Source organism: Lygodium microphyllum, chromosome 19 (assembly GCF_053477565.2).
Source record: "Lygodium microphyllum isolate KBCC chromosome 19, Lygodium_microphyllum_v1.1.10, whole genome shotgun sequence".
In the NCBI taxonomy this organism is placed as follows: domain Eukaryota; kingdom Viridiplantae; phylum Streptophyta; class Polypodiopsida; order Schizaeales; family Lygodiaceae; genus Lygodium; species Lygodium microphyllum.
This window is the reverse complement of record NC_141153.1, coordinates 100,769,497-100,913,675: the sequence shown is the minus strand read 5'-3', so window position 1 is coordinate 100,913,675 and position 144,179 is coordinate 100,769,497. Positions and strand designations below refer to the sequence as shown.

At 40.5% G+C, this 144,179-nt stretch overlaps 1 protein-coding gene and 1 long non-coding RNA gene across 6 annotated transcripts; both read left to right on the top strand.

The window, feature by feature from the left end:
* The first annotated feature begins 54,790 nt into the window (after positions 1–54,790).
* LOC148020207 (uncharacterized) lies at positions 54,791–133,922 on the top strand. 5 transcript variants are annotated; one of them, XM_087700515.1, is made up of 16 exons: positions 54,791–55,416; positions 93,861–93,950; positions 95,286–95,347; positions 96,318–96,371; positions 97,033–97,139; positions 97,218–97,307; positions 104,739–104,861; positions 105,010–105,087; positions 105,207–105,292; positions 105,380–105,428; positions 108,507–108,563; positions 108,672–108,802; positions 108,925–109,008; positions 109,861–109,930; positions 132,733–133,188; positions 133,268–133,922. In XM_087700515.1, exons 1-16 carry the CDS (start codon positions 55,169–55,171, stop codon positions 133,679–133,681), a joined length of 2,199 nt encoding a protein of 732 aa, XP_087556641.1. In that variant the 5' UTR covers positions 54,791–55,168; the 3' UTR covers positions 133,682–133,922. The 5 variants fall into 5 exon arrangements, with proteins under 5 accessions (XP_087556641.1, XP_087556642.1, XP_087556645.1 ...); XM_087700516.1 differs by lacking the exon at positions 96,318–96,371 and having other exon boundaries at positions 54,792–55,416; XM_087700519.1 differs by lacking the exons at positions 54,791–55,416; positions 93,861–93,950; positions 96,318–96,371 and adding an exon at positions 96,572–96,647 and having other exon boundaries at positions 95,330–95,347.
* A 4,304-nt stretch (positions 133,923–138,226) lies between these two features.
* Positions 138,227–140,165, top strand: LOC148020206 (uncharacterized). Its single transcript, XR_015694995.1, has 3 exons — positions 138,227–138,309; positions 139,594–139,656; positions 139,807–140,165. It is a non-coding gene; the product is annotated as an uncharacterized LOC148020206 (long non-coding RNA).
* The last annotated feature ends 4,014 nt before the right edge of the window (positions 140,166–144,179 follow it).

Here is a 144,179-nt window from a genome sequence, read left to right as displayed (position 1 = left end):
TTTGTGACTGTTGGAGTTCCCATTTGGTCTCTCTCTCTTTCTTGCTCTTGCTCTCCCGCCATAGCTCTTCCAAGTAAGCTTCGATCCTTCTCACCTTTCAAATGGTATCAGAGCATGGTTGCTCAAGCATTCCGACTTGGTTCATGACTCTTTCAGCTTCCTATCAATTACCTACACTCATTGGGTCTCCTTCTCGATAGCCATAGCATCCGACTCTCCCAAGCTTCTGTCACTCCCCGACTTCCCGAGCACCTACCCAGCCCATTTGGGCACCCCCAAGGCATTCCTTCAGAGGTATTGGACCTCTCTTTTGTTATTTTACTTTAGTCCACAACTTTTGTGAAGCAGGGTAGCCATGTCCTCTTACTTCTTGTGATGCCTACTCTCTACCGGTGACTTTGCCCTTCAAGAGGGAGCTCCTAGGGGTCCTTGACTACTCCCCCAACCTTGCCTTGACCTTGCCCAGCCCTTCCATAGGTCCCAAATCAGTTTGGGCCAGCTTGAAGACTTGCACAAAATTCTTTTTTTACTTCAGCCCTTCCTTGGCACTCATTGGCAGCTTGAAAACACTTCATTTGGCACTTGGGAACACCCCCCTGATGCTCGACATTAGTGGCTATCATTGGCATTGATTTGTGGACTGATTTACCTCAATCCAAGATTGTTTTCCATAGTCCACATGCAACCATAAATAGTGTAACATCAGCACTTTATGTTTATGATTGGTTGGCATTGACATCGGTTGCTCGGTTGGTCTCGAATGCTCCCCGAATGCCAGGGGAATGTCTGCCTATGATATGAGATGCTTTTGGGGCTAAATTTGCTCAGTCATTGACTATTTTACATAGTCCACAGGCAGCCCAAATTAGGGCATCCCTCTGTCATTACACTTTATGCTTATGCTACATGGTCATTTGATGCCCAATTATGCCCGGCTATACATATGGGAAAGTATGCCTATGGTTTGTCTATGGTTTTGAGCTTGGATTGAGCCACTATTTGCTCACTTTTGGACATTTATTTGCTACTAGAATATTCAGGCCTAAAGCTCTTTTGCTTATGTTTGGATATGCCTATTGCATTTGGGCTCTATCTTGGATGTATACATTGATGTAGTGACTCTCAGGGATCAACATAGAGCTTGAATTTGCTCTCGAATCATTAGTTGAGCTTGAGCTTACTTCACATAGCATTTGAATCTTCATCTCTGCTTACTTATGGCATGTACTTTGCTTATGTCTGACCGGTCTTGACATGCTTGGCCTATGCCACTACTATGGGCACATTACATTGTTTGGAGTTGGATGCTATTGAGCCTTTCTTTAGCTTGACATTTGATTGCCCAGAGATTACTTTGGCTATTTCTCGGCTTGCCATAGTTACAGTTTGGATGTACTTGATGTCTATGGATGCTATGTATGGATGCTACACGGCCTATATGCTCATGAGATCTTATCAATGCTTGATCTTGGATCTTCTGGCACGGGTGCTATCATATGCCCTTGTTGAGCTTCTTTGCTTGATATTTACGGCTTTTGTGACAGTGGGAGCATCTTGATACGCTTGATAGACATTGAGCAGGCAGTTTATGCTACTTGAGCATTCAGATACTTGAGACTAGGATCTTCACTTAGATGTTGCATGGTTGATATGTGGTGGTCCTCATAGATGTAGTTGGCTTGATTTGGACTTTGCACTCCCTGAGCATACACCTCTTTGTGTCAGGTTGTTAACCTCAAATCGGAATGGCAGAAAAATAAAGGAAAAAGTGCAAAAAGAGCAGAAAGAGAGCAAAGGCGTAGAGGCGGCCTCGAAAACTAAACTAAGGCAAAAAGAGCAATTTTTAAAGGAAAGGCACCTCAAAAACTCTAAAAACTCTTGTAAAAGAGTGCCAAGCTCCCTCTTGTGCCACTTGTAAAGGAATAGACGGGTATAGGCTTAGGGCATGAAGCAAGAAGAGGGAATTAGGAAAAGGGACCTTGCCACAATGGCCGGTCATGTAACAAGGGATGGGCGCCCATGGGGGTTTTAGGGTTTGTATATATAAAGTTCAAAAAGTGAATGAAAGCTCATTCTCTGGTGTGTGGCTAACAAGAGTCCTCTCTTCTTCTCTTATTCTCTTATTCTTGCTAGTGTGTGCTCTTGAGGGAGGGAGTGTGAGTGTGAGAGGGAGTGAGTGAGTGTGTGGAAGTGAGGGATCAAGAGGGTGAAGCTCTTCACCATATCCTCTTCTCTTTTCCTCTCTCTTCTCTTCCCTTCTCTTACCTTGCACATGGCTATGGAGAATGGAGCTTGGAGATGGAGGAGGCTTGAGGATGCTTGAGCTAGCATCTAGGATCATAGAGCTACCGACTTGTGTGAGGGAGGAGGCAACTCGTTTCGGCATCAAGGTAAGCTCACTACACCCCGAGAGGATCGACGACGCATCGGCTAGGTGAGAGATAGCCATGAGAGCTCACTTGGAATGCTTGAAGCAATAAGCGGTCCATGGGTCTTGGCGGTTGAGCGAAAGCTCTCACATTTTGGTTCCATTGCCGGGACCAACGGATTCAAGCTTGAGCTCTCGCGCGCTGCATATTGAGCATCAAAGTAAGGGATTCATCCCCGAACCAGAGCTTGAGGTAGGTAGGAAGTTAGGTTTTTTATCTTCGAAACAAGTAAGTATTTCGAGTTATTTTTTTGGTTTGATGATTGGAAAAGATGAAGAAATCATTTCAATTTTTTGCCTTTGACTGTTGTTGCATTTAGAGTAGGATAGGATTAGGAAAGCGAATAGGAAAAACATAGGCTTTGTTGTTGTAAAATAGGGTAAAGCATGGCACAAGTCATGCAAAAATGGGAAAACAAGAGAACTTGGGATGTTAATGTCGGCAAGTGAGTGATTAAGGACACATAAACCTTACCCGGCAAAGGGATTTAAGAGCCAAGGGGACTGGGAAGAGCTCATTTCATGCCTTGACATTGAGAGAGAGTGAGAGAGAGCGAGACTGTGTTTCCAGCATTGATTCGATCCAATCTTGCCATTGAGGAGGTCTCCGCGCGATTCAAGCACATCGGGACCTCTCTGCTATGTATTTATTGTGATTTGGAAGGCGTCGTGCTCGGTGGTTGTGCGGATCCTTAGATTCAATGAAATCATTCCCGACACAGCCGTCGTCACGTATGGCTCGGCCCAATCGGCCCTTGGCCAACTATACTCAAATGCCTTTCACTCAACCCGTCCGATTGAAGCATTTGGACTAGCCTTAAAATTCGGCCCTCGCCCCTGCAGACTCAGCCCAACACCACTCGAACAAGTCGACACTCGGCCCGGTCAAATTCACCATTCAGCCCTCGGCCCATTAGCCTCGGCCCATTAGCCTCGGCCCAATAACCTCAGACCCTCTTGACTCAGACCTTGGCCCTCAGCCCTCGGCCCATTCGAACTAGTTACCATTCGGCCCTCAGCCCGAGCCTCAACCCGGCCCTCAGCCTAGCGGCCCTCAACCCGTCCGAGTGAATTCACTTGGCCTACAACCCCATTCAGCCCTTGGCCCGTCCGAGTGAATTCACTTGGCCTACGACCCCATTCGGCCCTCGGCCGAAGGCCCTCGGCCCGTCCAAGTGACACACTTGGCCCCTGCAACTTGGACAAATAACCCAAAGACGGACAAGATGGCTAGACACGGGTCAACAAGCCTACTAGGCCTAAAATGAAGCGAGAGGGTGTGTAAGCCATTTAGACACTTGTTTTCCGCACTCACCCTGAATTTCCACACCTGAAGTACACTTAAGGATAGCGGAAAGCTTGATTAAGCACAAGTGCATGGAAAACAACACACACATTGAGGAGAGGTAAATTGAGGATTGGATGTAATAAGTCAAGGAACTCACTCAAATAAACACCTCAAGGAACCCACTAGTAGGAGAAGATCTAAAGACATAGATGGACAACCAAGGTACATAGTAGGACCAAGCAAGCAGCACTAGAGAAGTGGATCTCACTAGCTTGTGCAACCTGATCGACAGCTTGGTGGAGCACGAGAATGCGATCATGTCAGAGGAAAGCTCAGACCGCAGGCCAAACAAGGAACTCAACTTAGGAGTTTTTCCAGAGGCAATTCAGCAGCTAGTAAGCAGCTACAATGTGCACGCTCGGTATGAGTATCGTAGTAGAACAACAGAAGCCATCATAACAGACTTAGAGGAGGAACAGAAGCTAGTCCACCAGGCAGTGCAAGGCATAGTGAAATACAACCAAGACCAGCGTGCTAGGAGCTTAAGGCAAAACGCAGAATTGTGTGAGGTACAGCAGGTGCTAAACCTGGCAAGTGGGAATCGGACCGATCACGAGAGAGCCCTAGAAAGAGACTTGACATTGAGTGAGCTTCTCATGAAGCGATTGCTCAATAACACCGTAGCAGAGCAGAGTGCTGCAGCACTAGCGACATCATTACTAGTAGGATTAGGAACAAACCAAGGCTCTAAGGGCCAATCTAGAACCCCAATTGTTGCAAAGCAACTCGACAAGTACTGACGCCACGATGACCATACAGCTTTGTAGAGCAATTCGAGCAAGTCTTTGAGGCCAACGACCTCACTGACTTGACTCAATGCTCTCAAGCATTCGGGCTTTGCTTAGGCAACAAGGGTAGAGCTTGGTACACGAGTCTAGATGCCGGAGAACGAGCGGATTTTAACGGCCTCAAAAACCTCTTCATCAAGAGGTTCTCCGAGCCCAGATACTCTGACAATCTTCTAGTGAGACTAATGAATGTCAAGCAGAAAGAGAAAGAGGACATTCGCGACTATGTCACCCACATAAGGAGCCTCTTCAAGAGAATCCCCGTGGGCAAATGACCTACCGAGAGAGCAGTGTTCATCGTATTTATCAATGGAATACGGAGTGAGGAGCTATATAAGGCCTTGGTAGGTAATTCGAGCTTACAGGAAGACTCGATAGCTAGGGTGTTTGAAGAGGCCATTTGAGTGGATGACCAGCTAAAAGAGCGGAGCTCCAGGAGCTCAAATTCAGAAGAAACCAACTTGCAAAGTTTGAAGAGAGCATCAGCCTCTAGTGAACAATTAGGTCCAACAGCCCAGGACAAGGGGAAGGCCTCTGAGACAAACCAAGACTTGACAGAGGTGAAAATGGAGATAGCCAAACTGTAAGATATATTGAGATGACCAACGCGCCCGCACGTACAATGCGTGTATTGTGGCAGAAACCACTTATTGGCCGGGTGTCAAGACCCTAGGTCACGACCTTGCACTAATTGCAATAGATTTGGTCACGACGTTGCGCATTGCAGATTACCAAGAAGACTCACTTACTCACAACCCTATGGCTAGCCATATCTAGCGAGCAAACCCCAACAATTCTTCGGAAGGGCGGCCCCATTGGCCCTTCCTGTGCCTAACGACGTTAAACTGGTTGTTCCTAGAATGAACATAAATCCTACACGTATACCAAGACCGCCTGGTCCCTACTATGTGGAGGAGCCAAAAAAGGAAGAGACTTACGTATACCCATAAGTCTCACGTGACAATGAGAGCAATGCAATCCTTATGAACTATCGGCCAGTGCCAGTGATGGTGTTAGAAAGAGGCCGAGGTAGAGGCCTAGGAGGGCAAACACAGGATCCAATCATATGTTGTGCCCAGAGTGCGGAATCACTCACCTCTTCATTGACTGTCCCAAGCAAAAACCATCCTCAAGTTCAGCTAATGTGCTGTCTGTCCCATTGGGGCTGTTCGGCATCAAGAATATCGATGGGGAGGCCACACCTATCCCATTACGTGTCATGACCCGAGCACAAACAAAGCAGGCCAGCATATCGTTACCAGGTCCAAGCAACCTCGATGTAGCCTCGATCGGGAAGAAGAGCTATAGATGGAGAAAGAAGACACCCAAAGCTAAGATCACACTGAAAACTGAGGCTGCCACCACTCTACCTGCTAGAAAGAAGGTCACTGATGCGGAGGAAGAAACTTTAGCCCCTAAGACAGCCGAAAAGGGAAGTGCTAGGGTAGGGGAGTACCCGAATCCTAAGCGCCAACTAGAGGCTATCAAGAAAGTGAAGGAATGGGAAAGAGAGTCCCAAGAGTACCGAAAAGTTGCGGAGCCCATCCTAGAGGACGAGATCGAAGATCTCTCCAGCATAAGCACGCCAGTCTCACCCCCTCGACCGAAACCAAGAGATGCAACTGCGGTGCAAGTAGTACCACTTAGGTTTTCGAATGGACTGAAGCATGTCAACGAGCATACGAGAAATTGAAAAAGGCTTTGACTACTATACCAATCTTACGAGCCCCAGATTGGACCATTACCTTCCACATACATATTGATGCTTCAAAATTGGTCGTGGGGGCAATATTGTGCCAACCTAGCGAACACAACCTCGACTATCCAGTGAGCTTTGCTAGCAGACAACTCACTGAAACCAAAATGAACTACTCAACAACTGAGATAGAAGGCTTAGCCATGGTATTTGCTATAAAGAAGTTTCGGCATTATCTTTTGACTATGCCTTTTACTTTCTTCATGGACCATCAAGCCTTGCTATATCTAGTGAACAAACCCTGTGCTATAGGACGCATAGCTTGATGGCTCCTTCTGCTTTTAGAATTCGACTTCTCCATGGTGGTACGGAAGGGAAAGCAGCACTATATGGCTAAACACATGTCACACATTCCCACAGGAGAGGCCGCTAGATAAGGCATTGCCGATGAATTGCCAGATGCCCATCTGTTCAACCTTTCCAGCGAAAGAGATTTATTCAGGCTGATCTAACACCATACTGGGCAGATGACATCATCCACGTACTGAAGCATGGACTGCCAAAGTGGCTAATAGAAAAGGCCCGACTTAGGCGGCTTATCCTCAAAATCCAACCCTATCAGTTGATAGCATGCCAACTATATAGGTTAGGGCAAGACGAGTGACTGCGTAGATGCATATGCGAGTATGAGATGCACGATGTGCTCACAGAGGCACATAGCAGAATTGCTAGAGGACACTTTAGCAGAGAGACGACAGCCCATAAGGTGCTGCAGTCTCAAGTGTGGTCACCCACGCATTTTCGCGACGCAGCGCGATTCGTTAAGCATTGTGATGAGTGTCAACAGACAAAGGTACCAATTCACAAGGATCAAATGGAGTTAACCCCAATCATTGTATGACAACCCTTCAAAAAGTAGGGAATCGACTTCGTAGGACCCATTAGTCCTACGGCACAGTATTCGCAGGCCAAATATATCATTATGGCCACGGACTACCTAACGAAATGGGCGGAAGCGAGAATGACACGAAAAAATGACGCTAGAATGACTGCCAAGTTCTTATGGGAATAGGTGATCTCACGGTTCGGGCTGCCCCATCGAACTAGTCAGTGACCAGGGCACGTACTTCATCACTGAAGTGATAACGCATCTTCTATCCACCTTTCTGATCGTCCATCAAAAATCCTCTCCATGCTACCCTCAGGCAAACAGACAGGCAGAAACCACAAATAAGATCCTTGTAAATGTCCTAACCATAGTAGTCTCTGCTTCACGCAATGACTAAAATAACAAGCTGATGGCAGCCTTGTGGGCTTACCGTACAGCTTATAAAATGGCTATCAGCTAGAGTCCCTTTAGGTTAACCTATGGTACTGAGGCAATTCTATTAGTGGAGTTCTTCATCCCTAGTCTAAGAATAGCACTTCAAGAACGGTGGGAAGGGAAGGAGGCATGCGCAACGCCTGGTTGAGCTTGAACGCCTCTCGAAAACATGCCTTCTGGCCACTCATGCGCTCATATGTGAGAAGGCACGACGCAAGAGCTGGCTCGACAAGCATGTCAAGCAGTGCAACTTTGAATAGGGCGACTTAGTGCTCCTATACTCAGTTAAAGGACACAAATAAAAAATGAAGTTTAGAGGTCTTGGGCCTTTCAAGGTTCATGCAATCAGTTGAATCGACAACGTTGGGCTCGAGACTCTAGACGGCGAAGCCATCGGCTTCTTTAATGGCAGTCACATTAAGAAGTACTACTCTCCCACGCATCCGCTACATGAGCCACCAATGTTGGAACCCCCTACCATGGTATGAGTCACCAAAATTACGAAAATTGGTGATGAGGACGAGGAAGCCATAGAACCCGCATACCTCCACATCACGATCAGTCCCAAGTAAACATGCACTTTCAATGCCTTGATCGACGAGGGAGCAGACTTCAATGTCTTAACTCACGATCATTGGACCCAACTTGGTAAACCACCAGTACACTCCACTAATGCCCAAGTAAACCCATATGGGGGCCACTCATATGCACTCCTCGTGCCGAACCGTTGTTACTATTGAGTCTAAGACTGTACCAATGATCTTTTACGTGTTGCCAAACATTAAAAATACGGACACAGAGTTGCTGCTAGGGCGTATAGCTTGTTTGGCATTGTCGTTTGATGCCCGGGTCCCGTTTGATGCCCGGATGTTAGGGGAATGTATGCCTATTGTTTGGCAACCATTTGGAGCTGATTTTGGTGCTGAAATTCTCAATTTTTAATAGCAAATCACTACTGTACATAGTTGAGCTGAAGTCAATTTACTCATATATACTTATGCCTATGCTTTTCGGGCTATGTTTCGGGCATATATAGTGATGTATTGACACTTGGGGCTCGACATAGAGCTTGCTTTTGATTCGGGATCGTTGGTTGAGCTTGAGCTCACTTTGTAAAGCATTTGGATGCTCCGTCTTGGATGTACTTATGGCATGTATGTTGCTTATGTCTGACCGGTCTTGACATGCTTAGCCTATGCCATTACTACATGCTAGTTACATTGTTTGGAGCCTATTGCTACTGGAGCTCGAACTTGGCTTGACCTTAGATTCCCGGAGCTTACTTGAGCTATTTATTGGCTTGCCAGAGTTGTATCTTGGGATGTACTTGATGTCTTACATGCTTATGGATGCTACATACGGAGGCTCTACCGTCTACATGTCCAAGATGTACCATTGATGCTTGATCTTGGACACTTGTCACTGGTGCTTGTACATGCTTTGTTCGAGCTTTGTTGCTTGATATTTACGGCTTTTGTACCAATGGGAGTGTCTTTGGATGCTTGACAGCCATTGAGCAAGCGGTCTATGCTCTTTGAGCTTTTGAGACTATTTGGGATCTTTTACCCTTCAAGATGATGCATGGTTCATATGTCTTGGTTCCTCTGATGCTTATGAGCTAACTCTTTGCTTGGGAGCGTCTCTTTGTGAGCTGACACCTACTTGTGTCAAGTCTTGGTAGTGGCAGGAACACTTTGCCCCGTTGACTAGGGGGTGTGCCTACTCACTAGTAGCAGATGTTTGTATGACATGTTTGGGTGTTGGATTCATGCTTATCGACTGTCATATGCCTATGTTATGCCCGCATGATGTCGGCTTTGGTCTTGGTAGTATCTGATTGACCTGGGATCCAATTTTGGCACTGTTAGCTCTCATTTACTGAAATCTGTAATTTGGGCTTATTCCATTAAGCTGAAATCCGATTTGTTGGCTGTGTTTCAGAGATGGCTTGCATTGGTTGAGAACCAGTTTGGGTATAGGATAAAATGCCTAAGGATAGATAATGGGGGTGAGTATGTCTCACGTGCTTTTGAGCAGTTATGTGATGAGAGGTGTATTAAGCGCCAATTGACCGCCCCCTACACCCCCCCAGAATGGTTTGGCTAAGCGAATGAATAGAACCATCCAGAAGCGTGTACGTGGTATACTTAGCCACGTAGGCCTACCACAGAGCTTTTGGGCTGAGACAATTAGTATAGCTGTGCATATCATAAACAGATCACCTTCTAGTGGTTTGGATTTCCAGGTTGCCGAGGAGGTATGGACTGGAAAACCTCCCTCTTATGCGCATCTCCCTGTCTTTGGATGTGAGGCATTTTGCCATGTGCCCAGGGACAAGAGAAGTAAGCTGGATCCTAAAAGTGTCAAATGCATTTTCCTTGGTTATGGGGATGCATGCAAGATGGGTTACCGTCTCTGGGATCCATAGGCACGGAAGTTATCCGTAATGATGTAGTCTTCCATGAAGACAAGATGCATCGGCATCCTGAGAGAGTTGTTGAGATCCGCAGGGTCATATTTCAGGAGGAGCCAAGAGCTCCCACACAGCCAGTTGGACAGCCTACAACTGCAGCAGATGCTCATGGTCAGGGTGTTGGACAGGCAGCTAGGCAGGCAGCAAAGCCTGCCGTGAGATAGTCTACTAGAGGCAAACATCCACCTGATAGATTTCAGCCCTCGATGCATTATGTCTTGGTTACAGATGCAGGAGAGCCTTTCACTTATAATGAGGCTATGCACAGGGGTGACAGTCACTCCTGGGAGAGGACTATGTAGTCTGAGATAGACTCCTTGCATAACAATGACACTTGGGATTTGGTTTCCTTGCCTATGGGCAAGAAGGCTTTGCCATTCAAGTAGGTGTACAAGCTGAAAAGTACCCCTGGGACACCCCAAGCCGGCATACAAGGATAGATTGGTATCAAAGGATTTTAAGCAGAAGCATGGTGTGGACTTTGATGAGGTCTTTTCTCCTGTGGTTAAGATGACCACCCTGCGCTTAGTCTTGGCTTTGGTTGCTCAGCTTGACTTGGATTTATACCAGATGGATGTCAAGGCAGCTTTCTTACATGGGGACTTGCATGATGAGATTTATATGGAGTAGCCTAAGGGCTTTGCAGAACCTAGCAAGGAGCACCTAGTGTGTAAATTGAAGAAAAGTCTTTATGGATTGAAACAGGCACCTAGGGAGTGGTATCATAAGTTTGATGCCTTTATGCAGTCACAGGGCTACAGCAGGAGTGCTATGGATCCGTGTCTTTACACAAAGAAAGCCCGTGATGTTTCTTTATTGATTTTGGTCCTCTATGTGGATGATATGCTGATAGTAGGGAAAGTTCATGATGAGCTAGATGCTCTTAAGGCTCATCTCAAGAAGAGCTTTGAGATGAAAGATCTGTGACAAGCCGCTCACATACTTGGTATGCGCATTAGACGCGACAAGCATCAAGGACTCCTCTACTTGTCACAGAGAGAGTACATTCATAAAGTCCTTAAGCGCTTCCGCATGTAGGACGTAAAGCCTATTGGCTATCCATTGCCTTCTTATGTGAAGGTATCACAAGCTGATTGTCTGCAGAGACAGATGAGCAGAGAGCTGAGATGGCCAAGCTTCCCTATGCATCCGTAGTGGGCAGTCTTATGTATGCCATGATAGCCACTCGTCCAGATATTGCCTTTGCAGTTGGTGTTGTGGCACGCTATATGACTACACCTGGCAAGATGCATTGGGATACCATAAAGAGTATCACGAGGTACCTGAAGGGCACTGCAGATATGTGCATATGCTATGGCAGCCAGGATACAGGAGTCGTGGGGTACACTGACTCTGATTATGCAGGACATGCAGATAGTAGGAAGTCCACTTCCGGCTATGTATTCACATATGCTGGAGGTGTTGTTTCTTGGATGTCCAAGGTGCAAAAATGCACGGCCCTTTCTACTATAGAGGCCGAGTATGTTGCAACCACTGAGGCTTGCAAGAAGGCCATTTGGTTGGGTCGTTTGGTGTTGCTGACCTTGGTATTGATACTATCCCTACACTGCATTCGGATTCTATGAGTGCTATTCAGTTAGCCAAGAATCCGGTCCATGCGAAGACGAAACACATTGAGGTGAGGTATCATTTCATACATGGGGCTATTGAGGACAAGTCTGTTGATCTTGTCAAGATCTCAACTGATCAAAATCCTGTAGATCTACTTACGAAAAGCTTCTCTACAGAGCGCTTTGCCTTCCTCAGGAGGTTGATGGGCGTGGGATGAGATGATGTCTTTCTTCATCCTGTTGTACATATGTCCATGTTGTACTGTCTTTTTCTTTTTCTTTTCACTCCTCACTAGGGCAAATTCGCCTTTAAGTGGGAGGTTGTTGGGGGTAAAGGCACCTCTGCCTAGCCGCCCGTGTATTACTACACTGACAGTCACCGTCACTGCACACTGCAGGTGGCGTGCGCCCGTCATCGTCACTTTATTCTTTATTCTTTTAGTGACAGTTTGAATAAAGGAAGGCCCGGTCACACATTGTGACTGTTGGAGTTCCCATTTCTTGTCTCTCTCTTTCTTACTCTTGCTCTCCCGCCATAGCTCTCGAGTGCAAGCTTCGATCCTTCTCACCTTTCACAGAGATCAAAGCATGATCAACCCAAGATGGGTTCCTAAATTCCTCTTGCACGCGCAAGGATACTATGAGGGAAATGCCTGGATATGGATCCCTAAGGCCAGAGCGGCCCACGACATCACTAAAATGCCACCCTCTTGTTTAATCACCCCAATCCTTGAGGAACCTTAGAACCAGAAGCCACAGCATTTCTCAAGCCCGCCTCCTACCAGCTCACCCACGCATGAGCTCTGAAGTGTTGAGTAAGACTCTCGGCCCAAACCCCAAACAATGTTACCCCTTTCAACCCCTACTAATGACGATAAGACTTGCCAAACCCAATTTGAGTGTAGCAGCCCATCCATAGTAGCCACTACTCCAACGCTTATCCACGGGACTCAACCACCGCTTCATGGGCGATCAGACACCTGCAGGCCTTAAACCATTTTACTAGCAGAAATCATTTTTAACTCTAGCTGCAGGCCTAGCCGAAGACACAGGGGATGATGTTATTGCTTGTCTTAGACACTTGGATGCCACGTTCATGTCACTGGCTCTAAGTTATGACCGCTTGGGCGTAGGCGTACTGAAGATCCCTTAGCGAGGAAGTTTGCATGATGCCTTGTTCCTGGGAAACATTCAAATTCGCCTTTGTCAAAACACCCCACTCAGCTATACCGAGTTGCTACGCACTGAGATATCAAGAGACCAAGCCATCAATCAACGCCTCATTACATATTATGATAAGCGTGTGACTTCCTCCATCACTGACAAAGAAGTCGAGGAGTGGAAAGTGCTAGCTGATACCAACTCCCCATTTTTACGAAACTGGTACACTCTGCAATTGCAGTGGGAACTCGAAGGATGCCAAATCATGACCAACGTTGAGCATGGGAACTCAAAGGATGCCAAATCATGACCAACACTGAGCAGTGCCACGCAATCAAGACATCGGAGTACGACCCAACCTATGTCGCACCCACCTCATATAGAGTGTTAACCACTCTTTGTGGCCGACCCATGGAAGAGCACGTCAAGGGACACCCATATCTTGATCGCCTCTTGACCAAGGAAGAGCTCCACATCGCTAGCTGCGTCGATTCCGGCGTTTCCTAACCGATGTCCTCACTTACATCACACACATAAGTACCCGACCCTTCGCTCTGGACCCCAAGGCTCAGTTGGAATACAACCCAGAATTCTATACTTGGCTTATGCGCAAGTAAACCTTATGCTCGAACGTTGAATGCCTTGGATCTCCTAACCTTCGATCCTAGAAAGGATTCTTCTCAATCTGGAAGGGGAGAGGGTACGAGGGTAGCTTGAAGGTGAATAGGGTGAAGGTGAATCAAATTAAAACCAATCAAGATCAAGTAAATGCAATAAACACCTAAGAAACGGGTGATGTAGGAGGGATGTCACAAACCAAGTCTGAAGAAGAGAATTTGTATTGGATTTTAATGTTGTCATTCAACAAACATAAAATCTTTCTTTTCAGAAAATTCTTGTATGTATAACAATTCTAGCACTAATGGGAAGTATGGTTCATGACAGGAACAAGAGATGTGGCAAAAAGACCGAGCCCATCGACTCCCCTTCATGAAGAAGAGAAAGCACAGTACGACATCAGCTTGGAAAATCGAGCTTACAGTCAGCTAAAATTCTGCAGCATTCACAATCTCGAGAAGATGGTGGCCAAGGAGCAGGCCACAAGGAGGATAGTTGAACAGTGCCACCTCCACAAGTACCTAAAGAAGTTTGCACGGAACCTGACCACACGAAGTGTGTGGAGTTCTTGAGAACGTACAACCCCGACTGAGAGTGCGGAATGGTGATGGTGGGAAAGGGGGACAATGCCCAATAAGTGCAGGTGCCGCTAACTCAGGCCTTGGTGGAGAAAGCACTGGGACTGGAACCTAGGGTGGAGAAAAAAATGTAAAAGGGATGTGTATGCCCTACTAAAGATGAATAGGGAAGAAGTCTTGACAAACGGCGGCACCAGCTTACAAGACATCCCCGATGCTGAGATTCGCCTACAGGCAAAGTTGGTGCATGCCCTTTTCTCCAGCCAACGCTACAATTCCCTTATGTACCGGATCAATGTACCTCTACTGGAGAATGTGGCAGCCCGCACCCTAGACAAGGTGGATTGGAATGGCTATGTGCGCAAAACAATAAACCAAGCGGCCAAAGCACTAGCCTTGGGCAACAAAAAGGCAGGTGGAGAATCCCCCTCATCTAAGAATACGGAGAGGAAGAAACCCTCCTCGAAAGCCTCCTTCATCGAGTATGGAAGCATACTAATGGCCATCATCCAGGAGGCTGTGAAAGAGGCCCAACAGGGAAGCAAAGGAGCATATGAGACCCCAGACAGGTCACTGACCCATCAAAAAAAGGAGCAATCAAGCGACCGGATAGAAACCGAGATAGAGAAGGAGGAGCGGGAGGCTCAATCCGAATGAAGAAAAACAAAGGAGTTCACTGGGAAGGCAACTCGGAAGAAGAAACAGAAGGCGGGCAGGAAAAATGAAGAAGAAGCTCTAGAAAGAGCAAAAAAGGAATCCCTGAGAGAGGCGACGGAGTGGAAAAAGAAGGAGAAGGAAGAAGCTGAAAGGTTGGCTAAGGAGGCAAGGAAAATAGAAGAGAGAGAAAGAAGAGCTAGGGAAGAGGACCAGAGTGAGAAGGCAGAGTTGAGAAGACAAGAGGAAGAAGACATGGCTGAAGCAATTCACCAGTCGATAGAACAACAAAGATGACTCAATGGCCTAGGGACCTTAAGTCCGCCTAGGGAAGATAGACCCGGCTCAAGCACACAAGTACCTAAAGCCATGCCATCCACGGTCATCGAAGGCAAGGGTAAGGCCCCCCTCCATCCCATCCTGACTCCCTTGGTACCCGACAACGAAGCCACCACTACCATCCCCAACATCCTGGCCAGCACAGACATGGAAAGCTTTGTGGCGTGGATGCAATACTTTATCAATAAGGAACTAGCACAAGGAAGGAGCAGGGAAGCCACAGCCACCGAGCACAAAAGGCCAACTACGGATGCCGAATCTAGGCAAGAGCCAAAATGCCAAAAAATGAAAGCCTTGACCACCCCAATCCCCACCACCATGACATCGCACGCAAATTATGACGAATACGTCGATGAACTACTCTCGTAGTTAGAAAGGGCAAGGCAGGAAAGGAGGATCGCGGTGGCCAAGCTGGAGGTAGAAAGGGAAGCGGTAGCGGCCTTCCAGCTCGAAAAAACAAAGCAAATGGCTAGGCAACAAAAGGAAATTCTCGACCTGAAGAGGGAACTGAAGACCAAAGAAGAACAGGAGCAAAGCTGGCGGCGACAGCTCATAGATGAAAATCAAGAGCTCGAGAAGATGCTAAAATAATATGACCTACTGATCATGCAATACAAGGATCTAGCAGCGAAGATAGGGCGGATCGAGCAGGGCATGAAGGAGTTTACAGTAGGGGAGCAAGGGAGGAAACAAGAAGAGGGCCACCACCACCGAGAAATGTAAACAATGACTGAAAGGCTGAGCCTCAAAAGAGAAGAACAGGAGCGAATGGGTAGAGAGTTGGAAGATCAGCAGCAACGGAGGCTCACAGCCTTGATGCAAAGATAGGAAGAAGGCATGGAAGAGATGAAGAAAAGGCTGACGTGTGGGCAGGCCAAAATGATCAAAGAGTGAAGACCTCAGCGCATCGCCTAGCTCTGGTGGGGAAACAGCAAATCCTAGCAGAAGGTAGAGCAAAGGCAGCCCAAGTGGCCTTCCACACTTAGCAACAAATCTTCCTGAACACCTTGATGGATGCCACACATGAGGAAGAAGGGGAATCCATGGAGGTAGTGAAAAAGAAACTAAGCATAGTGTGCAGAGCCCTACGAGCAGGGCTACACATGCCCTCCCAACCCATTGCAGTGGGGCTAAGCCCAGGGGAACACCATAGCTATCTGCTATTGGCCGGCCTAAGCCCCCAGAAAATTGATGCCTTAGTTCGTAGAAGGGATGCAACAGTAAGAGCTCCCAGGGAGTGAGATAGAACTGCACGTTGACCTAGGCGGATTCGAAGAAGAAGTGGTTCCACAACCCCCTTCACCTCATCCTGAAGGGCAAGGGCAGCCAACAGATGCATGTGCGGATAGGAAAACCACCCTAAGGGAAAAGAGGAGGAAATTGGTGAAAGAAGCCTGACAAAGATTAAGAGCTAACCCTATGGCCCAACCCCTCTATACCACTCCCGCCATGCCCAAATGACATGCCCCCCAATTTTCATGCGGAGCTTATACTTTGGGAGAGACAAGAACAGGCAAAGCAACCCTTCACCTTCAGCTTCCTCACCCCCAATGCCCTACATAGAGTTCTTCCCACCAAAATAGTGGACGAGGTGATCAACGTCAGAAGCTGCCTAAGCCAACAGTGGCTGTAGAAAAGAGAGAAGAATCCCACCCTCTGGGACACCGAGGATGCAGAATACTGGTAGAATAAAGTTTTTGAAGTGCCTCGGTCCATGCCCAGATACGAGGACCAACCACTGTGGCGAAGGCGCATCTGTGACGATAGCGTCTTCACATGGATGGCCTTCTATAACACTCTCCCTTCAGAGAGGAACGACCCTGCCTACATGGCATACCCTCAACGAATAGGAGTAGACTTCGATACAAATGCCCACGGCCGTTATGACTTTCCTGTAATATATAACCCATGCACCACCACTTTAGCCTAGGCCCTCACCTTCACCTCCGATACCTTAGATGCTGCCATGACATGCTTTATCCCCGATTTCTCCTCCTGCCCGGATCCCACCTTCATCACCACTTAAAACTATCTTAGGCTCCTAAAAATCCTACTTAGGCAAGTCCCCACCCTGGCCGAATGCAGCCTTCCCCCGCTTTTTTTTTATCCTAACGCAATCGATAACTGCGCGATGACCCACCTCATGATGCGGGCCAGCCTCTTCCCTCCTTTTTGCATCGCTGTTCTTGAAGACATGAGCGACAGCCGGTTCACTCGATGCAGCCATCGTTTCCTCTCCACCACTTTCCTCCAGGTTCGTTTGAACCTTAAGAATTTCCCGCAGAGTTTGAGATTTTTGAGCCACTCCATTAAATCTCCTTCACCCCCCCCCCCCCCCCCCCCCCGAGGACGAGGACTAACAAGTCCCTACTACTAAACCCAATCCAAAAAAAAAAACTCATATGCACGCCGATCCCGGCACATTGCTCACAATCCCTCCACCTAGGGGTCCTTAAGTTGGACGTGTCCAGTGATTGCGATCAACCGGCCCCGCTCCTAACCCCCTAGCCCTTTTTTGCCCCCACTTCATGCCTAGGGCACACCAAGGGAAGGACACCCCTAGGGAGGTAACACTCGCCTATGGTTAGACCTGTCAATCTATGCTACACTCACCGCACCTCCCTACCACATGAACGAGGTCCTCAAGTGTGGGACATCACCTAGGTCTACTGTGGTTAGACCCAGTTCCCCATTCCACCAGCACACTCACAGGGCACCCCACAATAAAGAAGACACTCCCCTTAGGTAAGAGCACCGCACTTTCTCCTTGTTGTAGACATTGCAAGATGTGCCAAACCATCAACTTCGAAGGCCCCATCACCCACTTGACAGTATTGCCCACACTCCCATGGCAGCCTAACCCACCTATGTCCCTACCATCGCCTAACCAACAACTTGCCAACTGCCTGCCCTTCCCCAACATACAGCTCAACGTGCCATGGGACTGGCACCCATCTCGAAGGGGGGTAATGTTAACCTCAAATTGGAATGGCAGAAAAATAAAGGAAAATGCACAAAAAGAACAGAAAGAGAGCAAAGGCGTAGAGGCAGCCTCGAAAACTAAACTGAGGCAAAAATAGCAATTTTTAAAGGAAAGACACCTCAAAAACTCTAAAAACTCTTGTAAAAGAGTGCCATGCTCCCTCCTATGCCACTTGTAAAGGAATATACGAGTATAATCTTAGGGCATGAAGCAAGAAGAGGAAATTAGGAAAAGAGACCTTGCCACAATGATCGGTCATGTAACAAGGGATGGGCGCCCATGGGGGTTTTAGGATTTGTATATATAAAGTTCAAAAAGTGAACGAAAGCTCATTCTTTGGTGTGTGGCTAACAAGAGTCCTCTCTTCTTCTCTTATTCTCTTGTTCTTGCTAGTGTGTGCTCTTGAGGGAGGGGAGGGAGTGTGAGAGTGTGAGGAAGTGAGTGAGTGTGTGGAAGTGAGGGGTCAAGAGGGTGAAGCTCTTCACTATCTCCTCTTCTCTTTTCCTCTCTCTTCTCTTCCCTTCTCTTACCTTGCACGTGGCTATCGAGAATGGAGCTTGGAGATGGAGGAGGCTTGAGGATGCTTGAGCTGGCATCTAGGATCGTGGAGCTACCGACTTGTGTGAGGGAGAAGGCAACTCATTTCGGCATCAAGGTAAGCTCACTACACCCTGAGAGGATCGACGATGCATCGGCTAGGTGAGAGATAGCCATGAGAGCTCACTTTGAATGCTTGAAGCAATAAGCGGTTCGTGGGTCTTGGCGGTTGAGCGAAAGCTCCCACACAGGTCTTGCTAGTGTTGTGTACACTTTGCCCTATTACACAGGGGGTGTGCCGGCTTACTGACGGGTTCATTTGACATGCTTGGGTGTTTGCCTGATGTCCGAGTGTCACATGTTGATTTATGCCCGCTTGATGTTGGTTATGCTTTGACAGTAAGTGGTTGACTTGGTGCATTCATTTTGCCTACAGTTTGCTCTCATTATACATGGCTATAATTTATCACAACTAGCAGTTATGCATGGACTAACGTGGAATTTTCATGCTGAATCATCCTGATTTTATGTACTTTTGATGGTACTTGGTGGGCAGCATCATTGGCTATCAGCTCGTGATCATTTTGCCTTGGTTTTGGTGGTTTTTTGGCTATTTACAATAAAAAATAGCAAGTAGTTTCGAACTATCTGCACCGTTTTGGACTGCAGTATGGCATCTTCTTCTACTGATAGTGCTATCTTCAACATCACTAAGCTTGATTATATGAATTATGCCTACTGGAAAAGCCAAGTTTGGCAGGTGTTGGTGCAAAAATCGTAGATAAAGCCACTAAGGATGCATGGCGAGCAGCCTAAAACTATGACTGATGATGAATGGGATGAGCTTGATGAGTTATGCAAGTCCACCCTCATCTTATCTCTCATTGAACAGGTGCATTACAATGTGGTTGAGGAAGCACAGAGCGCTTGGCAACTTTGGGATAAAATTAAGAACCTATATGACAAGAAAAGTCTAGCAAGTCAGATGTATTGGCTGAAGCAGTTTATGGACCTATGCATGAAGGAGAATATGACAATGTATGCTTATTTGAGCTAGTTCCATGCTATTCTCAAGAACTTGACTTTGCAGGATATTACCTTTAATGATGAGGTTACTCCATTGTTTTCTGAATGAGTCATGGGATGTATTCCACACTGCCTTATGTGCTCTTGCTACTATTTTGAACTTGCCTGATGTAGAGAGTGCTCTTCTGCATGTAGAGATCAACCGTAAGAACTTGGATGCCTCTCGTGTGTCACATGCTTTGACTATTAGAGTAAGATATGGTAATGGAAAGTATGATCGTGGGTATGGAAGTGGCAGAGACTCACAGAAGTCTAGGTCTAAGTCGTGTGGTAAGTTGCGTAGCAAGTCTCATGGAAGAAATGCTAATGTGACATGTCATCATTGCGGCAAGAAGGGTCACATACGCCAACATTGTTATGAGTTGCACAATGAGAAGAGCAAAGAGAAGGGAAAAGACAAAGTACAGGAAAAGTCCTCTAATCGCAACATTATGCCTGCGAAATCCAGTGTGAAAATTGAGGAGATAAATGTCATGTAGACTGATGACTCCGATGGGGAGTACATACTTGCAGCTAGTTCTTCTGTATTATGTTGTTGACTGAGGTTCACTCTATGTATGCCCAGTGCTGGCTTTTGGATTTTGGTGCTTTATTTCATGTTACACCATGCCATGAGTGGTTCTATTTCTATCGCACTGTCTCTGGTTTAGTTCTCTTGGGTGATGACATGTCACTTGGTATTGTTGGCATTGGGGATGTACGACTGCAGTGGCAGTACTTTTCTGTTATAGGATGTACGTCATGTACTTGCGCTTACATGTAGTCTTATGTCTGCAGGGCAGCTTGATGATGCTGGATTTCATGTTTCATTTGGGGATTCTGCTTGGAAGATCACCTCTAGCAAACTTGTGCTTGCTAGAGGTGCCAAGGTCGACAGCCTCTATCCTCTTGTAGTTGAAGGGTCCTTTGTTGACCATGTTTTGTCGGTCAATTCCATCCCACATGTATCTCTTTGGCATGCCCATTTGGGCCATATGTCCTTGAAGGGAATGAAAATGCTTTCTGGTTTGTAGTACTTACCGCCCCTTCACTATGCATGTTTTGATTCACATGAACATTATCTTTATGGCAAACAGACTAGGAATATGTATAAGAAGTCTGGTAGGACACACATGAGTGAGCCCCTAGCATTGGTACATTTGGATGTTTGTGGGCCCATGCCCTATCAGTCTATGGGTGGTGCAAAGTATTTTGTGACGTTCATTGACAATTTTTTGCGTAAAGTCTGGGCTTACCCCATTGAGCTTAAGTCAGATGTCTTGACTATGTTTCAGAGATGGCTTGCATTGGTTGAGAACCAAACTAGTGAAATGCCTTAAGACTGACAATGGGAGAGAATATGTGTCATTTGCCTTTGAGCATCTATGTGATGAGAGGGATATTAAGTGTCAAATGACCGCCCCCATACCCCATCCCAAAAGGCTGAGTGAATGAATAGACCAAGAGCGTGTATGCAATATGCTTAACCATGCAGGCCTACCACAAAGCTTTTGGGTTGAGGCAGTCAATACAGTTGTGCATGTCATCAATAGATTACCTTCGAGTGGTTTGGATTTCCAAGTTGCAAAGGAGATATAGACTAGGAAACCTCTGTTTTATGCATATCTACGTGTCTTTGGCTATGAGTCATTCTACCATGTGCCCAAGGACAAGCAGACTAAGTTGAATCCTAAGAGTATTAAATGCATTTTCCTTGGCTATGGAGATGTAGGCAAGATGGGTTACCGTCTCTAGAATTTGCAGGTGCGGAAAGTCATCCGCAGCCATGATGTAGTCTTCCATGAAGACAAGATGCATAGGCAGCTTGAGAAGGTGGTAGAGATATGCAAGGTTATATTCTAGGAGGAGCCACATGCTCCTACACATCCAATTGGACAACCTGTAGTAGCTGTTGGTACACATGGCCAGGGTGTTGGATAGGATGCTAGACATGCAACAGAGCTTGCAGTGAGACGGTCTACTAGAGCTAGACATCCACCTAATAGATTTGAGCCCTCGATGCATTATGTCTTGGTTACAGATGCAGGAGAGCCTCTCATCTATGATGAGGCTATGCAGCGCAGGGGTGACAATCACTCCTGGGAGAGGGCTATGCAGTCTGAGATGGACTCCCTGCATAAGAATATGACTTGGGATTTGGTTACATTGCCTAACGACAAGAAGGGTTTGCCATGCAAATGGGTGTACAAGCAAAAAAAGTACCCCTGGGCACCCCAAGCCGGCTCATAAGGCCCTACGCTTAGTTTTGGCCTTAATCGCCCAACTTGACTTAGACATGTATAAAATGGATGTCAAGAATGCATTCTTGCATGGGGATTTTCATGATGAGATATACATGGAGCAGCCTAAAGGCTTTGCAGAACCTGGCAAGGAGCACCTAGTGTGCAAATTGAAGAAAAGTCTTTATGGCTTAAAGCAGGCACCTAGGGAGTGGTATCATAAGTTTGATGCCTTTATGCGATCACAGGGCCCAGCAGGAGCGCTATGGATCCGTGTCTTTACACTAAGACAGCCTGTGATGGCTCATTGCTTACTTTGGTACTTTATGTGGATGATATGCTAATAGCAAGGAAAGCTTATGATGAGATGGATGCTCTTAAATCTCAGCTAAATAAGAGCTTTGAGATGAAGGATTGGGACAGGCTTCTCACATTATTGGTATGCGCATTAAGCGTGATAGGCATCAGGGACTACTCTACCTCTCACATAGGGAGTACATTCATAAAGTCCTTGAGTGTTTCTGCATACAGGACGTGAAGCCTATTGGCTGTCCATTACCTTCTTATGTGAAGGTTTCACAGGCTGATTGTTCGTAGATAGATGAGCAGAGGGCCAAGATGGCCAAGATCCCTTATGCATCAGTTGTGGGAAGTTTGATGCATGCCATGATAGCCACTCGACCAGATATTGCCTTTGCAGTTGGTGTTGTGGCAGACTATATGGTTACACCTGGCAAGAAACATTGGGATGTCATGAAGGGTATCATGAGATACCTGAAAGGCACATCAGATATGTGTATTTGCTATGGCAGTCAGGATACAGGAGTTGTGGGGTGCATAGACTCCGATTATGCAGGACATGGAGATAGTAGAAAGTCTACTTCTGGATATGTATTCACCTATGCTGGAGGTGATGTCTCTTGGATGTCCAAGGTATGTTGCAGCCACTCTCTCTACCACTGAGGCCGAGTATGACTCTCTCTACCACTGAGGCCGAGTATGTTGCAGCCACTGAGGCTTGCAAGGAGGCCATATGGTTGGGCCATTTGGTTCATGACCTTGGGATTGATTCTATACATACATTGCATTCGGATTCTATGAGTGCTATTCAGCTAGCCAAGAATCTGGTCTTCCATGCGAAGGCAAAACACATTGAGGTGAGGTATCACTTCATATGTGGGGTCGTGGAGGACAAGTCTGTTGACCTTATCAAGATATCCACTGACAAAAATCATGCGGATCTGCTCACAAAAAGCCTCACTACTAAGTGCTTTGCCTTCCTCAGGAGATTGATGGGCGTTGGATGAGATGGCATTTTTCCTCATCATGTTGTACATGTGTACATTTTACTATCTTTTCTTTTTCTTTTTCACTCCTCACTAAGGCAGATTCGCCTTTAAGTGGGAGGTTGTTGGGGGTAAAGGCGCCTCTACCTAGCTACCTGTGTATTACTACACTAACAATACCCACCACTGCACACTACAGATGGCGGGCACCCATCACTGTCACTTTATTCTTTATTCTTTTAGTGATAGTTTGAATAAAGGAAGGCCGGTCACACATTGTGACTATTGGAGTTCCCATTTGTCTCTCTCTCTTTCTTGCTCTTGCTCTCCCGCCATAGCTCTTCCAAGCAAGCTTCGATCCTTCGCACCTTTCATTAGAGTCAATGTTGGTGTGAGGGCCATGGGCTTCTAGTATTTAGGCTTCCATCTACAAGCAGATAGTGGCAGTTGATGGTTCACAAATCTTCCAGTGCTCAAGTGTGATGGCGTGAAAGCATTCTAACTAGGTGCTTGATTAGGTGTTAGTCTAAATTGTTGTTTACTACAGCAAAGCATAGTGGTTAGTTTAACATTAGTGTCACTATCAATGTGAGAATGAACTAACTTGCCTTTTATGAGTTGTGTGGTTGTGGCTATGGGACTTTTTGAACGTCATACCCAATAGTTGCCTTCATGATACCCTTGTGCATGCAGTAAGGCCTTGGGGATATGTTGTAGCTTTGCATGTGTTCGTTTGCCATAGTGTCAACTGGTTCGTTAGGTTCTTCGATAGTGGGTTTGAGATTTTGGTTATTTGTGGCCTGAATTTCGTGGGTTGGAGACCTATTCTTGGGAACATACTTGGTATGGGATTCCTAGGACCTGGCTAGCTTGCTTATTGGTTCCTATTTGTTCTTCTGAGCCTATTGTAATCCATTCACTATTTGTTTACCCCCCTCACTAGAGTTGGTGGCTAATGAAAAAATCAATGGTGTTGTAGGCTTGGCTAAAGCCTAAGTGCCCTTGTTGAAAGCTGTTATGGTTCTGATATTTAGGAGAGTAAGATGAATATATTGGGTCTCATAGTCAACATTGCATTGAGTTTGTTTCTTGAAGGTTCGGTCCAATATTGTTTCTTGTCCCACCCCCTCAACATTTGGAAGTACATAAAAAATGACGGGGAGGCTTCAGTCTCGATGGTGATCATAGCACTGCACTTTCCTAATAAGAACTATGGTTTTCCCCCATATGGAGTAATTTTGGCTATGGTAGGGGCTAATTGGGGTTGTCCTCAACTTTGCTCCAATCATCGTACATGAGTATGTTATTATCATCCCCTTCATCAATCAATGTATCAAGGACATGATCTTTCTAGGTCGTGATTCACACCCTCAAATAGGCTAGTGCAATGGTTTCCTCATCTTCTAAGTCAATTTTAGTAATGGATATTGCCCATATGTTTATGGGCAACAATAGCATAGGGGGCTCGTGCAATGGGTGTACTAGTGGGTAGTATTTCTTAATGCGACTTCCATTGAAGAAGCCTATAGCCTCTTTGTCTAGGGTTTCAAGCTCCACGTTAGTGGTTCTATTGATTTGACGGTCCTAATCCTCAAAACTTTATATTTTTTAAATGGCCCTTGATAGAACACAATAACACTAGGTTACCTTCTTCAAAGTCATTTTGTTTGACATATTTGTCAAACAACCTCGTGCTTTTTCACAAACAAGGGTGTGTGTGGCAATAGGTCGAGTTTTAGATCACCTTTCCAATTCAATTAAATAGTTAGTCCAAGCCTTATGGCCTTCCCATCTCTCTTCTATAGCTATTATTGCAGACTTGGATTGGCAAAATTGCTTATGTTCCATATGTTAACTTGAATGGTATTTGTCTCCATGTAGCCATTTTGTAGGCAGTGCGATACACCCACAGGGCTACCATCAGCTTATTGTCCCAATCACTTTGTGAAGAAAAATACAGCTTTTGTCAATACATTGACCAAGATTTTGTTTGTTGCTTGTGCTTGACAATTGGCCTAGGGATAGTGAGGGGATAGTATGGCAACAATTTCCAATGGATAACTAGAAAGGTGGACAATAAATGCTTAATCACCTCATTGATGAAAGTGTGCCATGATCGCTAACTAATTCAATGGGGCAACCAAATCAGGAAATAACTTGCTCCCAAAGAAATTCAATAGTGGTCCTTGTATCATTCTTCCTCGTTGCTTGTGCTTCAGTCCACTTTGTAAGATAATCGATGGTGGCTACAATTATGTATTTTGCTCAAGAGTACTGAGCAGCAAGACCAATGGGTCCAATGAAGTCATTGACCCATTTTTTGAATAGTTGGCATGCTATTATTGGCATCAACTCCATTTTGTCTTTTTGTATAGGAACTTTTGTACACTAGCACTCATCATAGTGCTTAACAAACTTAGGAGCATCACGGAATAGTGTAGGCCACCACATTTGAGACTACAGAACCTTACATACAATGGTGTCTCCATTGAAGTGTTCTCTTACAATTCTGCCATGTGCTTTAGTGGATCACATTGTGCATCTTATTTTCATAGATGCACTGTCTCAATAGGCCATCCTGCTCTAATTGGTAAAGTTCACCAACAATCAGCTAATAAGGTTGAACTTTCAAAATGAGATGCCTTAGTCTAGCTTTTTTCGATCAGATGATTGAGGATTCTATTTTCTAGAATCTATACTATATCATTTGTGTTGGGGATAAAGGCACCTCTACCTAGCCGCCCGTGTATTACTACACTGACAGTCACTGCCACTGCACACTGCAAGTGGCAGGTGCCATCAACTCCCTACTCACATTGGGTCTCCTTCCTGGCAGCCATATCCGACTCCTTCGAGCTCCTGTCACTCCCCGACTTCCCGAGCACCTTCCCGGCATTATTGGGCACCTTTAGGGCATTACATCAGAGGTACTTGATTATTTTCTTCAGGGTTCACTTCAATTCTCAGGTCACATAGGCTGTGAACAGTTTGGGGCAGCCACCATTGAAGCTCCATTGCTTCATATCTTCATTGCCCCTGCTCAAGAACCCTTAAGGCTTGGTGTGTGCCCCCTTGGGCACCTACTTGAGCCCCTACTCCACCCCAGTTGTGCCACGTGGGTTGCATGCCACCCAAGACAGCAGCACGTTGTTTGCACCTGATTCCAGGCTGATCCCCATCTACATCACACCAGTCCTCCTCAAGCTCTAGGCCATTGGGCACTTCCACAGGCTTCATTTGAGACATTTGTATTGAAGGCTAAGAATTGAAATTACTTCTGGGCTGATTTAGCACTATTTTGGACTATCATAACAGTCCACATACAATTTATAACAGTGCTATAGTAACATTTGATGCTTATCCTTGCCCGGCATTGTCATTTGATGCCCGATTGATCCTGTATGATGCCTACATTTTAAGGGAATGTATGCCTATTGTTTGGAAACCATTTGGCATTGATTTGGGGCTGAAATTTCTCAGTTTTTTGACAGTCATTTCATGCTGTAATAAAAGTAGGATGAAGCTATTCTACATGCTTTGGGTTATGTCTATTGGTTCCGGCCTATGTCTTGGATATATGCCATGAAGTATTGATCTTTGGGGTACGACTTCGAGCTTGGATTTCATTCCGGACGCTTTTGGAATAGCTTTGACATTACGCACTCATTGACATGGTTCGTGCTTAACAATGGTATATGCTTTGACAATGATGCTCCTTGGGTTTATGCATACCCGTTGCCTACGGCTTGATGCTCATGTCACGGTTGATTACCCTATGCATATGTTGAACTTGAGTGCTCATTGAAGCTCTACCTTGGATGCATTTTGGATTATCTGGATTAGTCTTGGATGTTACTTGGCTTGTCAAAGTTTGGATTGGGATGTATTTGATGTCTTGCATACTTATGGATGCTACATACAGATGCTCTATCGCCTACATGTTCGGGATATACTATTGATGTATTGTATTGCACTTATGTCATTGGTACTATGTTTTGCCTTGGCTTGAGCTCTTAAGCTCGTACATACGGCTTTTGTGCCAATGGAAGCATTCTTAAATGATTATCAGACATTGAGCAGGCGGTACTTTTATGCATTGAGTAGTTACATGCTATTGAGCAGTTACAGACACTTGAGACTTTGGGATTTCTTACCCTTTGGGATGATACATTATATGTCTTGGTTCACTGTATGATTATGAGCTAAGTCTCAGTTTTGGATCTGTATCTTTGTGAACTGACACCTACTTGTGTCAAGTTTTGGTAGTGGCAGGAACACTTTGCCCCGTTGACTAGGAGGTGTGCCTACTCATTGGCAGATGTTTGTATGGCATACTTGGGTATTGGATTCATGCTTATCGACCGTCATATGCTTATGCTATGCCCGCATGATGCCGGCTTTGGTCTTGGCAGTATCTGATTGCCCCGATTTTGGTACTGTTAGCTCTCTTTTACTGAAATCTGTAATTTATTACAACAAGCATATATGTATGGACTGACATGGATTTTTCATGCTAAAACATTCTAAAATGATGTGCTTTCATTAGTACTTGGTGGACAGCAGCTTTGGTTCCACTTTTCTTGCCATTTTTCCTCGATTTTGGTGATTTTTTGGTCATTTTCTACAGTAAACAACAAGCAATTTTGAACTGTCTATAGTCTTCCAGCCTGCATTATGGTGAGTTCGTCCACTGATCATGCTATTTTCAACATCACTAAGCTTAATGGCACGAATTACTCTTATTGGAAGAGCCAGATCTGGCAGGTGTTGGTGCAGAAATCACAGATCAAACCTTTGAGGTTGAGCGAGCATCCGCTTGCAACCATGCCAGATGAGGAATGGCTTGAACTTGATGAGTTATGCAAGTCCACTATTGTATTGTCTCTCATAGAACAGGTTCATTACAATGTCTTCGAGGAAGAACAGAGTGCATGGCAGTTGTGGGATAAGATCAAGAATCTCTATGACAAGAAAAGTCTAGCGAGTCAGATATATTGGCTGAAGCAACTTATGGACCTGCGCATGAAGGACAATGTGACTATGTCTACTCACTTGAGCCAGTTCCATGCTATACTCAAGAACTTGACTTCGCAGGACATCACTTTTGCAGAGGATGTCACTCCTCTTTTCTTGTTTGGTACTCTTAATGAGTCATGGGATGTCTTCCGCACTGTATTATGTGCCTCTACTGCTACCTTGAAATTATATGATATTGAGAGTGCTCTTCTGCAGGAAGAGGTTAACCGTAAGAATTTGGATGCCTCTCTGTGTCGCATGCTATGACAGTTAGAGGTAGGAATGATGGATATGGAAAGCATGGCAATGGTAGTGGCCGTGGACGGGATTCTCAAAAATCTCGGTCCAAGTCTCGTGGGAAGTCACGTAGCAAATCCCGTGGCAGGAATGTAGATGTTACTTGTCACCATTGTGGGAAAAAGGGTCATATTAGGCCACAATGCCATGAATTGCGCAATGAAAGGCGCAAAGATAAGGGGAAAGACAAAGTGCAGGATAAGTCTTCTGATCGCAGCATAGTACCTGCAAAGTCCAGTGTTAAAATTGAAGACATCAATGTTATGCAGCCTGAGGATATTGATGATGATGATTATATCCTTGCAGCTTCTTCTAGTGCTTCGCAGATGACAGAGATACACTCTATATATGCACAGTGTTGGCTCTTGGACTCAGGTGCATCCTTTCATGTGACACCTTGCCGAGAGTGGTTTCATTCATACCGTACTGTTTCGGGTCCTCTGCGCTTGGGTGATGACAGCTCTCTTGATATTGTGGGCATTGGTGATGTTAGGCTATAGTTTCACATAGAGGATGTATGTCATGTACCTGCTTTGACACGTAGTCTCATGTCAGCTGGACAGCTTGATGATGCAGGATATCATGTATGTTTTGGAGACTTTGCATGGAAGATCACTCGTGGCAGACTTGTGATTGCGAGAGGTGCCAAGGCTGGCAGCCTCTATCCCTTGATTGTATCAGCTTCTTCCCTTGCTCACGTTTTGTCTGTGGGTTCTATCCCTCATGTATCTCTTTGGCATGCCCATTTGGGCCATATGTCTTTGAAGGGAATGAAAATGCTTTCTGGTTTGCAGTACTTACTGCTCCTTGATTTTGCATGTTTTGATTCATGTGAGGCAGGCAAACTAGGTCTACGCATAAGAAGTCTGGTAGGCCACCATGAGTGAGCCCTTGGTATTGGTACATTCGGATGTCTGTGGGCCCATGCCTTATCAGTCTATGGGTGGTGCAAAGTATTTTGTTACGTTCATAGATGATTTTTCACGAAAAGTTTGGGCTTATCCCATTAAGCTGAAATTCGATGTCTTGGCTGTGTTTCAAAGATAACTTCCATTGATTGAGAACCAGTCTGGGTATAGGCTAAAATGCCTACATACAAATAACGGGGGTGAGTATGTCTCACGTGCTTTGTGATGAGAGGGGTATTAAGCATTAGTTGACCGCCCCCTACATCCCCCCCAGAATGGTTTGGCTGAGCGGATGAATAGAACCATCCAGGAGCGTGTCCGTAGTATGCTTAGCCACGCAGGCCTACCACAGAGCTTTTGGGCTAAGGCAGTTAGTATAGTTGTGCATGTCATAAACAAATCACCTTCTAGTGGTTTGGATTTCTAGGTTGCAGAGGAGGTATGGACTAGAAAACCTCCCTCTTATGCGCATCTCCATGTCTTTGGATGTGAGGCATTTTACCATGTGCCCAGGGACAAGAGAAGTAAGTTGGATCCTAAGAGTGTCAAATGCATTTTCCTTGGTTATGGGGATGCAAGCAAGATGGGTTATCGTCTTTGGGATCCGCACGTGCAGAAAGTCATATGTAGTCATGATGTAGTCTTTCATGAAGACAAGATGCATTGGCAGCCTGAGAGAGTTGTTGAGATCCGTAGGGTCATATTTCAAGAGGAGCCAAGAGCTCCCGCACAGCCAGTTGGACACCTACAGCTGCAGTAGATGCTCATGGTCAGGGTGTTCGATAGGCAGCTGGGCAGGCAGCAAAGCCTGCCGTGAGATGGTCTACTAGAGACAGGCATCCACCTTATAGGGACAAGAGAAGTAAGCTGGATCCCAAGAGTGTCAAATGTATTTTTCTTGGTTATGGGGATGCAGGTGAGATGGGTTACCGTCTCTGGGATCCGCAGCTGCGGAAAGTCATGCGCAGTCATGATGTAGTCTTCCATGAAGACAAGATGCATAGGTGGCCTGAGAGAGTTGTTGAGATCCACAGGGTCATATTTCAGGAGGAGCCGAGAGCTCCCGCACAACCAGTTGGACAACCTACAACTGTAGAAGATGCTCATGGTCAGGGTGTTGGACAGGCAGTTGGGCAGGCAACAGAGCCTGTTGTGAGATGGTCTACTAGAGACAGACATCCACCTCATAGATTTCAGCCCTCGATGCATTATGTCTTGGTTACAAATGCAGGAGAGCCTTTCACTTATGATGAGGCTAGCCCTCGATGCATTATATCTTGGTTATAGATGCAGAAGAGCCTTTCACTTATGATGGGGCTATGCGCAGGGGTGATAGTCACTCTTGGGAGAGGGCTATGCAGTCTAAGATAGATTCCTTGCATAAGAATGAGACTTGGGACTTGGTTTTCTTACCTAAGGGCAAGAAGGCTTTGCCATGCAAGTGGGTGTACAAGCTGAAAAGTACCCCTGGACACCCCAAGCCGGCATACAAGGCTAGATTGGTAGCAGGGTTTTAAGCAGGAGCATGGTGTGGACTTTGATGAGGTCTTTTCTCCTGTGGTTAAGATGACCACCCTGCGCTTAGTCTTGGCTTTGAGTGCTCAGCTTGACTTGGATTTATATGAGATGGATGTCAAGACGGCTTTCTTACATGGGGACTTGCATGATGAGATTTATATGGAGCAGCCTAAGGGCTTTGCAGAACCTAGCAGGGAGCACTTAGTGTGCAAATTGAAGAAAAGACTTTATGGCTTGAAACAGGCACCTAGGGAGTGGTATCATAAGTTTGATGCCTTTATGCAGTCACAGGACTACAACAGGAGTGCTATGGATCCGTGTCTTTATATGAAGAAAGCCCGTGATGGTTCTTTATTGCTTTTGGTACTCTATGTGGATGATATGCTGATAGCAGGAAACGCTCATGATGAGCTAGATGCTCTTAAGGCTCAGCTCAAGAAGAGCTTTGAGATGAAAGATCTGGGACAGGCCACTTACATACTTGGTATGCGCATTAGATGCGACCCGCATCAGGGACTCCTCTACTTGTCATAGAGGGAGATACATTCATAAAGTCCTTGAGCGCTTTCGCATGCAGGACGTAAAGCCTATTGGCTGTCCATTGCCTTCTTATGTGAAGGTATCACAGGCTGATTGTCTGCAGAGACAGATGAGCAGAGAGCCAAGATGGCCAAGCTTCCCTATGCATCCGCAGTGGGTAGTCTTATGTATGCCATGATAGCCACTCGTCCATATATTGCCTTTGCACTCAGTGTTGTGCCACGCTATATAGTTACACCTAGCAAGAAGCATTGGGATGCCATGAAGGGTATCATGAGGTACCTGAAGGGCACTGCAGATATGTGCATATGCTATGGCAACCAGGATATAGGAGTCGTGGGGTACACTGACTCTGATTATGCAGGACATGCAGATAGTAGGAAGTCCACTTCTAGCTATGTATTCACATATGCTGGAGGTGTTGTCTCTTGGATGTCCAGGGTGCAAAAATACACAGCCCTTTCTACTACAGAGGCTGAGTATGTTGCAGCCACACTGAGGCTTGCAAGGAGGCCATTTGGTTGGGTTGTTTGGTTGCTGACCTTCGTATTGATATTATCCCTACACTGCATTCGGATTCTATGAGTGCTATTCAGTTAGCCAAGAATCCGGTCTTCCATGCGAAGACGAAACACATTAAGGTGAGGTATCACTTCATACGTGGGGTCGTTGAGAACACGTCTATTAATCTTGTCAAGATCTCGATTGACCAGAATCCTGCAGATCTGCTCACGAAAAGCCTCTCTACAGAGCGCTCTACCTTTCTCAGGAGGTTGATGGGCGTGGGATGAGATGACGTCTTTCCTCATCCTGTTGTACATGTGTACATGTTGTACTGTCTTTTTCTTTTTCTTTTCACTCCTCACTAGGGCAGATTCGCCTTTAAGTGGGAGGTTGTTGGGGGTAAAGGCGCCTCTGCCTAGCCGCCCGTGTATTACTACATTGACAGTCATTGCCACTGCACACTGCAGGTGGCGGGCGCCCGTCACCATCACTTTATTCTTTATTCTTTTAGTGACAGTTTGAATAAAGGAAGGCCCAGTCACACATTGTGACTGTTGGAGTTCTCATTTCTTGTCTCTCTCTTTTCTTGCTCTTACTCTCTTGCCATAGCTCTTGAGTCCAAGCTTCGATCCGTCTCTCCCTCCCTTTCAATTTGCCTAGCAAGATGTAAGGTTTGCTTTGTAAAGCTCATTTTTGTTGGATATTCTAAAAAGATGAGCATCAGGTAGATCTTCCATAATGCCTTTCTCAACAAGTTCTCCAATGGGTATATGGGACATATGCTTAGATGTATAATGTTGCTTTCATCTTTTCACTATCACTGAGAAGCCAAATTCCAAGAAGAGTAATAACCATCTAGCAATGTGCCCTATTGTGCAAGGTTTATTAAAGCAATGGCTAATGATGAATAAAGAAGGTGAATGGTGTGGCCAAAAGATAATGCCTAAACTTTTTAATGGCATTTACCATTTCCAACCCTTCTCATTCTATTGTCAAATAGTTCATCTCTACGTCAATGAGTTGCCTGCTTTGTAAAATGTTCTCACTAGATTGGTGCAACACTACTCTAATAGAAAATTTCAAAATTAATGTGCACATGAAAAGTGACGGATCAATCTGGGGCTATTAAAATAGTGTCGATATTAGAGCCTGCTTAAGCTTCTCATAGTCTTACTAGCACTCTTCTGCCCACTCGAACACAATCGATAGTTTGTATAGTGGCCTAGAAATCAATGCATATTTCAACACGAATTGTCAATAATATCCGGTAAGACTTAGGAAGCATTGAACTCCCTTATAGTTGGTCGAAGGTAGAATATCAATAATTGCCTTGACTTCTGAAAAGTCAGCAGATTCCATTCCTCGACCCAATGTGCCCTAATATACAACTATGTTTAACCCAAAACTAGCACTTCAAGGGCTTCAAAGAGAGACCATATTGTCTACATCATTCAAATACTATGCAGAGTTTCTCCAATTGCTCTTCCCGATTGGTGTGAATACACAGGTCATCAAGAAATACTTCCAACCACTTCTTAAGCATGTCTTTTGAAGATCACACACATGAGGCATTGAAAGGTAGCAAGGGCATTGGTTAGCCCAAAGGGCATGACTATGTAAGTAGACACCCCCCATTCGGTGGTGAATGTTGTTTCATGCTTATTGTCTAACTAGACTGCACCTAGTTGTATCCTGAAAACCCATCTAGGAAGCTATGCGCTTACTTCTTTGCCACTCTCTTGAGCATGTGCTTGGTGTAAGGCAAAGGATAGTTCTCTCTCTTAGTACCTACATTGACTTTTTTGTAGTCTACACACATGATATTTTATGTTCCTTTTTAGTACAATCACAATGCATGATACCCAATCTGTGTGCTATCATGCACCCAAAAGTTTGTCAATCTCTTCTTTTACAGCATGAGCATGCTTTGGATCATGACATAAGACCTTTGCTTAATGAGTGTTGCATCAGGGACCATAGGAATGTTATGAGTTACTATGCCCAGATTAATACCTTTTAGCTCCTCTATGGACCATGCAAACATATCAAAGAATTCCTTTAAGAGACTAATGAGGTTAGTCTCCTCATCCTTAGTCAAGTCATCTACTATGAATACCAATTGGGGCTTTTTACCTTCACCAGCTAAGTTGACTTCCTTGACCTTGGGAAGTCCTTCAATGAGCTCATTGGTTTGGCCTTGTCTCTTTGCTCCCAGTAACACCACTATTTGATCACCCTTTTTGAATTTCGTAAATCATTTAGTTAGGTCCTATGGTTTCTTTTTCTTTTCAGTATCTAAATCCTTAGATTGCTTCCTCTTTTCCTCCTTCAACTGTTTGCACCTCAGGTGGACTGAAAGGTCTCCTTTGGTGCATCCCTTCCTAGGGTTCTTTGGAATCTCATGATCATTATTCGAGGTATCTCAAAATCTTAGTTGAATTTGCAACCTTCGTTGGAAGAGGGAGTATCATTAGGCAATGGGAGCTCAGTTGTGCTGATCCTATTTCATTCAATGTTGTGGATGCAGGTTGGGTCCATCATGCTTGCTCATAGTCAACCACATCACGATCCACCTTGATGATCCCTTTTTCTATCCTAAAGGCATTAATGTCTTTGGACTTAGAGTCCATAATTTTATTTGTTCTATTGTCTGTCCATCAGCGTCATAGTCAATGGTTTCCACTTCTTCGTCACTCTCCTCACTTCCCAAGTCACAATCCATAGATTCATCATTAGAATCCTCTTATTTAGAAAGCTCATCCTCTACTAGCTCATCATCCTGCACGTTTTCATTGTCCTTAAGTAGAGTCCAATTGTATAAGAGGTTCAAGTCATGCACTCTAGTCCATTTCCACTTTGCCTAGTCCAATTGTATAAGGTTTCAAATTGGCCACAGGGTTGCAGGCTAATTTCCTCATCAGATACTCAAGGATCCATGTAGTTCCAATTTGTTGGAATGTGGTATGTCATAGACAATGATCTATCACTTGAGCTTCGTGTCATCATGCACAGAGGTACCATAAGTAAGGTATTGCTCTTGGGTGCAAAGGCCTTAGCCTCTTCGTTAAAGGTGATTGCCTTTTCCACAGCCCTCTTGTAATCATCCTCGTTATTGTCAGAGAAAGGCAAGTCAATGGTTGCTAGCACATGCATCCAATCATGCTTGTCCTTAGGATAGGGAATGTATTTGATTAATGGACCATAGTTGGGCTTGCTCTATGATTCTCCTTTGAGCATGGTAGAAATGGCCCCGAGGTTGACTGGTGATATCTTCCAAGTACTACCTCCTTTCTATTTTTGAAAAACATCATTCCATTATCCCAATCACACACACACTTCGCATCCAAGGTCTTCCCAATAAGATTTCATAATCCACTCGTTTCATCACAATAAAGTTCACTAAAAACTGGACACTTGCTATCCTAATTGACCAATCCTTTAATACTCCAAATGGGCAAACCTTTACCATTAGCAAGGGTTACATTGAATCTAGCAATTTTGATAGGTGGACTCTCCCATTCTTGTATTATCGTGTGGCTTAGAATGCTCACTCTTGCCCCTATGTCTACAATGCCTTTTCGTGTTGCATGTCTTAATGCCACAACATGTAAGACCGCATGCATCTCAATCCCTTCCTAGAATGCATTGATCTATAGTGACCCTTCATAGGAGAGGGTGTTACACTTGGAATGTGAGTGTCATTATCTGCTTTCCTTGTTATTTCTATTCTCTCTTGCCTTTCCCATGCCTTAAAAGTACTCCACAACTCTCACTTTTGTCTCATTAGTTCCCCTAAAGGAAACAAGGCTTGTGTTGATATAAGAGCTGGTAGCAATCTTGCATCAACTTCATTGGTTACATTACTACTAGGTGGTTAAGTGTCCATCTCTAGCTTTGGTTAAGGCAAGGTGGGTTACTTTGAATGGATGTGGGGTTCCTATCCTTGATTAGTTTCTAGTCGCATGTAAGTTAGTGAGGACCATTTTGTGTCTCGAGTTAGGATATTCCCCTATCTTAACACTTCCCTTCTTCTCAATTTTTGAAGTTGAGGTTTTGAGTTTTGCATTGGATACTTGCCTTCTTGATGTTAGTATTGTCGCATTTTTGCTCTTCAAATTAATCTTCTTTTCTTCTTCTTCTTCTTCTTCTTCTTCTTCTTCTTCTTCTTCTTCTTCTTCTTCTTCTTCTTCTTCTTCTTCTTCTTCTTCTTCTTCTTCTTCTTCTTCTTCTTCTTCTTCTTCTTCTTCTTCTTGCCAATAGAAAAAATATCCACATTGCTAGGTCCAGGTATTGACACCTCCGCATGTTTGGCTTGTGCCCTAGTCATCACGTTAAGTGGTATGGATATGGCATCATCATCAAGGGTTTCAATTCCAAATAACCCCAAGGGCAGTAATGGCATATTCAAGCCACTTGTTGATGCTTTCCTCTCAGGGGAATCCATGTATAAGTGTGTGATACCATAGTCAAGGCATTGCAACTCAACTTTGTCTATGTTAGCATGTTCCTTCTCGAGGCACCACGAGGAGATGTGTCCAGCAACATGACCGCAATTCCAACACATCACTAGTCCCTATGACTACATTCCTCTAGACCCTCATCCTTTTCCTGTGCCCAATGTCATCACCGAGATGGGCATTTAGTCCATAAGAATCAATTTTCCCTCTTCATTGTATGAGATATAGGGCTTTACATAAGGCTCCTCCTATAGTGGTTCCTCTATGTAATGCATAGGAGCATCCCTCTATGGCAAGGTAATGATTTATGCTAGAGGCCTACATATATTGATTGGATTGATGATTGCCCTTGGTGTGATTGGTCTCTGATCATTAGGGGCAAGTAGAGCTAATGGAGCTCCTCAACCATGTTGGAATTGGCAATTTATTGGATATTATTTGGCTGATAAGGTTATTAGTATGGTAAGTATCATGGAAATTTGCAATGAATAGCTTCATGTCGTACCTACCATGATCAGCACAACTCTTAGGTCTCAGTTTAGGATAGTCTACCAATAAATGGTTACCTCCACAGTGTACACACTAGATGTTTGTTCTAGTAAGTCTTTGGATCTTGAAGTTTGACAAATTCTAGCTTAAGGTTAGACAAAGTACCTAGCTTCCAAGAAGCATTTGATGAATAAGTTCTTGAGAGTGTCAAAATTGTTCCTTTCAATGTCATCAATGTCATCAAGGCTTGTAAGCCATGTTCTTGAGAGTGTCAAAATTGTTCCTTTCAATGTCATCAAGGCTTTCAATGTCATCAATGTCATCAAGTACCTAGATTTCAATGTCATCAAGGCTTGTAAGCCATGTTCAACCCTTTTTCCCTAGACACAACCCAAAAGCTTGTGCTCTCTTATCAACATCCGTGAGGTTGTTTGCCTCACAAACCTATTTAAACTATTCAACAAAGCTATAAGAGTCATCTCTTGCCCTGGCTAATGTAGCACTTGCCTTCTCTACGAAGGCCCTATTCAATAACTACTTGAGAAGGAGTTTAGAGGACTAAGGTTCGCATTGGATGTCTCTGCCTCCCCTGCCTCTGCTCCGGTTGATGTCCCTCCAACTAGATCCAGGATCTGTTGGATTTGACCCAACTCAATCTCCTTTCTTCACTTGCCTAACCTTTGATTTCACATAAACCTTGCAACTTGCTTAATGAGATTCATACCTAACTTCCTCTCATCTTCTACATCAACCATGATCTCTTCCACATCCCTTCCTCTATGTTCAACCCAGTGTGTTGGTCATAGAGTGATATTAGCTACTAGATATCTATATGGAGCTCCATAGCCTCCAACTCTATACTATCCATGTTAGAGCTTGTCTCTTGGCCATCTTTGGGTGCCCTTTGTTGTTACAAGCTCCTCAATGCAACTCATGATTTCTGGCAGTGTACCAAGAAGACTAGTAGGTCAACCTTGGAATGGCATCTACAATGTTCGTGCCCTTGAAACATGTCAATTCAAGCCCATGTAGACCATAGGCACATAGATAATCTAGATCATCTCCATCCGTACTCTCATGCTCTTCCACAAAGAAATGTGAGAGTCTTAAGAAAGACGAGATGCTATCTTACATGGTCTTTGAAACCATACAAGAAGGTTCCTTTATTGATAACAAAAGGGCTTTTCAACCTTTCAAATTCGAAGTAGAAACACACACATATCTATGACATGACTTAATATTTTTTAGAGATTCCACAATGAAATTACAAGACTAAATGATAAACGTTCTCAAAACATGTTGATGAAGATCATATGTTGTGTCAAATTTGCACAAGTTTTGTCAATTTGTTAGCTTTTACAAGCTATCTTGCTAGTAATCCCACATGGCAAAAAAATGATGACCTCAAATCTCTATCTCAAGCAAGGTGATTATCTTAGACATTGATGTGCCTAATTTTTTTAGGGTTGCATGCAAAACAAAAGGAAAGCAAGCATCCTCAACAAAAACTCCAAGGTGTAAAGCAAAGCTTTGTGCCAAGTGGACAATCTGTTGATAGAGCCAGAATCATATCTTGCACTAATGAAGTAATGCATTTTGATGCTCAATATATTCTTCGGGTTATGGTTGTAATGCATCAAGGCAATACTAGAAGAATGGAGTTTCTCTTATATTCTCCTAAAAGGTGATAAGTCCTTCATAAATTCATTGTAAGAGGTAATTTGATTTTACTACCTCTTATCTTTTTATGAACATTTTTTGTCTAACCCCCAAATGAGAAATTTTCAAGACAACGTGACATGTCCTACTTCAAATTCATTGGGAAGAGCCTTTAGCAAGTTCTTGTTGGGCCTCAAGGAGAGAGAAAGAAAGATTAGATCTTATGATGCTCTATTTGCTTGAAGGAAATCTTTTTTATTAGGTAGCAAGAGCTTTCCTCAATGGGTGTCCTTCTCTCTAAGTGCCCATTGTAGGTTCTCTCTCCAAAGATGCACATATAGAACCCCTTACCACAAACCCTATGGTAGAAATAATGGAAATTGCATCCCATGGGATTGCAAAGGAGCCTCTTCAGGTGCTCAAGTTGCAAGATAACAAAAGTTTTGAGGTTGTATAGATTCTCGTCCTTGCAAGGGGGAAGAACCAATCTATAAAAGTTGTAATAAGAAGATTATTTCCCTTGGCAAGAATTGGGGAAAGTATAGCTTATTTACTTGTAGACCATTTAAACTACATTTATTTATGCAAGCTCTACTATAATATTGAGAGGAGCATTGTACGAATGAAAGTTGGGAGATGTAAAGAGAACATCATATATTTATTCTTATATGCACAATTAGGATAAATCTTAGCTATAAAATTAGAGTCTTTAGTAGGTTCTCAAACAATCGCCTAAAGGAGCAATGGAAAGCACAAATGCAATTATTGAAGTGCACCCAACTATGGCATTAGTACCTTTATTAATCAGGTGAGATCTTGGTGGGACATTGTACCTAAGATTGGCAAGCAATGTTAACTACAATGAATTAGCTAGACCACCTATAATGGTCCTTCCACTTGGATCAACATTTCTCTTTTAGATCAATAGAAGAGTCTCTTGATAGGGGCTTAGAGTTAGCATGATTAGTTCATTTGCAAAGAAATTTGACCACAATGGATTTTGAGAGACACGGAAATTCTTATCAAAGATTGGAAATTTTTAAAGTGTGAGAGACAAAGTTTCATTCAATTACAAAAACCCTATGTTTCATGCTCGTAGAACATATGAAGATTCAATATGAATAGGATGGGGTTGCGGAGTTGGAATATCGTTCTATAGATGAGCAATATATCAACATCTTTACAAATCTCATTGAAACAATTAATTGGCCAATATCTCTCACTAACTTGTTGTTGGGCCAAATGAGTAGTTCACCATTAAACGGACAAACATGAGGATACTGTGAAGGGATAGGAGGTTACTCAAATAGCCAATTCTCAATAACCCACGTATTCTTCAAGTGCCTAACATTTTAGGTCCTAAACAATGGTGGACAAAGACACAAGCTTCTTGAGCAAGCTTTGGAGAAAGTTCTCTTTTGGAAACCCACAATAATTTGTTACACATATTCCACTTATTCCACGTTGCCACCATCAACATCAGATCCACCACCTCTATTGGCTACCCCTACCACCATCACTATAGCCACCACCTCCTTTCATTATACACGTGTGTGTGTGTGTGTGTGTGTGTGTGCACGCGTGCATGCAAACCACACACACACACTCTCTCTCTCTCTCTCTCTCTCTCTCTCTCTCTCTCTCTCTCTCTCTCTCTCTCTCTCTCTCTCTCTCTCTCTCTCTCTCTCTCTCTCTCTCTCTCTCTCTCTCTCTCTCATAGAGGCAAAGCACTAATCATATATTATGCATGTTTTCAAGTCCTACCTTACCTATTAATTATAGTCCTATCATGGTTGACCACACATTACCCAAGTTATATTTCTTCATCCTTGAGTAGGAGTGAGTCAATGGGTAGAGAGAGTGGAACTCAAAGCACAAAAATAGGTTAGAATCTATTGTTGTTTATGGATTTTTGCAAAGCTATTGATACAATTCCTAAAGCTAGATGATATGAATGTTATATGGTATAAGAGTACATACTAGAGAGCTCATTTGGGGCATTCTGGTACCATGCATCCATAAGGTGCTCATGTAATTTTTCCGATTGATCACATGGATGAAGGCATATTCATTATTGTAATTATTTAATGAGGGCTAGGATCACTTCCATGCAAATTGTATTATCACCCAAGGTTACATTAGTAGAACCATAAGCAATGTGAAGGTTGGAGGCAATCTCTATTCTTTTTTACACAAATCATATCCACATAAGCTCAATTTAATGTTAATGGAATAAGGGTGATGATGCTCATGCTAAGTGGGGATCCTAAACAAAACCATAATGTATAATGTTTAAATTTGAATTATGTATGCAACTTTTGAGGCTTCCATTCTTCTTACTTCTTGTCTATCCTTTGGTCTACCATTGCTTGAGAATGAGGGAGACAAAGGGTGGGAACTTGAGTGAGGAACATGGGATATGAAGCTCATCCTGTCTTCTTTCTTTCTTTCTCTTCTTTCCTATTACCTTCCATAACTTGGAGAGAGAGAGAGAGAGAGAGAGAGAGAGAGAGAGTGTGTGTGTGTGTGTGTGTGTGTGTGTGTGCATGTGATTGATTTGGAGAAGCTCTTCTCCATACCATCCTTTTCTCTTCTTCTTGTTCTTCTTTATCTTTCCTCTTATTGGTGGAGCCATTGCAATTGGATTAGATGCAAAGTAGTGGAGGCAGTGGAATGAGGAGTACCACATGAATTGTGAGGCCACCATCAAACCTTTAATGGCATCTGGAATACAACATGGTGAAGGTAACTAGGTAAGTCTACTACACCCTCTTAAGTTATTTGTTTTATTGCTCACATTGGGAGTTTGAGAAGATAACTAGATGGCTTGGAGTTTGGAGTGTGTGCTAAAGTATCCCTCAACAGTAGTTGCTTTCTACCCCTCATTAGTAATAGCAAGCATCCCTTACATTTCCTTCATATCCTTTGAGTTTTACATGCCCTCCTAATTATGGTGAAGACATATCCATTATTGTAATCCAGTGAGAGCCCATGCAAATCTTTTTTAATAAATCATGTCCACACAAGCCAAAGTATGTGCAAAATGAAGGAGTGATTATGAGATTAGTGGAAAAAGGATAAAAGTATCGAACTTAAGTGGAAACAAAAATCTAATATATATAATGGAGAGGTTTCTTGTGGGTGTAACTTTTAAGGCTTCCACTCTTCTTGATTCTTGGCAATCCTTTTGTGTACCATTCCTAGAGAGAGAGAGAGAGAGAGAGAGAGAGAGAGAGAGAGAGAGAGAGAGAGAGAGAGAGAGAGAGAGACACAGAGAGAGAGAGAGAGAGAGTGTGTGTGTGTGTGTGTGTGTGTGCAGGCACGCATGTGTGAGGGACTTGGAGAGTGAAGCTTATCTTCTTTTCTTGCTTTCCTTATCTTTTTTCCTTTAGGTTCTATTGGGGGTTAAATTTCATATGTGCCTAGTGCCTATATTTATATTGTACTTAGTGCCCGCACACTTGTACACTATAGGTGGTAGATGCCCATCACTATCATCTTTATTCTTTATTCTTTACTATGGAATAATAAAGGGAAGGCAAGTCACATATTGCAACGGTTGGAGTTCTCACACATATCAACCTTATTGTCTTTAGTTCAAACTTCCATAGCCATAGCTCTTGCTTTTGCTTGTGCTCTCCTCATTCTCACTCCTACTCAGCCCTTTCAACTTCCATAGGTTGGAGGTGAGAAGCAAAGTGAGATGTTGAGAGTGAGTGATAGTGTGTGAGAGAGCGAGGGACCAAATAGAGAAGCTCTTCTCTATACAATTCTTTTCCTTCTTCTTCTACAACTTTTCTCTCGTCATTGAAGCCATTATGGGTCAGATTAGAAGCAAAGGGGTGGAGGAAGAGAATCAAGGAGCATCACATGGATCATGAGGCCATCATCAAGCCTTTGAGGGCTTCCAAACTACAAACATGGTGAAGAAAAGCATGTAAGTCTACTACACCCTCTTGAGTCATTTGGTTTTCTTCCTTGCATTGGGCATGTGAGAAGAGAACCAGGTGTCCTAAAGTTTGGAGTGTAAGACAACTAGGTGAGGGATACTTGAGTCCCAAGTGTATTGATCTCTTGAAAGAATAAGAGTCTCCTTCCAATGTCTCACCATTGAACTCTTATAAAGGCCAACTATACCATAGCATAGTGGGTCAAGAGATTACCATTGATTTTACTTATGGGCACGAGGGGGTGCAATATAAGGATTCTTATACATATCTAAGTGTCTTATTCATAGGGCCTACTTTCTTAAAGAGAAAGCCAATAAATATTAAATTGACATAGGGATACACAACATTGGGTGGGTTGGAGAGGATGCATTCACACATGCGATTCTAGGAGCCTTATACTAAGCTATCACTATTTGATACATTACTCACATCTCAACTACTATATGGAGTGTAGAGAGGGGGACCTAGCCTTAACCAATGCAATAGATCTAGTCAACACATATGATGGATGTAGATTGATGGAGAGGCCATCAGTATCCATGATTTCTACATGGTGGGAGGGGGGATTGCCATTAGCTTCCAAAATAAGTTATTTTCTTTAAAAGGAGATAAAATGAGAAGAGAGAGGATAATTCTAGATGGACCATGATACTACAAAGAGGAAGAGTGTGATATCACTTAGAATTAGAAAAAATATCTCATGAAACCTGATCTCAACTTCGATGCAACAAGTAAGGCAAAGTGCAAATTTCATATTGATTTTACTCATAGGAGCATCACTATCACAAATGTAATATGCATGTATTCTTCCATGATGGATCTTTATATGTAGACTATCTTTTTATTCTAGTCTCATTACTTATAATTAGTTCAATAGGTTTGTGGTATGAGCCAGGGCATCTAGATATTGTGTGATAAGAAATAGCTAGGTTGTGCAGCTGGAATTCAAGGGAGTGAGATTTCCTTTTGTGATGGTCACCTTCACTACATCGGTAATGCACTCTAACCTACATATCCACATATTTATTTTAATAATATTTTTGAGCATGTATATATATTTGTTAACCGATTTGGTAAAAAATGATAAAATGGAGCAAAAGTGGAGCTTCCAAGAGGAAACAACCAAGTGCAACAGGAAAAAGCAACAAGAAAAAGAGAAAAGACGGTGAAAGATTGGAAAAGAGTCAAAGAGAGCACAAGTAGGGGAAAAGATGATGGACTGATATTAAATGTGCTAACATTTAATGCCATATCGCCTATGGGTAGAAGCTGTAAAAGTAATTTTTCTCGAGTGCCAGGCTCGCTCCCGTGTAACTTATAAAATCAAAAGTGTAATTAATGGCATGTGGGTGTGTGAATCTACTTGTTGTGAAAAATAGATAGCTCAAAGTGTTGTAGGACCACCCTGAGGGCGGGTTTTAAGTGAATGGGCAACAAGCACCAATAGAGAATAGGGCTTTCCACGCTTCATATATAAGGTGAGAAACCTTATTTATAACTCATTCCATGACTAATGCAACAAAGGCTTATTTGCTTCTCTACCACTACTCTATTTCTTCACCTTTGAGTACTCTATGCATGTGAGCTTTCTAAGGTTTCCGGATTGAGAGGTAGAGAGATTGAGTTGCTGCATTAGGTGCAAAGATCTTAAGGGACCTTGAGAGAGAGAAAGAGATAGATCAAAGGCAGAACCATCACAACGATGGATTCATCAGAGCTTTGGATCTTAGAACACTCATCTAGACAACGTGGTGAGCCTCTTGTTTCGGCTATTCTCTTTTGATATCCTTCTTGCTTAGCGAGCCATGGGCAACTATCTGTAGCTAGCTAAGTGAGTGAGATTGATAGAAGGAGAGTTCATGGGGTGAGAGACTGTGAACAGACCCGGTTAGAGAGGGCACATGAGTGATATGTGTTTCCCATCTAGATCCAACAAGTAGGGACTTGAACCTACATTTTGGTTTTGTTGTTGGTAATCGATAGAAACTCTCTTCTCGAGTCTCTAACCATAGATGGAGAGGGAAATACACCGAGTCTGAGCAAGATAGCTTATCTCGCCATGATGGACTTGATGTGGAAATCGGTTGGATTGTGGAAAAAAATTGCTAGAGTAGGAAAAAATCATTTTGATTCATTTTTAAAAAAGACACTCATAAGGAGCATAACAATAGGATAGATTTGTTGTAATAACTTTGGATTTGCTAATTTTGATGAATTAAGAAAGAGGCTCTTAGAAGTAGTGTTACTTGTAACAATCAAGTACATTGTTTGCTAACTGTGTGTTTTGGAGCATATTTTGAAAGGGTAAAGTAATGTGGGTGATGCTAGAGATTTCCTGAGTTTTTTGAGATTTATGCTAAAATTTTTATGAGAATTGATGTAGACAAAGGATAGTGGCAACAGGTTGGCAACTAGCTACTGCATGAAAGAAAAGAAGAGTGCTGGCCATTTAGCCGCCTAAAATTCAAATTTTGACCTGAACTTGCATGGAATATTGATAATCTTATGATAGTTGGTTAAGACTTGCACAAGATAGGTACTAACTATGATTTATGAGAGTTAGTTTGGAACTGTTGTGTGGACTTGTTTTGGAACTAAGTTTGCTGAAGTTTCACTATAAAATCTCTGTGAAATTTTTGAAATTTTCGAATGTTCATTGGTTGGGATCAAAAGGTTGCTTTGAAGCTAGTCGGATGATGACTAGCTAGTCAATGATAATGGTCTGGTAGGCTGTTTTATTGATGACACATTGAAGATTGTATTTGCTACAATTTACTATGTTTTTTAAGAAAAAATTTATGATCTTGGACTGAACATCAAATCATTAGGTACGTATCAAAACCAATTGGGGTGAAGAGATAGACTGACTAGCTACCATGACAACACTACTAGCTAGAACGACTAGTTGTGGGTGTACTAAAACTATTGGGAATATTTAAAATCTTAATGTGATCACCCAAATCAAGTTGCAAGCTTGCAAATTCTCAGAGGTTAATTGAGTACTAACCATAGGTGTTGCAAGGATTGGATGACTTATCGAGAAAGTCCTCTATAGGGTTGACTATCTCTTTCCTACGACGACGAAAGAGTACATAGTTTGAGGAGGTAAGGGCTGATGTGTAAGATGCCTTGGGTTCTCCTTCCATACCAAAAAATTAATTGATATTTACAACAAAGAAGGAGGGTTGAGCCACTTAGAGTCAAGGTTGCTATTACAAGCACTTGACATGCTAATTGGGGGCACTCAAAAAGCTAGTTTGGGGTTCCCAGTGGACATAGTTTGGATTGATTAATCCTTCTAGGTTTATGAACTCTTAACTTATGAATAATTGTAGGTTTCTTGGGCTGAATTGTAGGTTTTGCACCAGCCATGGCCCTCCTATACTCACCTACCCATTGTGACTTGATTGGCTACTAAGAAGTGGGCAACTAGGCATAGTCTAGTGACAACTTGCCTTTTTCGGGTCTGGAAGGTATGACTTGCATTTGGTTTAGTGATCTACCTCTTTATGTTCAAGGTCACAATCATTTTTACAAATTCCGTTCCAAAGCCAAAGGGGGTAGCTTGCGACCTTGCGAGAATCGTAGGGCGATCGTGACCTTGAGCTATGACACTTCGCAAGCTAATGAGACAAGTTGGTAAATCACTTAGTAGTTTTATGACCCTATGAGAAGAACTAACTACATCTTAGACTATGCTTTAAGCTCTCCTAAACTTCACAGGTGAAGGGATTTCCCATTTGACTTGAGTACAAGGTGTAAACTTGCAGTCACTGACTCTCAAGTGTCGACTTGAGGCATAGTTCTCTATCCATTACAAGTACTCACCGAGTGATACATCATCACAAGGCTCTTCTTAGAAGTTTAGCACTTGCCTTGTTCACCTTTTGAGATTTGTGCCCTTGAGGAGAGTTAGAATGCTTTGACCTAACAAACACCTTATTGCTGCTACAAGACTTTGGAAGTACTATTGCAACCACCTCTTGAGAAGGAAAGTTCCATTGCAACCATTGCTATTGACCACACAAGAGCAAAGCACTTGCACTAAAGTTGAGACAAGTATTTAAGGCCTTCTTGAAACTAAAGACTCTAAGTAACTCTCTGTACCACGAACCTTTGGTGAGATTGGAAAAGTCATAATCATAGTTGACCAATAAGGGAGGGCTTGAACCACAATAGTCAAGTAGAGACCCTTAACACAAAAACATCACAACTCACCCAAAGTACTATGAGAAAAGGGATAACACTCAAGGAAAAACACAAATTTGCATTAGATACTTCACGAATGCACCATAGTGACAACTTTGGATAGCTTGAAGGCTTTGTAAGCCTAGGCAAAGAGAGAGGACAATTGGCATAAATGGAGGGGGGTTGATCCTTGAAGAAGAACCTTGGCAATTACACAAGCTTGAATGCTCAAAGCGCTCATGAAAAGAAGGGAACAAGGAAGTCCCCTAACTCACTTAAGGGCATAGGTGGAGAAACAACAAGACATCTATACACACTATGATAGAAAGAAGTGAATGTGCTTATAAGACCAACAAGGGTCGCAATGGCAACACGTCTTAGTGCCTCACATATTAACTCTCTAAGGCACAAAACAAGAGTGGTGTGTCCTTCTAAACGAGACCAATAGATACATTTCTGGGCATTGATGGCCTCTCTTGAGGAGGTGCTAGTCCTACCCTCTCTCTCTGCATCTAACAAGCTAGATAGGACGAGCTACCCTCTATGGTCATGCCGCATGGAGTGTCTCCTTGATGATTGTGACCTTTGGGATTTTGTTAGAATCCCTATACCTCGACCTGCCATGGATCCTCATGATGATGTGACTATGGTTTCTATAGCTTTATGGGATCAGTCAAATGCTAGAGCTCGCTCTTCTCTCCTTTTGAGTTGTACAGATTCTGTGCTTGTGCATATTAAGCATCTCCGCACTACTGCACAAATTTCGAGGAGACTGGAATCTCTCTTCCTGATCCAGATATTTAGGCATTGCTTATCTCTTGAGTTGAACGACAACTCTTTGCAGATTCCCCAACGATGCAGGATCACGTCCACACGATGAAAGAGATTTGGGATGAGCTTTCGTTCCTTGGTATAGACATTTCTTTGGAGGACCTAGCCATGACACTCCTCTCACATCTTCTGTCATCATCGACATATGATGTGTTCTACACTAGTCTTCTTACTTCTCGTAGTGGGAGACTCTCACTTGGGAGGAGTTGGTTCCATTGGTGCTTGAGTAGGATGCGCTTCACAAATGCGACAGATTCTTGTAGAGCCAAAGAGAGAGAGAGAGAGAGAGAGAGAGAGAGAGAGAGAGAGAGAGAGAGAGAGAGAGAGAGAGAGAGAGAGAGAGAGAGAGCGATTAATAGTAGTATAATGATTATAATTTATGATTATGTATTTATTTTAAAAAGAAATTTCCAAATATGATTGAGATTAAAAATATGATTAAAATTTCTTAGTTAGAATAAGTAAAATCTTGTAAAATGTTCTTAATTAAGATTATAAATTAGAAAGAAATTAGGATAATGAAGCCAATGTTAAAGAGCTTAAATAGGTTTATTTTTTCAATAAAAAGAATCAAATTATAAGTGATAAAATGCAAAAATGCATAAAATCAATTTTAAATTCAAGATGATCTAAGACTATTTTTGAAATTAAAGACTTTGCAAATAATTTCATCAACTTACAAAAAAATGAATAATTTCTAATAAAGTTGTTAGTAATAAATACAAAAATTTGAGCTAAATCATTATAATTGAAAAAAATTAGAATGTATTTTTAAATGTAAATTAATTATAATAAATAAAATTTTAATAAAAATCACAATAAAATTATAATAAGATATTTTAAGGTAACTAAATATAAAAGTAAGTAAAATAAAATCATATAAGCTTAAACAAACATATATAAATGTAAATAACTCATGTTATGCATGGGAGGTGGTGAGAATAAGAGACGCTCAAACAAGGTTGATTGAAAAGAGGTTGGATATATTACATTCTCTTCCCCTTAGAGAAATCAAGATATCCTCAAGGGAAACTCAAGGTGGTCTCTCTAAAGGATAAATTCCTCTATCCAAGTTGCATCATGTTTATTAGGTGGACGAGCCTTCTTTGACTATCTCGACTTCTGAGAAGCCTTGGCTCTTTGATAGTGGTGCATTGAGTCTTATGAATCCTTGAGGTGATTTGTTACAGGTTCTCCATCCATCAGAGGGTATCATCACTATTGGTGACATTTCTTTGGTGCCTACTAGTAGTATTGGCACCTTGCCTTATTGTCTGATTGTCTATCAAGCCCTGTTTCTGAGACCTTCGAAGTTCTTGACTTGCGCTTCTCTCTCCTCTCAGTATATGGACTTCTTAGACTTGGGACCCATGTTGTCTTCATTGAGCCGACTATCTTTGTTGGGAATTCTTCTACATGAACCACTTTGTGACTGATTGGCCGAAGAGGGGGACTATGTATGCTTCGTTCCCCTTCCATTGTGCAAGGCCCTCCACTACATCTTTCTATATCCACACCCATTCCCAATTGTGTACCATCTATTCCATAGGTTCCATCCCATCCCCAACCATCTCCTTTGGTGGTTTCCTCGTACCTCCCATCCCTTTCAAAGGGGGATGATATTGGTGATGCGACTATGGATTTCCTAGCCCTTTGTGTTTTAGAGGGGGCTCCCCAGGATGGTGAGGAGTTGCTTCGGGGTTTCTAGTCTACCTTGGGCCTTTCTTTTATGCAATTATCCCTTTTCTTTGCCATTGAGCCATCGTTCCCTACCATTTGGCCCTTGGTCCCTAGTGTTTCTATGTAGCTTATGGTGCCTTTAATAGCTCCTCGCTATCGTCTCATAATTGGGTTAGAGACTTGGCTCACCCATCCCCAACTAGAATTTTTTGGAGTGATCTATTCGAGGCCTCTCTGTTTCCTTTGCCCTTTGGTGGCCTTCAATTTGATTGGATTTTTATATGGAGAGGAGGTCTTGCTCCTTGGTTGCCTTTCTTCATCGATGGACTACATCGACATTGGCACTCTTCTTGCCACCATGGGATCCGCATCTCCTTTGGCCTTCCACCACATGGAGGATCTAAGAGGGGGTGTTAGTAGTCATGTGTGTCTTGTGTGGTCATCTCATGTTGTATGTGAGCCTCAGACTCATATGAGGAAATTAGGAGCTCTAACATTACCTTTGTCTATCACTTTATGTGTTTTAGAAACTTTAGATGGAGGGCACGTTCATGCATTTCTTTTTGTGCACTTTTGGCTTTTGTTTTGGGGTGTTGACCATATTTAGGGTTTTCCATCTTTTTCACCTATACATAGGTGGCCTACCCTCCCACTTTCATTATCCACCATTGATCTTTCATGATTAGCCAACCCTTCTCATTCTCTCATCCCCTTGACACCTTCTTGCATCCACACTAACATGTAGAGCTACATGTTGGGGTTGGCCATTGTAGTCATGTACCTTAAGCCATTGCAGCCACATTGTTCCTTCTCTCTCCTGCACTCTTTCTTTGTCTCCTTCTTCTCTCCATGTTCACTTTCCTCTCTTCATTGTGCACTCTCACACATACACACATACATAGAGCTTCTTATATGTTGATATTCACAAAGGCAACTTTATGAGAATTGCTTAAATTGTGCAAATGTTTTTCTCTTAAGTGTGAAGTATGTATGAATGTATCAATAATCATAAAGATTATGGGTTCCAACAAAAGTTCATGTAAGAGAAATTATCAACAAAGCATTCTTAAGCATCTTACAACTACTCTATAAGTACTACCTTTGAGGTGTTTCATCATAGCCATAGCTATCTCCAAGCTCTTTGGGAACATTATAGATATGAATCCAAAGCCATTATTGATCCTTCCAAAAACGACCTCGTTTCTAGCATTCCAAATGTCACACAAAATAGTAGCCCAAAGAATATTCCAAATCTTTATCTCTTCCTCCTTGAACTTACCTTGGCCACCCAATAAAGTTTGTTTAATACAAAAGCCACTTAGTAATCAAATTGAATACATAATATTGTGCTATTTAGACCACACAAGCATCCCCTAAGTAAATGCACTCCATCTTCCTCTTTACACTTGCATAAACAACACGTTGGGGACACCCATCTTATATTGTGATTTCCTTTTAATAGGTTTTTTGTTTATTGGCAATATCCAAAGAAAGATGTTAGTGTCCCACAATTTCACAACTCCCCTCTTTCACAATATATGAGTTTAGTGGAAAGTATTGTTCCAATATAGAGAAATTCTAAGAATCCAAACCAATTATTCTTCCACGAAATCAAATTTGTGTTCAAGCTTGACAAGAGATTTACTCATAAGGATAAGGATTTTCATCATAGAAAAATGTTAGGTAGGCTAATATTCATTAATCTTGCCCAATATAGATTAGATCCATGATTTTTCTTCGTCTGAAAGACCAATGCGCATGGTAAGGGATATAGCCATATCAAAGGCTTCTTTACTAAGCCACATCTTTGAACCAAGATAGGAGTAGTCACAAGCACTAGTAGCTTCCTTCCAAATGAGCTCTTGATAGATACTTTTTCAATTATCAATCAAGTTTTAAGCAACATCTAACTGCAAAAATTGAACTTTACTAGTAACTTGAAATAGCTTATCAAGAGGGGACAAAGGGCTTCAGAGAGCATGGAAGAGTAGTTGCCAAGTTGAGCTTGTGCACCATAACGATAGCCCCAAGGATAGACATAAAAAATGCATTTCAATGAGGATAATTCAAGTTGAAAACTTTGTTTTGAGTAGCCTCTAAGCCCATGCCACCTTATTCTTTTGATAAATGCCACTTACCTCCAAGAAACTATATGCCACTACTATTGACCACTTACTTCTTTTGATAGAGACCACTTACTTCCAAGGAATCACATGCCACTATTGTAGATTGCCACTAGACCATGTGAAGGATGAGACAAGGGAGTCGGTCTCTTTCCAACAAGTTGATGAGAAGGGAAAGACGACCACCATCTATAGAGTGTATCAAAAAGACTAATTATGCAATGCCCACCTTGCTTGCAAGGGAATAAGTGTTAAAAATTTTTGAGTTGAGAAGTATTGATAGTTGGGAATCTTGATAGCTCTAATGGAATGATCTCTAGTCATTCATCAATTTTCCCTAGCAAAGGGCCAGTGACCAATGCAAACAATAAGGGACCAATTCGATAACCTTGTCTAAAAATGGACTCCTTGAGGATAAAGGGATTAGAAAGGTTTCCATTAATGGGAACCCAAGTAGATACATTGGATAACCTTATCTAATTGACCCCTTGAGGATAAAGGGGTTAGAAAGGTTTCCATTAATGGGAACCCTAGAAAACACATGGATGTAAAGCACATAAATCATTCTACAAAAACCACTTTCAAATCCTAGGTGAGACATCACTACCAAAACATGTTCCTAACAAACATGATCATACACTTTATCCAAACCCATGTTTTGGGTAGCCTCTTGACCCCTTGCCATGACAAAATCCATTATAGGCCTTAAAGAAGCCATTGTGAGAAAGATTTAAACATGATGAGAGGCCTCTAATGAGATTGCAACATCCTTTCTTGATTTGAAGTGTAAGTTCAATGAGGCCTTCATTGATTTTTTGGTCAATAATAGCAATGCTTCTTAAGTGACTTAAATGCTCACAAAGGTCTTGTAAACAAACATCCGAGAGCAATATAGAGTTCTACATAAAACCCATCAATCCTAAGGGCTTTGCTAGCCTCTGTACACTTGAGAACATACATCACATCATTTGTAGAAAAGGGCCTTTCTAATAATAAGGTGCACTCAATGAACAACTTATCAACTTGAATATCGAGAAAATTAGCAACACCATGCTCCTAGTTAGCAACATAGAAGGCAACTCCTCTACAACAATAGATGAGAGATGAAGATCAAACACAATCACGATCTCACTATCTTCGATTAAGATGCTTATCTAGCTTGCATAGACATGCTAGAATCCTTTAGTTGCTTAGCCTTCAATGCTCTATTAAAGAAATGTTTTGGGACATAGCCATTAATTCCAGTCTCTCTTTCAGTTGTACTTTTGCACATAGAATATGATACTCTTCTTATCATTTTATGAAAAGCTCAACACTTTGTGAGATGATAAGCAAAATACATCAACGCAAGCCATAACATGACAATGAATTAGAGAAAGATTCCTACAATAAGAGAGAACTGCCTCCTCTGAGCCTTAAGTACCTCTTTAACAAAAGGAGAAGAGTCCCTTTCACAAATATTAAAGAAACATGCATATTTCACCAACTTAAGCAAGGATCAATCATGTCACCCAAGCTTGATTTCTTGAATAGCATCAATATCCAACGTACATAATCTAAAAAAGCATTGAGTATTCTTTGTTGACCATTGGAGCACAAAATGAACATTCTGGGATATGCACATAATTTTTTTGGTCAATCTATTCCTCTCCAACGTGATAAGTGTGAAAGTAATCAAAGTAATTCTTAAACTGAAGACCATCGTGGATAGTAATAACACTCTTCTCTGCTAACACCGTTTGGGCCATGCTTTAAAGTGATATTTTCAACTTCGGTTGTGTAGATTGAATCAATTCTCATTACATCTATTTGTAGTCTATGCATTTTCATTTCGTTGTGAATCCTCCTTATGTGAGCAACACCATTGGTTGATGTCAATAATTTCTTTGCTAGTTGTTGTTGTTGCTTATCAATAGTGACTCCGGTGGTGGCCTTCTCTCCACTGCTTGAATTGATGATTTCAACTTCTCGAGCCATGTTGGACATTTTTTTAGAGGTTGATGTAGAGGCCACCTTTTGAGACACCTTAGCTTAACCTCCAAACTATAAGGATGATGAGAGTTATTGGTGTTGAGCTTCCAAGACTTGCACATCATCTTTAGCATCTTTAGACCCTACCTTCCTAGGGTAGTCTCTACCAAAGTACTCTTTACACACATAACAAGCATCAGGAAAGGGTGGAAACTTGACCTCTACAAACAACTCATATTGCATTAGCATCATAAAGCTTCAGTACATTAGGAGGATCTCTTCTTCATAAAATGCATGCTCATTATCTGAGAGCACGAGACCAAAATAGTTTATTGGGAACATGTAAAACCCTACCCTAGGATTTTGACAATGGTAAAGACATTGCCTTCCAACTAGTTACGCAAGGAAGGAAAGGAGATCCACACTGGACATTTTGTAGTTGAGGATGAGCTCAGTTGTAAATCTAGTGGATCAAGGTAGGATGTAGAAATAATCTCCTTTATTCCCAATAATGCTACACAAGAGACGCTATTGCTAAGCAAAAAATGCAATTAGAGAAAATAAAAAACACTAGCCAATGAAATTAAACTAGTCCAAGGCAGACCTTGAATCATATGTAGTAAAGAATGACCTTTCAAATTCCTGCTTATTTGGAGTGCAAGACAAGAAATAAAAAAACACACTGACCATAGAGTAAGAAACATAATGTTGCCTCAACTGTAGCAAGAAGAACCCTCATGGACTCTAAGGAAATGTTTCCTCCCAATAGCACATGTTACCGACTTTATCATTGAAGATTTGTTGATCTTGATGCAATGGCTTCTACAATTCACACATACTCTTCACTCTGGACCATGGTCATGTAATTGAGCTCCATTCTTAACAACTATTGTGTATTTGTCAAAGCTATTAGAGCCCTTCGCATCTAGTATTTGTAGAGGTAACAATGGGTTCTAAGAGTTGTAGCAAATTCGTCTTGCCATAATGCTTGCATGGGTCTTTTGTTCCCCTAAAGTGCTAGTAGTGCAAAGCTAGCACCCTTCAAAATATGGGTTTTTGAGTGCAAAGAGTCATGACACTCATCATATGCTACACACATTATTATTTGACCATTTGTGGACAACTTTATGACTTGGGTATTCTTTTTGCATCCATGTACCTCACAATAGAAGTCATCACACCCCACTGTGTTCCCAAGGCGGTGGTGATTTCTTGGAGCCCCTCTAAATGTTGGGGTGAAGGGGCTCTTACATGCAATGATTTTTAAATAGGAATTCTCAATAGCTTTTTCGCTATTGAGAGAACTCACCAAGTAAGATTACACTGGTCAACAAGCAGTAGCTCAGTTGTTGATAGAGGTGGGTGTGTGTGTTTCGACTGGTTTGGAGATGTATTCCTCCCAACTACACCGTGGGCACTCGCCATCGTTTGGGATGGTATGCCCCTAGGGTTCTTGGACGACATCCCAAATAAAGCTACCATGGCAACCCCTTGAAAATAGATTACAGTTGCGTGTGGAAGGGCTCTTTGTAGGCCGAGCCTTGACCGATAAAAAGCAGCAGCATGTGACCCAACAAAAGGCCTATCTTCTTTCCACTTGGGTCATCTCCCTGTTTTGGTACTCGCGATTCTCTTCCGATTCGTCCTCTCACTTCTTCTTCTTCTTCTTCTTCTTCTTCTTTGGCATCGTCAATCATCATCGTCTCGGCGTCGTTTTTGCGCACCGAACGAAGCCGAGAAAGAAATCGGCCTCGGGGCAGCTCTCTCTTCGTCTTCTGTGCGCATAAAACGCCGGCTTCTTCTTGTTCTTCCCCTCCTCCTCCAGTGCGCACTAGATCAGAGTCAAAAGGAGCAAAATTGGGCTGCTGCGGCTTCTGCTTCTAGAACACGGCCGAGCAAGCAAAATTGGGCCATTTCCCTCACTGGATGAAGAATTGCTGAAGAGAGAATGGGCGAACCTGCAGGCTCCGAGGACCCCCTTGCGCTCTTGCTCTGGGCTGCGGCCAATGTGCCCGCCTGGCAGTACGTCCTTCTCCTCTGGAGCCTCCTGGCCATCTTCTTGTATCACCTGCTAGAGTTCCACTTCTTAGAGGACCTGCTCAGTGGATTCACAGGACACCCCATTCAGCTGCTGTACAATCCTGGGTCTCCATTAGTCACCCGTGTGCTGCCCAAGTGCTACACACTCAAGAAAAGGTATGTATTTCCCCCCGCGGACTGCTTATTCTGTTGTTATCACCATACATGACGTTCCATCACACTAGTTCATATTCGTGCCACTTTCTCGCACAGGTGTTTTATCGTGCAAATATACTGTAGACATGTAAAATGCTGTTATGCACTCGCTGGTTTGGTATCATTGGTCTTGTGTCACTTCCTTTTATCACTATATGTCACTTGTCATGGCTATGTTCGCACCGCGTTAGCAGAGGCATTTTATCTCGCAAGTATATGGTATACATGAAAAATGCTGGTATGCGCTTGCTGGTTCAGTATCATTGGTCATGTTGCTGAATTGCAGGATCAAGACGCCATGTTTGAGGCTTATTGTTTGATCTAGTTTGTCTTGTCTTTGAGATCATGCACTTGACCATGACTTTTGCCATCCAACGGATCATCACAACATATAAGTTTCATGATTTAGATGCCATATGATCAGTCTTCATTACGCCTTAGTACCATTAGGTTCTGTACTTGTATTTATTGTACACGAGAAGACTTTGGTCAGTTGGAGAAGTTGCTGTGTCAATTTTGTGGCACATACCTTTGCTTATTGTCTGATAGTTACCAGATTATTTTGCCTTTTCTATTTCGAAATACAAAGAAAATTGAGAAGTTCCACGGATGGACATGGAAAGTACAAAGACAAGGATTTATGTCAGAGTACCATCTTGGATTCCCATATAGTTAAGCACACTCAACTTTGTCTATTGGTCATTAGGGACTTGACAAGTAACAAAGGCAGACTTAAAGCACTCAGCTAAAATGAAAGTCAAGAATGGTAAGAGTGAAACCCATTAGGTAGCTTTTGCTCGTCACTAGAGTCTAGTGTGTAGTCTTTGCTACATTGCTTAATTTCCTTGAAGCATTGAAGGGTTCTGTTTCATCCATGTTTTATGTAATGAAGCTGCCTGATATTGCTGAATATATCACTGTTAATATCAATGCCCAAATCTTTGATTGTCATGACTATACATGACTATGTTTTATGTAATGAAGCTGCCTGATATTGCTGAATATATCACTGTTAATATCAATGCCCAAATATTTGATTGTCATTACTATACTTGGCTCCATTTGCCAATACCATGCTTTGGGCAGACTATTGCTAAGTACCCCCTTAAAGATCTTTTTGGTACATATTACAACATAGCTGATGGGAACTCTTTTTTGTGCAGTACCTAGTAGTAATGCACCTAGGCACCACATGCATACATAGATGCTCATATGTTGGGCATGCGATGGGACAAATGGAGGTGGATGACATGGTCAAGGAAGCATGCATGAAAAGAATTGCAAGGATGCATGGACGAAGGAATGTGTAAGAGACGAGATGCATATGCAGGCCATTATGTGGATTATGGGCAGCAAGTTGATGTTTTTCCATCATGAATGCTAGAGGCATCATTTTTTTTTTTGGCCCCAAAAATATAGCTTTTGTCTTGATGATGTGCCATTAAAAAAAAAATTTAGACACATGAAGCGATGATCAACAAAAGTAATGAAAGAAAAAAAGTGTTGGCTGCAAATTGGGCGTCGGTAGCACGAATTTTAGGGCCTTCATAAAATGGGCAGACGAGGACTTGTGAGGATCATTGTGGTGATCATCCTTGTGGTGTTTAGCTTTCGTATCTTCTTGTTCTTCTTCTGTTTGTGTCGAGTTGTGAGGAGCAACGAGTGAGTCGATTTGCGTGCTAGATTGTGTGCAAGATCATGGTGAGTCAAAGTGTTTGTGGCTTGATCAAGGTGAAGACTGTTTGAGGCGGATTGAGACAGAGTGAAGAGCTTGTTGGAAAGAGCTTGGGCTCATAAAACTAATAATTGTACGAATCTGTATTATAAAGACTTAAGGATCTTTTTTCTTTTTCTTGGGTTTTCTTTTCTTCTATTGAGTTGCGCATTAGGAGAGTAGGTCTTATAGTTGATATCAAAGCCAACTCTCAATGACGGGCGAGGAGTGATTGGATTAAACAACGTCTATAGGTATGTAAATAATTTTGATAATATTTTGGTTGTGAGTAGGGGCAACCAGTCGATAGGGAATTTCCATCGAGGTGCCTCTGTTTTTAAGTAAACGAAGTTAGCTACTTTGATAGCAACTTGACGTTGTCTTCAGAGTTGCATAAAAAGAAGTATGGTAAGTGCAAGGTCACTTGTAGCCAGGATCACTTGAAGGGCCGTTGCTTCACTTGCCATTAGATGGGTTACTTTCGTGGTGATCGAGTGTCCTCGAAGCAAGAAGGCAAAGTCTACTTCTAAGACTCCAGATGAAGCAGATTGTGGAGTATCTCGATCTAGTAGTTCGGCGGTAGTACAAAAAAGTATTGCATGTAGAGCAACGCGTGAGGATTATCCAAGACCTTCATTTTGTGCAAAAGATCTTTAAACTCCTGTGAATATGCATCCAAGCTCTTATTTCCTATATCAAGCTTGAATAATTTTTGAAAATTTTCAATCCGGTCATTGGTTACAGAACGTCTCTGAAAAACAAATTGAAAATCAGCCCCTGCCACTTCACTAGCTTGGAGCATAGCCCTGCCCACTAAGCATATGCCTTTTCCTTTAACACGATTTGTATTTGCTTGATGCATTGAGCATCATAAAACTAATATGTAACTAACCTTTTGTATATAATTGCTACCAATCATATTGGCTTAATGATTCAATTTAATTTGATGCTCATGTATTTTGAAAGGCGATTTGTATTACGTGTGTGTTTTAAAATATGATCAAATGTTTATTTTTCTATTTAAGGGTGGCCAATGGCTAAAATGCTCTATAATTATACTTGGGTTATCATTAATGAGATGCCTAAGAGAAATTAGTTAGATAGACAGATTGACTAGAAAGCTTAGAATGACTAAGATTTTTATACTCAGATAGTTAGATTGATGTTAAACACACATAATGAGTGATTTCAGAAAGTGAAATTAGATGCTTATGATCAAACGAATAAACCATGAATTAGTGAATCTATATAATGAAGCTCTTTGGAATCTAAATTTGGTGACTCCTAAAATTTAAGAGGTTATTATTTTTGAAAGTTGCTCAAATGAAAATTCTGTTCGTGTCAAAGGCTCCAGAATTTCTCAAGGAACAATTTTGTCTTCAGCAGCTATTTCATATTTTTAATCATTTGAGAGATTTTTAGAGTAGAAAATTTAGAAGCTTCTTTATCTAGAAGAATGCCCTAGCCTCTTTGGGGTGATCACTTGGGCTCCCTTAGTAAGATAACCATCGTCTCTGTAGTCTTAGTAGGCCACTGGGTAGTCGACGTGCATCCTTTGTCTGATGCTCTGGTTGCTTTGGGATGGGATGCTTTGGGGTAAAAGATAAAGAAAAAAAGGGCTTGTTTGGCCTACTTCTTGTGCCACCGTTGTTAACCTAATAGGGGGTTTTGAGTTAAAAATGCATTAGCTTTACTTAAACAGTTTCAAAACATGCTTAATTAAGGAAAAAATCTTGTTTATTTAAAAAGAAATTTGTTCCTAGAGAGTATCTGTATCCCATAAGCACATACCCACTTGGGAGGACCCAAACTTTCTATAAATAGGTATGCCGCCCTCCATTCATCCTTAATCTCGTTTTTATAGATTTCAGGTATTTTAGCTTGCTGCCTCACCCTAGATGGGAGGACATTGCAGTCCAAGTTGGCCATTGTTGTCTACGACAATTTGACGCATGTTTCCAGCCTACTACACATTGTTCGGAGTTGATTTCAGTATGCTGATTGTTGCTGCTTGTTTTTTTTGCGTTTTTAGTCTTACTCATGCATTGCGGCCTGCATTAGATCTAGTCTTCCTTGGCTGCGTTTGCTCGTGTTTGACATTCGGATGCCTTTTCTTATTCGCCTTCGATATGGATCCTTTCGGAGTACGACACACTCTCTAGCTCATTATCCCTACCCTGATCCTTGAGATACAGGAGTTCAAGGTACAATATTCATTCACTATAGTGTGTTTGCTGCATGAGGATTGTATATTTAATAGTCATATCACTTCATTCATTCTTTGTGTTGATTGTCTCTGAGTTACCCTAACCCTAATTGTGTCTTTTTATCAGTTTGTGCTTTGTTGTACGGTGTTATTTGTGTTTCTGCGTTAGGGAATTTTTTCACAGTTACCACTAGAGAGGCCAGAAGATCATCACATAGATCTTGTTCCTGGGAGCTTACCTCGAAGTAGGCTACCCTATCATGTGAGTCCAACACAACAAGAGGAGATTATAAAGCAAGTGAATGAGCTCTTGGAGAAGGGTCTAAGAAGACCCAGTTTCTTACATTTTTGCTTTCCAGTCCTCCAGTGCAGAAGAAAGATGGATCTTGGTGCATGTGTGTGGACTACAGGTCCCAAATAAAATTAAAATTCGGAATATGTTTTCCATTCCAAGAATTGATGCTATTTTGGATAAATTGAGGATATTTTGGATAGATTGGATGGATCCAAAGTATTCAGTCAGATTGACTTGAAGGGTGGCTACCATCAGATAAGGATTGCTCCTTAAGATATTCATAAAACAGTATTCAGGACAACTTTTGGTTTGTATGAGTTTCTTGAGCTATCATTTGGTCTCACCAATGCTCTTGTAATCTTTAATAGAATGATGGAAATAATCTTTAGAGTACATTGGAAGTTAATAGGTACTTTCTTTGATGATATTTTGGTTCATTCAAAAGATAAAGAAAGGCATAAGCAACACTTAAAAATAGTGTTTTAGGAATCCTGCAAATACAAACTTTATGTGAATGGTAAAAAGAGTGAAATTTTTTAGAAGAGATTCACTAGGCCATATTGTATCCAAAGATGGGATTGAAATGGATCCAAAAAAAGTCAAGGCTATTGTAGAATGGCCAAAATTGACTAATATTCATGAAGTTCAAAGTTTCTAGAGATTATGCTTTTATTGCAAGAGATTCATTAAATGGTTTGTAGTAGTCACTGGGACAATTGCATGATTTAACCAAGAAAGCAGTGGCATTCCGGTGGATCAAACCTGAGAAGAAAGCTTTTGAGGCTCTAAAGTTCTATATCCACAAAGGGCGTGTTTTGATTATACCTAATTTGTCAAAATTATTCTTTGTGGAACGTGATGCTTCAGGAGATTACATTGGTGCAGTCTTAAACCACGAAGGGTATGCAGTTGCTTATGCAAGTGGAAGGTTGCAAAATGCAAAAAAGAATGCTACCACCTATGAAAAGGAGTTAACGACCATCATTCAAGCTTTAAAAGATGGAAGACACTATCTTTTAGGTGGAGAATTTCTCATCAAGACGGACCATGACAGTTTGAGACATTTTCTCAACCAACTAAAGATTTCTGAGAAGCATATTGAATGGGCCAATTATTTAGCTTAATTTAATTGTCGAATATTGCATATTTTTGGAAAGCAAAACAAGATAGCTAATGCCCTGTCAAGAAGATCTCAGATTCATGCAGTGTTCATAACCCTGTCAAGAAGATCTTAGATTCATGCAGTGTTCATAATTCATCATATAGATTTCGCTAGTATGAGGGACATGTATGTTTCTGGTGAAGATTTTAAAATCATTTGGGAGAGTTTACTACTTGTTAAAAGGTAAACTCTTATGTTATCAAAGATGGATTTCTTTTGATGGAGAATAAGTTATGCGTTACTAAAGATTTTAGGATGGATTTCTTTTGATGTAGAATAAGTTGTGTGTTACTAAAGATTTTAGGCCTACAGTAATGGAAGAATGCTATATGGCTTCTTACATGGCTCATCGTGGCATTTTGGCCACAACTAAGGCACTTGAAATGTATTTCTTTTGGCCAAGTCTTCGACGAGGCTTGGAACTATTTGGTATAGAATGTCTTGTGTGTCAAAAGATTAAGTTTGATCACCAAAAGCTTATAGGGCTTTTGTAACCATTACCCATTCCGAGCCAACCTTGGGAAAGCATTGCCATGGATTTTATTTTTGGCTTGTCAAAATCAGCAAATGACAATGATGACATATGGATTGTTATTGATATGTTTAGCAAACAGACTCATTTCATTTCAGTCAAGAAGACTATCAAGTTTCAATATATGGCTAGAATATTTATTCAAGAAATCTTTAAGTATCATGGGTTACTGATGTAGGTGATAGAGATCCATGAACTACTAGTTTTTTTTAGCGAGCTCCTTTTGAAAATTTGAATACAAAGCTTACTTTTGTTCTTTTTATTATTCTCAAATAGGGTTAAAGTGAGATAGTCAATCTCACAATATTGAATATGCTGAAGTGCTATTGCCATGAAGCCAACCAACAATTGAAAAAGCATTTACCTTGGTAGAATCTAGCTATAAAAACACAATTCATACTTCTATAGGTAAAGCACAATTTGAAATTATATATGGAAAAACACTATTACTACCTATTCTCAAAATAAAGGAGGAGATATTTCATGCAGACGAGTTTGTGCGTGATATGTATACAACTTTTGCCTAAGTTAGACGAGCTATTCAAAGATCTCAAGAAAAATTGAAGAAAACAATAGATAAGCATTGAAGACACTTGATTTTACAAGAAGGAGATTGGGTGTGACTGAAATTTGACAAAGCTCATCTAAGAAGCTCTAACAAGCCTTCATCCTAAGTCATTAAGTTTATAGCAAGAAATTATGGGCCATTTTAAGTGATTGAAAAGATTAATGATGTTTGTTATAGATTACAACTTTTAGAGCATTGGAGAATTCATAATGCTTTTTATATCCATATTTTGAAGCCTTATGAAGGGCCTTTATCATTGAAACCTGTAATAGAGAATCCACTTGATGTAGATGAAGAGGAGGAGATATTTTAACCAGAGCAAATAGTATTTCATATGGTCAAGAAATGAGGAAGAAACATTTTAAAAAAATTCATTATGAAATTTATTACTCTCATTTAGATTCTAAATGGATGTTAGAAGAGTATTTTAAAAACTATCTAGAAGTACTTGTAGCTTATGAAGAAGTTATAGGATTAGAAATACTTCAAGCAACGTCTTGAGCACAAGACGGATTTCAAGTTGAAGGGATGTAATAAACCTTTTGTATATAAATTGCTACCAAGACATATTGGCTCAATGATTCAAATTAATTTGATGCTCGTGTACTTTGAAAGGTGATTTGTATTAGTGAGTATTTCAAAATATAATTAAATGTTTATTTTTCTATTTAGGCGTGGCCAATGGCGAGCACGCCCTATAATTATACTTGGCATTGACGAGATGCCCAAGAGAAATTAAAGTTTAGTTGGATAGTTAGATTGACTAGAAAGCTTAGAATAACTAAGACTTTTGTACTCAGATAGTTAGATTGACTAGAAACATATATGATAAGTGATTTTAGAAAGTGAAACTAGATGCTCATGATCAAAGAAATGAATTATAAATCGGTGAACTTGTATAATGAAGCTCTTCGGAATCTAAATTTGGTGACTCCTAAAATTTAGAAGGTTATTGTTTTAAAAAGTTGCTCAAATGAAAATTTTGTTCGCATCAAAGGCTTTGGAATTTTGTAAGGAACAATTTTGTGTTTTCAATAGCTATCTCAAATTCTGAACTATTTGGGAGATTTCTAGAGTAGAAGATTTAGAAGCTTTTTTCTTTGGAAAAGTTACGTGGTATTTAGAATAGGACATGTGTCATTTTGAAGAGACAAGTGTCCCTATACTTGTCATGTTAAGCAAATACTTGTCATTTGTAACCTTTGCTTTTCACTTTTGAGCATCCAAGCCCCACACGTATAGATTGGAGGTCTCTCTCTCATAGAAACAAGGAACGGTCGTTTCGGCCTGTAGGAATAGCCTTTGACGCATTCCAAACCCCTCGAAGAGGTGAAACGACGAGGGAATGTTCCTTGCGGTTCCCAAGGCCGTTCCCTACCATTCCCTGCTAATCCCAAGGCTATTTCCTACTGTTCCCTGTTTGGAACGGTTGTCCAAGCCTACTGGTTCCTTTTAGGTGCTTTTAGGGTTGGTGCTTTTGCCAGTTCATGCTTCAAATTCTCGAAGGATACTTGACATGGTTTTTTCTTTTTGCTTATGTCACACTCCTACCATATGTTTACCCATCTCCATTGCCTAATGTGTATACACTAATCTCTCTCTCTCTCTCTCTCTGTGGTTGAAGATTCAAAGTGTCAAGACAATCCACAAGCCAATCAAGTTCAAATTTGATGCATTATCAACTCTTGCAAATCACAACATCCATTTATATTATCTAATTTCAAGGGAAATTGGGATGATTGGGACAATTTAGGGCAATTTGGAGCCATGGGGGTAATCAAGTTAATTTTGGGACATTTGGGACAATTTGGAGCATTGAAGGGTATTGGGGCAATTAAAGGGATATTTTTTGGGGCAATTTGGGTCATGCAGGGCATATTTGGGGCACTTAAGACATGTGCCGTTCCCCTAGTTCCCGTTTCCTGACCTTGGACGTTCCCTCCGTTCCAAGGGTTCCCATTCCCGTTCCCGTTCCCGTTCCCGTTCCTTGTTCCAGGTAACTATGGATGGGACTCATTGGGAAAATTGGGATGGCATATAAAGATCATGCAGAGCCCATGATGCTGCTTATTGGAAAGCTTTGGTTGCATATTAAATTTCAGCTTATTCTAAATTCCAAGGTAATCATCCATTTATGTTGTCTAATCTCAAGGAAAATTAGGATAATTGGGGCAATTCAGGGCAATTTGGAGCTATGGGGATAATCAAGCCAATTTTGGGACATTTGGGTCAATTTGGAGCATTGAGGGATATTGGGGCTATTAGAGGGACATTCTTTGGGGCAATTTGGGTCATGTAAGGCATATTTGGGACACTTAAGATGTACCGTTTCCCTTGTTCCTGCTCCTATTCTCCCCGTTCGAGGGGGTCCCATTCCCATTCCCGTTCCCCGTTCTAGATAACTATGCTCTCTCTTCATTTGAAATAAGCTTTTATGCTGAAATTTCAGCCACATGCTTTGTACTCTCCTATCTATCTCTCATCCAAGCAGTACTTTCTACTTAGCTTGATCTAATCCAAGCACTAAAGAAGAAAATCAGCTTGTTGCTCGGAGTTTGCAGAAATTAGGGTTTCAAAAATCCTAGTTTTCAGAATTACAGCAAATCAGCCCTTTTGTATATGGTTCAGGGACTCAATGTCCGTGGTTTGTTTCAATAAATTTCTGTAAAGGAGGAGGAGCCGGTTCCCCTCTCAACGTGGTGTCGAGTCTCTCTCTCTCACACACACACACACACACTCTCTCTCTCTCTCTCTCTCTCTCTCTCTCTCTCTTCCCGTTTCCTTTAATTTTCATGGTGAATTGATTAAGTTGGTTAATTCGAAGAATTGTCATTCACATGTTCTTCCCCGTGTTTACGGATATAAATCAAATATGCCTTCCATTTGACGAGCTATGAATTTATGTTCGTTTCATCACATTTCTTCTTCTCCCCTTTAAAGGGATCGGGTTGAAATATAAGAGGTAATGTCCTTATGGCATTGTTTGCCGTAGGATAGTAGACTACTGCTAACTTGGAATCCATGATTTGCTCTTGTAATAATGATACTGAATCTTTATGTGTTTCGTGTGAGCATGAAACACAGGGCTCTTGGCTAGAGCTAAGGCACTTTGATTATCCATGCTTAGTGCTCAGCCTTTGTAGAAGAAAGTGCCACAGTAGGCTGTTGCTTATTGCTTCATGAGATAGCGCCTAAATCAAGGGAGAAAGCAAAACTTGTAGTGGATTGTCTTGAATCCACATTACTTGCTCAGTTTGAGTCACTCCATCTAGAAGAGTGGCTCCCTCTCCATACATGATCCCGTAGGATTGAGTCCCTTGTAAATAGCGCAAAACACGCAAAGCGGTTCTCTAATGAGTGTCCGAGTAGGAATCTTCATAAAGGAAGACAACAGTTGGAAGGGGATCTCCGATTGTCAATAAGTTGGACTTTGGGTCCATGGGCCAAGAAATAGGTTGACACTTGGCCATGCCAAACTCTGAAAGGAACTCGAAGATGTAACCAGTTGCTTAAAAAATGTACATGCTGTAATGCATGCTCCCCTCGGAGACCACTATTTCAACGTAATGCGTTCCATGTTGGAAAGGGAGAGAGATTTTACACCTGTGTTGGAATTTCAAGATGCCTGTGCCATTTGATAAATCTCCAAACCAAGGAAGAAGCGTAGGATCCCAAGACTCGTTATGTCAAATTGTTGGTGCTATAACTTTTGAGCTCGATCAACCTATTGTGAGGCAGTCCTTGCGATAATAAGGTTACTAACATACAAAATGACCAAGACACACATGGCACCCTCAACTTTGTAATAAAGGTTGGGGTCATGATTGGATTGATTGAAGTCACTCTATAAGAAGAATCAATCAATCCTTTGGTACCAAGCTTGAGGAGCTTGCTTTAGGCCATAGAGAGCCTTCCGCAACCTGTAAACATGGTTCTTCCCTTGCACAAGAAAACTAGGATGCTCTGAGAGTCGAGACATAAATCTCCTCCTCCAAGACACTTTTTTCTTTTTGTCCACATGGATATATGTATCGCATTCTAAGATGCGAAAGTGGGATACTGAAGGCTTCTTCTCAAAGAAAGTCTCATAGGGAGTCATATCTTGCAACGCTGAAGTAGGGAACCTATTGCGGATATGAATTGTTGGAGCCATTGCCTCACCCCAAAGAAAATGATGGAGATTTCTATGTCTCAACATTGATTGGGCAATTTCGAGCATGATTCAATTGGTGTGCTCCACTGTACCATTCTCGGATGGTGTGTTTGGATGGGAGTACTGCATGTGAATATCGTGGTCCCGGCAAACTTAATAAAATATGCTAGAACAAACCTTGTTGTTGTGGTCTGCTCATACATTGCGAACCTTGAAAGACGTTTGTGTTTTTGCAAAAACCTTTCACTTGTAGAAATTGGAGTATGCCTTGCTCTTGTACTTCAAGAAGTAGGGCTACACAGAATGGTTGAAATTGTCAATAACCAGCATACGATACTTGGCCTTTCCCAAGGGAGGTTGTGCCCATAGATTTGCAAAGATTGGTTTGAACCAACTCGAGTAGTGTAGAAGCCCCTCGAGAAGCAACCTGTGGATGGGGCTGCCTATGTTGATTGTTCCTCAAGGAGTTGGAGCAAAGAGTATGAACAGGAGGGAAATCAGGAAGTCCTCCTACCATCTTCTTTCGAGAAGCCCGCCTAATTAAATGCCCATAGCAAGCATACCGAAGCAATCCAAGCTCTTCGTGTGAAGACTGCATAACAAGGACTGTTAGTATGTAAAGTCCACCCGCCTGTGTACCTATCCAAAGAGTAGATCTGGTAGATGCATTCTCCATGGTGATTGCATCCTGGGTAAAAATGACTCAGGTGTATGACTATAAATAGGCAAGAGGTTAAAAGCCCAAATCTAGTCCATAAAGGACCTTGGTGGTCAAAGAAGTTTGCCGATCTGGCAATAGGGGAATGGTTGTTACTTCACGAACGGGTACAAGAGTTGCTACCAATGGTGACGGATCCCTCTCTCGATCTCATGTCCTAAAACTAATCTTGGGGGTAGGTCGTGTGGGAAGAGGCCCCACAATCCATATCTCTTAGAAGAAGAAGAAGAAGAAGCAAGAGTGGTGTTCTCCACCATCAAATAGATGGAACAAAGACGGACTCAATCGTAGCTGGGGTAACCTTCAATCCTTAGACCACTCCTTGGGCTTCAAATGGGTTTACTTTTGCTAATGCTTCTCTTCCGGATGAGTGCCCTTCCCATAGTGTAGGCACTTGGGTTTCTTCTTAGTGTCCTTTGTGTCCTCTTTCTAGTCCTTATGTTTCTTTGCCTTTGGCTTACCTTTCTGCTTTCATGGAGACGGATCCACTGGCACCAACCTCTTTGAGTTGCTCGTCATGCTCTAAGACTAGCGGGGTAAGCTACTCCCAAAGAAGTCTCTCTCGGGTCATCAATATTAGAAGGCTGGTATCGAAACATCAAACTTTGGAGATGGCAATTGAATCAATAATCATTGCCATATCCTTAAAGGGATAGTTCTCCCGAGGGATGCAAGCTCATTCCTCATGTCCTTCAATTTATCGATGTGATTTTTCATTCAATAAGAGTCATTAACATCGAGTATCCGAAGTTACTTCTTAAGAGAAATCTTGTGAGTAGATGTCTATTTGTGATACAAAGCTGCAAGTTTTGACTATACTTCTGCTGCTGTCTTCAACTTGCGAATATGTACTAGGATAAAATCTTGTGAGCTTATAAAAAGGATGGTTCCGGCTAGAGAATTGCGTTGATTCCAAAGGACCACATGATCCATCATTGTTCCTACATAGGGATCCTTCACGGGATGAGGAATAGGTAGGATAACAAGCTCTCAAAGATTGAAGGTATCAAGTATGCATTTCATCTTACACGACCAAAGCGAATAGTTGGAACCATCTAGCCGGTCCTCTTTGGGTAAAGAAGGGAGAACATGCACCTAAACAACAGGTGCTATATGGGGCAATTTAAAGCTAGTAGAACGGGCTTTATGGGAAACATGGAGAGAGGGAGGAGAAGGAGAATGGTGATTCAATCGGTGCGATTGCACAAGGGGCTCGAAGACCTTCGTTCTTCACGATGATGCCACCGTCGGTCAGAGGAGTGATGAGAGATCTCCTTGTCAGAGTCATCAAAGTCATTGAACTGGTGATAAAACATCTTCAACACGTGTAAATATCCACAAAAATCTGCATTTTGCTATTTGTGGTCTCAAATGGTGGAAATCAGCTATATCTATGCGATAGAAGGATCGTAGATGGTTTGCCTATGTCGTATGGAGGAGTAGAACACAGAAAAGTCAGTGTTTTCAGCATGTGGCTAAAATTCCAGCATGAGAGCTTATTCCAAATGAAGAGATATAAAGATGTGGGGCTTGGATGCTCAAAAGTGGAAAGTAGAGGCTATAAATGATTAGTGTTTGTTGAAAATGACACATGTCCTATTCTAGTCACATGTCCTTGAGTTGCTTCTACCATTGTGGAGCTGGTTCCAAGCGCGTCGTCTTGGCTCCTCTTGGCCAACTCTTCTACACGGGAGGGTTGCTTGACCGATAGCTTGATGGCGAGAGCCATTTGCTCATCCGCTTCTCTCCTTAGTCTTTCCTCCTCCTCTTGTTGCTTCTTCCTTCATTCTTTCTCCGTTCTTCGGGATTCTTCTTTTGCCTTTTGCAGGCGTTCCTTCTCTTCTTTCTACTTCCTCTTCCGTTCCTCCTCTAGCTCCCTTGATTTTCTCTGCATGGCTGGTAGGGCTTTGTCCTCTCTTGTTATGGTTTTCTTCTTCTTGCCCGGGATTTTTAGCATGATTTTCTTCAGCTCCCCCTGGCTTGATGGGATCGAACCCTTCTCGCCTTGCTTACTAACGGTCTTTTCACATGATCCTTCTTGTTCCTGTTGTGCTTGGAGTTGAGCTTCTTTCTTTCTTGCGGTGTACTCTGCCTTCTCTTTCTGTGGCTTGCTCGCTTCTTTATCTCGTACCTTTCTCACTTTTGGAGACATTGATATGCTTTATGTGATTGGGAGAGAAAATTGTTTCTTGCGAAATTTTGGATCCTTTGATACAAACAGAATTTCCATTTGCAAAAATAGTAAACTTCTAAATTTTAGGAGTTGCCAAATTTAGCTTCTAGAGAGCTTTATTATATAAGTTTACCATTTTATGGTTTGTTTCTTTGACCATGAACATCTGGTTTCACTTTTTGAAACCACTCATTATATGGGCTTCTAGTCAATGTGAGTATCTGAATATAAAGGTCTTAGTTATCTGAGCTTTTTGGTCAATTTGACCATTGGACTAAAACTTTTAATTTCTCTTGGGCATCTCATCAATGATAATTCAATTATAATTATAGGGTGTTTTGGCCATTAACGACCCTTAAATAGAAAGATAAATATTTAATCATATTTTGAAGCATTTAAACAATACAAATCGTCTTTCAAAGTATACGAGCATAAAATTAATTTGGAATCATTGAGCCAATATATCTTCGTAACAATTGATATATAGAAGGTTTGTTACATCTCTCTCTTTTGAAATCTGTCTTGTCCTCAAGACGTTGCTTTTCTTCATAAGCTACACGTATTTTTGGATAGTCCTTAAAATACTCTTCTGGCATCCATTTCAAATCTGAATGAGAGTAAATTTTAAATTTTAAAAGGAATTTTCTAGAAATGTTTCTTTCTCGTTTCTTGATTATATGAAAGACTATTTGCTTTGATTAATGTATCTTCTCCTGTCTATCTACTTCAGGCGGATCCTCTATTACATGTTTAAATGATGGAGGCCTTTCATAAGGCTTCAAAACATGGATATGAAAAGCATTGTAAATTCCCTAATTCTTTGAAAGTTGTTACTTATAGCAAATATGATTAATCTTTTCAGTGACTTGAAATGGCCCATTATTTCTTGGTACGAGCTTAGTGACTTGGGATGAGAGCTTGTTAGAGCTTCTTAGATGAGCTTTGTGAAATTTCAGCCACACCCAATCTCCTTTTTGTAAAATCAAGTGCCTTTTATGCTTATATGTTCCTTTCTTTTGTTTTTTTAAAGATATTTGAATAGCTCGTCTAACTTAGGTAAAAGTTGGATCCATATTACGTATGAACTCATCGGCATGAAATATCTCCTCCTTTGTTTTGAGAATAGGTAGTTAGAGTAGTTTTCCATATATGATCTCAAATGGTGCTTTACGTGTAGAAGTATGAGCTGTGTTGTTATAGACATATTCTACCAAAGGTAAATACTTTTTCCAAAGGTAAATACTTTTTCCTTGACTTCATGGCAATAACACTTTAGTATATCCAATATTGTGAGATTGGCTATCTCACTTTGACCATCTGCTTGAGGATGATAGAAAGAAGAAAAAGTAAGCTTTGTATCCAAATTTTCGAAAAGAGTTTACCAAAAGAGACTAGTGGTTCATGGATTCCTATTACCCATAATGGATTGTGGTATACTTAAAGATTTAAATTATTTTGGATCTTGGCTACTTGACATAGGCTATCCATTCTTGTCTTTGGATGCTACTTGGTTGCTACAATAAGAGTCTTGCAGACTACTTGGGTTCGATGCTTTCGGATGTTTATCCACCTGGATCTTGGATGTATGGATGTCATTCACATGATGTTTTAAGCTTTATTTGCTCATTTGGCATTGGACTTTTGCTTTTGTGGGAGCTATTTGGCTTTATCTATTGAGCCACTTACTTGACATAAGATGTTATATTGCACATTGAATTGCAATTGAGCTTGAGGTCCTTATAGTTAGGTAGTGGGATCTTCACTTTATGTCTATGCTCTCTTCATGTTGTATGCATACAGTGGATGCCTAGTGGACTGATATGACATTTGTCTATGGGCCGGTACTTACCTCCATGGCTTTGATTCATCTCATCCCATTCTTGTTGCACATTAGCTTCAAGAAGGCAAAAACTTCTTGTGGAACATTTGCTTAAATTCTTTCCAAGAGTTGGGTTGCTTTCGCTCTTGAACAATTTTGAGCCACCAATTTAAAGTGGTATCCGTTCAGTGATTTGTCATCCTTCAGTGACGTGCTATCTTCTCATAATCAAAGAAGCACACAGATATAGAGTGATAGGAGTCTTCCAATTGTTCGCCAAAGTTTCCTCTTTGCCTCTTGACATGGTGAGAAAGTTGAACCTAAAGATTGTCACCCAGAAAAGTTCTTGGAAAGAAGAAGTCCTTGCTCTGATACAATGTAGCGTTGGGAAGAATGTGAGAATGACAATACTTTGAACTTAACCAACTTGATCAATTATCACTATGAAAATTGAGAGAGAGAGAGAGAGAGAGAGTCAACACCATGTTGAGAGGAGAATTGGCCCCTCTCTCTTTACAGGAATTTATTGAAACAAAATCATCGGCACCAAGTGCATGAACCATATACAAATGGGCTGATTTGCTGCAATTCTGAAAATTAGGATTTTGAAACCCTAATTTCTGCAAACTTCGAGTAGCAAGTTGATTTTCTTCTTTAGTGCTTGGATTAGATCAAGCTAAGTAGAAAGTGCTTCTTGGATAAGAGATAGATAGGAGAGTACAAAGCATGTGGCTGAAATTTCAGCATGAGAGCTTATTCTAATTAAAAAGAGAGACCTCAAATATAAAGGTGTGGGCTTGGATGCTCAAAAGTGGAAAGTAGAGGCTACAAATGGCAAGTGTTTACTGAAAATGATTAAGTGTAGGGACTTGTCTCTTTAAAATCACACATGTCCTATTCTAGATGCGACATGCCACTTTTCTAAAGAAAGAAGTTTTCAAATTTTCTACTCTAAAAATCTCTCAAATGATTAAGAATTTAAGATGGTTGTTGAAGAGAATTGTTCCTTGCGAAATTTCAGATCCTTCGATGTGAATAGAATTTTCATTTCAACAACTTTCAAAAATAGTAACCTCCTAAATTTTAGGAGTTGCCAAATTTTGATTTTGGAGAGCTTCATTATATAGGTTCACTAGTTTATGGTTTATTTCTTTGCTAATGAGTATTTGGTTTCACTTTCTGAAACCACTCATTATATGGGCTTCTAGTCAATGTGACTACTTGAGTGTAAAAGTCTTAGTCATCTGAGCTTTTTGGTCAATTTGATCACTGGACTAAACTTTTAATTTCTCTTGGGCATCTTCTCAATGATGACCCAATTATAATTATAGGATGTTTTAGCCATTGATCACCCTTAAATAGAAAGATAAACATTTAATCATATTTTGAAACTCTTAAACAATACAAATCGCCTTTTAAAGTATACGAGTATCAAATTTATTTGGAATCATTGAACCAATATGCATTCGTAACAATTGATATACAAAAGGTTTGTTACATCAGGTTGAAATGGTGACATCAGTAGTGATGGTGATGGTGATGGAGATGGTGATGGTGATGATGATGAGATGGAGAATATGCAGCCTTTTGTCCACATGGAGACGGAGGAGACTACAGCCACCAATGGAGCATTTGAAAAAGAAGTAATCTGCCTAGGCTCCAACTAGTAAATCAACTTTATATAGCTGAAAAGTTGAAAACTCAAAAACTGGGCAACCAGTTGACCGGGGGCCCAAAAAATCTGGCTGACCTGCATTTAATGGAGTCGATAGCAGCTGGTGGACAAGGCGCAAATACTGATGTGGCACTCTTGGAGAAGTCGGAAGGTGGCAAGGGCTGGAAATTGTCATGAGAAGGTTTTCTCCGTTGACTTTGAGGAAGCTTACAACTAGAAGATGACATACATATAGAATAAAATAGGCAGGCTACCAGCTTAAGGGGCTAGCTTCAAGTTTAATGAAGGTATCTTAGATCCAATTGGCCTTAAAAAACGTTGGTGCTTAAATAATAAAAGGATGATTGAAGAGAAAATGTTTAAAGGGACACGCAACACATTGAGAAGGACATGCTAGCCATCAAGAAGCACATAGATTGCCACGTTAATTCACAATTTGACATGCCAGCCTATCTTGAGGTTACGAGCATTTGATTCACCGCCGCCTCCTGCCACGTGAGCCCATCTAGAAGTCTACCTAGCCAGCCTATGGATAGTCCGCCAAGTGGGTTTGATGGACCGTTCATCTGTCTGTCGGCCTCTTCTTTTCATCTTGCTCATCCCCCTAGGCTTCCAATTGCCTCTTTCTTTCCCTCTCTAATTGTTGCACCATGTTAGCATTAAAATTAATGGTTACACTAATGTAAATATTAAATGTTAAAATCAAACTAACACTTAATGCTACATTTGTGAGCCTCACTTTTAGTGTTTGTCAGTTAGTCATCTCCTAGTTGTGAGCTTTTGTTAGAGTCTGATGAAGACATGGAAACTCTAATATTTTAGTGTGTATTTCCCGAGTTCTGTGAGCATTTTCAGCAATCCCCAGCCTGGACCACTCTGTTAGTCATTGTCTCATCCCCTTGTTTTTTTTTGCTATGTCAGTTGTATTATTTTTTTGCATTTTTTATGCAATTGGCCGGATGGCAACTGGTTGGCCAATTTTGGTCGTTTCTTGCCATTTATGGCAGGCTGGCTGGTTGGGACAAATCACTTTTTTCGCAAGCTGCTCCTTAGACTGCGGGCAGACTCCTCCATCATTGTTGCTGTTGCTGTCATCATCATTTCAGGCCAAATCTGGTGCCCTCACTGATGTCTCAGGCTGCATGTAGGGACTGATCAGTCCATTTGTTTGTATTCAACGTTTGTTTTAGTTAGTCCGGATTTCTTTCTTCCTTATCTTGAGCACTAGCACGGCATGAGGTCCGCTGCAACTATATACAGTAAATTTTAGATGCACGCGCACATGAGAGAGCACCTATCATTGAGCACGCATATTTCTTGCATGCACCATTTGGGATGTTCATCACAAAGTTAGGAACCTCTGGTTGAGAGTGTAAGGAGGTTGGGTGAGCTAGAGGGTCGTGCAGGACACCACCAATTGTGAGATGGGTTGTTCTTATCTGGTCAACATCTTGAGGACCATCAAATTCTTGAGTGATTGTGAGATTTTGGATGGGTGGAGTGGAGATTGATATTTTTTTAATGAGAGTTGAGAGGTGGGGATAAGAAATTTTAAATTAATAAGGAATTTTGTTTGCATTTTGCATGACGCACGATCACATATAGATAGACTAGGCACAATTTCTTCGATGCATACATTATTTTTGTGTGTAGCATCGATTGATTGGTTGCATATCATGGATCCAACATTGCATATTTTTCCAAATCATGAATGATTGGGCACGGAGTTCATTTCAAACCATATTCTTGCTAGGGCACACTGCATAAAAAATAGGTTCATATCTAGAGAATGTTTATTTTGAAGACTCAAGGATCAAAGGAAAAGATCGTACATTTTACATCGTCAGCGAGTATTTCTTGAAGAAAAAGAGGACCTATGTGCTGAAAGTGTGTGCAATTACAAGAACAATAGGCCAAGAAAGGAAATAAGTCGTCCATGATAAAAGATGGAGAAAAATGATACGATTTACGAAAATCAATATTTTTACTCAATTTTGATAGGTTTTCATAATTCATCCCGCGTTGGCTTGTCGACCAGATGTGTTCGATCGTTTTGAGTACCCGAACAACTATATTCAGAGTTCAAATGACGAAGTTAGGATCCAAACAAGTTGCAAACAGGCATAAAGCAAAAAAAATGAAAATAGTGAAAAACAATAGAAAAGCAAAAGCCAAAAGCTGAAAGCAAAAAGCCTAATGTATGTGAGTGTGGATAGAAAATTATATAAGGAGATGAGAATGGAGAGTTTAAGGGCCTTCCCCCTTGATTACAATTGTATTTTGTGAGAGAGGAGAGTGGAGGGTCGCATGCTAGAGTGAGCTCTTGTCATGCCAATTTGGAAGTTGGAGCTTTTGGGTGTCAAAGTGCCGAGCATGGGCTCAAGGTTGTTAAGATACGAAAATATATCTCACTTGGTTTGTTTTCGAATGGTTGGTATTTTCGTTGTGTTGTGGTTATATGATGCTCTACCGGCATATGGGTTTTAAATGTTTTTGAGCTATAAAAGGCATTGTTTTTAGTCTTGTTTTTTATGTGGCTTGTGGTGTTTTATCGAATATTCGAATTTTTCAAATTGAGTTGCGCATTCGACAAAGTCAATTATTCCAATCGGCACTCCTTAATGTCTCGTTATCAGGTTGTGAGTGAGGCTTGCTCTCGATCACCACTCGTGTAACATCTCTTTTTTGGTGTCCCCACTTAGGAGTGCCGAAATTGACATTGTTGTTGTTTTGAATGTGAGTTTGTTTTGATTTCTTGTGATTGTTGAAAATGGCTAATTATTTTTCTGAGTTTCATGGTAATCATACTGAAGATCTCGAAAGATTTTTAGAAAAAATAGAGCTGTGTTGTTTGATAGAGAGAGTGACTGACCCTAAGGATAAACTCCAGGTTCTTAGGTATCAATTGCAGGGAGAAGCACGAAATTGGTTGCTTGACTTTGAGAGAAGACTGAAATTTAAGAGACAAAATTTGGACTATGACACCATTAAAAATGCATTTCTATCTAGTTTTAAAAAAAGAGAAAGTCAATGTGAGATATGGGCAAAAATAGAAACTTGTGTTCAAAAAGATTATCAATGTGTTGAGGATTTTGCTAGGGATTTTGAAAGATTGTGGAATCGATGGAGTTTAACATTGTTAGAAGGTGAGATAGCCTTAGTTATGTTGAAGATAATGTATTTTATAAATGGGTTGAAATTAGAAGATTGGAAAGTGAAATTAGAGGTAAAAAATCCTGACTTTTGAGGAAGCGGTGAAGATAGCTCAATATTGAGAGAGGAAGACCAAAAGAAAAGAAGAGTTAGGGTTTGATGAACCAAGGGAAAGGTTGAGTTCAAGGCCACTTGAGATAAAAGTTTTTGAGGAGCAGAGAGTTAGTTATGTCTATCCTGAGAGAAGTATACTATATTCTCTATTTAGGAGAGATGAGTTGACTTGTGAGAAATCAATTGAAGTATGTGATCAGGAGAAACTCCCTAGGGTGGTCGAAGAGAAAAATACTTGTTTGACTAATTGGAGTGAAGAGTCTAGGAGTGTGAATTCATACCCATTGACGACGGATACTTCTAGTCCAGTGATTAGAGATTTAACTAAAGAAGAGGGATCGACTAATGATACTTTGGAGCTTAAGGACTATAGAGATGAGCTCGAGTTGGATCTGAGTTGTAAAGAAGAAAATGAGAGACTATACTATTTTAAAGACCAAGAGTTTTCATGTTCTTTGGGAGAGGATGAGAGTCAAGAAAGTTTTGATATTTCTGATGAGGGAAGGTGTGATGAAAATTCTAATAGTCATGGCAGTGTTGAAGAGAGTAAAGACAATTTAGAGAGTGAGTTTGTTTGCCTTGGTGATAGTATAGATGGATTTGATTGCTTGAAAGATGAAGAGAGAATTGAGGATGGATTTTTGAGTTTGTTAGAAGACCATGAGGGGGAGGGCTTAGAAACTGTAAGTTTTCAAGATGAGGTTAAGGGTTTGAATTTATTGCCTAATGAGTTTGTTGAGATTTGTTGTGAGTTTGATGAACAAGAGAGTATTGAGGTTTTGGGTTCTGAATCTTGTTGTGATTCTGGTATTAGTGTTGTTGACTCAATTGAGTCTTGTGAGTTGGTTGTTGATGGTTTGAGTAGCCCTAGAGAGGCTTTTGTTTGTGGTGTTGATGATATGGTTTTGAGTAGACCTAACCTCATGCTTCTTGATAGTTGTGTAGACAATTGTTTGGTTGGTTTAGACAACAATGATGAAGAGAAAACTTCATTTGATAGTCTTTTAGTTTCTTTGAGTTCTCCTAAGGTTTTGATGTTGTTTGTGATGATTCTGATTGGGGTTTTGAGGATATTGAGAGTGACATTGATGAGGATGCGAGAGAGAAGATAACATTAACATCAAACATTAAATTGATAGAAATTACTGTCAACCAAAACTTTGACGCTTATCTAGGCCACGAGGTTTCAGCTTTCAAGTCTATCTATCATAGCCATGGAGTGGCAACTCCTCAAGCTTTGATTGTGAAGCCACCGTAATGCTTGTGCACAAGCATTGTCTCAACAAAAATCCCAAGCATGAGTACAAAACAAGAAACATACCTTGCTTTCATACCCACTATCCGTAACATGTGCCCCCTATGCATGCCCCTCCCGCTAGCTATGTCCCATACCACCCTTAACAATTAAAGGTATATTTGTCAGGGGTGAATTGTTATGGTTCTGTGAGCAAAAGTGGTTTTGTGCATGTCATTGGATCTCACGTCCAATTGTAGGTTGATGATCTTATATCAATGAAGCATCCCCCTAGGATCCAACTTGCACACGAGACATGACGCAAGCCAATCTCACAATAAAGGGACTAAACATCAGACTCACCTCCTAGCCATAGAGCCAAACGGGGGCTCAACCCCGAGCTTGGGAGCTAGCAGCACTTCAGGTTACGACTACATCTCAAGGGTTGGCATCCCATACCACAAGCCCATACCATTTGGTGTATGGATGTGTCGGCCAATGGGCCAAGAGTCTAAGAGTGGTGTTTAAATGGTGATGTGCATAATAGGGCCTTGAGTCCTATAAAGAGGACTCAGTTCCCCTAACCCCGAAGTGCCCTTAGTGCATTCACACTAAGTTACTTCACGACCATTGCGACCAATGCTACTAGCACCCATTTGGATGTCTAGGGACATAACACTTTTGCCTTGTGTGAATTTCGAGGCTTTCCACAAAGCTTTGGACTTACTCCCCTTTGTGGAGTGATCTAATCCATTGGGCTTGGCACTTGTCTATACATGAGTGCAAGCTCTTGTTCACTGCACCACTCCTAGGGGGGTTTTGTTACCATATTTTGGTAGTGATGTTTGTGAACACACATAGGACCGCCAAGGCCATTGTTCCCCTTCTCTAGGAGGTTTTTTCCCCTAGCCTTATATATTTGCCTATTCACTTAAGGATATGCTTAGTCTTGTAGATCTTCTCTATTGATACCACTCATTACACTTGGAGTTGTGCTCTCTCAAGGTTCTTCTTCTCCATGTGTGTATTGTTGCAACCCTAACAATTGTTACTTTTGTCGAGCCAAATTCTTGGACTTCTGTGAAGTGGCTTTATGTGGTTGATTCAGATTTTGGTCCAAAGATGTAGAAATTCAAGTGGGAGCTTCATTTAGATTATGTGTTGAAGAATGGGTGGATGTATTTTCTTGACATACTTTGTCTTGTTGCTGTAGGATCTTACAAGGCTATTGTTCTATAGGAAGAACATGATGCACCTATTCAATGCATGATGGTGAAGGTTCCACTCTTGAGAAGCTTTTGCAACATTTCTTTTGGCCATGGGTGAAGCAAGATTTTCCTTGGTATAAGAGGGGATGCCAAGCATGCTAGAGCAAAAAACCAGATAATCGCAAGGTGGTGGTGGAAGCTACAACCATTATTCTAGATTTGTCTTGGGAGGAGACTTTGATGGATTTTGTTACCGGCCTTTTGAAGAGCAAGCGGCTCCAGATTGATATTATCTTTACAGTGGTGGATAGGTTCAACAAGCAAGGGTGGTTGATTCCATGTAATTCTGACACCGAAACAAATTGTTCGTGATTCTAAGTTTACTAGTGGATTTCGGAAGGCTTTGTTCTATGGGCTTGGCATCGAGTTAGTCCTCTATTGCTTTTCACCCACAAACTAATGGGTAGATGGAGAATTCCAATCCTACCATGATCACCATGCTTTGTTGTTAGTTTTAGGATCATCAGGTTGCTTATGAGGAGTATCTACCATTGGTCAAGCATGCAGTCAATGATATGGTCCATGTTTCTGTTAGCAGTCATGATTGCCATGCACTGTCATCCCTTGCCTAGGAGCCTTAGTTTGAGTTAGATGGGGACATTAGGAGCTCTGACATGTGTGTCATGTGTTTTGACAGAGGAGGTAGCTCATTCTTGTTCATGCATTTGTTTTCTCAATCGGTTTAAGTGTGTTCACGCTATGTATCAGCCCAGTTTGCTCTAGATGGCTGCGATTTGCCACAGCAGCTGCCAGTGAGCATTTTCGTCCCTTTTTGTGGGCTGTTTGACCAGTTTTGACCAGGCTGACTGCAATATTTTATTAAGCAGCAGCTGGTTGGCCAGTTTCAGCCATTTTTGGCTATTCATATCAGTGGCTTGTGTGGGGGGAGGTATGTGCACATTCAGATTGCTTGGGTTCTTCTCTGTTTCCAATGAGGACTGCTAGCTGCACACTCCATTTTTGTCACCGTCACCCTCATAGGTGCTGTAAGCATTATTCAGTCTGATTTGGTGCCATCATTGACTCCTCTGTCGGGAATAAAGGCTCACCATGCCTTTTACCGTGTTCGGGTGTGCACACAACCTTTCACTTGTACTTTATATATATATTATCAAAACCTAAAGTACACTTAGTCATTGTAACAAAAACGTTGAGTGTTGTACTCTCACTCTTTTTGCTCACTTTCTACTTTGAAGTTTGTGCTAAATCTGATCTGCACTTTGTCTCGATCCTTGCACACTCGACATCAAACTGATATTAGAGCGGGCAAGAGGCAGCTCAGGTGTGCACGTGTCTCAAGACAGTCAACATGCATGCGCAGGCTCAGCAAGTGCAGGTCAGAGTTAGCAGTCGATTGCCTTACAGAAGCAGTCAGCTTGGGTGAAAATCAAGGGGCAATTGGTCCAAATCGCTTGCTGAATGTATGTACAGCAAGGGGCTTTTGGATCAGCAAAGGAGATTGTGGAATCTCAACTTATACTCAATCCATTAGCTATTAAAGTAAAAGAAAATACTGAAAGGGGTTCTAGTTGTAGGGCCAACCAAGTGTCTATTGTCCAAGATTGTTAAGGTAAATTGTGGATTTCAATTTATGTTGACTTGCTGATTGCTGTAATTAAGTGCTTAATCAAGAAATTACCATCCTTTCCAAGAAGGAATGTTGGTTTCAAATAGTGCTTAGATTGTAGTTATGTAATTAACCAAATTGAATGAAGGGCTTAATTGAGTGCTCACCATAGCTTTAATATCTCACACTTATCTTAACATATGGGATTGGAGCTTTTCCTTTTGCATTTCAGCCTCAACAACTTTTATCTATTGCAGTCTTGTTCTGTCTTCAGCCTTATCTCTAATCTAGTTACAACACTACTCATGATAGTTTCAATCATTGGAGCTGAATGGGAGCTTGTTGTGGAGCTGGAGGGGAGTTGTAAGAAGCATCTATGGGTTTGGCATGTATGCGTGGGACACTTATATTACTTATATTGCTTAATCATTTGGTCAAGGTCTCATTGTAAAAATCAATGTTCATAGCATGGGGAAGAGAACAAAGTAAGAGCTCGTAACAAGAATGGGCTAATGGAATAAGGCAAAGAAAGGGTGGGTGAAAGTGGCAGCCGTTTTTCACTCCAATTGTGCTGATGATCCTTTTTGACATCCCTTCTCTAGCTTAGACAAGCCCAACGATTGACTTATACAATACCAAGACACTCCATTGCATCTTAGCAAGGACCTTGAGATCCTACAATCTTTGTATCAATTTGGTTCGTGGCATTGTATCAAAGTTCCTTCTCCCATGTGCTTTGCCATTCTTCATGATAGCTTGGTGTGAGGATGTTGTAACTTGTCAAGAGTAGAATATCCTTTCCTAAACCTTGCTTGCCCACACGCCCGACATTTGTAGGTCTTTGCCCATTTTCTTAGTTCATTCTTTGGTTAGCTTATGGATTCATAAGCTTGGCTAACATGTGTGGCCAACCATGTGTTGGAAATGCAATCCATACTTGCCAGAGAAAACCAACTCACTATTGGTGCAATGACAATTTTGAGATTGTGTTTGAACCCTAGGCCAATAGAGGAATTTTTCCATCATTGGAGAGATTGGGGCCCATAAATCACCTTAAGGTTTTAGGGCTAGATGGCTAGTCCAATTTGTTGGAATCTTCCAATTAAGTATCCATTGGCATGAATGATATTGGGACAGATGATGTCCAGGGAAGGGGAGGTATAGGGCCCTCCATTCAATTTTTAATATGGTATTAGAGCTCAAGTTTGTGAACTTGGGTGGTACTAGGATCTCAACCAAGATTTGGTTTGAGAAGAGGTGTTGAAAATGCATTTTATACTTGCTAGAGAAAACTAATAATACTATTGGTAAATAAATATTTGAGTACCAAAGATAAACACAAGCGTACAAGAAAACACAAAGTGTAAGTGTAGAAGAAACTCTCTTCTCTCTACCATCAGAAGACCTTTGCCTATTGCATTAGCCTAGAGAAGAAATTCCGGCTTTCTACTGAAGATTTCCCTTGTATGTGAGATCACATCAACAAGATGGAGGACATGTGGATGAGCTTGCATCCCTTGGCAAGGTGATCTCATTAAAGAACATGGCGATGCTTTTGCTTACTCGGTTGCCATCTTTGGCGTGTTCTCCACTAGCTTGCTTATCTCCAAGGTTTGAGAAACTCTTCTATGGGAAGAACTGGCTCTACTCGTTTTGGAGCATGGAGAGCGACTCAAGGAGATTGGTATCAATGGCTCCAACCTTAGTAAAGTCTTTACTAGCAAGTTTGGGAGGGGCAAACAAGAACGAAAATAGGCAGGCCAAGAACAATAATAAGAAGTAGGCTAGACACTTGGTGTCTTCTTTGTGCTTTGATACGGATGCAAAGAAGCCTAAATGCTCACATTGTGAGAAATGTTCAAAGAAATAGCCTCATCTTTGTTCAGAAGTGAAGGATGGAGCTAAATCATTTGAGCCTTACTTTATCTCTACTCTAGCTGTTACTCATGAGTCCGCGTTTCTTTATGTTCATGCGATGGAGGAGTCTACTTCATTAGTTGTCTAGTCTTCAGAGAGGCCTTGGATTGACCCATCCAATCCCTTATGCCAAATCGAAGTTCATAGACAATAGTGCTTCGAGTCATATGACTCCTTGAGAAGATTTATTGCAAGACCTTTGTTCATCAAAGGGTATAGTCATTGCTGATAACATTCGTTTGGTGCCTATTAGTGGTTTTGGCACTTTGCTGTTATTGCCTAATCAGCCATTGAGCTCCGTTTCAGAAGTTCTACATGTTTTGGACTTGGGCTTTCCACTTCTCTCAAGTCATGTCCTTACTAGACTTAGTGCCTAGCTTATCTTCATCGATTAGGTTGTCCTTATTGAGGATTCTTCTTTAGGAGTCACTTTAGCGAAAAATTGGTAGGAGAGGGAGACTATATAGGCTTCATTTCCCTTTCATTGTAGAGGGTTCTCCAAGGCAATCTTTCATAGAAACACCTATTTCCGATTGTGCACCACCTATTCCACATGTTCCATTCCATCCCCCATCTTTCCTCTAGCAACTCCCTTGTAAACCCCATCCTTTTTAGAGGGGGAGGATATCGGTGATGTGTCTGTGGATTCCCTAGCTCCTCGTGCTTTAGAGAGGGAGCTTATTCATCAATGGGCTACATCAATGGACTTCATCAACTTTGGCACTTCTTTTGCCGCCCCTGATCCATTTCGTTTTGTTTGGCCTTTAGCCATGTCTAGTATCTGGGAGGGGGTGTTAGTAGTCACGTGTGTCCTTCTTAGTCATCCCTTGCTCTTGTGAGCCTTGGTTTGAGTCAGATGGGGATATTAAGAGCTCTGACACCTAGTTTGTAATGTGTATTGATGAAGAAGGTAGCTCTGTTTAGAGCATGCATTTCTTTTCTAGTCGGTTTTGGTTGTGTTCACATTGGCTAAGGTTTATCTTCAACCTTGCATTTCTTTTTTAGTGCTTAGAGGGTGTATTCACACTTGTTTTTTGTTAGCTCATACTCTAGGAGACTACATTTTCTTCATTATTTTATGCAGTTGGCTAGATTTTTGGCACTCCTACACAATAGTTAGCACGTTTATTTGCTGATCAGTTATTTATAGCGGTCTTCCTTAGTTTGACTAATCATTTTTCTTTTCAAATTTTACTACTCTCCGACATTTGGGACCATCCTCGATCTTTTGATGCCCTCATTGACACTTTGGGCTGCATGTAGGGATTGATTAGTCTACCTTTCGTGTTTCATTTAGATTCAGTATCAGATTTTCTTCTTACCTTTTCTTTTTTCATTGCAATCTCTCTTTTGCTTCTATCTTCACATTCGTATTCCTCTTTCATTGCGTGTAGTGACGGGTTAGGTACGGAGATCGAGACAGACAGTCGTTACGCGCAGTGAGAGACAAAGAGAGTGAGATAGAGTAGAGTAGAGAGTGAGCACGTTTGTAGGTACAATGACAAGAGTGTACCTTTAGGTTTTTAGATAGATATATATGTGTAAGTGCAAGTGCTAAGGGTGTGTTTACACCCGAGCACATTTAAAGGCACAAGGCCTTTATTCCCAACAACCTCCCACCTAAAGGCAATGTGCCTGAAGAGGAGAAAAGAATCAGCTAAGTCTAGGTATGTACAAAGCTGAAATACATATATCTATCCAACTCCCATCATCTGTCGGCAATGAGCAAACCGCTCTGCTGGAAGACCCTTCGTGAGAAGGTCTGCAGGATTATCATCTAAATACACTTTGACAAGCTCAATGCTCTTGTTGTCAAGTATATCTCTAATGAAGTGGTACTTCACCTGTATGTGCTTTGTCTTTGCATGAAAGATAGGATTCCGTGCTAGCATGATAGCACTCTGGCTATCACAATCGAGAACATGTAACTCTGAGATGCCAAGCTCTCCCACTAGATGTGAAAGCCATAAAGCCTCCTTGCATGCCTCAGTGGGCAGCTAAAGGCAATGTGCCTGAAGAGGAGAAAAGAATCAGCTAAGTCTAGGTATGTACAAAGCTGAAATACATATATCTATCCAACTCCCATCATCTGTCGGCAATGAGCAAACCGCTCTGCTAGAAGACCCTTCGTGAGAAGGTCTGCAGGATTATCATCTGTATACACTTTGACAAGCTCAATGCTCTTGCTGTCAAGTATATCTCTAATGAAGTGGTACTTCACCTGTATGTGCTTTGTCTTTGCATGAAAGATAGGATTCCGTGCTAGCATGATAGCACTCTGGCTATCACAATCGAGAACATGTAACTCTGAGATGCCAAGCTCTCCCACTAGATGTGAAAGCCATAAAGCCTCCTTGCATGCCTCAGTGGGCAGCCACATACTCTGCCTCTGTAGTAGACAATGCAACACACTTTTGTAGCCTAGAGATCCAAGAGACTGCTCCTCATGTGAAAGTAAACATATACCCAGAAGTGGACTTTTTGCAGTCTGCATGACCAGCATAGTTTGCATCTGTAAATCCAACAACAGATGCCTTCTGCTTTCCAAAGCAGATGCACAACTCCTTTGTGCCTTTGAGGTATCTCATAATACCTATCACTGCATCCCAATGCTTCTTGCCAGGGTTGCCATGTATCTGCTAACCAATCCCACTGCAAAGGCAATGTCAAGACGTGTAGCAACCATAGCATACATCAAACTGCCAATAGCTGAAGCATATGGTATCTTGGCCGTTTCAGCCTTCTCATTATTAGATATAGGGCTGTCCTCTGCACCGAGTTTCACATATGGAGGCAATAGAACCCCAATTGTTTCCCCCCCCTCTATATTGAAACGCTGCAAAAATTTGGAGATATACTCCTACTGAGATAGATAGAGTAAGCCTTTCGATCTATCTCTGAGTATTCACATGCCAAGAATGTAATTTGCATCACCAAGATCCTTCATGTCAAAACTGCCATGAAGACTTTGCTTTAGTGAGTCCAAGGCATGAGTATCCCTGCCAGCAATCAGCATGCCATCAACATACAAAACCAAGATAATCAGGCTGCTATCTGCTGCCTTCTTGGTGTACAAGCAGTGATTCACTTGACTTCTATGAAAGCCTTGGGACTGCATGAAGGTATAAACTTATGATACCATTCTCTTGGTGCTTGTTTCAGCCCATACAAACTCCTTTTGAGTTTACATACCATCTTTTCTTTCCCTTATTCAACAAACCCTTTAGGCTACTGCATATATATGTCCTCATGCAGATCACCATGTAAAAAGGAAGTCTTTACATCCATCTATATAAGCCCCATATCCTCAACGGCAACTAAGCCTAAAATGGTTCTCAATGTAGTCATCTTGACTACAGGAGAGAAAATCTGATCAAAGTCAATTCCATGCTCTTGCTTGTACCCCTTTGCAACCAATCTTGCTTTGTACTTTGGTGAGGAACCAGAAGTGACCTCCATCTTGTAAACCCATTTGCATGGAAGTGTTTTGTACCCTTTAGGCAACTGCACCGAGTCCCAAGTGCCATTTTTCTCAAGAGATTCCATCTCTAACAACATGGCTTTATACCATTTTTTGCTGCCCTGTCTGTCCATTGCTTCTTTGAAGCAAGACAGTTCACCACAGTCTGTCAACATGACATAATTAGCCACATTGTTTGCAACAGGAACAAATGTGTCAGCTTGTCTAGTAGCCCTAGATGATCTCCTAACCCAATGGTCATTGTTTACTGGCTGTTCTTGTAAATTTCCATTTTCAGTATGCTGTCCTGGCATTTCAGCTTGCAAATCAGCATTAACAGCTTGCTGTCCTGGTTACACATGTAGTGGCTCATTATCATGGGCAATAGCTGGCTGATCATTTCCAGCACAATTTCTTGCCTTTACAGGTTCATTTACAGCAAGTATTTGCTGCTGTACAACGGGCACATTTTGTTGTCCAAAATGTATTTTTTCCCGGAATACAACCCTATGGACCTCCTTGGTCTTTTCGGGCTGTTTGTGCATGTGTTTTTCCTAGAAGATAACGTCATTGTTGTGTATTACTTTCCTTTTATCGGGATCCCACAATTTATACCCCATTTCACCCTCGTCACCGTATCCTAGGAAAATGCATTTACAGGACTTTGGCTCAAGTTTGCTGTGTTTTTCTTTGCGAATGTGCACAAAAGCCTTGCAACCAAACACTTTCAGGTGAGCATATGAAGGTGGCTTACCCGACCATGCTTTTTGGGGAACTCCCCCCAAAGACCTGTTTGGTGACTGATTAATTAAGTGAATGGTTGTTATAACAGCCTCTGTCCAAAAACCATGGGATAATGCAGCATGAGACAATATCGTAAAGATCTTATTCTGTATGGTCCGATTCATACGCTCTGCAACTCCATTTTGGAGCGGATTATGAGGGGCAGTGAGCTCCCTCTTTATCCCTTTGCTGTCACAAAATGCCCAAAAGGCCTTGGAGACATATTCCCCACCATTATCAGAGCGAAGACACTTAAGTGTCTTATCTGTCTGATTTTCAACCAATGCCAATAATTTTTTAAACTTGTCAAGCACTTCATCCTTGCTACGAATAGAGTAAACCCATACTTTCCGTGTAGCATCATCGACAAAGGTGACAAAATATTTCTTTCTCCCTAAAGATAATCCTGGCATTTGACATACATTCGAATGTACTAACTCTAGAGGAGAAGATTTTAAAGAAAGAGACTTTTTATGAGACGTTTGTGCATGTTTGCTATAAATACAATGATCACAGTGCTCAAAATCAGCATAACAAAGACAAGGCAAGTAACCCAAACGAGAAAGCACTTTCATTTCTGTTTGACTCGTGTGTCCCAACCAGCTATGCCACAAAGAAATGCTTGGCTGCTTGGTCACGGCAACAACATGGCCACGCACACTAGATACATGAAAGTATCACTCTTGTAACCTTTGGCAATAACCCTAGATCCCTTACAGATCTTCCATTTTCCATCACCAAAGGTGGTATGAAAACCATCATCATCTAGCTGCCCTGTGTTAATTAAGCTCTTTTTGAGCTGAAGTACATGCCGTACATGCTGAAGTGTAAAGATAGAGCCATGCTGAAACTGTAGCTGCACACTGCCAATACCTGCAATCTCACATGCATAGTTGTCCCCAAGATGGACAACACCATGTCGACCCCTTGTATAGGCGGAGAACTACTCATGATGAGGGGTGACATGAAAGGAAGCACCTGAATTGAGAATCTAGGTATGCATGTCATCATCTGTATGTGCAAGTAAAGTATGTGTACCAAAGTGTGAAGAGACAAAGAGTACATTACTCCCACTATCACTGTCATGAGTGACTACATTCACCTCTTCAATTTTTACACTGCTCTTCTTAGGCTGATTGTCCTTTTTCTCTTCCTTGCTATCATCTGTCTTTTTGCCTTTTCCTTTCTCTTTCTTCCATTTCTAGCAATCACGTTTAAAGTGACCCTTCTTGCCACAATGATGACATTCAACATCTTTGTCACGTGATTTATTGCGTCCCTTGCTATCATATTTGCCTTTTTGCTGTGATCTGCCCCTAGTATGCAAAACACTAGAAGACTTACTGGATGCATTGATTCATCTCTTCCATAAGTAGAACACTCTCTACATCAGCATACAAAAGGATTACATTAGAATTGCTCATAGCAGTCCTGAATGTATCCCAACTCTCTGGTAGAGTGCAAAGCAAGAAAGTAGCCTTAAATTCCTCATCAATCATGAACTTCAACGGCTGGCTGAAAATGGAGTTAAACTCACTCAAGTGAGTAGACATTGCTGTACCCTCTTTCATACGCAAATCCATAAGTGTTTTCAGCCAATACACTTTGCTTGCAACACTTTTCTGTGCATACAGTTCTTCTAGTCTAGTCCATATAGTATATGCAGAATCCAAACCTTCAATGTTGAATAGCAAGGCATGAGAAATCGATAGCTCTATGGTTGAGCGTGCAAGCTCATTTAACTCATCCCAATCGTCCTGTTCCATGTCCGCGGGCTTTGCCCCTTTGGTTTTGATCGGCTTTGCCTGTTTCTTTTGCAACAGGATATTGTGGCACTGCTTTTGCCAAACTGCAAAGTTATGTGCGCCTTCAAGCTTCTTTATGTGCATCAGATTATTGCTGTCATTGCTGCCAGCCATGATTTTCAGTCCAAATGTAACAAATAAACCAACAAATGCAGGCCCAAACTGTCACCCAAGTGACCAAGGTACAAACAAGTACCGACCAGCAATAAATGACCACGTAGAAGTACAGATTTCAGATCTGTAAATAAATTTTCAGAAGCACCAAACCGTGTGCTACAACATTCCATAACTGATTACAGCTGTTCCAAGGGCATATACATCACATTACATGAGAAATCCCAAATTTTAGTTGCAATTTTTGTTGTGCATGTACCCACGGGCATAAAATTTGACTCGAACGGTCAAAAGCCCCAAAATTTTTTGTGCTCAAAGCATCAACCACACATCTACATTTTCTCTGTCATGCATAGAACATGCCAATTTTGCCAAGATAGAGAAATTTCAGCAAAACCCCAAAATTTTACCAAGTGTTGATGTCTAAATTGTGTGGAATTCAACTTGCATGTACATAAACTAACCAAATGTTGCACAGATTTTGCCCAATTTGTAAAAGCCCCAAATTGCACGGGGTCCAATGTGCATCAATATCGAGAAATTGGGTGAATTTCATTTGTGCATGTACATGAAAAGCCCCAAATGGCAGGGACAAAATGTCACAAATTCCTGCAATTTTTGAGACAAATATCACTGTTGCATCTTGCTTGCATAAAATCTGGACAAATCCCCAAGTTTTCCAAGTCCTGCGTACACTAATTTCAATGAAATTGAAAGAATTTCACTAAAATGTGAAAGGCCCCAAAATTCCTGGGCAAATGTACACTGACTTTGCAATTTCTGAGTTTGATTGTCCAATTCCGTGTTGAGATCCTCAAATTTGGGAAAAGCCCCAAATTTCTGGCACAAATCTGAGTTTTGTGCTTATGCGCACGAATGCCGGTTAGAAGGAGGAGTTAAAAAAAAAAATTTGAAGAAAATAATTTTGGATGACAAGTCCATTGACTCGTCAGGACTGTCCTCGCCCGTTGGTCCTGTCCATTGCGCGCCTCGTTGAAGTTGCTCGCTGGTCGCCGTCCTTGAGCCCATGAGCCCCGCTGGGCCGTCACGCCTGCTGGACCGCTGGACTAGTCGCCGATTGCTGCCCTGTTACGTGCTGTCCACTACCCACTGGTCCTTGTCAACTGCAGTTGCCTGATCCAATCGACTGCTGTTGCTATTTTGTGTTTTGAACCAATCGACTGTCTCTTTTGCTCACGAGTCTGCCTGCCGCAGCTAACTGCTTGACTATGACAACTCCTACTCGTCGAGTCCACCTAAGAATCTTGCAGCTGCTGAGTTGTCTCTTGCCTACTCTGATACCAGTTTGTAGTGACAGGTTAGGCACAGAGATTGAGACACATAGTTGTTACGCACAGTGAAATACAGAGAGTGAGATAGAGTAGAGTAGAGAGTGAGCACATTTGTAGGTACAATGACGAGTGTACCTTTAGATTTTAGATAGATATATATGTGTAAGTACAAGTGCTAAGGGTGTGTTCACACCCGAGTACATTTAAAGGCACGAGGCCTTTATTCCCAACATTGTGCACTCTCACACCTTGGTCGTAATCTTGTTTAGTGCTGCACAATAGTGCCAACAACTTTGAAATTGGGGGTAAAACTGCAGCATAGTTGTTGAGCCCTTCTCTCCTATAGCCACCTCTCATTGAGGAGAAGGAATTTGATGCCCGTGTCTTGTTGCATATTCGGAATTTGTTGTCATTTGCATGTTTTTTCTTCTTGATGGCTTAGAACCTTTACCAATAGTAGTCGTGTCACCAGAATGAGAAATGGGCTTAGTGATTTCTTGATTTTGGCACCCCAAGCTCTTGGCACAATGACCATTACACTAGTGGTGAAAGATTTGATATCGGGACATGCGGTGGACAATTGTGCAGGCTATATGGTACAAGGCCAAGACAAAATGAGTAAGGTGCAATGTGAAACTTTCATTAATTTAAAAGTTTGTACCTTAGAATTGAGCTACATTGAGAGTTTTGTTCAGTGAGCAGCTCACTTAGGACACTTAAGTTATTAAGCTAAAGTTTTGGCTAGTGAGCAACTCACTTATGGTTAATGACCAAGTCATTAGTTAGCCCTTAATAAAAAACGTGATTCGGTTAAGGAGCAACTAGTTATTCATTTGGAAACTTGATCTTGACTATTTTGGGTTCTCTCTCTCTCTCCCTCTCTCTCCCTCTCTCCCTCCCTCTCTTTCTCATTTTTTGGAGCAGCCCAAGTTTGGAGAGCTGTAGCAACAAGAGGAGATGCATGCTTGCTGATTTGTTGTGATGAACAGCAAGAGAAGAGTGTTTTGCAGCCATCTTGAGGTGTTGGACGATTGGGAATCAATCACTTTCTTGGTTCCTTGGGTTTAGGCTTGCCAAACATTGAGCAAGGTTTTTTGAGCAAACTTAAAAACCAAGTAAAACTCTAAAATACCATGAAATTGGGAAGTTTAGAGTCATTTGGATCATATATAAATCCCATGCTCTACAAAGATAAACTTATGAAATGATTGAAAATCATAAACACATACATCCACTTCATAATAAAATTTATGGCAAAGATTATTATGAAGCTTTTTTAGCCTTGAGATATCAATGCATTTTTTAGGGCATATGCATAGCTATGTTTCGATTTTAGATTAAAAAAATAGTTTGTGGGAACTCAGGTAAAAAAATAGGTGTTTGAGCTTAGCAACTAACATTATTTTATAATTAAGGCCTTGGTATTATGCTAGCAAGAAATCCAACTTTCAATGTGAATTTGTAGAGTGTTGGGCTGCTCACAAATCATTTAAGATACATTTTCAAGCAAACTCAAAAGGCAAGTGGAACTCATTAAAAAATACTTTGAGATAAGAAAGTTCAAGGTCTTTTGGATATCTAAATATTTGATTATCTACATGCATTGCAAAGGTCAATATGAAGTTATTCTTAGCCAAAATGTGTCTAGAGACATTTTCTTCTATCTAGTCCATGCTCATTGTAATTTGGATTTTAGATGAGCAAAAGAATTGGGATAACTCTATCCGAAGGGTAGTAATTACGTTTTTGAGTTAGCCAAAATATGTCTAGAGACATTTTCTTCTATCTAGTCCATGCTTATTGTTATTTGGGATTTCAATGAGCAAAAGAATTGGGATAACTCTATCTAGAGGGTAGCAATTATTTTTTTGAGTTCACCAAGTACTCAAGACCAAGTACAATTATTTCACGACTAATACCATGGTAATCATGTAACCAAGACACTTTCTACTTAGTATTTTTGGAAGATTCTCTTGATCAAGCCAGCTTATCAATAAGGGACTTAGAGCCATTAACCAAGGGTTATGGAACACCATATAGAAATGTCATCTTAGTCGGAGGGATTATGTATAAGTTAAGCTAATTAAAATCACCAAAGTAGCCGATATATACCTACTTTGTGTGTTTCTCACCCACCTTGTGCATGTGCGGGAGCAGCCCCTATATACATTCTAAAAAAAGAACTTTAAGGAGAGGCCTTGCAATGTGGAACGATGGGAAGAGGAAGGGAAGTACATAGAATAGAAACCTCGAGAAATGGAAGGAGACAGATTGCTACTACAATGGGATAGAATGCACAAGAGAGTTTTTTTTTTTGTTTTTTTGGGGGGGAGGGTATATATTATCGTCCTAAACTCCTTGTCTCTCAACCATCCAAGTAGCTTTCCCAAAGACTTGCATGAAAGGAAAAAACAAATGAGAAAGTGATATAGAGAGAAATTATCTATGCCTTTCCTTTTCCACGAGATCATTTGTGCTTGGTCTAACTCACTTTATCTCTACATCCTGAAAATCCATTAGAGTTTTATTGCAGGATTGCTTTTAGCATTAGTTATGTCAAGGGCACAACCTATATTGTTATAGAATGAAGGATGAGGCATTGCAATCATAATCATAAGAGTGTTGAGCACCCTAGTAGTCTCATGATGGCTTATTTTTATTAAGAGTAACACATCAGTATGAATTTCGTTTTATTGCGATGATTTATTGTTTAAAGCTACATGAATATATTGCTGCCACAAAGCATCATGGTAAATTGTAGTGTGCCATTCTTATAAGAGGCCAAATTGTTTAGAACCCATTCTATTATGATGCAACATTGAAAATATCAATGGCCTCCACAAGTTGGTCAACATGGAGGTAGATTAGAAGGATGCCAAACATTTTGATATGTGGGATGGAGAGGAGTATACTCATGTGCTTGTCCTCGTAATGAGTAATAAGATAGGTATAAGGAGCTCGGTTTACTCATTACTCGGTTTGGGAGATTTTAGTAATGGGATGGCGATTAGTACACGGAGATGGAGATGAGCACATGGAGATGAAGATGAGTACTGAGACAGATATGAAAAAATTTGGAAGATTTTAGTAATGGGATGGAGATTCAATCCATACCCTTGCTCTATATTCCACAACCATTCAAGTCTCTTATTTTTCAAGCACCCACCTTAGTCAAAAGGACCTATGGAAAGAGTAATATTTCAAAAGTATTAAGACATTAAAAGAAACCACACAATTGCCAAGACAATATAATAAATGAATGATTTTTGAGTAGCCCAGCACTCTACAAATTCACATTTCAGAAAGTTGCATGTCCTATTGGCATGACTACCAAGATCTTAATCATAAAAAGTATTAGTTGCTAAGCTCAAAAATCTATTTGCTACCCTTTTGATGAAGTCCTCCTAGATCATTTTGTGATCTCCAATTAGAACATAATAATGCATATGGACTAGGTGTATTGACATGTCATGCCTAGGAAGAACTCCATATTGATCTTTGTAGTAATTTTTGCTATGAACCACTCGAAGGTATGTATTATTTATGATTTTCAATGAGTTGGAAAATTAATTTATGTAGAGCATGATATTTGTGTATGACCCAAATGGCTCTAAGCTTCCTGATCTCTTGGTATTTTGACTAATTTTGCTCAATTTTTGATTTTTCTCGAAAAACCTCGCTTGGTGTTTGGCAAGACTCTCTTGGGTTATATCTGAGGTGATGTCCTCTATACCCTCTTCCTCTTGCACGTTTTCTCACAAAATGTACCTAGCGCATTAGTCAACCCAAAAGGTGACTCTTAAAACTCGGAATGTCCACATCTAGTTTAGAAAGTGCCTTTGGGTCATCTTCGCGAGCCAAAACGTTGCATCGATTAATGCAAAAGACAATGATGCTCGGCTCTAGTTCGAATAGCAGTCTTTGGGGCATCCTATTTTCAATTGCCTACTTGGTGATAGCAAGATGTAAGATATATGCTAGTACTTCTTGCTCCACATAATTGATCATATATATTCTCTATCTGATAAAGTCAATGCTTATTCTTGATTTTGATAACTAACACATAAACACTTCACTCCACCTTTCTTTTTCACCAATTTAATTGGTTCAAAAATGGCTAAGCCTATAAGACAGCTTCCTTCTAGGTTCACAAGGGTATGCTTGTAAAACTAACAAGCTGTAGGATGTAGGTACTACTCCACTTGTTGTGTTGTTGGAGTGGAAAAAGCTTATAAAATGCCATCAGGTTGACCAGGTGTTTCTTTGTTGTTCAATTCTAGGTGATTTTATACTTGTCTATGTTGAAAGTTAAAATTTGTTTTTATGTTTGAGTCTGACAAAAAGGTGGTGTAAAAAGAACGAAAAAATCTCTGAGAACATTATGGGACAAGTATAAACTGTACCAGAAGATTTTACCCGGAAACCTCAATAGATTTAATGCAGGAGCTAAAAGGATGGGATTCTCGACAGAAGCAAAGCCACTTTAGCTTTGATCACAGGACATATGTTTGAACATATCTTGATGCATTGTAACTTTATAATGTACTCTTGACTTTAACAGAATAATGTCCTATATCACACATTCCATTTATGTTATCTACCATTTGTGGCACTGCAAAAATTCCCTTTTAAACATGCAAAACAGACACCACAAATTTCTTTTTAAGTCTTTTTACATGGCAGGTTTTGGCCTACTCCATGGCTTTGTTCTCCTCACTTGCAGACTGCGTTTCTGCATTTCTTTGGACGACCACCACAGGTTGAGTATCGCCGGTAATAAGATTTCTTACATCCGGCTGGAAAACAATTGAACTATGGTGTTCCATGATGTGCTTTCTGTCTGCTTCTCTTTTCTTGAATGCACTCACACAGGATTTGAAAAGACATTATTAAAGGACAAGGGCAAAGTCAAGATGCTTTTAAAGCCTTCTGGAACACATGGCCACATTCAGTTTAAGTTCTTTTTAGAAGCTTGCATCAGTTGTCTTTTCAGTGGCTACATATGCTATGTACAATCGTAATTTCTGTCATGTGCTTCATGTGTTTTCTCTGCCCAGAACAGGGGCATATGATTACTAAAGGGAGGCTCTAGAAAGCCTTTGATGTACCTACACAAGGGTTTTTTTAAAAGACTGCATTTCTTTTCTGTCTTATAAAGCTACAATGCTTAATAGCAGCTCTATAAGCAAGGCAGGTCGTCAGGACCCCAGCAACTGAAGGTAGGCAAAAATTGACAGAGGACTAGAATATGGATAAGTACAATCCTCATGCTCAATTTATCATAAGGTATTCAATATGTTTTCTTCCTGGTGCTTGTTGCATGCATGATTGAAGCCAGACTTTTTGGAGCCTTCGGATGCAATGCCCGCTGTTTTGGTATAGAAATAATTTGTAGCAGCTATAAAATGGGTAGCTGGTTTAGAAAGTTATCATTTAATTCAACGCTCTGTGAGGAAAATGAATGTAACCTCAAATTTAAGTAGTGGGTGAAGACATAAGTAACAAAATTGATCATACAGACTCTTTCTCATCTTCAGCTGCCTTGTCCAAGATCCCATCCCAAAATGGCAGAGGACAATGATATCTGTTAGTTGCTTGCCCTTGATAGTCAAACATGTGCACAAATCGTGGGTAAATAAGTTGCATTTGAAGCACTTTGCAAACAGTACAATGCTTGATTTGGGGTATACCAGGGAGTTTCTGCAAAGATTACTTACTTTCACTTTGATTTCCATCATGTCCTTTTCATAGATATTTTTGGATGTTTGGCTAATATGATAACCGTTTGGGGATTATGCGAAATTATTCGCATGGACCAGATATGTTTTCAAGAATGTTCATTCATTTGCTGGCTATGCTGTAAACAGGGAAATACTTTATTACATCTTACTGTCGATCTGGTTAGCTAAGATTCTCTTGTGCGGAAAGAGCATTGTGAAACACAAGTTGCAGTTTTGTTTGAGATACAAAAGTTTCAATACAGCTCTAATGTGATTTTGTTTTTCCTTTGCTCTGTACTTATGAATCTCTTAGCTAGATAACTTTGCCATGAAACAAAAAGCTTGATGCTTAAAGTGTGTCTGTGTTTTATGTTCTGTGAGTGTCCAGGCAACTGTGCCATACACCTGATGGAGGGACAATTGCCCTTGATTGGATAAACCCAGTTGATGGTAAGACCCTTTCCATGCTGCAGGTCCTGCCAAGTTGTTATCATGTATTATGCTTTGGTGGACATACAAAGAGTTTGCACATGCTGTGTTTGATAACCTTGTTAACATTTTTATCGACTGTGATTGTGAAACAAGTAACTTCATGTTTACTAGCTATACAAGAGATTCTCAACATTCTCATGGTAGTGGAAGTGCAAACAAAGCTTGATCAAGGCTTCAGTTACTACCTCAGTCTAGCTTCTTCCACTTTCATCCTGACATTCAACTTGCCTCGAGTTCTTTGTATATAGTCTTGCCTGCTCAGTATCTTTGCTTGCATAACTCTTTCAGTTTTCTGCTGTCTGCTTTCAGCTCCACATACTTTCCACAGTTTTCATCTCTCCAGCCTTTTTCAGTATCATTCTTTATCCAGCTGTTGTACATCTGCAGCACTGATTGTCAGGACATGTGCAGGATCTCAGGATGTGTGCAAGTAGAAGGGATGTAAGTCATTGGTGATTCCTCTGGATTAATAAACTCTGATTTCAGGGATGCTGTTTGGGTGGACATTGTAAAGCTATAAATTCTAAACCCACAGTTCCCTAGTTTTAAATAGAGTTTGTTAAACAATCTGTTTTGAATCTTTGATGTGACACATAGACCTGAAGCCTCTACGTTTACAGAAGTGCTGGAAACACCTTTCTGGTTCATCAAACAAGAAAAAAGTAATGAGTCTGTTTTGGTTGAATACATTAAGTGACAAAGATAAATCTCTTCCCTATTTCACTCACATGACTTCTAAGTCAGCAAGGCAATACTTGATCGGGCTACTATGTGTACAAAGAAATCTTCTGGCTGCTGAAATGCCATTTCTATTTTTTACCAAATACGTCAACTGCAAGGACAACACTCCCTGATACAGCAATGTCAAGTCACTTCTATATCGGCTATGCAACAATACATTGTAAGGCTTGTATATGCATTGTTGCAGGTACATATTCATTCAATGTGATGTCTTCAAAGAGCCAGTTTAAAGAGGTTTTGGGTAGGTATCAGGGATGTAGATCCTGTCAACCAGTAGTCTTTATTGTCTGTAGACAATGGTTTACAAATAGGGGTCCAAACAGGCATTAGGACTTAAAGCACTCTCAACTTGGGCCAATCTACGCCTTTGAAGCTTGCTATGCTACTATTCCTCCCTTGCATGCATGCTTGTCATGAACACATATGTCTTTGCCTTTGTAGGAGTCGCAGATAAAATGGATAACTGGATGGAAATATTGGCAGCCAGTGCCATGTCATTGGGAACATGATCTTTCAGGTGGTTCAGGAAATACTTAAATGAGCCCCTTTTTTACCTCTAGCATGCATGTACTCTAGACCACTTGCTGCACTTGAAAAAATGAGTTTTTTTGCTCCTTATGCCATCCAAATCTAACAAATTTTCATGAATTGTGTGTTTGTTGTATTTTGTAAGGTTACTTGTCATGGCTGATCCTCTAGTCAACTTGTGAAACCTAGATATTTTTGGTTACTGTCCGATCAAGCTCTGCTTTTCATTTAGAACATTCTTGTACAGCTGGATCTGCATGCATAAAAGGAGATTCCATGGCATGTGGGTCATGCAATCAATCAATTAATTTTTAATTACAAAAAAGGCTTGCTAGAATAGGGAAAGGACTTACCATTCTGTAATCCAATCTCAGGCATGAAGAACATTGAGGTACCAGGCCAGTCAAGAAGGGCATTATTCAATGAGATGATTCCTATTGTTGTCGTTATCCCTGGTTTGACAAGCGATTCAGCTGATGCTGTAAGTTGATTGTACATATCAAGTTCTATCCACACTATTTCTTTTACGGATTTCTGAATCCAGCTAAATGCATTACAGTATATCAAGCACCTTGTCCACTCTATTGCTCAGAAAGGGTGGAGAGTTGTGGTTGCAAATCATCGTGGACTTGGAGGAGTGTCAATAACGGTAAGTTTATGCAAGTCTTTGGAACTTCTCATCATCATTACAGAGTCAAGTAGTGTAAACACAACAATATTAATATTTTAGTATATGCTTAGATTCAAAGTAAAGAAACCTAGAGAGTCTGCTGTAGGGGTAAAGGCTTAAAGATGCACAAGTGCTTGGAACATGAAAAATTTAAGAACCATGTTTTGTCCGCATCAGAAATTGTTTGGTATTTAGATAATATTGGTGAATGGATGGTTCCTATGCCATTATCTTTGAAACTATGGGTTAGCTTATCTTAAGATGGCTCTGGATGAAGAATCTGTTTGAATGTCTCTGCAGTTGCTGCTGTGCAAGCAGCCATTCAAATGACTTTTATTTGTGTGTGCTGCTATATTGACCAATCGATTCGCTTCTAGAGAAAAGAATAGTTCTATTGTTAAATCCCCTTGGGACAAAATATATGGAGGCAAATTACAAGATCAGCATGTAACCGACTTCCAAGATAACAAAGGGAAAGTCTATTACAAGGCCCAAGGGAATAACCAATCTGGAGGTCCATAATGGAAAAACATGTGTGATTCGTAGATATAAACGAGGACCGAATGAGTTTCTTAAAGGAGTGAGAAGATTGTTTTCCAAACACATTACCTGACGAGATACCACTAGAGAGGCTAGAAGATCATTACATTCATCTCATTCTTGGGAGCTCACCTCCAAATAGGCCACCCTATCGTGTGAGTCCAACACAACAAGAGGAGATCATGAAGCAAGTGAATGAGCTCTTGGAGAAGGGTCTAATAAGACCTAGTTTCTCACCTTTTTGCTCTCCAATCCTCTTAGTGTAGAAGAAAGATAGATCTTGATACATGTGTGTAGACTATAGGGCACTCAACAAAATTACAATTCGGAATAGGTTTTCCATTTCAAGAATTGATGATATCTTAAATAGATTGGATGGATCCAAAGTATTCAACCGGATTGATTTGAAGAGTGGCTACCATCAAATAAGATTTGCTCCTCAAGATATTCATAAAACAACATTCAGGAGATCTTTTGGTGCTACCATTTGGTCTCACCAATGCTCCTGCAACCTTTAATAGAATGATTGAAAGAATCATTAGTGCACATTGAAAGTTTACAGGTACTTTCTTTGATGATATTTGGGTTTATTCTTTCAAAAGATGAAGAAGAGTATAAGCAATACTTGAAAAGAGTATTTCAAGATCTTCGCAAACACTATCTTTATGTGAATGGCAAAAAGAGTGAATTTTTCCTAGAAGAGATTCACTACTTGGATCATATTGTATCCAAAGATGGGATTTGGATGGATCTAGAAAAGTCAAGTCTATTGTAGAATGACGAGAATTGACTAGTGTTCATGAAGTTTGAAGTTTCTTGGGATTATGCTCTTATTACAAGAGATTCGTTAAATGGTTTGCAGTGGTTGTTGAACCATTGCATGATTTCACCGAGAAAGCAGTAGCATTCCGATGGACCAAACTAGAGAAGTAATATTTTGAAGCTCTAAAGTTTTATATCGACAAAGGACATGTTTTGATTATATTTCATTTATTGAAACCCTTGTTTGTGGAAAGTGGTGCTTTAAGAGACTGTATTGGTGCAGTCTTAATCTAGGAGGAGCATGCAGTTGCTTCAACAATCAGAAGGTTGCAAAATGCAGAAAAAAATGCTACTACCTATGTTGAGGAGTTAATGACTATCATTCAAGTTTTAAAAGATTGGAGAGACTATATTTTAAGTGGAGAATTTCTCATTAAGATGGACCATGACAATTTGAGATATTTTCTCAACCAACGAAAGATTTTTGAAAAGAATATTCGATGGGCTAATTATTTAGCTCAATTTAACTTTTAAATATTACATATTCTTGGGAAGCAAAACAAGGTAGTTGATCGTGGTGTTTTGGCCACAATCAACGTTGAAATGTATTTCTTTTGGCCAAGTTTTCGATGAGATATTGAACAATTTATCAAAGGATGTCTTATGTGCCAAAAGATTATGTTTAATTGCCAAACCCTGTAAGGCTTTTGTAACGATTACCAGTTCTGAGCGAACCTTGGAAAAGCATTGCTATGGATTTTATTTTTGGCTTATCAAAATTAGGAAATAACAATGATGGCATATGGACTATTATTGACAAGTTTAGCAAACAGACTCATTTCATTCTAGTCAAGAAGACTCAAGTTTGAACATATGACTAGAATATCTTTAACTATCATGGGTTACGACAATCCATTGTGGATGATAGAGTTTCACGAATCACTAGTCTCTTTTGGTGAGCTGTTTTTGAAAATTTGGGTACAAAGCTTACATTTTCTTTTTCTTATCATTCTCAAACAGATGGTCAAAATGAGATAGCCAATCTCACAATATTGGATATGTTGAAGTACTATTGCCATGAAGCCAACCAACAATGGAGCCAGTATTTATCTTTGGTAGAATATGACTATGACAACACAGTTTATACTTCTATAGGTAAAGTACCATTTGAGATTATATATGGAAAACCACTCTTATTGCTTATTCTCAAAACCAAGGAGGATGTATTTCATGCTAATGAGTTTGTGCATGATGTGGACGCAACTTTCGCTCCAAGTTATACGAGCTATCTAAAGATCTTAAGAAAAACAAAAAAAGAAGCAGATAAGCATCGAAGGCAATTGATTTTACAAGAAGGAGATTGGGCGTGACTGAAATCTAATATAGCTTATCTAAGAAGCTCTAACAAGCCTTTATTTCAAGTCTCTAAGCTCGCAGTAAGAAATTATGGGCCATTTTAAGTCATTGAAAAGATTAAATATATTTGTTACAGGTTATAACTTCTAGAGCATTGGAGAATTTACAATGCTTTTCATATGCATCTTTTGAAGCTTTATGTAGAGCCTCCACCATTGAAACCCGTAATAGAGGATTCATTTAAAGTAGATGAACAGGTGGAGATACTTTAATCAAAGCATATAGTCTTTTATATGATCAAGAAACGAGAAAGAAACATTTCTAAAAAAATTCTTTTGAAATTTACAAATTACTCTCATTTAGATTCTAAATAGATGTTAAAAGCTTATTTTAAAGACTATGTAGAAATATTTGTAGCTTATGAAGAAGCTATAGGATTAAAAATACTTCAAGTAACGTATTGAGGACAAGGTGGATTACAAGAGGGAGGGATGTAACAAACCTTTTGTATATTAATTATTACCAAGAGATATTGGCTCAATAATTTTAAATTAAGTTGATACTCATGTATTTTGAAAGGCAATTTGTATTATTTAAGTATTTTTAAATATGATTAAATGTTCATTTTTCTATTTAAGGGTGGCCAATGGCTTGAACACTCTATAATTATACTTGGGTCGTTATTGAAGAGATGCCCAAGTGAAAGTAAAAGTTCAGTTGAGTGGTCAAATTGACCAGAAAGCTTATATGACTAAAACTTTTACCCTCACATAGTCACATTGACTAGAGGCTGATATAATGAGTAGTTTCAAAAGTGAAACTAGATGCCCACGATAGAAGAAACAAACCATGAATCGGTGAACCTATATAATGAAGCTCTTCAGAAGCTAAATTTGGCAACTTCTAAAATTTAGGAGTTTACTATTTTTGAAAGTTACTGAAATGGAAATTATGTTCGTGTCAAAGACTGCAGAATTTTGCAAGGAACAATTTTCTCCATAGCAATTATCTCAAATTTTTAACCATTTGACAGAGTTTTAGAGTAGAAGGTTTGGAAGCTTTCTTCTCTAGAAAAGTGATATGTGGCATCTAGAAGAGGACATGTGTCATTTTGAAGTGACAAGTATCTCTACACTTATCATTTTCAACAAATACTTGTCATTTGTAGCCTCTACTTTTCACTTTTGAGCATCCAAGCTCCACACTTATTTATTGGAGATCCCTCTTTTCATTTGAAATAAGTTCTCATGCTGAAATTTCAGCCACACACTTTATATTCTTCTATCTTTTCTCATCCAAGAAGCACTTTCTACTTAGGCAAAAAAGAGTCTTATTGAAAAAGAGACTTGATCTAATCCAAGCACTAAAGAAAAGAGACTTGCTACTCGGAGTTTGCAGAAATTAGGATTTTAAAACCTTAATTTTCAGAATTGCAGCAAATTAGTCTTTTATATAGGATTCATGCACTTGGTGCTCGTGATTTTGTTTCAATAAATTCCTGTAAAGAGGAAGGGACCGGTTTCTCTCTTAACGTGGTGTCGACTGCTCTCTCTCTCTCTCTCTCTCTCTCTCTCTCTAATTTTCATGTTGATAATTGATTGAGTTGGTCCTTATGCTTACATAAACACATCAAGGTAAAGTGCAACATTTAAGATAATCTGCCAAGTCACCTTTCTCCATCCATTCCATTCATTAAAGGTGAAACAACACTAAAGCTTCAGCAAGACGCACGTAGAAACTTTACATCTTACTTCGCTTGCCTTGAAACCTCAATTGGGTTCTAGGCCTTTGTCTCTCTAGAGCATGGAGATCCTTTGTGCTTTCATATTGCTGCATTTCCAACTTAACTAATATGCAACATTGCATCCAATTGACTAGCCCCTCATGTTCTTGAGATGCTAGGAGCACCAGATGCATTAGCCAATATTCTTATTTATCTACTTTGGACCATTGCAATGTGACTCTGGGTGGGAATTTGCATACTACCAACCATACAAAGATACATTTTTCCATATATTGCATGCATGAATAGCTCCATTTTTCTTCATGCAGCTATTACCATATTCATTTTTACTCATGATCAATACTATATAGAGCATTTGCATGACCAATATTAGTTCCATGAGTTCCAAACATAGTGGGCTGCATATATGCATTGCTAGACTTGCCACTTTGTGCCCCAATAGCATGCCAACATTGCTATACATGGGATTATGCATATTACCAGCCATACATGGATCCACTGGGCCTTGCACATCATGCATTGGTTGCCGCATATCATAAGGATTTGTGCCATACATCCTTGTATATGGTTTGTGACCCACCATAGCATCAAAACTAGTGCCACCACCAAAGTACCATGGCTGCCCCATAATTGCATGTATGCCTTATTGTCCAAAAGCATTGGATCAATACTTCCAAGTTTGCCTTGCATATGTATCAATTGCCCCACTGGCATCATTTGCTTATGCTCTATACCCATATTTGGAACATCATGTTGCTGTATTGACTCTTCCTTCGGTGTATCTTGCTATCTCGAAGCTCTTGAGGATGATTTCCTATTCTTGCATTTGCTACCCTCTTTTAGAGGTACAAAAAGTGTATGAACCAAGATCATTTGCCAATTGTACAAATATCTAAATTGCCATCCTCAGTTGATCTTTACGTTGGTCATGAAATTCCTCTTCCTCTTCCTCTTACTAGTTATCAATCTCTGTAGGATAGAAGCATCTGCATTTTGGTCTAAACCAACATAATCAGCTTGCTATCCATATTGTAAGCATGTTTCAAAATTAGGCATTGCATTTTTCCCTTTATTATGTGCATTTTCAGAATGAAATGCATCGTCACTGCCTGATCCCATCTCACTATTTGAAGACATTTTTGTTGTGGTTGCTTAGCTGAATACAATTTCAGCACTAGAGTAAAGCTTCTAACCTTCAATTAGGTCCCTCAAGCCCACCAATTTGAGGCAATTGATGATATCTCAGCAATGGAATCTTGAAACCAGCCTTCCTCCTTGGATAGGGTGGTACTAATCCGATTCAACACTAATTACAACAAGCATAGAATTCACATAAACTGAAAGTACAAAGGTTACCTCTTAATCTTGGACAATGGATAGCCTGTTGGCCCGAAAATTGGTGCCCCTTGCGGTATTTCTTCTAACTTTTATTGCAAATGGATGGAGTACAACTAAGATTCTCTGATCTCCTCTACTAATCCAAGTGTCACTTATTGTCAAACTGACTAGCAAGCCTTCAAATTAATTTGCCCTTTGGTTAACTTAGGGGTTGGCTTTCACCCTATCCCTTGAAAGGTAAATTTAGCTTCAAATTTGATATTGGCTATCTGGCCTCTTGAATCTCCCTAAAATTTCTCAATTTCAGTTGCTAGAATTTAAATCCTAGACCGTGAGCATGCATCGTGAGGTGGCTGTCAAAACCCTAAATTCTGTTGTAAATTAGGGTTTATAGCATAGATAACTTGGGAGATGGTTGGGGGATGAGATTTTGTTGAGATAACTTGAGAGATGGTTGGGGGATGAGAGAGAATGAGCTTAGGACCTCCAAAAAGATCGCTGCTCCCTCATGTACGCTATGACTTGCGCTAGGACCTTGAGCTATTGTTATAGCTCCTTCTCTCTCACAATGGTTGAAATAGAGTTTCACTAGCCCCCAAAAACATTTTGTCCATTTGCATAGGTAAGTTTTGCCAAGTGGCAGCCTTTTAATCCCATTTTCTAGCATTACCTAGCTTATTAAATCAATATTCTAAAAATTAATTGTGAAAGTTAATTTAATAAATATTCTAGTGCCTAGAAAAATAACTCCACTAGCCAATGATTGAATTAATTCATTAATTCCTAGTCTCTAATGTCACCGCTAACATTAGTAGCCAATAAATTGGTCTAGGCTCAAATTTGACAACAGGTACCACCTAATACCTATTGGGCATAACTTATTTTAACTTTTGCCTTTGGCATCGACTGATATTTTAGGGTCTTGGGTCCCACATTGTAAAATATTTAACTTGCACCTCACATGTGCAAGTCACATTTGCACATTCAATTAACTTTTAATCAAATGCTAAACAAAGCAATGAAATTTCACGTCCTCATGATAGCTGAAAGGGTAAGGCCTCTATCTCCCTCAGTGGCAATCCTACTGCAAGAAGAATGTTTGCTTTGGTAAAGAGAACTAGGTTTGAGATGTGTCTATAGTGGCCCTCCACTATGGGGTACTCCCTCTATAAATGCTGCTTTTAAGTATTGCTAATGGGGTCTTGTAGAAAACTTTCCTAAGGAAGTCATGAAGATGAAAGGTGATGGAACCCTTTTGGAAGAAGCTACTAACATAAGGGTTGTGCCATTATGATCCACTATCCCCTTTTGTGTAGTGTTCTCCTAAGGCAACGACAAATAAGACTACGTGCATCATCTCAGTGCCCTCCCAAAAGGCGTTTATTTGTGGGGACTTAGACATGGGATTCAATGTTAGGCTGGGTATATGTGCCACAGCATCATGGTTTGGAAGGCCTTGTGGCTTATGGTCATTACCGCATTCTACCCACCATCGCTTCAACTCTTGCCAAAGTGTACGGTTTTGCCTAAGCAACGACACTGTTGTATGAGTCATTTATTAGTTTGTGTGCATCGATAACCAAAACATTTTGATGCATTTGATTATCAAACAGTCAGATATAATGATTTGTAGCACCTTCGAATTGAAGTTCTCCATATCTCTTGTGCAGTCCAATCAATTTTACAATGCGGGATGGACTGAGGATTTGCGGATGATTATTAAGCATATTCACCAAGCACACCCAAAGACACCCCTTTTGGCCGTTGGGACAAGCATTGGAGCAAATATATTAGTAAGTTCATCTATACTGATATTTAACAATGTTTTGGAGCTTAGTTGCTCCGAGAGAGCTTTTCCTGGTTATGTTCCTGGCATGTACAGCATTAATTTAATTTTTGATGTTTTCCTTGATTGTTCACAAAATGTTGCTCAAAACTCAGGTCAAGTATCTTGGAGAGGAAAGGGAGAAGACCCCATTAGGGGGTGCAGCAGCTATTTGCTGCCCTTGGGACCTTGTGGTAAGTTTACTGTATTCTAAATGCTTAACAAAGTGAGAAACCATCAGTGCTTCAAGTGTTTTGACGTTCTCTTGGGCATTATTTATTTTCTAAGGATGTTTCTAACAATTCTTTTACAGGTTTGTGACAGATTTATCAACAGACGACTGGTGCAGAGATTTTATGATAAAATTTTAGCTTTTGGTCTTCGGAGCTATGCCCAAGTGTATGAAGCTGAACACCTTGCAGCTCTGTATGGACTGTGTTTGCATATCTATACTCGACATTAACATCATTTTGCTTGCCTCAACAGGCATCAGGTTGCTCTGTCTCGTATCGCTGACTGGGATCTCATAAGCAAGGTGGGGACTTGTTTGTTGTCTATGAGAAGAATGTTCATAAGATGATGGCTGCAGTTAGGGCTAGCTTGGAGAACATTGAGTACCATGATTTTTTCAGTTCTTTTCCCCTTTTTTGACTTGGAGGTTTCTATTTTGTAAATCAATGTACAAACTCTTATCCAATGAAATATCAGCAAACAAGACTGCAGTGTTTGTGTTCAGTACGTGATGATTACAGTCACACCATGCATAATTTCACTTAGGCCATTAAGGGGCTTATGCCAATCATGAGTCCATCTGCATATTCAGAAACGCATCCGTAACAGAACATGCATGTCAATAGTAGCTGAAAGAGAGTTGTTATATGGAATAAACGTTATTATCTGAAACCTGCACAACCATGGAAGCATAAGACCTGAAAGAGAAAGAGTGACAGAGAGAGACAGAGAAAGACTTCACAAACTGTTGCAAGGGGAAATAGCAATTGAGCACTAGAGGAAGTAGGAATGACTGAATAAAAGGTGCACATTTTTTTTAGAAAAGAAAATTTTATTAATGACACCTTGGGGAAATGGCTCCCGAGGTATATAACAAAGCACAAAGAGTTCATCATAAATTCAATGGGTGTGTGAACCAATTTAGTGGGCTCAAATGTCAGATAATATGAGGAGCTAGGTGAAAGAATGTGTTTTTCTCTGTGCGAACCTGAGGGTGGTACTTTCATTCAATCATTCTTACATTAGTGGATGTTACATTCCAGCAATCTCTCTCTTTCTTGCTGTTCACTGTTCATTGTGAGTGTGTATGTGTGTGTGTGTGCAATTGAATATCAATCCAATAGTGGTATCAAAACTACCTCCGCTGCTGACATTTAGCTCTTGAATTGTTGCCATTGCTGCTGTCATCGAGCTCTCAGCTCAGCTTTCCCTCAGTTTGTCAGCTTGGTCACCACTGCTGCTGCCTACAGACAGCTGCTTGTTGAGTTACCTGGCCGTCAGCTTGCCACCAACCACAATGCTGCCTAACATCAGCTTTAGCAGTCCAACACCTATCCTCTGCCCTTCTGCTACTTCATGGTGGTTGCAGCAATGTCCTCCATTCAAATTCACTGCTAAATCATCCCCATTTTTAAGTTTTATGCTATAGGTCCAAAACATAGTTGTCAGGTTGTATGAAAGGCACGATATGGTACGGTACAATAAAATACGGTACTAAATGGTACCTTAAGATTTTATAAGGTATATTACGATATTAGTACGAAAAAAAAAACTTGATTATTTTGGACTAAAGATAAAAAGAATAGATATTTCAAGTCTAAATAGCAATGCTATTAGAGTATATAAGATGAGTACTTGAGGGTAACATGCCAAAACCTAATGCTGCATGCACATTATGCGCTACTGCTACCTACAACTTATAACTACATAGATGGGAGTGGATACATCATACATGAATGATCATACAAATAAGAGAAATGTGGGCTTGAGAGAGAGAGAAGGTTGAGAGAAATTGTTTGAATCTCAAATAACCTAATCTTATGGGAGAATCATATTAGTATAAGGAGCATTTAGCTCGTCCCAAAGTGCAGTTCGAATGGGAAAGATGTATCCATTAAGTTGGTACCTTATGGTACTAATACGTAAGGTACGGTACCTAAAGTATGGTATAGTATCAAACCTTTCGTACGTGGTACTAGTGCAACTATGGTTCAAAATGATGTGCTTAACATGTTTGCAAACATTGAAAAGTCGGATGGTACCAACTGCCCCATGTGGATATACACGATTTGTCATGTGCTGGTTGCAAAACAATCATGGACATATGCATTTGACACAGGACTTAGGCGTGCAGGACCTGTTGGACAGCCAATTGTAGGTTCATCTGATTCATCTAGCGTCTCTAATGGCTCATCTGCTCCAGCTCAGTTGCTCCTCCATTGTTGATCAGTTCAGATGGGGTGGGAGAGATGCCCAGGCGCATGCATTGATTGCATTGTCGTTTGGTTGTGCACAAAGACCGAACAAGCATGGGATGTATTTGCCTCTCTGTATCAGGTGTACCATGAAGTTCGTGCTGCCTTCTTGTGCAAGTAGCTTGAGATAGAGTGTATGAAAAGAGGGTGATTCAGTCAATGCTTACATTACATGGATAAGGAGGGTAATGGGATATGTGGGAAACCTCGTATGAAGAGCGAAATTCAAAACCATGTAACCTTTGTATCAAGGAACCAAATAAGTGACACCCCTTGAAGATACAATCAAGGAGCTGGCAATGAGCTTCTAAGCTGCATCCGTTGAGGTGAGGCAAACCACTAAGATGTCTTGCCCCATCAGTATTGTGTCTGTTATCCATGAGGTACTGACGTGCTAGGTGGAGTGGAGCCAATCTCGAAGCCATGCCTTGAATGGAGAACGACCCATGACCTATCAGAAGATCCCAATCTCCTCCAGTTCCTTCTCCCTGGTGTAGACAGACTGGAGTTGTGCCTCAGTGATGATGATGTGCAAAGCAAGGGATTAGGGGGCACCGTGCACTTGTAGAGTCCTCCGGTGTGTCATGAGAGGTTTCCATTGCATGTCTTCATCGAGGCCCTTCTGTACTTGTTGCTGCTTGTCCTGGGGTGAAAGCTGCCACAAAGAGGGGGAAACTGGTAAAAACCTTTGAAATCTTGGACATCATTGGTCAAAACCTCCTACTTCAACCTGCACCCTCAGCACCCACAATAACCAGAAAGCCAGGCCATTACTTTATCTATGGAGGCACTTGAATAGAATGCAGTGTGGATACTGTATTCAATTCAAAGGTTTAGAAAGGAGAGGGATGAAGGCCAAATTGGATTGTTACATAAGAGGTCACATTTTTTGTGAGCCTTGCATTTACTTAAGCTATCCCTGAAGGGGCCAAAAAAGTGCTATTATGTTTTAAGTGATGCATAAAAAGCTTCTCATCCTTGGAAATAGCAACAAAAGACATCTGCCTGACATTTTTTCAAACAGCTGCAGTTAGCTTGTGATAGTATCTTCTTTTTCTATCATTCTTGTGACTTCAGTTGATTATACACGGATCTTATAGAAGATGTGGAAATTTTGGTGTTGACAGTCACGGACGGTCAGAGACTTCGATAATTATTGCACACGGCTTGTTGGTGAATTTGAGGTTGGCATGAATTCTCTACAATCCCTGTAACTCTTCATTTATTCAAACATTTTCAGGCATCTAACTTATTGCTAACACCACAAGGCCTTTCCATTCACTGCTTCACAGACTGTTGATACATACTATCGGAAGTGTAGCAGTGCCTACTACTTGGATTCTGTAGCTATTCCACTCTTTTCTATTAGTGCTCTAGATGATCCTGTGTGTACAAAAGAAGCTATTCCTTGGGATGAATGTAGGTGAGGACGTTTTACTGGTCTGGATCCTCCTTTGTAGATTCATAACACATTTTTTCTGTAGCTTCATCATTTGTAACAGCTTTACCTTTATGATATTTAAAATGATAAATTGTTTTAAGCAGAGTAAATTCCAATGTTATTCTGGGTGTTACAAGGCATGGAGGACATTTGGCTTTTTTTGAAGGGCTACGAGCTTGCAACATCTGGTACTTCGAATTTCTTCACTCTCAGCAGCTTGTTGGTTCTGATTCACCTTCAGCAAAATGGGTTCAAAATTTCACAAATCAGATCAAGCTGTTGAACAAACAGTCATTAAATTCTAGGTTCAACACCACCTTTTTATGTATTAACAAATATCTGAGGATATCCAGTATCAGTTCATGACATTATGATTTCTTTGGAATCCCTGAAATGTAGTCACATGCCTGATGCTTACTGTTTTAAGATTTGCAAACGAACATAGAGACTACGCTAATGGAGTTATGGGGGTCTTCCAGCTTCATACATTTAGGGAAGAATTGATACTTGCCTATTCTAATAGACAATGTTCTTTCATCTTTGAGAGTATGGTTGTTAATTTCTGAGAATCTAGTCAAGCAGTGGGAAATACCTTTCTTTTAATCACTAACAAGAAGGCAATGGTTCTGAGCCACCTTCAGCAGTATGGGCTCAGAATGTTAAGAACCAAATCCAGCTCTTTTACAAACAGGTTTTAAAATTGTATTGTTGAACAACATCTTTGCATTTAGTAACTGAAAACAAATAATATGCAGTAATTTATGACAGATGTTCTATGCGAGATCCCTGAAACTTAGTTAAGTGATGATGCTTACTGTTTTAATATCTACAAATAAACTGGGAGATTATCCCACTGCTATTGTGGTGATGTTGCAATTTCATACTTTTAGGCAAGATTCAAGAGTCGATACTTAGCTCTTCTATGAGACATTGGACTGTTTCATTTTTCGGATTGTGGATTGTAGAAAATCCTAATTACTGAGACATGTAGTACTAGATACCTTTTCAATGCACTAACAAGGAGACAATAATATATGCAGGTGGGTACCTGTGACAACTGAATATTTGGAGGTCCTTACTGCTAGCCATCTATTGCACAAGCAAAAGAATGTGAGTTTTTTGTCACCCTTTTGATAAATGTATTTTTGTCTTGGTAAGTGAATCTATATGAATTTGCTTGGCTTAAACTTGAAAAGGGTATACAGAGTGGAAGTTGCAAGGGTGTCAAAGTGAGTGTCGAGAGGAAGAAAGTAAAGGATGAGCACAACTGTATTCATAGATAGTAGTACTATAGCTACCGGCTGAGGCACAAAGACAAACCCCATGGCATTAGTGGGGCCAAAGACATTATGCAAAGTGTTAGGGAGCTAGGCCCTCCAGAGTGGAGGATTGGTATAGAGATCTCTCAAACATGGATTGGGATCTTCGCCAATATGCGAATTTTCTTCAATGCCTTTGCCATGATTGTCCTATTTTTTGCTCTACACTCACATGTGTGTATTATGATGATTCTCCAAAAACCATGTGGACTCTACTGCAGCTCCACAAATGAGACTATATTGGATACACGCATTTTCTTTTTTTCACACGAGAGAAATTTCTATTAATTAATCTCCTTAAGGCAAAGTATCCTAGTAGCAATGTAAGGGACTTTTAGAACAAAAATGATGAAAAAGAAAGTGAAGAACTAGGCATTAATTAATTATTTAATGTCAGTTTAGGGGCTAATAAATACTCTAGGGTGACAAATTGGCCAAGCCAATTTAATTTATGGATGATCTGAATTTTTTCTTTTTGGAACAACTTAATTATTAAATTAATTTTCAAAATTGATATTCTGAAAATTAATTTAATAAGGCAAGAACTTGCTGGAAAATGGATAGGGAAGGTTGCCACTTGGCAAAACTTCCTATTCAAAGTTTGGGAAGGTTGAATTGGGACTGAAGGAGAGAAGGAAATGTCGTTTTTGAAATCATGAGTTGTTGGGTGGGAGGTGTTGGACTGCTGCTGCCTGCTTTTGGGGCTGTTTCCCAACCCTTAGAGACCATTTTGTGAAGATGACTATATATTCTTGACCTTGGCTCGACCTTGGAAAGGTAGCGATTGCTATTGATGCAGTTTCTCCTAAAGATTACAGCCTTTGATATCCCTATTGCTGCTAGTGAATTGATTTGGAGCTGGAAACACGGACAATAGCTCCATGTCAGCAATTTCTCGACACAAATCTCTGAATTTTCTCTCTCCACAACTTTCTCTCTATTCTCTCAGCCATTACATAAATTGCCTCTAAAGATCTTAACCAAAGTTAGTCCTAGGAGGGTGCAATTGAAGAATTTGTTCTATAGACCCCTAAGCTTGATAGTTACCTCGAGAAGTGTGCTTGGAATTCAGGGCCTAGGACTTGGAAGTCAGCAACTAAATTTTGGAATTTCTAGGAATTCCAAGAGGCCAACCAGCCAACATTGAATTTGGGGTTGAATTTGTCATCCAAGGAGCAAGGTAAAGGCCAATTTCCGGTTAGACCAAGGGGAAAATTAGATCAAATGCTTGCTGGTCATTTATGACATCAAGTGGCATTTGCATTAGTGGAGGAGATTGAAGGAATCTCAATATACTCCATGAAATTGCAATATAGGCTAAAGAAATACCGCAAGGAGTGCCAATTTTGGGGCCAATAGGGGTGTTCAATGTGCAAGAATTAATTGGTATTATTTCAATTTTAGTTGTGAATTTAGTACTTACTGTAATTGGCCTTCAATAAGGTCATTACCACCCTTTTCCTTGAGAAATGTTGGTTTCAAGTTGGCACTTGGCTTGGCTATTCTACAGAGATCTAGTGGCCTATGTCAAATGCTCGGAGCCGGAGGAGACATAAAGACACTCTGCCCCTGGGCTTACGAGTTGTGGAGAAAAGCTCTTAGGGTGCTTCACATATCATTTGAGTCTATGATTGTAAGATGAGGTTAGTTGCATGGCTTATGAACATAGTCCTAGCTTGTGGATTTGAGAATATGCAAGGAAGTCTTACTTATCTCATTTTGGGTCCGTTATTGAACAAGATTGCCATCTTTGATTTCTTGGAGTTAGTGTCAACTCAAGGACACTACCACTAGCGGGAGCTCATAGCTACTAGCAATGTGTGGTATATTTGGATAACCAAGTGTGGCCATGCCATAGACCTATTGGACATATCTAGGATATGGACAGAGATTATTCACTCTCAAGGGAGACGAGAAGACAAAGGGGTTCAAAGACTATGAGGAGGGGAGGAGGAGAGAGACTTTTCTCACGAATGATATTCTAACACTTTCTTTCACTGTTAGCCACATATAGTTTGGCATGATAGACCTCTTGATTAGCTTTTTTCACTTATGCCTTGAATGTCAACATTGACATTAATGACTTATAAAGTGATCGAGGCCAAAATCTGTCACTAGGTAACACTTGGTACCTATCAAGTACAACATGTTACAACTTTTGCCTTTGGCACCCACTGACTTCTTAGGGTCCTTAGCCTGTCAACTTGACGTCCTCAAGACAAGATCTCCCCCTTGAAATCCTTGCAATCGCCCTTGATTGTACTACATTGTGCCAAAAACATATACATACTGCATTGGAACTTCCATAAGGCATCATGGTAAAAACAACATTGGCCATTGTTGCATAACGATGCTATTGCCAACACTCGCTGAAAATTTCCCAGTGAGCATAATTAAAACATTAGACTAAAAAAGAATCCGAAACTAACACAAAAAAATCCATAGGATGCATCCATTACCGACATATGTCAATGATTTTGGTGGAATAACCATAGCAAAGCATAAATCAAGTATAAAGCATGACTAAACTGTCAATGACATTCACAAAATACATTGCTGTCCATGAAATCAATTGAATACCAGTAAAAATTAATAATCATCTACTACAAACCAATAAATGGTAACAAACCTTTGATGATTATAAACAAATGCAAATGTATAGTTTTTAGAGCCGTGGTGAGAAACATAAGCATATCTATTGTAGTGAACGGCACATTGTATATCATGGCAGAAATACTGTTAGCATATAATACCTTGGATGCAAATTATGTACATTCGAGATCCATTATATAATTGAGTTGTTTGTCTCTAGAGGAGTGGAAGCGCTATCTCCTCCTTGAGCATCAAGCAAAACTCTATACCCCTGGTTTACTGAACCTGATTGAGCTTGATTGCTCTAATCGAAAAGCATGGAGGTAAAGTTGCAACAACTAAGGATGGTTTGCCAAGTTATCTCTTCTATCCATTTAGCATCCATTGGTGAATAATATTGAAATTTCACAAAGTATATTTTGGAAACTTTACCTTTCATCTTTCTCTCTTTATGTGATAAAATTTGTTCAGGTACCCATAGCTCATCCAACTCCTCAACCCTTGGTTGAATTTCTGCAGGTACATCCATTGGCATATCGCCATGAAAAGACCTCAATAAACCCACATGAAAGGCATTGTGTATCCACCAGTGTGGAAGCAATTTCAGCCTATATGCAACATCAGTTATATGCGTGACAATTGGGCTTATATTTGTTCACTTTTGAGTTACTTTTGAGTTGTAAATCATGGCTGGCAGCAGTGATAGCAACAATCTTTTGCATATTAAGAAGCTTAAGGGTGCATACAACTTTGCTATATGGCAAAAGCAGTGCTATAATGTCTTAGTGCAAAAGAAACAGGTGAAGCCCATGAAGACAAAAAGAATAAAACCAGCAACCATGGATTAAGATGAGTGGGATAAGCTTGCATGCTCTATCATAGAGCTTTCAGTGTTAAGACACTTTGCTATTTAACATAGAGAAATTGAAATTTGCTTATGATACGTGGCAGAGACTTGAGGCGTTGTATGCTCAGAAAAGTGTAGCAAGCAAGGTTTATTGGTTGAAAATTTGGATAGACCTTCGTATGAAGGAAGGTACAGCCATGTTTGTACATTTGAATGAATTTAACTCTATTTTCAGTCAGCTGATTGCTTTGAAGTTCCACATTGATGAGGAGTTTAAGGCAACATTTTTGCTATACACTTTGCCTAAAAGTTGGAACACTTTTAGAACAACAATGAGTAACTTCAATGCCATGTTGTTATATTCAGATGTGGAGAGTTCTTTACTCGTGGAAGATCTAAACAAGCAAAATAATTCAGCAAGTCTTCCGATGCACTGCATACTAGAGGCAAATCCCAATAGAAGGATAATTCTGAAAACAAAGCATGCAACAAATCTCGTGGAATCTCGTGGAAAAAATGTAAAGTGCGATGAAAGGGCATTTCAAGCGGGATTTCTTTAAGTGGATGAAAGAGAAGGGCAAGGGCAAAAGCACTGATGATAGCAAAGATGAGAAAGAGGACAGCCAACATGCAAAGAAGAGCAATGTGAAGATAGAGGAAGTCAATGTAGTCAATCACGAGAGTGATAGTGGCAATGATGTACTCTTTGCTTCTTTTAGTGCACAGTCATTGATTGCAGATTCTGATGATGACATGCACACTTGGATTCTTGATTCAAGTGCTTCATTCCATGTGGCACCACACCGTGAGTGGTTTTTTGACTACAGTGGTGGTAGACATGGTGTTATCCACTTGGGAGACAACTACGGATGCGACATTGTAGAGATTGGCAGTGTGCAGTTGGCATTTCAGCATGGTTCAATGTTCACCTTGCATAATGTGAGGCATGTATCCTAGCTTAAGAAGAGCTTGATAAGCATAGGGTAGCTAGATAATGAAGGCTTTCATATCACTTTTTGGGGATGGCAAATGGTGTGAGAGATACGGGATCTAGAGCATGGCAGTGAGTTATGGTGGATGGAATGAGAAGTGTGGGCTCATGATGGAGAAGACAAAGACATTGTTTGTTACACAAGTGAATTAGGTTCCAAGATTGAGACTTGGACTCATAAACACAATCTTGTGTATGTGGACAATGACACTGACACTTCACTGAAAAGAAAAGAGTACTATCATTGCATTAAGAAAAGGAAGCAAGTACAATGCTTTATAGGAAAGTAGGAAACTGCAGTAGGCACCACTGTGCATATGGGATAGGTTAGCTTGCATGTCCACAGCCCTGAAGCTCCATACAAAGAGGCTGTTTAGTGAGTGTGATTGCTGATTCTCAACACCCCTCCTCAATCACAACTAGAAATGCACAAAGTGTGTAGAGGCTGTAATGAGAACCACCTGCAAAGTGTGGGCACACCACAAACATGGTAGATACCAGAGGCTGTCGCAGAAAAGGCTAAGTGTGGGCACCAAAACATGATGGACATCCAGAGGCTGTAACAGGGGCCTCACAAAGTGTACAGGGACTGTAATGCCAAGTTACATAAGGAGTTTACAAAGCTTATGGCAGGAAGCATTAGGGCAAGGAAATACAAGGCTTTTAAAACAGTCTATCAGAGTTATGAGAGTAGAAGGACTGATGAGTCTTGTCCTTCCGATCCTGGTGGTCTTCGTCTTCATCTTCTTCTTCATCTTTTGGTCCATGGTCTTCTTCTTCTTTCACAGCTGCAAGATAGGCCTTTTGGGACCTCTTCCTAGCATGACAGAACTTCTCAGTATGTCAGCTACAAGAAGTCTACTTCAAGGTATGTATTCACCTTCACAGGGAGAGTAATTTTCTAGATTTCCATGCGATAGAAGTGTGTTGCATTCTCTACTATAGAGGCTGAGTATGTGACTGTCACTGAGCCATGCAAGGAGGCTTTATGGTTTTCACGTCTGATGGGAGAGCTTGGCATTATCGAGACCCATGTCTTCCATTGTGATAGTGCGGGTGCTATCATACTAGCACAGAATCCCATCTTTTATGCAATACTAAAATTGCATTTCCACTACGTACTTTGTAGATACGAAGAATGTACCATTTAGATGGATAGCAATAGAAATTTCAGCATTTGACAAGTTAAAGGAAAAGATGACTTTAGATCGTGTGCTTGTATTGTCCGATCTAAGGAAGTCATTTGTGGTTCAATGTGATGCATGTGGAAACAACATTGGAACAGTTTTAATGCAAGATGGCCGAGTTGTGGCCTACGAGAGTTGTGTTCTCCATGATACAGAGAAGAATTTGCAGGTTTATGAGAAGGAATTGCTTGTTATAATTCATGCACTTTCAACATGGAAACACTATCTTTTAGGGGTTGATTTCACGATGCAAACAAACCATTAGACATTACGTTACTTTTTGACTCAAATGAAGTTATCTGTGTAGCACATGAGAGAGGCAAATTTCTTATCTATGTTTCACTTTCAGATTGTGTGCATAGATAGAAAAATGAATGTTGTGGCTAACGCACTATCGTGTAAGCCTCAAATTTCAGTCGTCGATATGATTTCACACAGTGAGTTGGATGCCGTGAAGGACTAGTATGCTACTAATTCAGATTTTGCTAATATGTATGATCAATTTTGCAATGCCTAGAGGCATGAACACATTGTGCTTAGAGATGGTTTTTTGGTGATGCATGGAAGATTGTGTATTACAAAGTAGTTGAGGCCTAGGGCATAGAGGGATTGATGCCACAATCAAGGCAGTGGAGCATTTCTTTTATTGGCCAACTTTGAGGTATGATGTAGAGCAGTTTGTCAAGACATGCATCATATGTTAAAAAGTAATGCATGATGGGCAAAAGATGCAAGGTTTGTTGCAGCCCTTACCTATTTCAAATAGGCCTTGGTAGAGGATTACTATGGACTTTATCTTTAAGCTTTCTAGGATACCTATAGGAAATAATAGGATTTGTGTTGAGAAACTACATCATTCCATACAGTTTCCCTTCATTCCCATTTTTGGTTGCAGTTTCCAGTCCCAAAAAGGCTTTTCAAGGTCTTCCGAGAGCGTTAGAGTACCGGACAAGAGACTTCAGTGGGCAAGACTCAAGATAGTTCATGCCTATATATATATGGCACCTCCCATTCATTATTCACCACTATCACACTCACTTCTTCTGAGACTTTTGTCTCATCTCTCTCCTCTCTCCTTCCTTCATATTCTTCAGACACCTTGCATTAGGTTTCTATTGGAGTCCATCATGATGTCATCATCATCCACATTTAGGCTACAACTTCCAAAACTCACCCCTGCTAGCATCAGTATCCAGCTATCTGGCATCAGTCCTCCTTCAGGCGACAATTCATCCCTGCGTTTGGTTTCCCTAGAGGTTCTCCACTCACTTGGCGTCTACATCATTAATTGTCATCAGCTTTCCAAGCTATATATCTTAAGTTTTGGTTCTTAGCTACTCCCCAATCATCAAGCGTCACTCTTCCAGTTGGCGCTTCATGATTAAAGGTTATTGCATATGCATTTTCAATTTCTGGCTCTTCCATCTTCTCTAGCGTCACTCCCCAACAATTGGTGTCACCTTTCAGGCCTGCATTTACAGACTCAGAGGCTGCTCATTCTTCGACGGCAGTCTCCCTGCTCCAAGCATCATCAGTCTTCATCCCTATGTTGCAGATCAGAGGCTTCTCTTCAATGGCAGTCTCCCTGCTCCAAGCGATACCTCATCATCCCTACGTTTGTAGACTCAGAGGCTTCTTCGGCAATCTCCTTGCTCCAGGGCATCCTTCATGCTATGGCACCCTTGTATCATGTTCACTTCATTATTCCATTTCATTTATCTGAGTTTCTCTTGTCTTCTCTTCTCAGTGTTTGTTGTACACACTCTGTATTTCTCCTTGCAAACCTTACTGTCTCTCTGGTTGCTTAGTCATTTCTTAGCAATATGGACCATTATTTGCAAGTTTAGCGAATATCATATGGCACACTTATTTTTTGTAGCATGTGTTTAAATACCATGGCATGCTAGAGTCGATCGTTAGTGATCAAGTTCCTCGGATAACAAGTTTATTTTGGAAGGGATTGTTTAAGACTATGGGTACCATACTGAAATTCTCATCATCCCTCCATCCACAAATAGATGGTCAATTTGAAGAGGTAGATTCTACAATGCTAGATAATTTGAGGTGTTATGTATTAGAGTATAAGACACAATGGAAGCAATACTTGCCTTTGGTAGAGTTTGCATACAACATACTACATAGTTCCATTGGCAAAGCTCCATTTGAGGTTGTCGAGGGTGGTAAGAAGGTATCACCTATCTTGCACACTAAGGATAAGATCTTTGAGACTAATTGCTATGTGGAAAGCTTGGATGCAGCCTATGCAAAGATAAAGTATGCACTTTAGAGATCTCAAGAAAGCAAAAGAGGGCAACTACTCGCCATAGACATGCTTTGCACTTGCTGAGGGTGATTATCTTTTGCTGCGATTTGAAAAGGAAAGGCTGAAAAAGATGAAAGGTAGAGAGAGGTTGTATTTGAAGTTGAGAATGAGATACTATTGGCCCTTTCAAGTGTTGGAACACATTAATGATGTTGCTTATCGGCTGAAGTTGCCTCCACATTGGCAGATACACAATGCCTTTTATGTGAGCTTGTTAAGGCCTTTTCATGGTGATATGCTGGAGGATGTATCAACGAAAATTCAACCTAAGGTGGAGGAGCTAGATGAGATATTGATACTTGAGCAAATTTCGACTCATAAAGAAAGAAAGATTTGAGGTAAAGTTTCCAAAAGATATTTGGTGAAGTTTCAAAATTACTCACTAATGGATGCTAAGTGGATAGAAGAGGATGACTTGGCAATGTTGGGTGTAAAGGCCCTTTACGCTTTCCCGTGTATCTCCTGTGTATGTATTACTTCACACACATGAACTTACCTTAGTAGGTGTAAGTGTACCGTACCCTAAGTATAAATACATTCTTTTATTCTTTGTGTGTACCACACTGGTATACACCTATCCGTCGATCCACTCTCACTCTCACTCACTGTTCAGTACTATTGAGCACCTCGATTAATGTGCCTGCTCTCGCGCTCTCTCTCTCTCTCTCTCTCTCTCTCTCTGTGCTTCCGCTTCTACTTAACAAACTGGTATCAAAGTTGTTGGTTACAATATTCGCGCTTTCCAAGAGTGTCACAGGTTGCGACATAGAATCCAGCCAATGGACAACACTCGACACGTGTATCATGACGAGTTGAATCGAAGAGCTGAGGAGAAGCGATCAACACAGGTCGCACAGACGACCAGCACAAGGTGCGTGTTGATAGACTAACAGGCGCTAGGTTGTAGAGGCAACAGTATTGCTGTGGGTGTGACAATCAGTCAGGCTGCGGGGAGCAGGTCAGACGGATGGCTCGACGGGGACTGATTGCTTGACCAGCGCGTGGTGACAAGGCCATGCGTCAGATGCGCATGCGTGATGGGCGACAGGGGACAAATGACAGTCGGGCTGCACGAGTCGACAGGGGTCACGCGACACCGGCTGCACGAATTGACGTCCGTCAGACGGGTAGGTCAATGGCCCCATTTTGTTAAAAAATAAAAAATTTCCGGGTATTTTATTTCCCCTCTTGTGGGTTTCGCACGAGCAAGCATAGAATACGAATCTGTGCAAATTTGCTCCTTAAAATTTGGGGCTTTTTCTAGATTTGGTGCCGAACACAAGTTTCAGTGATTCGTGATCCACAAATTGCAGACATTGAGTGCACGGGTCTTGGAAATTGAGTGCACTGTAGGATAGATGGGAGGTAATAGCATATAATGTTGTTACCGATGTTGAAATACCATTCTTTCATCGTTGGATGCCTAACCGGGTCTTGGAATTTTTGGGGATTTTCAGATGCAAGTGAAATTTTTACTTGTTTGAGCCAAATTCTTGGAAATTGTGCACTCTTGGACCACGAGATTTGGGGCTTTTGCAGAATTCGTGAAATTTCTGCAATATTTGTCCGTACTTGATGCTTGGGAAGATGTATTGATGCAATTGGAGCAGATTCATTGCAAAAATTTTGGGGCTTTTCACATTGGTTATATATTTTGAGTCGATACAGTGAAAGTTACAGCAAATTCATTGTTGAGTGGGAGTCTTTTGAGTTTTAGATGTTTCAAATGTTGAAAAAAAGGGCAGCTTCTCTTGGCACATGTATTGCTGAATACTCACTATGCAGTGAAACAATGGTAAATACAGCATTTGGGTCATTGCATTTGGGAATTTTGGTGATGTATTACTGAAGTGGGAGTTGTCTTTAATGCAAATGTATTAGATTTGATTCATGTATATTCTATAATTAGTACTTGAGACTGAAATTTCAGCTAAACATCTGCTTCTTGGACATCTTGGAAGTACAAGAGTGTGTACTTGCTGTTACAGTTCAGCAACCTTGCTACTGGCTGAAAGTATTCAGCCCTTTATTGTAGTTGTGTATTGTTGAAGATGGCTGGGAATGCATCTACATCTGACACAAAGAATCTCTTTGAGATTCGTAAATTTGATAGCAATGGTTTTTATCTTTGGAAAGATTGTATATAGAATATACTCTTTCTAGAGGATTGTGATGATGCTTTAGCAGAACATAAGCCTGTTGCTTTGTCAGATGAGGATTGGGCTAAAATGAATAAAAAAGGCCATTACTTACATTAAAATGGCTGTCACAGATAATATCTTGGTTGATATAAAGGGGCTTGATACTGCCTATGTAGTTTGGGAGAAACTCAAGGCTACTTATGAGAATACAACTCCTGTCAATTAGGTACATCTCATGCGGAAGTTGGTCAACTTGAAGCTTGATGAGTCTAAGCTTGCATGAGAGCATTTGAATGCTTTCATTGGTATGTTGAGTCAGTTAGAGGATGCAGGTTTGCCAGATTTTAATCCTAAATTGAGGGCTATCTTCTTGCTTATGACCTTGCCCGATTCATGGGAAGCATTGGTTGTGCCATTGAGCAATAAACCCAACTTGATATTTAATGGTGTGCGTGGTTCTATTCTCAATGAGGAGATTAGACACAAAGCAAGTGGGGAAAACAGTGGATCAGGCTACAATGTAAGAGGAAGAATTGAAAAAAGATCTAATGCTACAAATAAAAACAAAATCGCAGCAAAAGTAAGGGAAAATAGCAAGATATAACTTGTTATCAACGTGGTCGCAAAGGGCATAAAAAGCCCGGTTGCAAGAACTTTAAAAGGGAACAAGAACACAAGAAGCAGGCTAATGCAAAAGGCAAAAAGAATGACAAGGATGATAGCTCTATGCCTAAAGAGGCAGAAAAAGCAAATGTGGTATCTAGTGTTGTTATTGAGAAAATAGAAGAGGATAAAGATGTTGATTTGCTGGTTTCATTTTCAGATCTGCTTGCTATGACAATGGAGGACATGTATATCACTAAAATGGATGTGATAGATGCTTTGTTGTTAGCTCATGATGGTTTGTCACAATCGTGGATTGTTGACAGCGATGCTTCATTTCATGTAATCTTGGAAAATTCTACCTTCGCAACAATCATGCATGTGATATTGAAGGAATGAGTACCATACACTTGGATCTTGAAAATGGTCAGGAATTGACCCTTCATGATGTTGGGTATGTACCTAGCATCAAGAAGAGCTTGCTTTCTGTTGGGCAGCTAGACAGCAAAGGTTACTTCACTACTTTTGGTGCTGGAATGTGGAAAATATAAAAAGGGTCTATGCTAGTCACTAGAGGTGGTAAAAAGAGGACTCTGTATTATCTCTACTGCAAGGCACTTCCTGGAAAGTTTGTTGTAGTTGCTGAAGTACAGTCACACATGGAGTTATGGCACAAGTGTCTTGGACACATGAGCCAAAAGGTTTTGCAGTCACTTTCTTTACTTGGAAGAGTTGATGTGAAAAACTCAAAGCTTGACTTTTGTGATGATTGTGTTCTTGGTAAACATGTAAAGAGTCCATACTCTCATGGAGTGTAAACGCCCCGAATAACGTAGTATGCTTAACAATTATGAAATTCGCTTGTTTTCGAGACTTAATATAAAAGAGAATGAACACTTAAAGCTGAAAATGAAAATTACTCACAAAATTTCAGCCATAAAAATGTAAAAGTAATGGAGACAAGATTGAGGGTTGAAGATGGGCAACCCCCCTCCGAAGGAATGTATTTCTGCTCAACCCAAGTCCCTTAGGGATGAGCTCAGTTACAATCAACCTGAGAGTGAGGAGAAGTAATTCTTACTCTCACAAGATCATGTAAAGATGTACAAACACACATGCATTATCTATTATGCAATGATAAAAACTGATTTCTTTATAGTATGAGAGAAGAAAGAGGGGAAATCAGCCTTTCTCCATCGTTGATCAGCAGTACATGGATAGGGCTTGCTTCTTGTTGCTAAAATGGAAGAAAGAGCTCGAGAAGGAGGTGCTGTAATGAATTTACAGGCTTGCTGTTCTATAAAACAGCAGTGATAGAAGAGGGAATATGGAGGAATTTGATAATGGAGAAGTGGGGGGTGATGATGGGGATGGATGGGGCCAGTTTATGGCTATTTATGGGTGTTGTACATGAGTTTACAGCAAAGAAAAATGATGCTGAATGAAGAAAAACGAGCTCTTATTTATAGGAGAGGGAAAATCTAGTACAAAAGGGGAAAGTGGAGTAGCACAAGACAAGTGTCCAGCCACATGTCATGAGATGGGACAAGTGGTGGGACACTTGGAAACTTGTGTGACAAGTGTCTTGACACTTGTCTCTTCTCTATGGCCTTCCTTTTTGGGCTGAATACTGTCAATAATAGAAACAACCAAATTTAGTAAGCACAGTCAGAGTACAGAATTTACTATTTTTAGAATGACATCCCTATTTTTTAGGACTAGCATTTTTAGACTAATTCGAGGCTCCTAAAATTTAGGGACCTCCCAAAATTTAGGGACCCCCCAATATGGGTGTCATATGAAAGCTTTTTCCGTGTACATCGCAAAAACGGTATTAGAATCTTCATGTGACTTTCCTATGCAAAGAAATGTGCATTTCAAGCTTTCATCCCACACATGCACTTTGTACAAGCATTTCATGATCATGCCATCTTGTTGATTGTAACTGACTGTTCTGGCGGATCTAGCCCACACTTCAAGGCATCAATCCTTTCTGTGTGTGAGTCTAACCTTGATATGCGTGAGTTCTGGTCACAGGTGCCCAATCGGGCCATATAGGTGGAAGTGTGATCTATCTTTTCTCTAACCCACTGCGTGGGTCCACCATAACCTGTGACCACTCATCAGTGGCCAACTCCAATGCACTTTTCTTTATATCTAATTAGTGCAAAGGAAACAAATTTAATAAATCATTATATAGACAAATTAATAAAAAAGAATACAAATTCTGTTTCTATAGAGTTGTGACATGGAGCCACTAGAAAGGCGTGTATCTTGGATTTAGTCCGTTCTGATGTATGCACAATGCCAATAAAAACTCATAGTGGTTTCCGTTATTTTGTGTATTTTATTGATGACTATTCTAGGAAGCTATGGGTTTACTTGCTTAAGCAGAAAAGTGAGGCACTAGATGCTTTTAAAAAGTTTTATGTATTGATTAGTACTCAAAAGGACTTAAAGTTAAAATTCATAATAACAGATAACGTGGAGAGTATATATTCAATAAGTTTTGTGATGCCAATGGGATTAAACAAGAGCTTACAACTCCTTATAATCCATCATCTAATGGTGTGGCTGAGCGAATGAATCACACGTTATGTGAGAAGATTCGGTGCATGCTGTCTAGAGCTAATCTCTCGCAATCGTTTTGGCGAGAGGCACTTAAAATTGTGGTGCATATTTGCAACCGATCTCCACATCATGCACTTGAAAGTGGTATTCCTGAAGAGGTTTGGTCTGACAAACCTGCTTCATATGACCACTTAAGGGTTTTTGGCTACGAATGCTATGTACATGTACCTATTGGTAGAGCAGAACCAAACTTGATATGAAATCTCATAGAGGCATCTTCATGGGTTATGAAGATGAAGGTGAAATGGGCTATAGAGTTTGGGTTCTAAGCATGAAAAAGGTGCTATGCAGCCGGGATGTGGTATTTAATGAGTCAAAGGTGCTGAAAAATGTCACATCTAATGACTCAGACAAAAAGAAAGTTAAATTTCAGCATGATCAGTTACTTGAGCAGTCATCAGCCCACTGAAAATTCAGCTCCTTTTGATGCTGATTATGATAATCAGCGTATCATTATTGAGCCAGATGAAAATGGGCAGCAAGGGGATGTTGAACATCAGCTTGAGCACCAAAACCAGCATGCTGAAAATGAATCACAGCAGCCTGAAATTGTATTACAGCAACTTGAACATGTAGTTCAGCAGCCAAACAATGAGGTCATTGGCATTCCCTTGGATGTGGATCCATTACTTGATAACACAGATCATTGGGTAAGGTCTACACTTGTCAGAAGACCTATACAAAGATTTGATCCTTCTTTGGATTGCATTTTGCTCACAGATGAAGGTGAGCCTCTTACGTATAAAGAGGCCTTATCATGTGAATTAAAGAAAAAGTGGGAGCTATCTATGCAGGAAGAAATGAAGTCATTGTATCAGAATGATACTTAGGCAGGGTCAAAAGGGCTGAATTAATTTTCAAATTGAATTAATTTTAGAAATTAATCAAATGGATAAAATTTTGTTGGAAAATGGATTAAGGTTGCTACTTGGCAAAACTACCCATGCAAGAGGGGAGAACGCTGTTTAGGAAGGTTGGAAGCTCATTTTGGGAATGCAAGCGCTAAGAGAGAGGAAGAAGAGGCTGCTGATCAAATTTCCCTGTTGTGGAGTCCTTTCAAAGGCTGGAGATTGCAGCAAATATCCTTTTAGGAGTAGGCGACAGCATTTCAGCAACTAGTAATAGTATTTAAGGATTGGCAACAATAGTTTTTGGCTCTCTGGTAGTTGGCACTAGCTTTTGGTGCAGCCTTGACAAGGTAGTAGCTATTTTTGAGGGTTTCTTTGCAAAGAAACTGTGAAATGTCTCTCTCTACAGCATTCTCTTTGTCTTCTCCAGCCTGTGATTAGCCATTCTCAATAATTTCTAGTCATTTGGAGCATATCTCAGCCAAACTTGGTGGACAATAGGAGAATTTCCACTGTAAACCCTAATTTACAATAGAAATTAGGGTTTAGCAGCCACCTTGGGACCTATGCCAGCAATTGGAGGCATTGACGACTGAAATCAGCAGCTGGATTTTGAAGGATTGCAAATGATTTCAGGATTTAACACATCCGAATTGATTTGGGCAGCATTTGGCCAGCCAAGGGTCAATTTGAGACAAGTTCTGGGTGAAAATCAAGGGCCAAATTGACCAAAAGGCTTGCTAGTCATTCATGGCAGCAAAGGCACTTGCATTAGTGGAGGGGATTGAAAAATCTCGGTTGTACTCCATCCAATTGCAATTTCATTTTTGTCCTTAACAAAGACAAAGTAGACTAAAAGATGATTTTTCATTACATTTGAATCAACAAAAGCAGATACAATTGGGATTGATTTCCCTTGAAGCAATGGTTTTTGATATAGTTTCTTGGCATGCTGATCAAAATTGGTCACAATGGTTTTTATGCAAAAATCCGGAATCTCTTTAGGCCTACCACAGCAATACTTTTCAATGTGCTAAAAAAGGGGACAGCACAATAAAAAGTAAGGAGCAATAGTACCTCCCAAAACTCTTATTATATTGTTCTAAATTATTGCATTGTGATGCATTAAAATTATGCCATGCATTCATTACGTTGACTTGAAAAGTACTCGTCAACCATGTAGAAGCAAACATTTGCTTAAACTAAACCCATGATGAAGGTGCTTTTCCTTGCATCAATATGGTAGACCACCACTACAATGCATTTCCTTTCAAAAAAGTAGCCATCTTTCAGATTTTTGAAGACTCTGTAAAGTTTTCTCTTGAATAGGCAATGTCAAACTAGTGAATGAAAGTCAATACTTTGTCTATCTTGTGCCCCACAAAAAGGCTTCGAACTTCACTTGTTTTCCACCCTCATTGTAATCCTTTGCTTCACCCATGGATGCTAAATTGTCATAGGCAAGTGAGCACAAAAAGGAGGGAAAGGGTGGTAATGATCTCATTAAAGACTAATTACAACAAGTACTAAAGTCACATTAATTGAAATTGAAATGTTACCAATTAATTATTGGACATCTGATACCCAGTTGGTCCCAAAATTGGCACCCCTTGTTGTATTTCTTTAGCTTATATTGCAATTTGTTAGAGTACACTAAGATTCCTTCAATCTTCTCCACTAATCCAAATGCCTCTTGCTAACATAGATGACCAGTAAGCCTTCAATCTGATTTTCCCCTTGATCTAACAGGGGATTGACCTTCACCTTGCTCCTTAAATGACTTAGCCCCAAATTCAATGCTAGCTGGTTGGTCTCTTGGAATTCTACGACATTCCAAGTTTCATGCAAAAATAAGCTACCTAGCCCTTTGGTACTGCCCTCATTTTTAATAATATTTAATGCTGCCCAGCCTTAATTTGAAATTCCTAACTCCTTTGAACTTGAAAGTTTTGAAACTTTTCATAAACCTTAGTTCAGGACATTAAATCATATGAAATTCTTAATCTCCATGACACCAAAAGTCATTTCCAAGGGAAAATTCAATGTCCCTAACCAAGATTTGTCCTAGGTACCCTATTGGCACTTGTCCACAACTTTTGCCGATGTTTCCCCACTACATAAACTAGGATTAAACTCAATCTCACATGTGCACCTCACGTGTACACCATTGAAGTGTCACAATTTTAAGTGTCCAAAGAGCATTAAGTTAAAAATTCATGTCCTCATGATAGCCATCTTTAGTAGATGTATCCTAGATGTCGGATAGACTAGTGAATCAAGGATGGTATTGATCCTCTCCTTCGTGCACAACTTGTCATATTAGTTCCACACTTACCAAGGTATTCCATCTCTAGTAGTTATATCAAATCCCTAGTTTGTTGTTCCTAACTAGATGTTCTTCTTTCATTTGTCATGTTTTCTATTTTTCTACTTGAGACACATTATAGTCCCCAAGTTTCAGATGTATCTATTGTTTGTCTCATAGTCGGTGTTGGCCTCTTAATAGTTGTTAATCTTCTTTCTGTGTGCACGTGGGCATGTGTATGCAAGTGTGCACACATGTGTGTTGTACTATGTCCTGCATACTCTGAATTTTGAAAATATGGTTTTTTCTTTTGCAAACATCGATTATTTTTCTTTCTTCCAAATTAAGGTCCAAATTAAGAAATGAAGGACAAAGTTTTTCACTTGCCATACATTCTGCATGGATTTGAGCCACACAAATCCATGTAACGAGGTGAAGAAGGAACGTGGCAGCCATTTGATGAAAAAGGTTTAAAATGTGGCTTGCCGGGAAAGCAATTGAGAGGGATGACAGACTGCTCATGATGTACGTTCCTTATGCAAATCACTATTAGGTATTGTTTTGACATGTAACTCATGGACTCACCAATTATAATGTGCTCAATAACAATGACACAACAAATGGTAGTCATATATGAGGCTGGTGCAAACCTCTCCACTTTCTTGAGGCTGACATTGACACCTAGTTTATATCAGGCAAATGAAAAAATGTACCATGTTTGTGAATAGAATCCAATTCTGTTTGCATGGAGCCCTGCAAATCCTCACTGTTAAAAGTATGTTTTGACCTAATGGCATTTCATTGGAATTGATAGAGGTTGAACTTCATTTGTCTGAAATATTCTAGTCAAGCTAACTTTGCTTCTACTCTCTATGTTTCTCGGAGTGAAACCAGCCTTCCTTCTTGGAATGGGTGGTGATAACCTGATTTAAGAGTTGATTACAACAATAAATAAATGCACATAAAATGAAATACACACTTTACCAAAACATTCTTGGACAGTAGACTCCCTGTTGGCCCCAAAATTGGCGCCCCTTGCGGTATTTCTTTAACTTTCATTCAATTGGAAGGAGTACAACTTGAGATTCTTCAATCTCCTCCTGCTAACCAATTGCTCTTGCTGTCATAAATGACCAGCAAGCCTTTTGGGTCATTTGCCCCTTGATTCACCCAAGACTTCTTCTCCAATTTGACCCTTGGCTGGCCAAATGCTACCCCAAATCAATTTGGGATGGGCTGGCTCCTGAAATCCCTTGATAATCTTCAATTATCAGCTGTTGCTGATTTCAATTCCTTGAGCCTTCAATCTCTGGCACAAATCCCAAGGTAGCTGCTAAACCCTAAATTCTGCTGTAAATTAGGGTTTACTGCAGAAATTATAGATCAGCCCACCAAAAATGGTTGAGATCTCCTCCGAATGGCTAAGAATTGCTAAGAATGGCTAAGCATAGGCTGAAGGAGATGAGAGAATGCTATAGAGAGAGAAAATTCTGAGATTTGTCACGAAGAACTGATCAAAATCAGCTGCTGCCCTGCTATGCCAGCCCCAAACGGATGCACCAACAACAATAGGAGCATCAGAGACTGTGATCTTCAGGAGAAAGTGCATCAGTAGCAATTGCCAGCTTCCCAAGGTCAAGAATATGCAATCTCCATCACCAAAATGGTCTCCAATGGCTGGGAAATTGCCCTAAAAGCTGGCAGCAAGAGTCCAACACCTCTTCCCAACAGCTCAACGAGATTTCCCTCTCCCTTCAGCCCTATTTAGTCTTTCCCCCACTTGCATGGAAAAGTTTTGCCAAGTGGCAGCTTTCTTAATCCATTTTCAGCAATTTCCAGCCATTTAATTAATTTTCAGAATTAGTTAATTCTGAAAATTAATTCAGCCCTTAATCCATACCCAAAAATTTGACCTTGCCCATCCAAAAATTAATTGGCTAGGCCATTTGCAACCCAAAGGGGTCCCATGCATTAATTGACCCTTGGACAAGCATTAATCCATTAATTAATGCCTAGTCCCTAGTGTCACCACTGACACTTAATGGCCGATTAATGGTCCTAGGGGCAAATTGACACCAAAATTCACCTAGAATCTAACAAGTGTAACTTGTTACAACTTTTGCCTTTGATACCCATCTTTTTCACAGGGTCCTTCGGCCTTCAAGTGTGAAAAAGTAGCTTGCACCTCACATGTGCAACACATGTGCATCTTTTAATTGCACATTTGATTAATCCTTTAACCAAATGTCAATTAAACATAAGCAAAGCATCAAATTTTCACGTCCTCGTGACAGACCACCCCCTTGAAATCCTTGCAATCGTCCTCAATTGCACTATAATGTGTCAAAGTAAACAATATTGCACTGGAATTTTCACAAGGCATCATAGTCAACACAACATTGGCCACTGCTGGCCAACTATCTCATATGCCCACCATTTTCTGAAAATTTCCAGCCAGCATAAACATAGCATAAAGCTCAACAATAGTCCAGAAATGTTGCCAAAAACTCATTGGATGCATCCCAAACTCTTGTTTCTCAACAGTGCTGACTACACAACCATAGTAAAGCATAAACCGAGCCAAAACCATGGTTAAATTGTCAATGGCATTCAATACACATGCTGCTGTCCATAGAACCAGCTGAATACCACTGAAACTAATGATCATACATTGAAAACCAGCACTCGGTAATTAGTCTCTCATGATCATAACTTGATGCAAATGTACAGTTTCAGAGCTGTAGTGAAAACCACACCCATTTGCATACATACTACAATGACTAGTACACTGAATAGTGACCTCATGGCAAAAGTACTATGAGCACAGTACCTTGGATGCATACTGAATATATCCGAGATCCACTATACACGAGAGCAGTCCATTCCTGGAGGGGTGGAAGTGCTACCTCCCCCTTGAGTATTAGGTGGTACTCTGGACCCTTGCCTTGCTGAACCTGAAAGAGCCCGATCCAAAGTCCGCTCTAACTGAAAGGCATCAAGGTAAAGCTGCAACAACTGAGGATGGTCTGCCAAGTCATCCTCTTCCATCCATTTAGCATCCATTGGTAAACAGTTGTGAAACTTCACCCAATAGCTTATGGAAGCTTTACCTTTGACCTTTTCTCTTTATGTGCTAAATACCAATTTCTCATTCAGCTCCTCTACATTGGACTGAATTTCAGCAGATACATCCTTAGGCACATCAGCATAAAAAGGCCTCAACAAGCTCACATGAAAGGCATAGTGTATCCGCTAGTGTAGAGGCAATTTCCATGATAGCTAGTATTAAACGGAGCATTTGCATGACCAGCACTTATTCCTTGAGCCTCAAAAGCACAACAGGGTACCAATGCTTGCCCATATGCGTGATTTTGCACACCAGGCATCATACCGATGCCACCATATATCAGATTATGCATTCTATGAGCCATACCTGAGTACATTGGTTTATGCAAGCCATGCATTGGTTGCTGAAAATTATGGGGAGGTGTGCCATACATTCCCACATTCGGGCGCTCACCCACCATAGCATGAAAAATTGTGCTACCACCAAACTAAGCTAGCTGCCCCAAATTCTCATACAAACCTTGCTATCCAAAAACCAAAGGATTAGCATTTACATCATGAACTTGCATTTGCATTTCTTGCCCAACTAGCACCAACTGCTTTGGACCATGAGCATCTTGAGAAGGCTTTGGCTTGTTCTTCAGTGCATCTTGCTGTCTCGAAGTTCTACAAAAGGATTTTCTCTTCTTCTCCTTGTTGTCCTTCGTAGGAGTGTTCAAAAACCGAGTAAACTGAGGATCTTTTGCCAATTCAGCAAAGATATTGGCTGCTGCCCTCATTCGATTCTTGAATGCATCATTAAATTCTATTTCCCCTTGCTAATCATCATAATCTTTCTACATTGAGGGTCCAACATCTTGGCCTTCAACCACATTTTCAGCATGTTGTCCATGATTCATGCCTTGTCCAAGATCAGGCATTGCATTTCCTTCTTCCCCATGTGAATGTGCATCATGAAAGGCATCATTACTGCTTGATTGCATCCCACTGTATGAAGACATCTTGCTGTAATTTCTCAGCTGAGCACAAAGATCAACACTAGCACAAAGTTTGCCTTGCAATCTAAACACTTTACCAAAACATTCTTGGACAGTAGACTCCCTGTTGGCTCCAAAATTGGCGCCCCTTGCGGTATTTCTTTAACTTTCATTCAATTGGAAGGAGTACAATTCGATCTCCTCCTGCTAACCAATTACTTTTGCTGTCATAAATGACCAGCAAGCCTTTTGGGTCATTTGCCCCTTGATTCACCCAGGACTTCTTCTCCAATTTGACCCTTGGCTGGCCAAATGCTGCCCCAAATCAATTTGGGATGGGTTGGCTCCTGAAATCCCTTGATAATCTTCAATTATCAGCTGCTGATTTCAGTTCCTTGAGCTTTCAATCTCTGGCATGGATCCCAAGGTGGTTGCTAAACCCTAAATTCTGCTGTAAATTAGGGTTTACTGCAGAAATTATAGATCAGCCCACCAAAAATGGCTGAGATCTCCTCCGAATGGCTAAGAATTGTTGAGAATGGCTGAGCATAGGTCAACCAAATTGCTCCAAAAGATGTGTATTGTTCTGTCTCCTGACATGTTTCCAATGGACTTCATTTGCAATGGAAGGCACCACTGAGGAGGTCCATATTGTTGGCATGGATAGAAGGATAGAGGTTTGTCCAAATCTTGTGATGGAGAGGCTTACCTTTCAAACCACTATAGAGAGACACACAATAGTGACGGAAAGCGATGAGGGGAGAGCCGAAGATATGGCATGACATCCCACTGAAATGCGTATTATGGAGCACCAAGATGGTAAGCATGCTTGTGGAGAAAAACTCATGGTGTGAAACTATTTAAGCCTTCTTCAAGTAATAATAACAATGTTTTGTATTGTGCGGAGAGTGAAAGAACTAAAGGTCTTGGATCTACAGTGACAACAGACATGGCATACACGAATAGAGATAAAGAAATGATGCTCATGAATTTCACATGCTATGATTCAGCCCTATTTAGTCTTTCCCCCACTTGCATGGGAAAGTTTTGCCAAGTGGCAGCTTTCTTAATCCATTTTCAGCAATTTCCAGCCATTTAATTAATTTTCAGAATTAATTAATTCTGAAAATTAATTCAGCCCTTAGTCCATACCCAGAAAATTGACCTTGCCCATCCAAAAATTAATTGGCTAGGCCATTTGCAACCCCAAGTGGTCCCATGTATTAATTGACCCTTGGACAAGCATTAATCCATTAATTAATGCCTAGTCCCTAGTGTCACCCACTGACACTTAATGGCCGATTAATGGTCCTAGGGGCAAATTGACGCCAAAATTCACCTAGAATCTAACAAGTGTAACTTGTTACAACTTTTGCCTTTGATACCCATCTTTTTCACAGGGTCCTTCGGCCTTCAACTGTAAAAAAGTAGCTTGCACCTCACATGTGCATCTTTAATTGCACATTTGATTAATCCTTTAATCAAATGTCAATTAAACATAAGCAAAGCATCAAATTTTCACATCCTCGTGACACGGAGTCTTCTTACTTTATTTTGTGTGCACGCATGCAGTCCTACCAAGAATAAACAGCTGTGATTTTTAGCATTCCCATGAGAGAGCATTTTGTCTGCTCGCTTATAAGTTTTTGCCTGCAGTTACTCATTTTTCGAGTAGGATTTTCCCCCAGAGGAAGTACTGTAAGTTGTCAACTGCACCCGATCCCTATTCCAGGATGATTCTCTCCCAAGCAAGTTAATTTAACCATAGTGGAACACTATTTACCATTAGTGTTTACCCTGGAAAGAATATAATGACTGCACATCTGGGGCAATAGCACAAGCACCTTCTGCCTTGTTTTTCAATTTTGCCATTTTTGTGAGCGTCCTTTGAGATTCATCATGGAGAGGAATCATGAAAATATAATTTATGCATAAGTAATGGTTAGTCTTAACAACAATAATCTATCAGCCATACATTTGAATCTTGATTAATATATTTGACAGAAGTAACGATTAGTCTTAACAACAATAATTTATCAGCCATACATTTGAATCTTGATTAATACATTTGACACATTGCAGGTCCAAGTTTCAAGCCTTGCAAGCCATGTACAGGAAAGCATAGTTGATCAATCTCCGTATCTGATTATTTCTAAGGATGGGGTGCTTGCTACTGAGGAAGTATCACGAAAAGACACTGGAAAATCTAATGTACTTGTCTCTGAGGATCTGGATGAAGATATGGGAGTCCCATCAGCACGTGGACAAGAAAAACTGCCAATTTCTAATAGCTCTTTGGCACAAAACTCTCCACATTTGACATCAGAAACTTTTAAGAGCAGTGATCCCTCCGTTTACTTTAAGGATCCAAATGACTTGAGGGTGCGAAGTTTTACATCAATCAAGACATCACCAGATGCAGAATCTAAATCCTCATCATCTGCAGGCTCAGATGTGGTACTCGAACCTTGCCATCAGACATTGAGGCCATCCATACATGATCGTTTGGAATCAACTGTATCTCAACTCCTAGAACAGGTGTGGCTGGGGGGGTGTTATTTTATATTTAACTCGTGGCAAAAACTGCTCTTATTTATATAAGGTTCATTTGTGGCAGGTTGAAACCCTGAAGCACATGCTACAGAGGGAAAAACATGCATCTACTCATGCGATTGGTATTCATAGGAATGCTCAGAACACTAATGATTACCATGACTGGCCTTTGGTTGGTGAAGTTCCTCTCAGCCGCAGGCTTGACAATGAGGGTGTTGAGTCTGAGAGTCCACATGAACAAGAAAGAAACCCGTGTCAAAATACCTCACCTAGATTGAACTGTACCGACCAGTATACTAGAAATTATGAACCTACTGTGGTGAAGAATGTCAATACAATCAAGGCTCAGAACAGGCACACTCTCAAGCTTCTTGCCTATGTAGCCATTGTAACTACTTGGCCGCTTGTGGGCTCTGCTTTGTTTCTGTATGGTAGAAAGCAATTTAAAAATGTAGCTATGAAATACTGGCGTAAGTAATCTCAGGCTGATTTTCTGCTGGGACAAGCTTCTGTGCTGTGACTCAGAATGCAGGGTTAGGTAATGCAACCCTTAAATAAAATTATGTAGAACTGTAGAAAGTGGCAGCTTGGCTCCAAGGCAAACTGTTCAATTGTCAGGAGTCTTGGGAAAAAGTGCCCAAAGTCAGCAAAGCACATGAACATACTGTGAGGTCTCCCCAGATTGATTTAGTGTATTAAAAAGGATTGTAGCTGTGTTAGTGCTGTGATGTGTACAGTTAATTTTCTTTACTCTGCACTGTGATTATTGACTTCTGTGATGTTGTCACAGAGATGATCCAGCTCAGTTTTATGATTTAATCAACTGTACAACCACATGGACTAGCCACATTGCACAGAATGGTTGGAGGCCAACTCTGCTGCTGCCCTCAAACTCCATTGTAAATAAGAACATCAAAACTTGCCAAGGCTATTCTATCCTCTTTTGGGTTGTTGGTTTTAATAGAAGTTGTGCAAGAAATGTTTTGTTTTCCACTTTGGAGGTTTAAATGGTTTACACAAATTAGCTGAAATAGGTTGCTCTAAAGGGGATTTATTAACAGAATTTTCTTATGTATAAAAAGAAAGGAACATTTGGTGTAAGCTGGGAAAAAGCATAGGTTCTTCCAAGAAGTCTTGACAATCTTCTACAAAGATAGGCATGCCTATTGCATAGGCTACATAAGTACCATAAAATTAAGAGAGCATAAGGAATTATTTTCTTTTTCGGATTAGCTGTCTATGTTAGTAACTTGTTGATAAGTTCAAATATGCTCGAATGCCATGCACTTTCTAGCAAAGTGTTTGGGTGTTACAAAAGTTTAACAGTTATAGTAGAATGTGAGTGTGTGTCAACTTAAGAGGAAAAAAATTTCTGAAATCATGTGCACACCTGCACATGAACACAAAACAAGAGTATATTTAGCCCAAACATAAAAGAGCATCCAATAGTTTTCAACTAGTTCAAGGTTCTGTAAGGCAATATGTGTGAAGTTCTTAATGAATAGCATTTAGTTTTGATAGTGTACATTGTGTACGCATGCATGCTTGCATGTTGGGGTGTATACATGTGCCTACACAAATGTAGAGACATGGCTTTGCAAGGTGGTTTGTCTTTAGCCTACTTTGCATGGGTTCTTGTAGACTTACATGCATATGTGAGCCTCCTAGATGATGTTGACTTTGACCATAGTTTTTCATAACTATATGCACACGAGACATGACATGAGCGATATCCACAAATAAAAGACTCAACATTACACTCGCCTCCCAACATAGGGCCAGCATAGGGCCAAATGGGCTTACCCTCTACAGTGGGACCTGTCGACACTCCACCAAGTTGCAACCGTATCCCAAGGGTTGGCATCTCATATTGCCAACCCACACCATCTTGGTATATGGATGCATCAACCAATGGACCTAGAGTTCAAGTGGGGATCACTCAACATAGATGCTTAATTAGTTAGGCCCTTCATGAGGGAAGTGTTAGGGAATTAGGCTCCCAAGGCCCTTTGCAAAAGAGGCATGAAGCACCATCCTCCCTTTGGCCACGATAATACAATGAATATTATTGGGGATTTTGGTGGGATGTATAAGCCAACATAGGTTGTGATTATTATTGCACACTACTTTAGCTTGTGAATATGCATCCAAAGTAGTGTGCAAAAGCTGGTGTTGGAATCAACACTAGTCTTGTAGTAGAAAAGCCACTTTTGTGCCTATTTGGAAACTTTACCAAAAACCAATTTTTCTTTAACAAACTAAATTTAGGAGAAATTGTTTGCATGAAAAGATGAAGTCCAAGATAAATCATTAAAAAGAAAACAAGGGGGAAAAATAAGTTATAGAGCATATATTTTCATAGTTGCCTTCGAAACCACTTTCAAATGTGGAAAAAATTTAATGCTTTGAATCAAAATTATATCAAAGGTTTTTCAATTACTCTCAATAAGAATACACTGCTTTTTCAATAGCTCTAAATAGCATCGTTGAGTGCTACATTGCTCAACTTTTATACACTTTCAAAAATCTACATATAGTGAAATTTCATTCAAAACTTATTCCAAACCTTTGGTTCTACCATCTAACAACATTCGTAAAGTCCCATCAAGTTCTAATATCATGTATAGATGTGTTATCATGAATATAGTAAAAATAGGTCTTGAGTCATAAAAGTGGTTGCAAACTATGAGACTAGTATTATTGACTTGAAGTTAGGAAATATCACATTGATTGTTTTAAAAGAGCTTAAACACATGATGATAGAGATTGAATGGACAAAGGCTTACAATCTGACATACATAGCATTTGAGATTGATGCCACTAATGGTAATGGCCATCTCTTATTTTTCATTGATGGAAATAGCCATCTTGTATTTCCTCATACTTCCAAGAGATAAGGTTTAAGGATACATAAGAAACCTATTTGGAGACAACTTACCTCTATATTGTAGCCCTTTAACACACCCCTTGAAGAGAGCCTTCAGTATCAATGTCATGTCTATGCATGGTGAGTATCCAATTAGTTTAATTAATGTCACTAAATGAATATGCTCATTAATCACATAGTCACTACCATGTTTGGTTCAACCATTACTACAATGCATGTTTATCACAAATTTTCTAGGAATGTGTACATCTCTTTTACCACTCCTTTGAATAATGAAATATTTTATTTTTGTTTAGATAATGGTTGAGAAGTATTATGTGCCTGATTCTCAACACATCTTTTGCGAGAAATATCTTCTATCTTTACCGTATATACAACGTGTCATGCTCAACATGCTTAGGTCTTTGCACAGACTAGTTTCTAGGATAACTCTTTACATGGATATATACTCCTACACACACGAGTTGAAGACTCAATTTTCAATCATGCAAAAGAACTAATAATTCATCCACACTTCATCATTCTCCAACACCCTTCATTGTTTTCCAAAACTTTTCTAGGTAAATAGTAAATCCATAGTAATGGCTTGCACATATTGGTATAATGTGCATCCTACATCGATGTGCAAAGAAACTCAATAAAATAAATCAATTAATAAAAAGTAATGCCAAAAATTAGTATTATATGAATAATAATTATAATAATAGATAGTAATGATTAATAAACTATTAATCATTATTAAATAAAATTTAGTGGTACCAAATAGCAAATTTTATTATTTTATTCGACTTTAAGGTTGTTGCAATCAACATTACATGATTGATTGAGTTTCTCATAAAAAGAATGAGTCATTTTTTAGGTGAATGTTGGATACATTGGCATGGTTGGCTGTATTACTTACTTTATCAAAATAATGATTTCATTGGGTGTTGTGTTTGTGATAATGAGAATCTTAGTGTACTCAACAACCTAGTGAAACATGACCTATAAAAGTTAGTAGGAATAACACATAAATGGGACATTGGGGTAAAATCATGCATTCTATTAAGGTATCTTGTCAACGCTCAATAGTACACATAGAAAAGCAACTAGGATATAGGAGTTGCCCCACTTGCAAGTTTCTTGTTGTACTTTGATTGATAGCATGCCATCACCCTTGCTTTTTTCTCTCATCATCGATGCTTTTTTCTCTCTTAGAGAAATCACAACAATATCTTACATGCTTATGTCTTCTTCTTACTCAAGCACACAATTCTTTATAGTTTGACCTCCTATAAGCTTCATGCCTGTGTAATTTTTTTGTTTTCACCAAATGATACATCTTCTAGTCAAAGGAATAAAGAGAATCAAAGTTGCTAACATAAAATTACCATAAAATTTGTAATCAAGTTTCATTTGGAAGCAAAGAAGCATGAGCATGTGATATCCATAAGGTAGGCATTTTCACATTTATGGAGCTCATTAATTTAGACCTTTAAGCTAATGGTTAACATGTATATGGTAGACTTAATGTTAGTTACTTTTGGACTACACCATTGTGTGCGTGCCCGCCCACACACACACACACACACACACACTCTCTCTCTCTCTCTCTCTCTCTCTCTCTCTCTCTCTCTCTCTCTCTCTCTCTCTCTCTCTCTCTCTCTACACACACACACACACAAAAAGCATAATTAGAAAAATTGGCTTACTTGCATGAAAATTCCCTTGTTTATGGTGATATGGCCCATTGGTTGTGTGGCTAATTACATGATAACCATCCAGTTAAATCATGGACGAGGATTTAGGCTAACCTTCTTGTTATATAAAGATTGATTTGCAATATTGTTTCATTAAGATTGCTTTCATAAAAGAGGGGCATGCTTACTTAGGGTTCTTCATCTTTTCTCTTATAACATTTTGTAAATAATTCACCCAAAGTGTGGACATGCACTTTTTGAAACTGGGTGTAGACATGAGCACAATACCTTTACACTCCAAAAGGACACCCTTTGCAAAAAAGTTATAGTAAATATAATGTTTTTTGATTGGCTATACATGTGAAAAGCGCACCCTTGTCTATCACATTCATGTCCTCTCTAGTATGTAAAGGAGATCAAATGCCTAACCCCTAGATAAGTACTTCAATTGCCAATAGCTATGGCTACCACAAATCAACAAACGATCTCCCTGGCAATCAATGATGCAAATGGCTTGATCTACTACACAAGTTGGAAAATGTATTCTCCCTCTAACCTATCCTTTTTTGGCTATCTAGTTATTGTCGCACCTCTAATCTTCTGACACAAATCAGTAGGGCGGCAAAGCAAGCCCTGAGCTTAAGATTGGTCCAACAAGCAGCTCACTTTTGAGTAATGACCCAACCATTAATTAGCCCTTAAACAAATTCAACCTTTCAATGCTGGTGCAATGGTCACATGCCAAGAGCCAGGGTTGCCAAAAATTCATCTTAATTGAAAATCTCAGTGAAGTTCAAGTAAATCATTAAGTTCATTTCTTATTTTGGTGACAGCTGGTATTATTAGCAGCAGGTCTGCCTATTTTGCAGCCATTGTGTATTTATGGCAGCCAGTTCCATTCTCCTGTATATTCAGCAGCCTTTTGCCTCAGTCCACACATCATCGCCTGCATCATCCTCGTTATTTGCCATCAGTTGAGTGCCCTCGCTAACGTGGTGCACATGTGAAGGGGCTTACTGTCCCCAGCTTGTATTTGCATTCAGATCAGAGTGATATTCCTTCAGTTTCCTCTTGCATTTTATCTTCTCTCATACTTCCCTCCTCTCTCTCTCTCTCTCTATCTCTCTCTCTCTCTTTTCATTATTGTGTCTGTTCCATCTATCCTAAATATATCGTTACTCTTGATTTCTGTCTGTCTGTGATTTCTGTCTGTACAGACAGAAATTTACGATGTTGGATCCTTACTTTTCTTGAGTGCAGTAAATAATAACGTTTATCTTAGAAAAATCTCATTTGTCTGCAGACTTAGTAGCTGCCTTGATGCTCTGAAAAGTAGTTTGGAGTGCTTTTCACATAGCTTCACAGATCTGTCCAGCAACCTGCTTGGGAGGATAACAGCACCAAATCAAGGCTCCTGCTGGTCGTGCCATCGTGTGTGTCTTATTTGACAGTTGGCCTGTAACAGCTATGCTCCAAACTAAAAAATACCAAAGACTTTCTAAATCATTGATAGAGCATACAGTATTTAATTCAAAACTTTGAGCCTTATAATCAAAGAGGCAGACTGGACATTGATGTTTTGAAAGCTTTGAGGGGGACTCATTTAGCTCACTTGTGATGGGAGCGGAAGGAGAGTAAAATTGTAGGCTTAACACCATGGTTGCCTCCCAACATTTGCATGTATAATTGTGGTGCCTTCCATCTTCTAGGCATGGTCTGAGTTCTTTCAGATTTTGGACAGCTGGTCTAGATCTGTTAAACTAAACAAGGTGATGGAACTGTTCTTTATTAACCAATCTTGTGATGGTTTTTGTTGAAGTGCAGGCCAGCCAAAATCGTACTCGATATCGATGGGATACAACTGCTCAGGAGGTCTCCTACATCGAGGTATGGATTCTAGGAGTCAAAGAAATACCTCTTATACATACAACTGGATTATCAAGCCAGAAGTCTTATCTCGAACAGCAGCAGCGGTGTTTAGTAGTACTTGGCTTATTACTTGCTGATGATCTTGTTCAACTTGTTCTATGATTACAGGCTTTTCAAAGAGTTTCCATGTTTCCTGTTGTCCAAGAAGGATTGCAGAATGTGGATATTATGGCATTGCAGAAGCCTGTGACTGTATACAAGTATATTCTTAGATTCTCCCGTGAATCAGGCTGAAATCAGTGTCATTTGACGAATTCATTATATGTGAGCTGTACATCCACATCTATGATAGAATGTTTATTCACAGGTTATTAAATGCCTCTTTTTGAAGTGTATGCAGACTAATCATTGTGATTATAGATATTAATATTCAATATCATGTGAAGAAAGAGAGACCACTGACTATCAGTAAGGAAAAGGCAGTTCACCCAAACATCAGTAATAAATTGACCTAGCACCTTACCTTCTTGAGCTATTTCTTTAATCTTTATTCTAGAATCTTGTGAGATTGTGTGCAACACGTGGTAGAAATTTATCTTGCAATCAGTTGGAACTCACACACCCACCTCTACTAACTAAGCAATGGCTCATTTGCAACGGGCAATGGCTTATTGGCTGTTACTCAGTTGGTACCATATCAATAAAGCTACAATGCTACATCATGCCTTATCAATATTGACACATAATTAAGATAGAATATTGTCATGTTTTCAGTGAAACTGATTGTCTCAAAATTCACTTTCTAGTGTTGTGATCTTTTGGATGAATTACATCTCCTTGATTCTTGATCCATCATTGGCCAAACTGGTTGTTTATTCTAAAATGATGGACTTAATTGAAATTGATTTTATTGAGAACTTGTATGCACTCATAGCAAGCCTCAAATTTGAGGGTTGCCCAACTTGTCATTAGGAAGGACTTTCAATGACTCTTTTTCTCTTTAAAGAGATAAGGTCCAATAACTATTTTCTTGAATTTACTACTACTCATTTGAAGGGTAATATGTTTATAGCCCTTCTCTAAAAGTGTAAAACCCCCTTTGAAGAGTGTTGTAACTTCAAATTTTACATATGGCTTGTGCAATACTAATCTCTTTTTATAAGTTTGATTTCTAGAAGATAATGGTCATCAGCTCTTGAGTCCTTTTTTATCATCGATATTCCTTTTACACACACACACACAAAGTTTAATAATATTGCTAGGCCTACCCATATGTAGTCTCAAGGTTGATGAGCCACATTGATGGCCCCTGATTATGTTTTCTTTGAAAAATGAAAAAGAAAAAGGAAATTGGAAGAAAATATGTAGGGCTCATAATTCTTTTTTGAGCCAATCAATCATCATAATTAGGTTGGTAATCTAATCTTGATTATGCATATTATTATCTACCCAAGCATCATTGACCTTGACCATGTTTTCTTGATAAAGAGAAAAGGGACAAAGAAAGAAAGAAAATAGAAAAAAGGATATGCAGGACTTGTAACACAATAAATCATAAGATGCTTCAAAAGAAACTTTCATTACTATCATGATAAGACCCTTTCATGTCCTCAATAACAAGCAATCTAAAGGTTGCAACCATGGAATAATGGACGGTTGCGCCTTAATTTCTTAAAATACTATTTTTGCTTTGATTATTTGTAAATATGATGGTGGGCACCTGTATGCAAAAGCATGTACATGGGCTTGTGAAAAAATTACGAGAAAGCTTATAAGTTATGCATCGATCGTTGCCTATGTTGTATTCATACCATTCAATCTATGATGAATTATGATGAGTAGTTTACTTATGGTAGGAGGTCCAAACCAAATAATTAATGGGCCACAATAAGCCATGATGAATCCCATTCCAGCAAGCAACCAGCAAATAACTTAGCATAAGGTGTTTCTATATAAGCTACATTTGAATTTCTTATTTTTCCTTTTCTTTTATCTCCCTATTATTATCCTTATTACAATACTTCTCTCCTAATTTTTCAAAAAGAATCATCATCATAAAATTAAGACCAACATTCTACTCTACTACAACATCCAAATTTGTAAATCATGCACCACTCTCATTTCCTATAAATATTTGTATTCTCAACTATTGACCATAATTAAGCCACCATCTTGCATCAAGATTGGATGGTGACATGGATAGCAACTAGGATGAGCTTTTGACACTTGTAAAATGTAGGTATATTCTTGGGGTGCATCCTTAAAAATATAAGTATAAGATTAAAAGGACAAGCTACATGAGTGTTCGAGATCCATCAATCGAGTATTGAAACTTTGGAATCTTGAAGTATCACAAGAGCACAATCCAAACTAAAGAAGGATTTCAAGTGTAAGAGAGCTCAAAGAGTACGATTGCGGCTACGATGACTACCCAATCCACATTGCAAACCTCCCAATTTCTTCTATTGTATATAAACCCTTATAATGAAAAAGAATGTTTAGATTTTCATTTCAAAAAAATAAAGAAGTTATACTAGACAAAGGATTTTAATTTATAGACCTTACCTTGCAAGACTTAACTTAGATTAACTAAGAAAATCAACCAAGACATTGTAACTCTTGTTAGAAATATTGTCTTTAGGGCATGATGTAAATCTCCCATATAAAATACTTGGGATTATGTTTATCCCTTTCTCAAAGACAATACCTTGCTCACAACTCATACATGTAGAATAACTATCCTCTTGGGATCCTCATAAGGATTAGAATACTAATGATTAAGGGCAAACCTCTTTCATGGTAGGTAAATTTTATTACATGATAATGAGCCACTAGAATAACAAGACCCAAATGCTATCCCCCTAATGAGGGTCATTGAAAGAATAAGATGGACCTTTGCACAAGTTTCTAAAGAAACCTTGGTAAAGAATCTTAAGGGATAGCCTCAAACGAGGGAAAAGGCTTCTTGAGCTCCAAAGAGGGAGTAATCGTCCATGGTTAAGCATTGTAATTTTTTGAAAGGAAAGACATTGGTTATATAATAGGCGCAAGGTGTGTTATCTTGATTTAGAACCTAAGCACTAGGGCAATATTCATGTATCACTTTGGTTGTACATCTTTAACATGCAATCAATTGAAGGGTTATTTTATGTGAGAAAATTTCAATAAATTTACATGGTTACATAACAAAAGTGTTCTTTTCTTCAATTTTAAGAAAAAAACATAAGTTTCTTAGAAGGCAAGGCTCATTTAATTTACCTTGCAACATGTAAGTGAGGGATTTTTAATACCCTTGAAACGCACATGATCGGATACTTTCCTGTAGCTGCACCTTCCCCACATATATAACATTAGTTTTAACTAATACATGTCGTTTAGCTTGCAAGTAAGAGGCCCATCTATATCTCTTTGGGTTACGTGTATGGAAGATACTCCATACTTTTAAATATATTATTGTTAACAAGTACTCTAATGGCTAATTGGACCCAATGTTGTTGTTGCTCATGATTATATAAATATGTAATTTGAAGCTAATAAAGCTTATTGAACTAGGCATTATAATTTGTATTTCAATGCAAGTTTCTTATAGCTTATCGGTAGGGTGCATGCATGTGTGTGTGTGTGTGTGTGTGTGTATGTGTGTGTGTGTGTGTGTGTGTGTTCAAATATGTGTGTATCTACACACACGCATGCACGCATAGATGTATGTGTGCATGCATGCACACATGCATATATAGGGTGTGTGTGTGTGTGTGTGTGTGTGTGTGTGTGTGTGTTCAAATATATGTGTATCTACACACACGCATGCACGCATAGATGTATGTGTGCATGCATGCACACATGCATATATAGGGTGTGTGTGTGTGTGTGTGTGTGTGTGTGTGTGTGTGTGTGTGTGTGTGTGTGTGTGTGTGTGTGTGTGTGTGTGTGTGTTCAAATATATGTGTATCTACACACACGCGTGCACGCATAGATGTATGTGTGCATGCATGCACACATGCATATATAGGGGGTGCGTGCGTGCGTGCATGCGCGCGCGCGGTGTGTGTGTGTGTGTGTGTGTGTGTGTGTGTGTGTGTGTGTGTGTGTGTGTGTGTGTGTGTGTGTGTGTGTGTGTGTGTGTGTGTGTGTGTGTGTGTGTGTGTGTGTGTGTGTGTGTGTGTGTGTGTGTGTGTGTGTGTGTGTGTGTGTGTGTGTGTGTGTGTGTGTGTGTGTGTGTGTGTTCAAATATATGTGTATCTACACACACGCGTGCACGCATAGATGTATGTGTGCATGCATGCACACATGCATATATAGGGGGTGCGTGCGTGCGTGCATGCGCACGCGGTGTGTGTGTGTGTGTGTGTGTGTGTGTGTGTGTGTGTGTGTGTGTGTGTGTGTGTGTGTGTGTGTGTGTGTGTGTGTGTGTGTGTGTGTGTGTGTGTGTGTGTGTGTGTGTGTGTGTGTGTGTGTGTGTGTGTGTGTGTGTGTGTGTGTGTGTGTGTGTGTGTGTGTGTGTGTGTGCGTGTGCACGTGCACATGTGTATACGTACACATGC

What these genes read in the sequence shown, in the direction of transcription:
- LOC148020207 (XM_087700515.1), top strand. Translation starts at nt 55,169, where the DNA reads ATGGGCGAACCTGCAGGCTCCGAGGACCCCCTTGCGCTCTTGCTCTGG. An exon ending in TTGGAGGAGTGTCAATAACG is followed by an intron (nt 97,308 to 104,738) that starts GTAAGTTTATGC and finishes TCTCTTGTGCAG; the next exon opens with TCCAATCAATTTTACAATGC. An exon ending in TATTGCACAAGCAAAAGAAT is followed by an intron (nt 109,931 to 132,732) that starts GTGAGTTTTTTG and finishes GACACATTGCAG; the next exon opens with GTCCAAGTTTCAAGCCTTGC.